The following is a 101,020-nucleotide window of genomic DNA, read 5'->3' as shown; positions in this document are numbered from 1 at the left end:
TAGAGATAATATTACTTATGCGAAAGATTAGCAAAATCCAACCTAGCTAAAAGGATATGGCAACCTCAAGTCCCACTCCCACAGAGGGAGCGAGTAATGAGGATTTTTCCTCCTCATCAGACGAGGAATAAGGGGACGATCATAGCGATCCTCTCCAAGCCTTTCCTGCCCTGTCACATATTACTGATGCATTTATGCATTTCCATTTGGGCATTGTAAAATGCCCAAATGCTACCATTGTAGGCCCCCCACCGGGCTGCAATGAAGCCTTCCCTAGTGAAGGGCAAGTACAACTCACTAATGAGGTTATCGGTCGGGGTCGACGCCATGCACTAGCAATGCATCGGCGCTTGGATCAAAGGAAAACCTCAAAGGTGACAGAACCCCGGGCTACAGGTTCCCCAAACGAACCGCCACCCCGGGGGGAAAGAAAGGCCAGAGAGAAAAACACCTCTCAGCCAAAAAACGGGAACAAGGGGGGGAAGCCTCGGAGCCCCACCCCGAAAGCCCAGAGCCCGAAGTCCCAGGGAGAACCCCGGACCACAGGCCGAAAACCATTGGTACTCTACCTCGGGAAGGAGGTATGGGGGAAACTCTCAAAGGAGGAGCAGGAAGCGCATCGCGCCAAGCGTGTTGCTCGGAAAGCTCCAGTCCAAGAGCAAGAGTAAATACCATTATCTCGATAGATTCAGAATACAGGCCTCTATCAGTGGCACTGGAAATGAATACTACTGAGAAAGACTGAACGCTCCTCTGTAGTATTGACGGGGAAGAACACCTCGTAGACACAGGAGCTGAAGTCACATTGCATGCTAATATACCAGCTATATGCCCGTATGATATATGTGTGTGTGTGTGTGTGTGTGTGTGTATATATATATGTGGATATGTGTATATGTGCATGTCACTCTTTAATGCCCACTGCTGGAAAGCATGGGATTGAAGGGATAGAGGCTAAGCCTGGTTTGGCGCCTTTATTGGCCCCAAAATAACTCTTGGCCTTAGCAAAACCGGATGATGAAATCATTATTCAGGTTTAATAAAGGTGCTTCCTATGTTTGCACCTACTGGCTTGCAAGTAGCTATCATATTATGCAGCGTACTGAAGGAGGGACCAGAAATGGAATCCCTCCAGATGAACAATGCAACCTACTTCAAAGCCGAACCAGTAACCAAGGTATTGGAAGATAGGGGAATCCAGGCTCTCTGGTCAGTACCCTATCTAGCTAGTACCAATGGTGTGGCCAAACGCACAGTGCGGGAGGTCAAGGATTTCGCGTGCGTGAGGGGGTGGAGAGTACATAGGACGAACCCCTCCCTCTCCTCAGGTTACACGACACTGTAAACCTAGGAAGAGAGTTGAAGAGGTACGTGCCAGGCACTGACCCCTCTCCTCCTCTCTTTTCCGTAGGTGAAGAAGTGTGGGTGTGCCGCAGACCTGAGGGACGAAATCCTAAGCTGAAGAGTGAGGGACGTGACACTTTGTTAGAGGTGTTGAGTCCACACAGGTTGGTATTACAGGAATTTGGTGTAGTTAATACTAAGCAGATTCGCAAAACTCAGTGATTTAGTACTATGGCGTCGAAGCATTCTAAAGCAGAGAATAAGGTTGAGACCCAGAGGTCCCTACCTTTTGCTTTGGAGTGTGCCAACAAGCGGGCACTCTTTGTTATGTCTCCAGGCACCAACGGAAAGGATATCTGGCTAGGGAGAGGCATGGGGACGGCTAAGGAGGCGAAGGGTGGGTTCTTGCCAATAATAGGTTTTGACAAGAAGCCCATAGAGTGGCTGTGGAGACACTCCCCCTGCCTGTGCGCAGTGTGCGACGTCATAGTTGCAGCACAGCGTTGGGCGGGGCAGGGTAAATGCAAGCCAGCTGCAGTTCCGCCAGGGTGGGTAACACAGCTGAGTATGAGTGAGGATGCGACTATTGACCTAGGCCCTAGAGAAGGCCCTAGGGGCTGTCGCATCCTACTCTGTGGCATGTGTTACGTTAACTGGTGTGGCAGAATAGTACTGGCGAGTTATCCGCCCATGAGTAAATCATGGGCCAACAAGTGCCAGTGCGCTTGAACGGGAGATGAGTTGTTCCCATGCCCCCTGCATAAAGGCGCAAAGGTTAACTCTGGCGTTTGTATTACAACGGGAAAAGGTTACCTGCAGAGTGGGATGACCCCGGTTCGAAAGGCCCTGGCCAATAAGGCTGGGATCCAGTTCAAAGGGAGTATGGAGGACTTACACCTCCTAACCCTGTCTGACCTGGAGAAGTCTATCAACTGGTGCTATCCCATTCCTGTGCCTTCCCGTTCCTCTCGCACCCATTGGAAAAAGGTCCGAGAGACCATATGCATCGCCGACACTCCATCACGGCGGATGGTCCTGGGGGTCGACCCCAAGGGCAAATCTGCTGAAAAGATGGTGGGCAAAGCAGTGGTACTGAGCATACAGGCATTAATAAAATGCATGCTGGGGGCTCGTACTGCATTAAGCGTACCGTGTGAGCGTGTGCCGTACCAAGACGATAGTTATAGTCTATCTCACTGGGACTGGTACACTGAACACACTATCTATATGAAGAAGAACCTGACCAGAGAGAGTCTGGTATGGGAAATCCTCGCATACGATGTCCTTAGGCTCCTGTATAACCCATGGTAAACACCCTGAAAAGGAAGGATACCAGTGGGTCAGGGCAACCGTGTCAATGGACGTGGACCCTGAAGGTAATGTGGTCTCATTTGGGTTCGGAGTTATTCCCGTGCCCGATAGGACCCTTACACCTAAATTGCCACGGGTTTCATTTGCGGTCCCCTTAGGGGAAAAACAGGTGCAGCCTGATGGATGGGTGGAGGGGACTGAGAAAGAAGGACTATGGCGCAGGGCCGTAAGGACTTTCGGGGGAGATAGAAAGGATGCGGGAACCTCTTAAGGTAGTCTTGACTGTGACCCTTCTCCCCGCAGGTCTCCAGCGGTGACAAGGGGAGGGGGAGTGCCAGGATGACTGACCGCGCTGATGAGGGGAATGACGGAGGAGATGATACAATCTTTAGAGAAACTTTCCTGGGCCCCAGGACAGGTATTACTCCTCCAGAAATTCCCCGAAAAATCAGTATCACCCGAATGACGGCCAAACTATTAGTAAAAGTCACTTTCACGGCTATGGCTCTGGTGGTGACTTTAGGACTCATAAAGGCCCTGTCGCACCCCCAGACACGGGTGCAATGGGAATATGAGTTTCCCCCTACCCTGAATACCAGGGAAGGGGGGGTACTGGGTGTCCTTACAATAGTAAGTCCACTGCCATGCATGAGACAGAATAACCCCCAGACACACTGGGAGTTGTGGAAGTCATTCCAAAACGCTGAGAATGGAGGCCCTTCTTTGGACTTAACAAAGCTAGGGCCACCACCCCAGTGTTCTCTTATGGAGAATGACATCGACTGTCACGTCATGAATCCCGAGCACTGTAACTCGCACCTTACATGGCCCGAGCTAACGGAGCAAAGGGAGGAGGAAGTAAAAGGATTGTTAGACTACGAAATAGACTCAATCAGTGTAAACAGGCTACGTGGAGAGGTGGTCCAGAAGCTGAGAACAGTAGAAGGGCCCCTAACCACATATGCTTGTGTGACTGTGACAACACGCTTCCGCTATGAGGGGGACCCAAAGTGGGAACCTTGGGAGGAAGTGTCCAATTGTTCTCTGACCCAAGTCAATCAGACTAAGGCAGTGAAATTGGAAAACGGTCGCAAATTTGTGTCAGTATTGAACCCTGTAACAGCGGAGGTGCATGTTGTAACTACTGTGACGACATGGCCCATTAGTGAGAAAAGAGAGCTAGATGCTTTCTTAAAGGAAATGGCAAACCTTATGGAGGTTCTAAATATGCTAGATATTCTAGAAAATCCTCAGAGGGATACGCCAATAGCTATTCCTTTGATGGCTGCACCTCTGGTAAAACATGGTTCAAAACAATTGGCCCGGGAAAAGCTAGCCTCAGGGTTCTCTTTATCTCCGGTCAAGAAGTGGTATCCTTGGGTCCTTGCTAAAAAGAAGCCAGGACCCGGAGGATACCGAGCCTACCCACCTGGCTTGCCATGGATTCTTAGAGAAACCTTGGCCGGAGGCCACACTCTGTACACATTCGAAGCTCCCGTTCTCGACCCAGAGCAAGTAAGCAAACTCACCGGCTCCTTTGGGACCCGAGTGATGGATGCTCTCTTGCACTGCGTGGAGGGAGGCCTGAATGAAACAGATAGGCCATGGAGAGACCTGGATAAAACCACGTTTCTCAAAAAGGAGATCCGCGAGGAAGGAACCTTGGTCCCTATGTGCCGTGAGGCCCGGACTATGGGGATCCAACTTGGCGGAAATGGCACAATAGGAGAACCGGCCTCCTATCGATTCAATTTTAGAGATCGATTAAGGAGGTATAGAATGACGTTGAATAGGGACGGAAATGCACTAAACGATTGGGGCTATTATGCGGGTCTGGGGCTAACCCATGACGAGACACTGCTAATACAGCACTGTTGGCATAAAAGCCGCAAGTCAGAGGACGACAAGCTAGTCATGTTCCTACATCAACAATTCGCAGCAATGGTCACGGGTCTCCAGTTATCTACCGAAAGAGTAATCTCCAAGGAGAAGCCCTCCCTCCCCGGGATGTTGCGGGTGTCTCTAGGCAAGATGGCTAGAGACATAGTGCCCCCAACTACGGTGAGGGGGAATACTCTTGAGGAACTACTGGAAAATCACGGCCCTAACCGCGAAAGCAAAAAGGTTCTCCCACCTAAATTACATAAGTCATTAAACCCAATCCACGATTCCCCAGGGGAACTGGATATCCCCCCACCCTTGCTTTTAACCAGGAAGACGAAAGATGGTTACAAAGTAAGGTGGGGCCTGGAGCCCTCTTTTGGGGCGACAGGTGCGGAGTTGGGTGACTACCCGGACACCACCTATGGGTATCCGGGGAAGCAATATTGCACCAAAGAAAACTGGATGTGGTGCTACCAGGTAGATTCGTTTCCCCAAACCCATGTGGACGAAGCCACATCCGCAATGGTGGATCTGGTATCCACTAGGAGAATAACCCACGTCAATAACCAGACCTGGGTGACCTGGAGAACACAGCCACAAGGCATAACACAGACTTTTGGCCACGATATGGACAAAATTCTGGATTGGTACTACGTTGCGCGTAACCCACCCCCCCAGCCGGGGGCTTGGGCTAACATGCACTGGTATGACGCTCCTATAGCTGCAACGCCTTTAGATGGAAAGAGGTGGAGGGCCGTACATGGAGATCTAGGCACAGAGTACCTAGACCCCAACTACCCTCGTAATATAGGAGCCCCACTAGCGATGCTTAACTGTCACCGCACTTCACCTGCCGGCCCTTTGGGTAAGCGCCTAGCAACGGTTACTTGGCAAGGCAGGACCCTGAAATGTGGAACCTCAATGAATGTCAATGAGGAGGTCTACGTGAAAGGGTACCCCTACTTTTTCCCGCCTTCAGCGTACCTTCTGAATAGATGGAGCTATGCTAATTCCAGATTTTGCAACGACCGAGATCGGACTAGGCGAGAAAAACAATGATATGATTGCAATAGTTACAATAAGTATGCTGCAATCACTGGACAGTGTGCCAGAGCCACCTTCGATTACCAGTCTCCCTGGCAAGGACCCTCCTCCTACCTCCAGGAAGGGGGGTCAGTCACGGCTCCGGGCGAAGGATGGACCACTAAGAAATTCTCTCTTGAGGGGGTCTGGCCTATAACTCACGGCTGGAACATCAGCGAGGGGAATTGTTCACAGGATAGATCTCCAAGGGACCGGTGGAATTATAGTGATTTCACAGCTACCATGATAATCTTAGCAACAGCTACAGGTAGCGCTGCCAAAGATTTGGGGAATTCTATCATAGAGGGAGCCTCTGAAATTTACACTCAAGTTACTTCTCTAGTTCAGACAGCTTGGGTTACCATAGCAGCCATCCTCAAGTGGGGGTTGCCTGTAATGTCGGCTGTGGGACTTATTATCTTTGTTTCACTTCTGCATAAAATTGGTCTCCTTCCATTAGTGGGCGAGACCATGAAGGCAGTAGGCCAATCTGTGGTGAAGAAGGTCAAACCTCCTTTTCTTGAGGAGGAGGATACTTTCTTGCTGTGAGACTAGTATCACAGCTCCCCGAGAGAGAGAGCACACTTTGCCTTCACATACTCCGAGATTAATACTCCGAGACCAAGGGCCAGCATGCCTCTCTTCCAGGGAAACGAGGTTGATATGATAGGAGAGACAGCAGGGCCCTCTGTACCTATGACAGACGCCGAAATAGCTAAACTCCTGGAGGAAGGCGAGAAGCTGAACGAGCTACTCCGCGAGGTTGATGTACTGGGCCCATTTCCTGAACCCACCAATATGCGCCACTGCTGTGACACCCACAAGAACCGCCATCTGAAGGAAGCTGAAGATCCAGAGGCCAGAGGGGGTGTTGAGAGCGAGCGCCTCGATCGCAAAGTGGCCCCTAAACCTTCCACTTCCTCCTCATCTCACAACAAGAAGACAAGGGAGAAGAAGAAGCCCCGTGCTGCTGGGCCATCTTCCTTCTACAGGGGGAAAAGCCAGTCCAGTGGGGTGCGCACCCCCACACATGCGCACCGAGTCCTGATCTAGGATACTACAGAAACCCACAGGGTCGACACCATCCCGCTCAAAGGAGACAGGGGCCCAGTTATTAGCCCTTCAGAGAAATGCTAGCACAATATGACTCAGCTATAAATGTGTTTTCTGCTAGAAACGTTTCTCATGCACTGTCTAGGTAAAAGCTGATAAGATACTAGACGCCCACGCTCAAGGTCACGCACCAGCTGCAGCTATGATGTGTCACTGTGGGAACATGTGTGCGTGCTCTGAGGGATGGGAGTTGACTTTGGTGGGTGGGAGATGCAACTACATGTCTTGTAATATGACGCGACGGACTGCTCTTTATTACCCTGCCGCACTGGGTTGGGAGAGACTCTCTTCCTGGACTTTTTGCATCTAGAGACATATATACAGCTAATAGCCACCTCGTGGCCTCTTCTCTTTTCAATACTTTACTACTCTATATTTGTAACTCACTTCTTAATAAATACTTTTTATTGAACTTCATCTTTGTGCGACGACTGCCTCCCCAATGCCTCATTAGCTGAGAAAGATATCCTGGGTTTCTGTCCTTTTCCTGTATTTCTGTGGTAAGATTGGTAACACAATTATTACATTAAGAATAGGAGCCAGCCTGTGTTTGAGAGTTCCTCTCTAACTGGCACAGGTTGGGACAGGCCCTGTCCACGGCCTTAGGTTTCATTCTCACGATATTTCCCCAGTGGAGATATCTATCTGTTGTTCATTACTGAGTAAGACGGTTGGCGCTAAGTCAATCTCTCAACGAGTGGCTCTCATTTATTTCCTATACAAGCAGGATACAGAGCGCCGCTCACGAGAGATCACTTGGCACTAGCCGCTTAGTGATAACACAGAGCCAAGAGTGAAATTAGGTCTGTACAGTTGATGTTGAAGCACACGCAGATACAGCAGCAGTTGTGTCCCGTAGCTGTTGGTAAAAGACGCCAAAAGCAATAGTATTGGTCTCCGATCACTGAGTGTTTATTAAATCTTATTCTAGATTTGTGCCTGAGTTTTGAGCAATGTTTAGTCCAAGTCTGAGTCTAGTCATTGTCGGAAACCACTTGTAATCTACCAAGTATAGATCCTCTAGGTTGAACTCAAGAGACAGAGTTTATCCATTCTAGATAAAGCGATAAGTAGGAGTAAGGTTAAAATTCCGGTAACCGGAGAGACTATAGCACATCTCGAAGGGGTTCCGGTGGGGAGTCTGGGTGATTACTGACCCAGGGTCTGATTCCCTCAACAGTCTCCTACCTAGGAATGCGACAATAATAATACTTAAAAAAAAACAACGGCTTGTTTCAATTGGGGTCCTTTGTACTCAATTCATAGTGATATTAAATGACAGACAGATTGATTGATTGGCGGGCCAGTAAACATTGTGCCGCGGGCCTGAGTTTGAGTATCACTGACTTACAGTTTCCATAGAGATGGATTCATTATTAAAAAAAACGTTCTGTATGGGCTTCCCCACAGAGAGGAGAGCTGACAGAGGTTATTCTACGGCTACTTTTGGCATGGAAGGATCCTCTGTGCCACTTGCACCAGAACATGGCCCACCAACACAACTCCAACAGCTTCAGCTCCGACAAGGCCCTGGAGATGAGCGACATGGTGCACCAGCTACGCAGGGGTGTGGAGAAAGTGGCCAAAAAGGTACTCAGGCTGTACAGCAGTGGCATAGCCAGAACCCTAGCATAGGCTGGGACTAGGGAGGAGCGGATGGGCATGAATGCACGACGCCCAGACCGCGCCCATATGAGCGCCCAGACCCAGAAGGCTGCGTGCGCGATGGTCGGCGCGGGTCGCGACTAAGTACTGGAACAATACAATTTCTAACGCGATCCGCCATTGCAGAGTGATCGCCCGTCGAAAATGGCTCGTTTTCACCGCGGTAAAAAGATTATGGAAATATGGAGCTTTTTCTCAAGATCCTATAATGGGAGTGGACGGTAGGTTTTTTGGACAGGATTCACATCCGTCCATTCGATTTTACAGGGTCCGCGGATCATTCCAAAGTTGCGTTAGAGCGCCCCATGTGGAGAAAAATAAAATAAAAAAATCTCCTCCCGTTTATCTACGGCTATGGCACTCAACGGGTTAAGAGAAGACTTGCGTAAAATCACGTAGTATCTAAATGACGTCTAAGTGGACTGCTAACCCATGAAGGATGTATTGTTCTCTGCTGCTGACAGTGTAGTCACTGGAGCCAGACTGTTGACTCACACTTTTCAGATGCTCTCGCGTCGTACAATCTGTACAACAGAAGCACTGAAAACGATCGGGGGAGGAGAGCGGATGTCCCGCTTCCCCCTGCTTCCGTTTCGTCTTGGCAGTTGCATACATTTTAAGCATATACATAGCTGGCTGCTTATCAGAAATGGAAAATCTAAAGATATATTTTAAAGATATATTTTAAAGATATATTTTCGTGAACGGACATTACGAACAGATGACAGCTTCCGCCGGAATCGTCTTTCAGGGGACGTACCAGTGTTGATTTCGTCGACTAAAACTATGATGAAAAATGTTGGTCGACTACCTTTTTTCACTGCTGAAAACTAAATAAAAACGAAATAAAAACTAAGCTATGATGACTAAAACTAAGACTAAATATATTGACAATTTCGTCAACACTTAACAAATAAAAACTAGACTAAAATGTTAGTGAGGGATCTAGTGGAGAAGAGATCCAGTAGAACTAAAAGACAAGTCATTTTATGTTCGGTTGCGCTGGGGTGTGTTGGTGAAAATAGCAGATCTACAAGCTCACAACGTGTCGCGCTGCGACGCGTTGTGAGCTTGTAGATCTGCTATTTTCAGCATGCAACCGAGTGTAAAATCTGCCATTATGACGCCATCAAGACACCGCCAATATACATTTTACGACTAAATCTAAAGTTGATTTAGTCGACTATAATCTTATGATATTTAGTTGACTGAAACTAGTCTAACGGTAAAACATTTCAGATGACTAAAATATGACTAAAACTAAATGGAATTGGATTGAAACGACTATGACTAAAACTGAATCAAAATGTGCCGTCAAAATCAACACTACCCAAGCACAACCCAAAACAGAATGTCACATGAGGGAGGGGGAAGCCAAATCAGCTTTGTTGTTTCTTACCCTGTGTAAATGACCAATTACTATCTTTTCCCACAGATGCAGAACCTGGGAATTCTTGGCACCTCAGAGAACGGCCTGGCGGCGCCCGGCGCCCCCCTGGTCCCCTTGTGGAACAGCGGCGAGTGGCGCCTCATGAGCGACTACGACCTCCTCTACTGCTTCCGCCGTGACTCGGACAAGGTACAAAACTACCTGAAGATCCTCAAGTGTCGCATCGTCCCCGAGCGCGGATGCTGAGAGACAGGAGAACCCCCCCCCCCCCTCCCTCACTCCCTCACTCCCAAAAGACAAGGATGAATGGATGAACAGATGGATGGATGGATGGATGGATGGATGCAGTGTTGATTTCGTCGACTAAAACTCTGACGAAAAATGTTGGTCGACTACCTTTTTTCACTGACAAAAACTAAATAAAAACAAAGCTATGATGACTAAAAATAAGACTAAATATATTGACAACAAATATATTTCGTCAACAAATAAAAACTAGACTAAAATGCTAGTGAGGGAACTAGTGGAGAAGAGATCCAGTAGAACTAAAAGACAAGTCATTTGGTTTAATTGCGCTCGGGTGTTGCGCTCTGAAAATAGCAGATCTACAAGCTCACAACACGTCGCAGCGCAACGCGTTTTGAGCTTGTAGATCGGCTATTTTCCGCATGCAACCAAGTGTAAAATCAGCCATTACGACCAGTGTTGGAAAGTAACTAAAGTAATATTATTACTATTTTCCAGTAACTAGTAAAGTAACTAATTACTTTCACGAGCCTTGGTGGTACTCTGGGCTTGAGTGTGTTTATTTGATCCTGTGTTGTTTTTGGTCCATTGATATAACGGTAGACTGGTTGGGAATGGGATGGAGTTGCTTTGCAGGCTGCTGATCCGGTCTAAAGGTCCTTACACACGGGGCGATTTTTTCGTGCGAATAATACGCTTTTTTAAAAAACCTTATAAAGTCAATGCAAGCGTACATGGCGCGGAAAAGCGAAGCGAAAAAGCGTCTTTTATTTATTCGGAACGAGTCCGAATTTTGCGTATATTCGCACATTCGCCGGTGTGTAACCGCCTTAAGTCTACACTCTAGAGTGGATACGGAAACGGTGCGCACTTGTCTGTGTGTGAATTATCGTTCACACACATTTAAAATACTTTGTCTAAAAGGCCCTTCCTTCCATTGAGGTCTTTAGTATTCAATTCATAGTCAAATGGTTTTCATTTAGTCTGTAAGTTATGAATTCATACACAGTAAAAGTCTTAGCGTTAATTAAATTCAAATGAGTGTACAAATGGAACCAAATGGACCCATCATGTCATGTGTACAGAACACTTTTTAGAGTTAAATCAGCAATGAGGATTTTACAATGTAAGCTGCAGAAAAGAGAAAAAAACAACTGCTAATGTTGAAAATGCAAAGTCAGACTTTTGGGAGAAAGGATGCAATTACTGGGGGCGAGAAAAAAAAGTAAATAAGTAACTATATAAATAAAAGTAAAGTAATAAGTAACTAGTTACTTTTGGCAGGGAGTAATATGTAAAGTAAAGATATTACTTTTTAAACAAGTAATATGTAGTAAGTAATATATTACTGGTTTTGAGTAACTTTTCCAACACTGATTACGACGCCATCAAGGCACCGCCAAAATACATTTTAGTCGACTAAATCAACTGTAGATTCAGTCGACTATAACCTTATGATATTTCGTCGACTAAAACTAGACAAAAACTAAAACATTTCAGATGACTAAAATATGACTCAAACTAAATTGAATTTTATTCAAAAGACAATAAAAATTTGCTGACAAAATCAACACATGGATGGATGGATGGATGGATGGATGGATGGATGGATGGATTGACTGAGTAGGTAGAATGAAAGAGAGGAGAGAGAGAATTCTATCTGCAATGTTTAAGACATTCGATGACTCTCTGTCAAAATGTACACTTGTATTATTATTATGTATGTGATAATATATTTATTTATATAGTACCTTTCATACATACAATGTATGTAATTCAAAGTGCTTTAGACAAAAAAGAGAGAAAGGAAAATCATGAATTGAATAAACAAAAAAATAAATGAACTGTGATTTAACAATTCGACTGGAGTTTACTTCTCAATGTATGTGTGATGAAAGGAAGGTTTTCATAATACTTTAGGCCAGTCGCTCTGAACAAAGGCCCAGGACTCTGATTTAGATCTGTTTCTACTAACACCGCTTCCCAAACAGTGGGTCAGGACCCATTTTTATGGGTCACGAGTAAATAAATATCCCTACATTTCCTACATTCAGTTTTTCATTATTATTATTTCAAAACATAGAAAAAACAGAACATAAAAAAAGCAAACATCAAAAAAACAATGTGTCGCGATTGTGCTTGTAGATTTGCTATTTTCCCTGGTTTGGGTCCTGGGGAGAAGAGACATTTCTCTTTTGGGTCTCGAGCTAAAAAGTTGGGGAACCACTGTTACTAGTAAAATGCATTCATCTGGTATCCCAGGACTAAAGTAGTCCCTGATTCGTGGGCTAGAATGAAAACCAGCTGTAATCTGCATGGGTTCCCAATAGTAGAGGACCTGGCTAAGATATGAATGCACTTAATTTAGGAGAGAATATCTCAACTGTTCTTGGCTAATATGACCCCAGGGAACAACTTAGGAACTTTGACTAATTCTCTATCCGGGACGAAATACCCGAAAATGACCACGCCCTTTTTAAAATGACCATAACCGGTGCACTACTTCCAACATGGTTCCAACATCTGCTAAACCGTTGGAGCTACAGATTTACTGAGGTGCTCAAAATGTTCAGAATACTTATGTTTAGGGAAACATAGAAAAGTGTAATATTTCTAATTTGAAATGTTATGACAAAACAGCTAAAAAACGGTTTTGGCTACAACTTTTGAACCAGATGAGCTATAAATGCAAACTTGGTGTCTAGATCATGTTTTTTGACAATTAGAAACATGTTGGAATGCGTATCTTTATGACTGGATGTGGCTGGACCTCTACTTTACATATTTCAAAGGAATATTAGTTTAGAAAATTTGTTTTACTTACCTTAATCTTTTTCATTTTTGGCAAACTTGGTGTCTACATTATGCTTTTTGAGCATTAAAAACACATTGGAATGCTCATATTTATGATTGAATCCATCTAGATCACTCTGACTTTATTACAAATATGGCCACTATACCAAACATAACATTTAATCCAGATTGAGTGTATACAGTAGTTGTAGGAATGAGATCAAATTATTATTATTGAAACATAATATGACTATAGAACCCAAAGTATACAGCAACAGCCAGTACACTATGCACATCATTGCTCAGCATACATTGAACACTATCATACTAGTCAAAGGTGTATGGAATTTGAACAATATGTTTAAATTAGAATCAGAAAAGTTAATTGCTAAACAACAACTGGTTGCTAGGAATTTGTCTACTACAACAACAGAACAGCTCTGCAATAACTGATACACACACACACACACACACACACACACACACTTTTGCAGCCACAGAGGACGACGATAGCGCACGCTTTACTGGCATCTGCAAGATGGGTCCAGTAAGGTTCCCAGGTTCTGACACTTGGGTGGGAGGAAGATTCTCAAGGGACCTGGTACCATTTGACCAACATCAGCCTTCCCTGACTATGGGAAAAGGAGTGCAGGTATCTCAAAGAAACCCTGGTCACCCTCACCTTGGAGCCTGAAAAGATCAACTCCAATGTCCATGTCCAAAGATTGGAGTGTATGGTCATCATCATATACAGCAGAGTAGATGAATCCTGACAGTGGCTTTTCTCAGTCCCTCACGAAGATTCCTCTCACCCAAGCTGCACTGACTCAGCATGTAAAACCTGCTTCAGACCAGCTTCTATTGGATCAGACAACCTCCGTCCAACAAAATATCCCAGATTTCAATAGGTTGGGCTGGTACTGGGACTCCATTACTAAGACTTGTGAACCTTACTGGATCTTGCAGGGTGCAGTACTGATACTTTTACTTAAGTAAAGCATTTGAGTACTTTTTCCACCACTTGCGCGATAGTGTTCACATGTGGAAAAAACTAAATTGGAGTTAGGTGGTTTGAACGACAATTTGAGGATCCAATGGAGTTAGGAGGTTTAGTCAGAAGTGCTTTTTAATACTTTTAATTGGTTCACACAGAGATGTAAAGAGTGTTCAATAGCACTAATTTATAAAAATATATATATTTATTTGAAAAAAATCACACCCAGTGTGAAGAGAGTGGTGCCTTTGAATTAGTGTAACTGGTTGCATCCTTGTGTTGCAATCAGCTGCAGCTGTTGAGGCCGTGCTCAAACGGACGGACGGACGGACCCACACACACGGTCAAGTGTAGGAGTGGCTGGCACCACTCCAAATTGGAGAAAGCTGGTTTCTGCCCGACAGCAACGATATAGTTCTCGTATGACGAACAGCGAAAATAGCCAAACTACAGGCCTACAACGCATTGTGAGCTTGTAGATAGTCTATATTCGTTATTCTTATGAAAACATTTGACTATTTTTGACAATATAACGCCCAAACTATAGGGACGCCAGCTTTAAAGTTAATGAAATTCAATTATTTATTATTTTTGCAACATTTTTATAATGTTGGATAACCAGTAACAGACAAGCCCTCACACTTTTTTTTTTAAATACAATTTTCATCCATAATAATGACAAGCCCAAAATAGGGATGCCAGGTGTAATGTGGATACAAATATAATATGTCAATGTTAAGTATCAATAGTATCATTATAATCTATACCTGGAAAACAGAGCAGAACCTTTGTTTCTAAAGGGTTAGGGTTAAGGGAAAAGTAGTTAAAAGCAGGAAACAAGTTAAAAACATACTTTAAAGGAGTATAATTTCATTATATTCTAACTTTATTTGGAGGCACCAGCCAGTTGAATTAAAATTCAATAAGTACAGATTAAAATAGTTAAAAAGTTAGACTACAGGTAGTCGCGCCATTTTATTAAAACGAACCCAGGCCCCGCCCAGAGTACTACTACACAAGAATCCTCATAGCTACCTGGGACGGGTGTTACATTTGTTTCTAAAGTTTTAGCTCAGCAATTTAATTGCTGCTGCATTTATAGTCAAACCCACCACCATCAACCTCCATTTATATTATATATATATATATATATATATATATATATATATATATATATATATATATCGTCACCCACCACACTCAACCTCCATTTGAACCCAGTACTGCAGCCAGAGGTGTAAAGTAACTAAGTACATTTACTCAAGTATTGTACTTAAGTACAATTTTGAGGTACTTTTACTTTCCTGGAGTATTTCCAATTGTCTTTACTTCTACTCCACTACATCTCAGAGGCAAACATTGTACTTTTACTACACTACAATTATTTGGAAACTTTAGTTACTAGTTACTTTGCAGATATAAATTACATTATAAAACATATTAACCACTTTAGTCCTATTTTATACCTAGGCTATTTTAAAATAGCCGATCTACAAGTTCACAACGCGGCGCATCGTGACGCAGTGTGAGCTTGTAGATCTGCTATTTTCAAATATTTTAGTACTTTTACTTTTGGTACTTTAAGTACATTTTGATACCAATACTTTGTACTTTTACTCAAGTAAATTTTTAATTCCGGACTTTCACTTGTAACAGAGTACTTCTACAATGCAGTATTGATACTTTTACTAAAGTAAAAGATTTGAGTATTTTTTTTCCACCACGGTTCTCAAAGTAACTAATTACTATTTTTAGAGGTACTACAAGAAATACTTTATTAGTCATAAATGTAGATCACACAGAGGTACAGTAAAACATTTAGGCTAAAAGGATAACACAAAGAAGTCCTGTAGACGTGTTCCCATTGTGGTCCTATGTATTCAATTCATCAGCATGGCATACTGTAGCATATTAAGACAATACATGTCATCAAGGAATACAAACAACTATGTACACAGGAGAAAAGGAAGAAAATAAAAGCTCATTGTGAGCTTGTAGATCGGCTATCTTCAAATAGCCGATGTTTATGGGTTTAAAGCGTTCATGTGACCTATAGTTGCTTCTTTGGGGCTTGTTTTCCTAGACCTGGTTGCTTGTTTCTCACTAAATCTGGCAACACTGACCGGTGTAGTGAACTTTTTTCCTCTGCCGACTGAGGGCTTGTAAAGAAAATCACTTCGTCACTTTGATAAAGTTTTCACATTGATGCCCTTTGACCTCGTATTCAACTGCTGATCTGTTTTTCCAAGAACAAGCCTGTGGCAAATCACGACAAAGCAAATCACGGCAGCAGTGACACACCAGTTCTGTTCAACTCTCACAAGAGTGAGTGTGTGAGTGTGAGTGTGTGTGTGTGTGTGTGTGTGAAGTTAAAGTTCAAACTGGAGCCACAAACCACCAGGAAACAAAGGTTGCAATAAAATATCCAGTTTATTTAGCAGGATAATGATGTATAGTGTCGACATTGGGTTTCATGATGATTGCCATGGTTCTAGACAAAGACACAAAGAAACAAATTATAATATCATGCCAGATAAAATATGAAACACAAATATGGCCTTTTGTATAGGTATTGTAGGTATTGTATATCATCAAAATAATAATTGGCCAAGTATTTACTTCATAATAATAATATTAAACACGTCTAAATATCCTTATAACTCAAGTTCATCAATTCTTAACCCATTAAGACCTGGAACTGTGTTATTTTTAGATTTGAGCTAAAAAAAAAGCATTATTTTACACTTTGGGCTATTCAAAAATAGCAGATATACAAGCTCATAGCGCGGCACCGAGTGCCGCGCTATGAGCTTGTAGATCCACTATTTTTGAAAAATCGTGAAAATGTGTGCACATCTTCTGAATATATATTTTAACATTTTTAACTAAAATCTTTGCCTCTGGGGGTCCCTGGAACAAAATATTTTGACGGGGGTCCGCGGCCAAAAACATGAAAAAGATTGAGCACCACTGATATAGAAACATACGTTTTTCAGAATACTGTTGAGATTTAGGAGACATGTAGAATCGGCTTCATTTCTCAATGGGTTAAATATAATCCACATCACTAGAAGTAAAAGACTGGAACTTACATTATAGCAGCTTTAACAGACGCATGGAAAACATCAGTACATCAGCAGCACACGGCACACACACAGGCCGGCTGCATGTGTTTGGAGACAAAGGACAAGGTGAGAATGGGGATCCAGTCCTGCTTTTATAGTGGGAGGAAGTGAGGTCACCACCAAAGGTACCACTGAACCCCGTTGTTGCGCCTCCTTGTGGAGCGGAGGGGGAATGAAGCTTGCAGTTTCTGACAGCCGCCCCCCGGATGTGTGCAGCAAATACGTTCATTTGGTTTCTTCAGTGATTTCAGGGAGTGGGATTCATCTGGAAACAGGGCGTATGTATTCTCCACCTTGAATAATGACTTTAGCACTGCAAACTGTGTGTGTGTGTGTGTGTGTGTGTGTGTGTGTGTGTGTGTGTGTGTGTGTGTGCGTGCGTGCGTGCGTGCGTGCGTGCGTGCGTGCGTGCGTGCGTGCGTGCGTGCGTGCGTGCGTGCGTGTGCCTGCCTGCCTGCCCGTATTGAATCCAATACTTTTGTACTTTTACTCAAGTAACATTTTGAACACAGGCCTTTTACTTGTAACAGAGTATTTTTATGTTGTGGTTATTCTACTTTTACTTAAGCAAAATATGTGAATACTTCCACCACTGGTAAAATGTGGGTCATGACGCAAGATACAGGTCACTGTGTCATAGCATCACAAATCTCCTGACTCATACACGTGTGTCGTGCGTCATCATTTCTATGACGACTTTATGGACATTTTTATTATTGTTTCTTACAGTACAGTGGTCCCCAACCTTATTAGACAAAATACATTATAGTCACTCAAGTCCTATTTTAGAAATAGTGAAAATAGCAGATCTACAAGATCGCTATATGTGCTGCGTTGTGAGCTTGTAGATCCGCTTAAATGTATGGACTTTTTTTTTACTATTATTGTTGTTTGAAAACATTTTCTGTTTTCATTTTTGAAATGTTTACATTAAAACATGTGTAGTGTTTAAAAAACACTATAGCTCTATTACAGCCATTCTCAAACTGTGCAAGGACCCCCAAATGAATATGTTTTTGACCGTGGACCCCCATCAGAAAAGATGTTGTGCCAGGGACCCCCATACAAGATTTGTGTAGTTCAAAATCTGCACTTTTTTCAAGATGGTGAGGATGTACTTAACCCATTAAGACCAGGAACACATCCGTGTCATTTTAAGATTTCTTTGGACTATTAAAGAATAGCAGATCTACAAGCTCATAGCGCCGCACCAAGTGCCGCGCTATGAGCTTGTAGATCTGCTATTTTCTTCTTATTTTAAACTCAAATCTTTGCTTCTGGGGGTCCCTGGTACAAAATATTTTCACAAATACATATCATTCTGGGGGTCCTTGACATGAAAAAGTTTAAGAACCACCGATAAATAGCAACATAAGTTATTTTTTTAAATAAAGATTTACAAGACCTTTATAGAATCCCCAGAAGCAAAGATTTGAGTTACAAATGTTCGCTTTAAAATATTCAAATGTTCATTATTTTTTCTAAAATAGCAGATCTACAAGCTCATAGCGCGGCACTCGGTGCCGCGCTATGAGCTTGTAGATCTGCTATTTCTGAATAGCCAAAGAAATGTCAAAATGTCACAGATGCGTTCCTGGTCTAAATGGGTTCAGGTTTAAAGTGGTTAAGCTGATGTTGATGCTATATTAACTCATTTTGCTGGGGGCCCCCTGGACCCCCCTCAAGCACCCCTGTGGGTCACCGGGCCACACATTGAGAACCACTGTTGTATTTATTGCACACAATATGTTGGTCCCTAACAACAAACTAAAAGAAAAAGTCTCTGGAGTGACTCGGAAGTCCCCAAAACAGTGTCATGAAGGTGCTCTTTGCTTGGGGACTCAAACGGTACAACAAAGGAAAAACCAAGGCACTCTTCTGGTGAAAAAGTTTTTTAAAAAGCCTTTATTAGATGGATATTTCATGAGAGAAATACATTAAAACCAGTGCATGGCGACAGGAATACAACCCACGCATATATATATATATATATATATATATATATATATATATATATATATATATATATATATATATATATATATATATATATATATATAAAGAAATATTGCTGTTGCTAATGCCATGGCATTTGCTGTGAACCTTCCTTCTCCCTGAATGGGGAACTCAGCCGGTTTTGGTAACCATATGGCCTTTCCTCTAGTAGACTAGAGCCACCCTCAGGCAGTGGTGGGCAAAGTACAGTATATACTGTACTCAAATAAATACTCAAGTATTCAAAATGACAAATTACCAAGTACATTTTCAGAATTTGTCCGAAACTGTCAGATATGTTCACAAATAGTGAAATTGGCACATCTACCAGTTCACATTGTTCCTTGTTCCTTTGTTGTACCTGTCAGGCTGGCATCAAACACAGGAACACAGGAATTTAGAAACAGTGCGTCATGGCTTATCACCGACAACTAACATCTGCCAAAGTGGAAGGGAAAAGGTATAACTGGCCTTAACCCTTTAAGACCTGAAGCAGATTCTACAAATGTCTTCTAAATCCCAACAGTATTCTGAAAAAAAAATATGTTTCTATATCAGTGGTGCTCAAACTTTTTCATGTCAAAGACCCTCACAATGATATGTATTTGACCGCGGACCCCCATCTCAAAATATTTACTTCCAGAGACCCTCCAGAAGCAAAGATTTTTTCAAATAGCAGATCTACAAGCTCATAGCGCGGCACTCGGTGCCGCGCTATAAGCTTGTAGATCTGCTATTTTTAAATAGCCAAAGTGTAAAATAATGCTTTTTTTTGGGGCTCAAATCCAAAAAAGTGACACAGATGTCTAAATGGGTTAACCATGTTGCCTTGGGTCTAAATCCACACTGGCGATGTAACCCTGTAGCCCCCCAGGTTCACTAGGTGGGCTGCTGGCATCATGTGCCCCAGACCCAGGAGCAACTTGATTGGCATTTGTCTGAAAGCTGCACTGTAATGCAGCACAAGTGGAGAAAGTAAACATGTTTGCAATGCCAGTGTCTCAAGTCAAATTCAGTTATCTGGAAAAGGCTGAGGCTTTTGGCTGAGGCTGAGACAATTTAGCCAATGTTTGAATCTCCTTTATATAGTAACGTTTGTTGGTTTCTTTTGACGTAGTAATATTCTCATTAGTTTATTTTTGTTTTCATTGTAGAGGAATTAAAAGGGTCTTAAAAGTCATGAAATAGTATCTTTATAAATGTGCAGATACCCTGAATATACACTTAATACTGTATATCTGTTTACTGTTGAGTGACAAAACTATGTTAGACATTAAAGGGATAGTTCACCCAAAATATGACATTATTTTCTATCAATTACACACCCCATGAAGCATTGAATTCATGGAGATTTTTTTAGTTTTTGTCTCATTCCGGTAGGAGACACAAAGGAGTCTCTTTGAGTCTCCTACCGGAAATACACCCGCTCATCAAATTACTGTCCCAGGAATGTGTCAAAAAAAAAAGAGGAAAAAGAATCGCCTTGAATTCAATGCTTCACGGGGTGTGTGATAAACTGGTAGAAAATAAGTCATATTTTGGGAGAACTACTCCTTTAAGCTAATCATCTGGGGACCAGTGGTGTAAAGTAACTAAATACATTTACTCAAGTTCTGTACTTAAGTACAATTTTGAGGTACTTTTACTTTCTTAGAGAATTTCCAGTTTTCAGTACTTTTACTTCTACTCCACTACATCTCAGAGGCAAATATTGTACTTTTACTCCACTACAATTATTTGAAAACTTTAGTTACTAGTTACTTTTCAGATATAAATGATTACAAAACATACATTAACCACTTTAGACCTATTTTATACATAGGCTATTTGAAAATAGCAGATCTACAAGCTCACAACGCGTCGCATCGTGACGCGTTGTGAGCTTGTAGATCTGCTATTTTCAAACATTTTAGTACTTTCTACTTTTGGTACTTTAAGTACATTTTGATACTTTGGTACTTTTACTCAAGTCAATTTTGAATTCTGGACTTTTGCAGTATTGCTACTTTTACTTAAGTAAAACATTTGAGTACTTTTTACACCACTGAAAATAAGTCATATTTTTGGGTGAATTGCTCATTGCCAATCATCTGGGGACCCCCCAACATAATTTGGGGACCCCCCTGTGGATACCGAGCCCCGGCTTGGGAACCAGTGCTCTCTAGAGCATTGGTTCTCAGGGGTCTATAGATCTGTTTTATTCAACGGTCTTTTGTCGCCCCCGTGTGGACAAAATGAGTCAATAGTGAACTTCAAAATCAAAGTAAAAGTACTTGCAAAAGCATTTGTTTTGCACCAAAACCACTCCTTGGGCTAAAAACAGCCCAATCTCAATGGGCTTTTTACACAAAAAGTATACCTGGACAAGGATGGCTATGGCCGTTTGTAGCCCAAGGAGTGGTTTTGGTGCAAAACAAATGCTTGCAATGGATTCAGAATCATAAAAACACCCTAGTTTGACCCCTCACATGCTACTTAAAACAGAATTAAAATGTGATTTTTTTTTGCCCTGCATGGAAATGGTGGGTACCCCAACTTTCAGCAGCTGTCAAAAATTCTCCTAGGGAAACTGAATTTCAGTTTTTGTGAGATGTGTTACTAGACACCTTTACAAACACATTGGTGAAGATTTTTTTTGGTAAGGAATTTATTCCAAGATTGGAAATCTTTCTGCTAATATCCCCTGACTAATAGTATTGATTACATTATATTTGTAATCAACCAGTAATGGATTACTCTACATTTGTAATCATGAAATAACAACCATGACCAATGAGCTGAGGCCATGTTGTCATGACAACACTATGAATATTATATTATATATAGAACAATATCAGACTTTTAAGAATCCATTTATTAAACAATTAAACATCAGATGATCATACAATAACACAACGAAGAATGAGAATAATATGGAATGAATATGCAAATAAAACAACAACATAATGATGTAATAATGAATCAATAGATGAACAATGAATGATTTGAATGTCATTAATGAATGAATGCAGACATTTAGTAGATGTTTGAATCCAGAGTGATTTACAAAGTTCAACATGAGAGCAGTGGTGGAAAGTAACTAAGTACATTTACTCAAGTACTGTACTCAAGTACACATTTTAGGATTTTTTTTACTTTAGTGGAGTATTTAAATTATTCAATACTTTTACTTCTTACATCTCAGAGGCAAATATTGTACTTTTACTCCACTACAATGATATGAAAACTTTAGTTACTAGTTACTTTGTAGATTTTGATTATTATTACAAAACATACATTTACCACTTCAGCTCTATTTAAACTTTGGCTATTTGAAAATAGCAGATCTACAAGCTCACAACGCGTCGCAGAGCGACGCGTTGTGAGCTTGTAGATCGGCTATTTTTAAAATACTTTTACACATTTTAGATGGAACATTCTGCATTTACTTTTGGTACATTTACTCAAGTACATTTTTGAATTCCAAACTTTTACTTGTAACAGAGTATTTCTACATCGGAGTATTGCAGTGGTGGAAAGTAACTAAGTACATTTACTTAAGTACAATTCTGAGGTATTTATACTTTACTTGAGTATTTCCAATTTCCAATACTTTTACTTCTACTCCACTACATTTCAGAGGCAAATATTGCACTTTTACTCCACTGCAATTATTTGAAAACTTTAGTTACTAGTTACTTTTCAGATATAAATGATTACATTATAAAACATACATTAACTACTTTAGCCCTATTTTATATCTAGGCTATTTGAAAATAGCCGATCTACAAGCTCACTTGTAGATCTACTATTTTCAAACATAATAGTACTTTTACTTTTGGTACTTTAAGTACATTTTGATGCCAATACTTTTGTACTTTTACTTAAGTCAATTTTGGATTCTGGACTTTTACTTAACAGAGTATTTCTATACTGCAGTATTGATACTTTTACTTAAGTAAAGAATTGGAGTACTTTTTCCACCACTGCAGTATTGATACTTTTACTTAGGTAAACAAATGTAGTACTTTTCCCACCACAGCATGAGAGTAAAGTAGTCAATCGATTGTATCGATTGTATCAAATCGATAGTAATCGATTACTCACCCCATGGAGACTTGAATTCATGGATTTTTTTTTGTTTTTGTCTCATTCCTAAGAAGACAATCATTTCATGACCGGCAGCAGTTCCGGTAGGAGACACAAAGAGACTCCTTTGTGTCTCCTACCAGAACCACTGCCTACCAGTCCGCTGGTCATCAAATTATTGTCTTAGGAATGAGACAAAAACAAAAAAATATCCATGAATTCAAGTCTCCATGGGGTGAGTAATCAATAGAAAAAAAGTCATTTTGGGGGTGAACTATCCCTTTAAACATATCAACCCTAGAGTCACTAACATGTGGAGTAACCATGGAGGACTGATGTCCTCCTCACATAGAGACTCTCTATCTCTGCTCACACAGACGTACTGAGGAGGGGTAGTATAACCTGAACCCAGCATAGAGCGGTTCAGAGAATGTGTTGTGGAAGGTGAAGGTGTACAGGTGAGTCAGTGAGTCTGAGCAGACCTCATAAAAGGACAGAGTCCCTAACGGACAGTCCAGATACACTGCTACTCTTTTGGAGCGCCTAGAGGGACTGACAGGGAGGACAGTCTCCTTACTATTGTGTATGACATAGTAACTGTTATCATCACAGTCCAGACTCCAGGACTTATCATTTTGTCCAAGCAGAGAGTCATGACCATCTCCTTTCCTACTGATTCCTCCATAAGTCACTGCTATATAAACCCATCCATTCCTCTCTACCTCCCAGTAACAGGGTCCAGTCAGACCCTCTGTACACAGAACCTGTGTCCAGTAATCAAACCTGTCAGGATGATCAGGATGAGGAGGACCTGTCCTCCACCCTGTCACCACCATGTTGTTCTCAGACAGAGAGAGGAGGCTGGATGCTGTGTTTGTGTCCAGTTTGAGATGAGAGAAATCTGATGAGAAAATAACACAATAAACATTAAACACATCATTCACTGAGTGACACACACACACACACACGCACACACACACACACACACACACACACACACACACACACACACACACACACACACACACACACACACAGAGAGAGAGCCTTCTATCAGCTAGCATGCTAGCTAATGCAACGTAGGGAATGCAAACGGCTTGGGGTAATCCTTTTGCCACAGCAAATTTTAATGAAGACACAGTGAGTGAGGTCATTTAGCCTCTGTGTGTGTGTGTGTGTGTGTGTGTGTGTGTGTGTGTGTGTGTGTGTGTGTGTGTGTCTGTGTGAGGGGGGGGGGGGGCATATAACAGAACAGGCATTTTATCATTGCAACTGTAAAATCCTCACAACAAACAGAGAGAAAAAACTACCATGATCCCCCCCCCACCCTTTTTAATCATTTTAACCCATTAAAGCCTGGAACGCATCTGTGTCATTTTAGATGTCTTTGGCTATTCAAAAATAGCAGATCTACAAGCTCATAGCGCGGCACCGAGTGACGCGCTATGAGCTTGTAGATCTGCTATTTTTGAAAAATCCTCAACATTTTGTGCAAATATTTGAAAAAATATATATTTTTAAAGGGAACATTTATAACTCAAATCTTTGCTTCATGGGGGTCCCTGGAACAAAATATTTTGGGATGGGGGGTCCACGGCCAAATACATATAATTTTGGGGATATGAAAAAGTTTGAGAACCACTGATATTATAGCAACATAAGTTTTTCAGAAAACTGTTAGGATTTAGGAGACATTTGTAGAATCCCCCAGAAGCATAGATTTTAGTTACAGAAATGTTCGCTTTAAAAATATATATATATTCAAAGATTTGCACAAATCTTCACGATTTTTCAAAAATAGCAGATCTACAAGCTCACTCGGTGCCGTGCTATGAGCTTGTATATCAGCTATTTTTGAATAGCCCAAATAAATCTTAAAATTTACAGTCTTTTTCTTTGAGTGAAAGTAATCAACATATACTTAAAGTATTAAAAGTAAAAGTACTCATTTCACAACTTCTATTTTTCCAGAAGTTTTCAAAATGTGTCAAAATATTTTGAATAAAGCAGACCTACAAGCTCACAATGTGATGCATTGTGAGCTTGTAGATCAGCTATTTTAGAATATTTCTATTTTAGAAAGGGGAGGGGAGAGGAGAGGAGAGGAGAGGAGAGGAGAGGAGGGGAGGGGAGAGGAGAGGAGAGGAGAGGAGAGGAGAGGAGGGGAGGGGAGGGGAGAGGAGAGGAGAGGAGAGGAGAGGAGAGGAGAGGAGAGGAGTACACCCTGGAACCTCTTCAAGGACCCCTGGGGGTCCCAAAACCCCACCACTGGTCTACTTGTATCCAAACAATGTCACTGTATGAAGGGTTTGTGTAAAAGCAGTTTACTGATCACCATGTACTCACGTTTTAAATAGTCCTTCCTGTTTGTGCTCCCTGGAGGCACTGATGGTGAGTCATTGACTGGAGACTCTGTAAACACAAGAAGTAATTTGATATCATGATCTAATCTACAAAGTATGCATAAATTAGTGCGTTTGGAAATACACACTATCGGAATGGAATATGCAAAAATCTGATTGATACATCTGGATCACATGACTCCAGAGATCATGTGTATTCATTCATGTGAGTTTTGAGCAAAACAAATGACAAAATAAAAAATATGCACGAGTAAGTAAGGATAAGGATAATTCCTTTTAACAGGACGTTCATGAAAGTCCTTGCGGGCTTGTTTCCAATGAGGGCCTGTGAGCAATTAGGGGTTAAGAGTCTTGCTCAGGGACAAATTTCATTTCATCGACACTTACGCATGAGTAGTTGCGCCTGGCTGGATTTCTGAACAGTGCGTCTACTGACTTCACTGGCTGGCCCCCTGCCAACTGGACACACTGCTCGGTATCTGAACGTGTACTCTGTGTCTGGAGTCAAATTGGACACTGTGACTTCATCAGCTTTAGATGCAGTCTGTTGTTGCCAGTCATCTTGTCCAGTAACACAGTACTCAATAGAGTAGTGGCTGATGCCTTCTGCTCCAAATCCTGGTGGTTGCATCTTGAGTGTCACACTGGTACGGGTTATGTCAGTTGCTTCAGTTTTTTCAGGTTTTGAAGGTGGCTCAAAATTGTCATTGACCTCAACCCCATCCTTATAAAGGTAGATGCTTGCACCCTTTTGACTCTCATTTGGTATAGCTGTTGTTAGGAAGTGGATATTCTTGTTTTCCTTGTTGGCCTCTGAAAAATCAATGAGAAGCTTTGCTTTCTGTCTCAGTGATTGATAGACATCTTTTGAAAAGTACCATTGTTCCTTTTCTACATCATGGGTATGAAGTGCAGTATCTTGTGTGTTCACTTGTTTGGATATTTCGCTTAAGTAGGTTGATAAAGTTGACAGATATGGTTCAGCCATTTGCAATGACGTGAAAGCAAAGCATACAACATGCTCTGTTTCTGGACTGAGGATTATTTGATCAAGTTCATTATGACTTGAGACAATCTTTGTGTTTTTCATCATGTCAGTAAGGGACTTGATGATGTTTATTTCTCTCTCTTTGCAGCGCATCCACTCACTCAGGTCTTTGTTGTTGAAAGGAGATGAGTGTGTTCTTTTCAGGACCTCTGCAAGCGCACTCTCCTCTTCCCCACCTCCTCTGATTGAAACAAGTTTCTCTGACAAGGTTTTCTGAAAGTCCAGCTTGTACTCTTCGCACAGATTTTTAAAATATTTCAGCTTCTTGCTAATCTGTGGGAACTGTTGTGCCACAGTCCTGTGCAGTGCATCATTGCACCTCAGTTCCAGTTCACCGAAGTCCTCCAGGACACTTTGAGCTCTATTCACCAGTCCAGTGCTAATCTGACGAACAAGCTGAGCTGCTTTAGAGTCTAAAACCTGCAAAGGCGTCAGCCAGACCTTCACTGGTACAGCATTCTCTCCCTCTGATCCCAGTAACTCTGGCAGGCTTTGGTAAGCTTCTATTGCATCCTTAAAAGACACTGGATTTTTCTTCAGTGAAAAGTCCCCATGGAACTTGCAGGAGAATTTCTCACTTTTTGTATTTTCTGTGCCTTCTATTTGTACAGATCCTTGACCATCTATTGCCAAGCTTGGAATCTGTTTGATTATTACCTTCATGTTGCCTTCAATGTGTTGACAATTCTCTTCATGAGACACATCACGGTCAAATACAAAGAAGGCTTGTGCCCCTTTAAGGATACCAGTGACAACATGTGTTGCCATGTTAGAATCAAAGACGTGTGAATGTTTTATATTGCTTGGTCCAAGTGTATTCATTGACAGTTCTTGGAACTCTGTGGTAGCTTTGTATTTTAATGTTACTCTGGCCTGATTTTGTGAAGTCTTGCAATCTTTGAGATATTTGGCAGAGCCACCAACCTCTACCAGTCCAGCCAAGAAACTTGCTTTCAAGGAAGCTTTAACATCCAGTGATGAAGTTTTGTACTCTATTGTTTCAGATGTGACTATTTCAAATTCAGTGTTGGGCTGGCGTCTTCTTCTTGTGTCCTTTAGTAGATCTTCATAATCCCACAATGTAAAGCCTGTAATAGATGAAATAAACAGCAAGTTACCTTCATCACTTGTTTCACTGTGGTTGATGAATAAAATATATATTTTGTAAACAGCCTTGGAATTCATCCAGAATACAGGTGAAGTGTGTATTTCTTCCTTATTTTATTTTCATCTTTGCCCATACATTATCCTCGCTATCTGTTCCATATTGTTATTTTTTGTTTATTGATTGCAAAGTTATGTTGTGGAAAAACATTTGAAATAGCTTCACTAATTCCTGACAGAAACATTTTATAATGACATTATGTTATAAATGCATTATAATCTTCTTACTAATAATACTAGTATAATTACAGTTATAAGCACTCATAACTCATATTGCTTTGTAACAATGAGTCACACTATGTGGTATTTGGGTGCTTTAACCACTAGCATCCCTATTCTGGGGAGAACGTTCACCTAGAATAGCAGATGTACAAGCATACGTGTCATGTTGCAACGCAATGTGGTGTAGAGGGGAAAAGGAGCAGATCTAGTATAGAGCCCTGGGGACTCCGGTCAAATAAGTGAATCAAGTTGTTAATTAATTTAATTTAATTAGTAATTTAAGATCATAAGATGTCATAAATGGTTGTGTGATGTTCTTGCATAGATTTAAGTATATGTTTTACTTAAATTAATACACTTATAATTAATTATACATTTCTATTACAGCTATTATAATTGTAATTAACTCTGATCGTGGCCAAAACAAAAATACAAAAATAATTGAAATCCGCCATCTTTGAACTTCTGGTACCGTACTTCACTTGGTAGAACCAGCAAAAGCCGTAGAAACATACCCTACTCTATCATTCATTTTTAAATGAATGGGACCATAATTTACTAAACGCATATCATGATGATTTAAAAAAGACTTTAAACTAGCGATTGAAAACATAAAGTGTTTATGAAAGTATTTACTAAGGTAATGAAATCAAGTGTAAAGTCCGCCCGTTCATTTCTATTGAGAATAATTTCTACTGCAACCAGCACTGCTCTGCAGAAGGTGAACTAGCGCCATCTGCTGGGCCATTAATAGGAACAGCATGCTGTAAGAGAATCTGGAAATGAGCTTCAATTCCAGTGACGGGGGTTTGCCCACTGGTCCAGAGCCAATCTCCTAAATCTCTGTACTTATTTATGTTGTATGCTGCCTGCCAATAGGCCAAGGAAGACATGCCATCCCAATTGTTTCATGGTGGTGCTAAACCAGTCCACTTTGCGTTTTGGCACATATCTTTTGAACTGTAGGCCCACATAGGTCATGCCCATTTCTGCCTAAAAATAATTTCCGCCATTTTGCATTTTCTTCAAAACTACTTCTACAGATTCTTTACAACACTCGCACAAACTTCTACACATTATACCCGAAATATTGCAACACATCTTTACTTGTTAATTTGTGTATATAACACATATATTATAGCTTTTAGTGTCACACTTAGCTTAATTTTGCGTCACGCTTTATAATCTGAATACAGCATTAGGCTTGTAAGTTGAATTCTCACTGGGAGTACCTCACATAAAACATCTAAGTAATAATACTGGAGTATTAGTAGTATCATTAGATCTGTTTAAAAACATAAACGGCAGTATAGTCTATAGTCACATCCTCCATTTAAAGCTGTATACTGTACCTGGGATAAGTGAGTCTCTGCGACAGTCATAGAGCATGCCAAGGCTGAAGGGTCGACCAAGAGCTGCCAGCTCTATAGGTTCAGGTTGTCTCCTCTCTGGATCCATGGCTTACACTGCACTGGAGAAAATAAATCATTCATTCATTCTAAATGAGTTATAGTAGAAATACATAATAACAACACATCAATGACCGATATGCCCATTTATTTAAGGAGCCCAGTTATGGGCATATACTGATGCCATCAGGTATCTCCATATGTGGGCACACAAGAGATAAGAACAGATGATACAGAGATCTCCATATATGGGCATAAAAGGGACATTAAGATGAATTAAGATCTATGTTTGGCAACGGTAAGGTGGGAATTATCTCCTTCTCTCTGAAACTAAACTAGATGAGTCTGTGAATGATTCTGAATTCGAGATTGAAGGTTATTTGGAAGGATAACGATTATTTGGGGGCAGGGTGTGTATCTAGGAGAGAACTACCCTTACCTTCAATACACTGTCTTTGAATGCATTGATGAGAAGAGTTTTGCTTCGGGTCGGGTATGAACACTTATCATTTAAGAGTTATTGATCCGAACATGAAGCAAATTTTTACTCCAAACGTCTAGTAGATGAAAAGTGCACCAGAGATAACAATGTGTTGTCATAGTAACACGGCAGACAGCTGCATACCATCAATTTCAGTGTGAGGGGAGATCCTTTCTGACAAAGTGCCTCATCTGCTGGACATACTGTATATGTCTACAATCTGTGCACTATTGCAAAACACATGTCACATGTTTAAAAAAATATAGTCTATATATATATATATATATATATATATATATATATATATATATATATATATATATATATATATATATATATTATGTATATGTGTGTGTGTCTTTAACAACACATACCGCAACACACTTTTACACGTCTTCTGGTTGAATATTTAATTACAGTAAACCTCAAAGTGACACCTTGACAGTAGAATCCTCTGAGTCTGAGCATAATAATCCATTATGACCAGCAGTTATATAACATTATAAACACTAGCCCATACCCGGTCGACCCAAGACACCAACCAAGACGGACACCAAGACGGACAGACAGAGGTTACTCCAATTATATAGTAGGATGGTTATAAGTCGTTATACATGATTATAAACATGTATAACAAGCATTATAATGCCTTATAAGGGCATTATATTGCAATATAAATGAGCTTATAAAGCATTATAGAGGTGACCGATTGGGATGCAAGGGTTTAAGTGGTTAAAGGTGCCTCAAAGAGCCAATGAGACGTCCCAAGAACCAAAAAAGGGAACCATTCTGGTTCTATTTTACTTTAGTATTTCCTTTTTTTTAATAGGCTACTTTGTGCTTCTACTCCATTACAACTCAGAGGCAAATATCACACTTTTACTCCACGACACTTATTAGACAACTTTTGTTACTAATTACTTTGCAGATTTAGATGACTATTATTGCGAAATATACATGAACCACTTAAGCCCTATTTTATACTTTGGGTATTTGAAAATAGCCGATCTACAAGCTCACAACGCATCGCATCATGACTTGTCGTGAGCTCTGTGATCAATAATGCAGAAAATGCCCTGTACGATCAATTCAGAAAAGGTGCATGAATTTACCAAATTCCCTGGCTACTGATCCACAACGTGGATTGAGAACAAAAAGGCAACCTGACCCTAGATGTGTACTTGGAGGCATTAAAACACCAGTTCCAGGCTTGTATTAGATTAGAGTGAGGTCCAGGAGTTTTCCTCAAGTAGTAGTCTCAAACAAAGTTTTTTCTTACAATAAATAACAATATTTTCTGTGAAATTACATATTTAAACCTGTAATTTGTCTTTTTTATGCCTCCAGTAAGATCAGTTAACATTTTACACCTTTCAGAATACTAAACACCATCAATTTTCTTTGTTGGATTATCCTGCCAATTCAATTCAATTCAATTCAATTCAATTAAATGTGATCCTGTATGTCCTTACCTGTCACAAGTCGTGATGAATCCAACGTCCTCGTCTGTACAAATGCAAATGTAATTGCAATGGATGAAATTTCCTTCAAATGTAATTGTTGAATGTGTTGTAGTTGCAGTCAATCACAGGCAGTCAGTCGGCAGGCGTGATACTAAAATGTGTTTCTAATACCTAGAAAGCTTTAACATCCAGTGATGAAGTTTTGTACTCTATTGTTTCAGATGTGACTATTTCAAATTCAGTGTTGGGCTGGCGTCTTGTTCTTGTGTCCTTTAGTAGATCTTCAAAATCAGTCAGTCACAGGCAGTCAGTCGGCAGGCGTGATACTAAAATGTGTTTCTAATACCTGTTATATACAGAGACTGGGCGGAGACACATTGATAGAGAGATACAGTACAAACAAACTAATGAAGCTCCACCCACAATGTGTGTGTGTGTGTGTGTGTGTGTGTGTGTGTGTGTGTGTGTGTGTGTGTGTGTGTGTGTGTGTGTGTGTGTGTGTGTGTGTGTGTGTGTGTGTGTGTGTGTGTGTGTGTGTTTCAGTGGTGGAAAAAGTTCTCAAATGTGTTACTTATGTAAAAGTATCAATACTGCCGAAATTTATATAGGGCTGAAGTGGTTAATGTATGTTTTGTAATAATAATAATAAAAATCTCCAAAGTAACTAGTAACTAAAGTTTGCAAAATTCTACTTAAGTACAGTACTTAAGTAAATGTACATAGTTACTTTGTGTGTGTGTGTGTGTGTGTGTGTGTGTGTGTGTGTGTGTGTGTGTGTGTGTGTGTGTGTGTGTGTGTGTGTGTGTGTGTGTGTGTGTGTGTGTGTGTGTGTGTGTGCGCTCATGTGCGTCCACACGAGAGCGCTTGTATTTCTATACTTATGAGGACCAAATATCCCCACAAGTATAGAATTTGCCTGGTCCACACTCCACACAAGAAAAATGGTTGTGATTAAAACATATATTTAGAGGTTTACAATAAAATAAAATAAAATCAGGTTGGGGTTAGCGTTAGGATTAGGCATTTAGAGGTTAGGTTTAGGTGTTAGGTTTTCCCTATTTTATGCTTGTATTTATAGCTTTGAACTATACCGTAGTTTTTTTCACAAAAAAAAGCCAATCTACAAGCTCACAATGTGTCAACGTGTTTTACAGATTCAGGTCAGGATCAAAAGTGACACCCAGGTTAAGCTAGGAACGCACGGCCACATTTGTATAAAAAATGCTACTATTTTGCATTGCCACCCATCTTACAATGTGTTTTATCTATTCTTGTCTGATATACATATAAAGGGTTCAGTACGGTCTCCAGTCAACCATGAACTGTTTTACATGAGACATGCAGCTGGATACAAAAGTTAATTCTTAATTATATACTGTACATAAATTGGTCATAATGACCTAGTGGCTCCAATTTTCGTAATGAAAGGTTTTAAGATAAGTCCTTTTGCAGAAAACGGACAGGGGCGTCGGAGTATATGGAAGGAAAAGGGAGAATGGAGAGGGAGTCCTGCACACTGTCTTCACTTATAAAGAATAAGTAATGAAAGGTTTAACATGTCATATTCTTGATAATCCTCAGAAAACTGTTGAAGTGTCAAAATTTGAGCAACTGTGGTGAGTGACATGGATTTCACAGCGGTTGTGTAAATAAGCAGCACACAATCATCTGTGCTTCCTCCAGCTTGAACATTGAACATTACATCGGCTTCTGATGCTATCAATGCACTGAATGGGACATTATCCCGTGTAATCAGATGATTGAATGGTCTGAGTACTGTAGGTGAGATGATCCAATCAATAGTCTGATTAAACGTGGGTAGGTCAGTATCTCACCTAGACCATTCATTCATCTGACTAAACGTGATAATGTCCCATTCAGAGCATTGACAGCATCAGAAACGGTGAACATTGAGGCAAATAACATGATAAGGTTTCTCTTAGCTTGGCCACTGAGACACAAGTGATGTGTATGTCCAACCCAAATTGGTTCATGTGCAGGGTAAACAACAACAACAACAACAACAATATAATGTGTGACATAACAGAAATGATGTTAGCCCTGTGACTGCTAGTATCAGTATATGAGAGGGGTCACACCACATTGATGTGTTTCTCTGTGTACGAGAGAGCACCATATCATCACTGTTGGGTGGAAACCTTGTAGGTGCAAAACCAGAGCTGGAGCCCTGAACGGGCCTGTTGGGCCAAAGGGTCCAAAGGTCAGGGGGGCCCTCTAGGACATTTGGTCGACTGAGACCCATTGTTCCAGAGCCTGAATTTCAGAAGCTGAACCAAAAAGACCCCTTTGCTTCTTTCAGTTCACTCTCAGTTAGAAAGGTGTGGTGATATTATGTGGATATTATCGTTGTGAAGTTGTTGCTGATGAGACAAATACTTTACTTAAAATATTGCAAAAATATTCAGTTACATTATTCTTTTTCTCTGCAGAAGTCTTGTGAAATGTGAAAGTGTCTTTTCAAGTATAGCCTTTCTACACTGTGCAGCTTTGCTTATGAGACAAATGCATTTCCCATTCGACTTGACAAAAAATAATTAATCGTATGAGTTTTGTGTCATGGTGACATTGATGTCTTGTCAAATTAGTTGTGCTGGAAAATCAGAAGTCGTCTAGCACTAAACAGGTAACACACCTGGACGATTGATTTGCTGCCATGGTCATCCCTGTGTTAATTCGCAGGGTTCAGGGTTCACATTCAAACCAACAAATCTGAGTCTGTATGGATGGTGGACGACACCACACAAACTGTGTTTTACTTGAGCCATAGAGATGGGAGACAAAGGGAATTATTACCCCTTAAAGCTATCCTCTTCTACCCCAAATTTTTACCCGGTTTGCTGCAGTGCATTCGAGTCAGATTCTGTGTCTATCTAGGTGAGACATGACACAATCTGAATTTCTCCATAGAAGAGCAGGGAAACAAAATACAACCTACCCAATTGCACAAGTTATATTATATTAACATAATCTACCATACAGAAACAATTACAATTTTATTCATTAAAAAAAGTTACATAGTGCTGCTTCAAGTTGTCCATGTTGCATTTCTTGCAATATCTGTAATGCAAATTAAAAAATAATATATAATTTCATGTTTTATTATTATTTTAAAGACTTGGTGTTTTAATAAACCCTGGTGTCCCTATTTTGGGAAAGTCATTACATTTTCAAAACTTTTCAAAAAATCTACAAGCTCACAACACGCCGGTATGCAACATTTTGAGAGACATCAAATAACAAGCTAATAACAAACACAATTGAAATGTTTTTGAAAATATAAAACACAACACAAATATTGCTTAAGACTGAAGTAACATTGCATGTTTTGATAACTTTTTATTCCAGAGCAACGTTACAAGGAGCCAATTGAAGAGAGAGCCAGAGTGAGTGATCTGGCAGTAATTACATCCTGAAATGAACATGTGGGGGAGAAGAGAAAGTTTATAAATAGTGTATAAATGCTGCAGTGTATTGGATTTATGTCTGAATTTCATGTGAGATTGAAAGCTTGATGAGCTGGAGATTTATTTTTAATTTTTTATAACATCCTGTGATAAACATTTATTTTCATCCACAGTCCAAAGCCTAATTATTTTTAGACAAAAAAGTGTCATGAGACACTTTATTCAACAAAAACAAACAAACAAGCAAACAAATAAATGATTTAGCCTAGAGATAATGCATTAATCATAAGCTGTTGGTACAAATATTATTTGCACTTGATTTTTCAAACTCGTCACAGAGCCTTCTTATTAGGCTCTAATGAAAGCTCTGCTCATGATGAGTTGAATAATATGCAGTATAAGTACACAGAAGTAATCTCTGAGGTCAATAAAGTCAATGTTTGTGTGTAAACAACAGTTACTGATGTGCGGTTTCCCATTAAATAGTGTAGGCTACTGAGAATATGGTGTCCAGTTCATCCCATCACATTTTCATAATGAACCAAAAATAAATTAGCACTATAGCCTAACATAACGTACTATTCTGTATGCAAAGCTAGAAAGGTTAGTTGCTTGAGGTGAATTTAAAGGTCAACTCATTTGTCACCCTTATTTTGTAGTATTGCTCCCAGTGTTTCCTGTCTGCCTACTTACTTTTACCTGCCTTGTCTAACCAGTCTTGTGATTGTGTCAGTGTTTCCACCTGTGTCCTCTTAGTCCCCCAGCCTATCCTAGTGTTGATTGTCTGTTGAGTTCACCTGTGTCCTGTTAATCCCTGTCTATATGGGAATACCACTCATTTTCAACGTTGAAATATGTCTTTAATAATACACCTTAGCTGTTGTGTGGAAATAAGAAAAAAGCCCCCCCGCCCCCTTCTATGTTGCCTAGAACTGGATAATTGATTGAGATCATGTGATCAGTGACATACGCAAGGTGTACTTTTGGCCTCAGCCAAAAGTACACATGATCACATGGCCTCAGCCATGTGATCAGTGTCATACGCAAGGTGTACTTTTGGCCTCAGCCAAAAGTACACCTTGTGTATGTCACTGATCACATGACCTCAATCAATTATCCAGTTCTAAGTCAAGTCAATTTTATTTATAAAGCACGTTTAAAAACAACCAGGTTGACCAAAGTGCTGTACAACATTATAAAAAACAACATAAAAATAAATAGACGAAAAATAAACATCATTGCAAAAACATTTCAAAAACAGCAAAAGTTAAAACAATGACAGACCACAAGATAAGAGCATGGGGGGGGGGGGGGGGTGCAGGCTGGATGGAGAAAAATCTAGGGTGGATCAAAAGCTATAGGAGAAGAGGTGTGTTTTGAGTCTGGGATTTGAAAGTGTCCAGGGAGGGGGCGAACCTAACAGTGGTGAAGGCTGTTCCACAAATTTGGGCCAGCCACGGAAAAGGCTCAGTCGCCTTTTTGCCTCAACCGGGCGTTCGGAACCTTGAGAAGCCTCTGGTCAGAGGATCTCAATGGCCGGGTGCTGTCCGGGGGGCCCAGCAGTTCAGCGATGTAGGGTGGTGCTAGTCCATTTAGTGCTTTAAAAACAAATATAAGGATTTTTAAATCTATTCTAAATCTGACTGGCAGCCAGTGGAGGGAGACCAGTACAGGGGTGATATGGTCCCGCCTACAAGTGCCAGTCAGCAGTCTGGCGGCAGCATTTTGTACAAGCTGGAGTTTTAGGCAACATATTGAGGTATTCTTGATTGAGGTCATGTGATCAGTGACATACGCAAGGTGTACTTTTGGCTGAGGCCAAAAGTACACCTTGCGTATGACACTGATCACTGATCATGTGTACTTTTGGCTGAGGCCAAAAGTACACCTTGCGTATGTCACTGATCACATGATCTCAATCAATTATCCAGTTCTAGGCAACATAGAAGGGGGCGGGGGGACTTTTTTCTCATTTCCACACAACAGCTAAGGTGTATTAAAGACATATTTCAACGTTGAAAATGAGTGGTATTCCCCTACACAAGAATCCACGGAGCGCTGCCCTGTAGGTGGCGCAGCCATTGCTGCCTTTATTGACCTCAGAGATTACTTCTGTGTACTTATACTGCATATTATTCAACTCATCATGAGCAGAGCTTTCATTAGAGCCTAATAAGAAGGCTCTGTGACGATTTTGAAAAAAAAAAAAACGTTTGGAGCTCATAATTGGCAGCCATCTTGCATTTGAAGGTCAACAATAGGTCAAATCATTATATAAACATCAAATATGTATTCCTTGACCAAAATAAGCTCTGAAACCATGTATTGTGCATCATTGTAGGTCAAACCATTAAAAAGTTCATTTTCACGGCAGCCATTTTGGATTTTGGTCTCTCACTAATTTTCCCCGCCCCTTTTAAAAATACACCCCGGCTAAATTTGTTTAATAACCCTCCTAGATGACAAATCCATTGAGAAACGGACCTTTGCTCCACGGTCACGGAAGTGCCACAGATGACCCTACTACAATGGCAGTTGCAAGGAGTTGCATCGGTGTGGTTGACCTTAAAACAGTTTTGTTGCAAGGAGCTGCGACTAGTTGCATTGGTGCGGTTTGGCCTTTAGGTTGGCTGTTTTTTTTCTTCCCTAAAATGCAATTGGCCACACTTCTGCTCTCACACTAGCCGTGTTTCTGGCTTCCCCCTCCGCTCGCCTCTTTGTTACATCTTGTATGGGTGTATAGGAGTAAAAGTATTTAGTTCTGGTTCCTCAGTCATTTCTATGTTTTTATAGGTGTTTCTGAAGGCTTTGTATAACATCTACAAGCAAGCACATCAGTGCATGCAGTGCAGGTGGTTTCAGAGAGTTACAGTACTTCTCTGAAACAAGAGTTACAAGGTCCTATAAATTCATTGTGAAAACATTACAGCAATTCATTGACATCAAAATTAAGAAATGTACTTCTATTTTTACTTTTACTTGTACTTTAAGTATTTTTCAAAGCATGTACTTTGGAATACTTAAGTATATTTAAAAACAATAACTTTTTTACTCTTACTTGAGTAACATTTTGACTGAGCTACTTTTACTTATAGTGGGGTGAATTTGACCAAGGAGTATCTGTACTCTTACTCAAGTACTGGGGTCGAGTACTTCGTCCACCTCTGGTAGTTGAGTAGAAGTAAAAGTACTGAAAATTGGTACTAACAAACAAACAAACCACACAGGAAGACAGCTGAGGCATTGATACAGGTAAAATAAGTATAACTTTTATTCAGCATTCACCAGGTCACATTGACAGTTGATACAATTCATCTTGTCGGATTATATAAATACATTTGAACAACAAACTATATACCTTACAAAAGATTGATAATTGATTCTTGAGAATTATTTTTCTTAACAGATAAAGCACATCACACATTATTGTTACACCTCTGATTTTGTGGATATTGATTTTCATTATCACTTAAAAGGACAAGCCGTCAAAATACAAATAGCATGTAATCTATTACAATTTTACAACTTTCAAAACACAGATAGATGTAGATTTTGTAGATAAAAAAAACAAACAAAAACTGAATAATCTAAATCTTGGTAGAAAGAAACAAATGCACAGTCAGAATTGCTGTATTTCATGCATCAGTTGGGAGGACCACGGGGAGTATGGGGAGGATCCAGCATAGTATCAACAGTGTGCTGTGTCTCCTCTGATACCTATCCCTGAACCGATGGTCAGATTTTTTTAGAGAGTAAATCATTAGTAGGTTATACTGTTTATTGTATTTTCTTTGGTCAGTCCTCTACAGTCTGTTTGATCAGTTGTAGGCTAGTGTTTCTTTACCTGTATGCGTTCAGATTGTTTTAAAACATGTGGCCTAGTTGAGTGGCTAGTCAATTCATATGCCATGATTTAATTTGTCAGCATAATGCAGACTTAATTAATTACAGACTTTAAAAATGTTAGTAACTAAAGTTGGATTGCTTTGTAATTTGTCTTTACTGTGGCTACATTGAATACAATGGCAAAGCATTGCTTCATCACACTAACCCCTAAAATTATATTTGCAGGAAGCATTGCAGGAAGTTTTAAAAGGTACTCCAACACACACCCACACTCTTCTTCTTCTTCATTGTCTCCGCCAGGCCGTAAGGCATGGCGAGAGAGTATGTTTTACCCGCCGTCCGTCCGTCCGTCCATCCGTCCGTCCGTGTGTCCGTGTGTCCATCTGTCTGTGAGCAGCTAATCTCCGGCACCGTTGGCCCGGTCGCTGCGAAACTGTGCACACACACTCCCTGGGTGCCAATTCAGATCCTCTGCCCCAATTTTTTTACATGGCCCTGTTATAGCGCCACCAGGAGTCCAATTTGTGCAAAACCCATTTTTACTCCTACATATTTTATCCAAACATCACGCACATCAGTACACAGTATCTCTATAGTCATGTGATCAACACAGATCTGTCTGATTTTCCATATTCCATCCTGATTGGCTAAGGTTGGCTTCCAAAGTTTGCAGGAATGGTCAATTTTTAACTAAATGCCTCAAATCATGAACGCAGCTTGCGCTTTTTTAACTATTTTTTTGTGCGCTCCTGTTTCAGTTGAGGTTTTCTGATTTTTAATTGCTATTATATATTTTACAGTAGTTGGCATCCAGGGGTACATGTGTGAGGACCCTTCGGAGTTTTAACAGGTAATCTCCAGCACACACCCTCTTCTTCTTTTTTCTTTTTCACACACACACACACACACACACACACACACACACACACACACACACACACACACACACACACACACACACACACACAGTTGTTTGAGGCCATGACATCAGCATTGAGGCCCGATGAGGAAAGTCTGTGGCAGAGTACTGCAACTCTCATGACGGCTTCAAAGATGGACTGCCAGTTTGGATCTTCAGCCCTCCAGCAGGAAGAAGTTCAGCGCTTTCCATGTTGAAAAGGAGATCATCTTCAGGACCTCGTACCAAACGCTGCGTTCTCCTGGTGGGCACTCTGGAGTGGAAAGTGTATTGGGCTTCAGTGCAATAACTTTCAGTCTGTCTAAACACTTAGTTGGACCACCTGCATTTGCAGGTCGTCATACTCAGCTGTTAATTTAGAGATCATGTCCTGAACAGACATCTTACCCTTTTTGGCATCTTGATATTTCTCTTGTAGGTCTTTATATGTTCGAATTTCTGTAACTGTTTTGGACCCCCAGTTGTACTTCTGATTCAAATGTGCACTCCAGTGGCATTTATTTGGGCACTGATTGCAGTTCCCATCTGATCCCATTGCACCACATGGCTAGTCCGCACTCTCACATCGCATCATAAATTACTTTAGGCATATTTGACCTATCATAATTAATCATAGCTAAACTATAATTAACCTAATGAAAATGTTGAATGTTATAATTATATTATGCTTTATTTCCTTGTATCGCTAGAGGGTACTCTACGTTGGAAATGATGCCTGCGGCACTTGACCATATTTGACGAGATGGGATGCAAATGTGTCTTGCAGTGGAGCATGAGTGCATAACAATGCAGTGCATGAGTGCATAACAATGCAGTGCATGAGTGCATAATTGCATAAGCATAACAATGCTTCTGTAAGTATTGTACATTTTAATGCCTTCCTGTCCATGGGCCGCATATACAAATGAGTTACTGTACATATCTAACAGTGGACCAACAGTTATGTTTTGCATGGCCCCTTTTATAAATAAACAAATCACATAAAATAAAATAAAATCATATGCAACGTTATGGTCAATTCATGCAATCTGAGATATCTAAGCATTGTTGTGATTATCTGTCTCAAATCATTATTAATGCAGCATGTAGCACTACAGTACAGTTGCAGGTCTGCTCGCTAGAAGGCCTGGCCTTTTAGTAAAGGATAGTGCAGCTGCTTCGTGTGTGGGAACCCCAAGTTCAACTCCTGGGATGCCTCTAAATTCGTATTTAGCATTCTCGCTATAGCATTATTTGAGACCATACGATTGAAAAGTGCTCCTCGGAGCACAGGTCTCCGCCAGGTCAGGTAGGTTATTGTGGGCCAGCAATGTTCGGAAGTCGCCAATCAGGATGGAATATGAAAAATCGGACAGATCAGTCTTGATCACTTGACTATAGAGATAATGTGTACCAATTTGCGTGATGTTTGGATAAAATCTGAAGGCTTAATATAATTTTTTTTTTTTTACATAAGTCGGCTTCCCGGTGGCGCTATAAAAGGCAAATGTGAAAAATGCAGGGCAGATGTTTTTCCTTGGCCTCTAGGGAGTGTGCGTGCAAAGTCTCATTGATGCAGATACAGTTAAACACAAAAATTGGCCTGTTATAGCGACACCACAAGGCTGATTTAAAGATACTGATTTGCTGATTTTTTTGGACAAAATCTGTAGGAGCACTGTCAAAGCACTGTTTTGCACAAATCGGCCTCCTGCTGGCGCTATAAAAGGCCCATGTGAAAATTTGGGGCAGAGGTTCTGAAGTGGCATCCAGGGAGTGTGCGTGCACAGTTTCTCTGCGATCAAGCCAACTGTGCCGGAGATTAGCTGTACACAAAATGACAGAATGACACACGGACGGACGGACGGACGGACGGACGGACGGACGGACAGGGTGCAAAACATACTCTCTCGCCATACCTTCGGCCTGGCGGAGACGATAAAGGTGATGATGATGATGAATGACTGGACATGTCACATTTATATACTTCAAATCCATAGGCGTAAATATGTAGATGCCGGATTGGCCACTGGGGTCATATGTCAAAAGCCGCCTAGGGCACCTTGCCATAATTCCACTACAAGAAATATGCCTCAGTTGTATGTACCTGAGACTAAAAACGTGTTTCTGTTTTACAGTATAATCATTAACGTTGTAATCTAAGTATGATAAGGTGTTTTGATACGAAAACCCACATTTTTATTTAAACAACCATCCTATATCATGAAATAACTTCATGTCTAACATTTGTAGCAAACCAAACCGCTTGAAAATCGGTTGAGAATTCAGCAAGTTATGATGATTTTCAATGTGAATTGACGCAGGGGCGCAGCCAATCGATTTTGCAAAAACATCCAGGTGGGTCCAGGTGCCCATCCGCTCCTGCCTAGGCCCAGCCTATAATAGCGTTCTGGCTGCGCCACTGAATTGACCTCCTGCTTTCCATAGACATACATGGGGCATACATACATTAGGAGTCACAGCTTGCTCTAACCAATATGGCGGCACCGTAACCGTTGACACGTTGCTCCATTGACCAGCAACAGCCAATGCGGTATCGTCGAGTATATAACTATGCTTGCAAATCTGCTAGCGTCAAACATGCCTACATTTTCCATAGTGCGTTGGCACCGGCACTCACCCAGCGTTTCCACCACGAAGACCTCCTTGGTGATGTCGTTCCGGACAGCGTAGGTGTAGTAGAACCAGCAGTCGTTGGCGTCACGCTCCTTACAGTGGGTCAGGGGGAAGCTGACCCACTGGGGCTGGGGAAGCATGTCGCGGTCCTTCACCTTGATCAGGTTAAAGTAGCTGCAGTCTCGCTGGCATGTGTCCTTCTTCTCACCGGCCTCAAACGCCCGGCACTGCACACAGTCCCTGTGGAGAGAGAAATATGTAAATGTATTTTTGTTTTTAATTGAATTAACAAGATATCAGTAAACCCAGCCTAAATTATCAGCCTGCGGGAGGGCACATAATATGGTCCAAAGTTATTGCGCAAAACAGCGTTGATAGGCAATGTCTGTAGTGCAGAGGGAGGCAGGGGAAAGCACCGGAACATACCGGATAGTGCTTGGTACGGGAACCTGAACATCACTTTTGTGACACAATGTTAAGCGCAATTGAACCCCTGATCTCCAAATCTCAGGGCAGACCACACAAGGCCACCGAGCTGGTGGTTTATTTATTGTGGCCACTCAAAATGTACTTTCTCATTTATATTTTCCTGAAAACTGCTAGAATTCTACATTCTGAAACATATGAAATATAGCTATTTTCTTGACGTGGGACATTATTCTGACTCCCACACAAATCTTGACAGAGTGAAATGGAAAACTCTGTAAAATGGGATTTTGGCAGTGCCATCTTGTCATCCAATCTGCCAAGATGTGGAGACTCACTTGTGCACCGTGCAGACTCCAGGGCAGGTGGGACAGATCTCGCAGGTGGTGCCCTGGAACTTGGGGTTGGTGCACTTGCAGACGCCACAGTCACACGTCCCACGGCCATTACAGATCTGTCCATTCGTGGCCAGACAGGTGGAATGGTCCAGGGAACAGTCACAGGCACTTCCGGTGTAGTCGGCATCACAGATGCACACTCTGCACTCACAGCGTCCATGTCCTGAAAGAGGAGAGACACAAGCAGAGGAGAGGAGAGGTGAGGAGTGTTGCAAAGCAAATCATAGCAAAAAAAATGAGTCGCACAAAGCAGTCCAGAAGGCTCACCTCCACAGAGCTTGTTGTTGGAGCGGTCACAGTTGAAGTTGTCACACTCGCAGTACTTGCCACTGTAGATCTCGGCAGGGTTGTCCCGTTTCTTACACTCACAGGTGCCACAGACACAGTCTCCATTGTTGCTGCAGATATATCTGCTGTTGTCTTTGCGGCAGTTGGCGTCCAGATCCTCCGTCCTCACCTCGTCCTTAGTGCACTCGCACAGCCTGCCAATACGACCCTCATTACACCTGAAAGAACAAAGTTCAATACACACAAGTTATATACAAAAGCATAGAGCAGACCAGAACATAATATCTTAAATATATACAAGGAAATTTAGCCTCACGTTCACTATTATAGAATGAAAGACAGACAACTCGAGACGAGTCAAAGTCAAATACTACAAGACACATGGACAACATAACAAAGCCCCAGGATTGTACCAGTTCATATTTACAAGACACGTGGACATGATAAGAGACACCACCAGGACATATACTGTACTAGTTCATATTTACAATACATAACATAACAGAGACCCCAAGGACAAATACTGGACCAGTTTTCTAATGGAAAAGACTACAAAACCAAGACATCACCATTGACACGTGATTAAGTGAGTTATACTTATGCTATATGCACAATGTAAAACCAAGATAGACTCTATGGAGAATCTGACCTTCTCTCTTAGGCTGAGAGCGGAACAATATGCGAAGAACTGGAAGAAATGGACTTCTTACTGTTTGATGAGAAATGTAACTCATTGATTTATTGATAAATAAAAAAAGAAAAGACTGTTATCCGTTAATATGTTAATCCTTGTGTTATAACGCCTACCTCAACACACATTTGTATGTATTTTTGTTTGTATTTACTTTATTTGTTTTAATTTCATTAAATTTTTCTGTGTATGTGTCATTCTCATATTTGTGTTTTTGTTTGTTGAATTTTCTACCTGGAAAATAAAAATTTAAAGTTACAAAAAAAACAACAATGTAAAACCAATCTATTAAGATAGCCCTGAGACAGCTTTAACCGGGATTCAGTTGGTCTGTCTATTTCAAGGAATGTGGTCAGGTGGTCCTATCATCCTTCCAGATCAATGGGCTATCAGTGGACAAGAAACATAAGAGTTACACTTTTGCCTTCATTCTTACTTGCAGGCTCCACATTCAAAGGTTCCGTTGCCTTCGTGGCATATCCGACTGTTGGGCTCTCCTCCTTTGGAGCATTGACAGTCGCAGATGAATTTGAGCCCAATCTCCACATCCTCAGTGAATCCCAGGGGCTTGATCTTAAAGCTCTCTGCTTTGCCGTGAGACGGACACTTCTGAGACTCCACGGAAATCTCAAACTGCACCTGCGAAACAGAGGAAGATTAAAGTGTCATCACTAAGTTTCTTTTCACATTTCAGACAGAATGTGTATAAAACATTCCAGAGTTGTTGTTTTTACAATGCAATCTTGAGTTCTTCCAATTCTTTCTGTTGTTAAGATGCATTAATACCTCATCTCCAATGGAGATGTTGGAGCACTTCCTCCCATTGTCCCCGGTCCCCACCACACCGTTCTTACAGATGGCCTTGTACGTGATGGAGACTCCAGGATCACTTCAGATGACAGAGACTAGAACACAGAGGAGAGAGGTTAATGCTCACCACGACTCCTCTCTTGGTTTTAAAAAGGACACAACTTGACCTTTCCATTATAGTTTTTATTAGTGTGGTTGCCCGAATGGGCAACCAGACTATAGTACTCTACCGACTTTATTTCACCTGATAAACTTTTTTCTTGCGCGCTATTTCTCCCACAGTTTATTTTTCCCAATTTCGTGCCATATGTCATAATGACCAACTTCACCGGGACCAGACTGCTTGTACTTTGCTAAGAGATTGGTTACATAGTTTAATTGATATTGATTTATTAGTGCATTAAATTTCCCCGTCCACTTTAATGGGAAGTATTTTTTTCTCGGAAACCGTAAGGTCTACAGTTACAAGACTTGGAGGGGAGGTTAATAGTTTATTGCAAAATTATTTAAAAAAATAATCACACCAGTCGGCCACATGGTGGCGCTATAACAGCCCACTTTACCTTTTGGCCTATAACTCTTGAACCGTAGGTGGTAGAATGAAAAGATCTTTACTCCTGGATTTCTTGGGTTATGACGCAGCTCCCCATTTGCGTCAGGATAGATTTTCCGCCATTTAGAATTTTCTTCAAAACACACTTTTAGCTCCTCCTCCCATATATTTTGTCCAAATTTCAAAAATCGGTACACATGATCTTTGGACCCATGCGATAAACACCTCCAAGCGGAATTTTGATAGTCATTACCGTTCGTCCGTAAATGGCTTCCAAATTTAGCGGAAGGGGCCCCTTTTACAAAAAAGGCCACAAATCACGAACGAAACGTCCAGTCGATCCCAAATTTGAATCACATGTCAAGGGTGGTTTACTCAACAAATCCCCAAAAGCCACTTTGATCCATAGGGGGCGCCACAAATGCTCAAAATGTAACTGTTTGATGCAAAAAACTTATGTTGGGGGGATCAATCCTCTCAAAATGAAACGCAAGTGATCTCAGGAGTTATGTGACAATGTAATTGGCGCGGCCTCGAGTCCCGGCGGCAGCGACCCGCGACTCGCGTCGGCGCAACCACACTCTGCAATTGCCCTGAATTGCGACGCGTCTAGTTTCTCTTTGTCTTTCTCTCTATGTTTATCTTTGCGACACTGTCATACGACAAAGTATAAATCAAGTATAAAACTTGTTATTCCCAGGAGCCCTACTCCTGGGAGACATCTACAACTTGAAGCACCCACTGAGAGGAGGAGGCATGATGAGTGTGGCCCTCAATGGCGTGCACATCTGGAGGAGTCTGCTCAAGAACATTCCAGATCTCTACGACGATAGTGCCACACTGCAGGTATTCACAGAGTCTGTATGGTATATCCAGGACTAAAGTATCGTTTCAAACACAAGAATATGACATTTCTATGATTTTTCATGTAATTGGTAAAACACTTGAAGGTCTGTACTTAGGACTGAGTTTGACCTTTGGTCAAATAATGTAAGCCAGAGAGAGATTTCACCCAACTTAGTGTGGGCTCAGCTGTAATGCAATCAGTTCAGAGTTCCTGGCCATTGTAGGAGGTGAGAGGCACAACAGTCACTTTGATAAACCTTTTGTTTCTTGGTTCAGAGGCATTGACAACCTCTGTCTTGTTTTGATTATCAGAAGAAGTCTTTTGTATTCATTTAAACTAATCAGAGTAATCATTGTTCCTTCCTGGGCCGATCAGATACAGAAAGCAAATGTGTAGTGAATGGTTGGAAGCCAGGTCCGAAGGACTTAAGTGAAACAGTGAAATATATATGTCACAGTACGTTTGGAGAACCAGTACGATTGAAGACAGAGCGCTCGTTTTTAGGCACGGGGATCCTTCGGGGCGAGGCGGGGCTTTTCGAGACAGGGTTCATTACTGAGGCTCGCGAGGAGGAGAAGGAGGACGCGGCGCTGCGAGGCGGCGGTTTATTACGCGAGGCTCGCGAGGAAGAGGAGCCTCCTCCTCCTCCTCCTCCTCCTCCTCCTCGCGTAATAAACCGTCCTCCTTCTCTCCTTCTCCTCCTCCTCCGAGGAGGAGGAGAAGGAGAACGCGGAGAGGCGGGGCTTTGATGCGCCGACGCAGACCTATCTTTTGTTGTTCCCCCCCACATAGCAACCAGGACACTACGCTAGGGGAACCATAATATCTATGAGGGGAACGCTGAACACGCGTTCACACGCACACGCTTGTCCATGACGGAGGCACGCCGTCTAGTAGAGCTTGAGGCCGAGGAAGCGCGCCCTCGCGCCTCCAGGCGCGAGTGCCCGCGCTGACCGGCCGATGCTCTACTAGACGACTCAGCGCCGTTTGAGTTGTAAACCGATAGGGACAGAATAGTTCTTTTCATGGATCACTGTGTGTGTGTGTGTGTGTGTGTGTGTGTGTGTGTGTGTGTGTGTGTGTGTGTGTCAGGGAGAAAGTAAAACAAAAGCCAGAACACAATAAAAGTATCTAAACAGTCCTGCTTTCAATAAACCAAAAAAAGCATGAGCGCGTGCGCGTGTGTGTGCGCTTGTGTGTGTGTGTGTGTGTGTGTGTGTGTGTGTGTGTGTGTGTGTGTGTGTGTGTGTGTGTGTGTGTGTGGCCATATATGTTTGCGCACAAGCCTGGCTTGTGGCTCCCTCTAGTGCTGGGTGGGTGGTAAAAACGAGTGCGCTTTCTTCAATCGTACTGGTTCTCCAATCATACTGTAACATATACACTGAAGCGTTCCATATCTGGAACGCTTCCTTCTAGTTTGAGATGGACTTGTCCTTGAGGTCACGTGATCATGCACTGGAGCTCACTGCTCTAGCTGATTAGACTGCGTGTTTCAGTCAAAGCGTTTTTGGCCCTTGAATGCGTGCACTGTGCACACCCCGTAGTTTATAAAGAAGAAACCTGTCTGTACAACTATATGAAGTGAAATGTTGGTGTGACATGCTCCGCACACTGTGATAACAATATATAAAAACAAAATAAGATAAAACAAGGTGTATTACAAGTAAAAATGTTAGCAGCGATAGTAAATTAGTAGTAATGTACTTCAGTCCACACGGAACTGTGATGCTATAGGTCAGGTTCTGACATTAATGCAAAACATTATCAAAGGTTTTTGCTTTTGTGTACAATGAATACTGATACTGATACTAACGAAGATTTGCAAAAAAATCAATTTTAGCATAAAGTTAGTATTAGTTAGTATTTTGAAACATCCATGTAGCTGTTTTTTGTTTTCTAGTACCTCAAGCTTGGTTGAGAATGCATTGCTGGGTTTATTGGGCTTCTGTCAGTGTGAGCATCACACAATTATTTCCCCATTAATTATGATATAACATACATTACTGTGATAAATACCTCATTTACACAGATAACTTCCTTCTTCGGTTCTCCCACCACAATTGCATAATGTTCTGATTGAAAGTTTGAGTTTCATCAACAGTTACGTAGTTTGCATCAAAATTCTAATGAATAACACCATGATTTTGTCTTTACCTTTACCAGGTTGTCGCCCAAACCGATGACTCTTATCGGACACTTGTTTTCTGTGGCCTTGTATGCTATTTACTTCAACTTCAAGTCTGAGTCCTGGAACACAAAACCTTGAGCCTTACAAGAGCGGAGCCATCCTGTACCGTGCTTTCACAGCCATGTTCCCCCTCATCTACTCTGAACTTAAGTACGTGGTGGTGTACTGAGAAGTGCTCTTTGAGAGACCCAGATGGACAGGAGTAATTCTTTGTGCTAAGACGAGTGAGACGACAAGTCAACTCCAACATCGTGTTTATAGGTTTATAGTCATTGGTTTGGGCAATACCCACACTGGCCACATGGTGGCACACTACATCTTTCAACCCCTGGTAAAACTCTGATTTCAGAATTCTTAAGATCTGGTCCTGTTTCCTTGAGGTTTGGGGCATGTGGCAGTTGCTATTATAGCAACTAGATAGCTTTAAGTCCTTGCAAGTTAAAGATGTTCAACAATAGACCTTTTTCACAGCAGCCTTATTATTATTATTATTATTATTATTATTATTATTATTATTATTATTATTATTATATTAAATGTACTTGCTACTCATTGATTGATTGATGCTGATTGATATTTTGATGTTTAATAAAAAGTATGTTTTACACCATCTAGTCAATGTTGAATAGTCGAAATACACCACAATGTGTTGTGAATGAGAAATAAGATAATGAGTTGGATCATTTTTATCAGCATGTTGTACCTGTTTTCTTTTTGACCCAATGTTTTTTTTCATTCTCCCTCTAAGTTCTAGACCAGTGGTTTTCAACCTTTTTCGCGTCAAGGACCCCCAAATTGACACATATTAGCCCACGGACCCCCATTTGAAAAGATATGCCAGGGACTCAACCATTTAGGTTTATTGGGGGTCCCAATCTACACTGTATCATCACCATCATCAGTGTTCATTTAACTCTGAGAGTGTACAAATGGAACCAAATGGACGCGTTACCCATTTGGTTCCATTTGTACACTCTCAGAGTTACAGACATATAAGGGTCAATTTGGTTGCTAACTATTAATTTGGCTGGGGACCCCCTGGAACCCCGTCAAGGACCACTGGTGGTCCCCGGACCACTGGTTGAAAACCCCTGTTCTAGACTAATGTATGTAAAATCACACAATATTCCAAAATGTAGCTTAACTACATTTTATTATTTCAACAATGCTCTTGTCATTTTGATGCTTTTAATGTGGCTGAGGCTTGGGTAGGACACCTGTTAAACATCATAGAACTCTCTTTCACAGTAGCTGAAACCTTATGAGGACAACAGACAAATGGTGAGTGGTTATTTAGTACAACACTACAGCAGTGGTGGAAAGTAACTAAGGTATGCACATTTAGTACTCCAAGGTACTTTTACTTAACCAGAGTATTTACATTTTTGATACTTTATACTTCTATTCTAGTATATCTCAGCGGCAAATAATGTACCTTTTTACGCCAATACAATTATTTGACAGCTTTACTAGTTGCTCTGAAGATTTAGATTATAATTACACAATATACCCAATTAAATTCAGGATTTTAGTGTGTAGTCTGGCAAGTTCACTGAACTTGGTTTATTTACTACTGTCACCACAGGTAATAACTATATACAATAATACAATAACTGATCACAGGATAATAACATTAACTATAATAAGATGAAAATATTAATCACAGATAATAAGAACATATAGGCATAATATAATAAAACAATAATCAAAGGTAATAATATATACAATATATACAATAGTGTTTCAGTCATTGCAATTCAGTCAGGTCATTGCTAATTCCGCCTGATACTGCGGCTGGTCAGCCATTTCCACAGTGTGTTGCCAGAAAGTTTCTGAGCTGGACGGCTGGACTGCAGCAAGCAGAGCAAGGCCTGAGGCTGTAGATTGGCTGTCTGTCCTGTACTGTTCCTGGGGGGTTTGGACAGTGCTGGTGTTTCTGGCAGGTGAACCCTGCCAGACCTGACCCTTGCGGTTGAGAGACATGAGACCTTTACGGATGATGGACTTTGGGTTCCAGGCCTGGAAACGGTCGTGAAGGATTAAGTCCCCCTGGGCATCCAGGTTCTCTTCACAACCCTCCAACATGGCAATGTTCATGGCATCATTTGCTTTCTTGGGAAAACTCAACATCACCTCCAAAGCAGCCTTAATGTCTCCTCCCTCTCCCTCCTCACAGCAAGACAGTAAGTCCTTAAGCAGGAGCTGGTACTTTGTGAGTCTCTGTACTGGCTTGATGAGGTAGGAGTCAATAGAACTGGCCAGGCCCAGACCATGTCTTTGATGGATGTGGTCAAAGTAGCTTCCATGTCTTTAATTCAGTGGTTCTCAAACCTTTTCATGTCAAGGACGCCCAAATTGACACTTATTAGCCCGCAGACCCCCATTTGAAAAGATATGCCAGATATGACCCCATAAGAGAAGATTTTTACGGCTCTAGCAGTGATTCTCAACCATTTTAATTTCAAGGACCCCCAGTTTGACATGCATTAGGTTAAGGAGCCCCATTGAATGGCATTTCTATCTCTGGGACCCCAATTTATATTGTAAAATCAATGTTAATTTAACTCTGAGAGTGTACAAATGGAATCAAATGGACCCATTAGGGTCCATTTGGTTCCATTTGTACACTCTCTGAGTTACAGACCCATAAGGGTCCATATGGTTAACTATCCATCATTTAGCTGGGGACCCCCTGGAACTCCCTCAAGTACCCCTGGGGGTCCCCGGACCCCACTTTGAGAACCAATGCTTTAATTGACGGATGTGGTCAAAGTAGCTTCCAGCCTGTTCCACAATAAGTTGACTGGAGACAGGTTTGTTCTTGCAGTAACTCACATACATGCTGAACTTATCAGCTCAGGTCTCAAAGCACTGTCCCACATCTTCTGATAGCTGACAGTTGACCAACTGTCAGCTACCGACAGTCTGCGTAACGACTCGTTACTAACGAGTACTTTTACTTTTGATGCTTTAAAGTACATTTTGATACCAATACTTTTGTACTTTTACTCAAGTAAATTTTGAGTATTTCTACATTGCAGTTGTTGATACTTTTAGCCTACTTTTGTCACCAGTGCACTGCAATGCTCCCTCCTATCTAAGGAACTAGACCTCCAGCCCCTCCCCAGCTCCCCTCCCTCCACACTGAAACCAGTGTTGCCAGATTGAAAGAGAAATAAGCAACCATGTCTAGGAAGACAAGCCCAAAATAAGCGGCCACAAGAGCACTTTAAACATGGGCTATACATGGGCTATTTAAAAATCGTCAACCTACTCATATTTACAAGCAATTTAACGGAAAAGGCCTTTAAAAAAGTCGCTTATAATACCACGTGAAGTTATGGGGAAAAAAATAAACCTTGTTTATTCCTCAGATAGGCCTACATACAGTGTTAAACTGCTCATTTATTCTCTTACAGTTACGTATGGAAAATGAGAGCATCTGTGCAGGTGTTGAAATGCAAGTCATTATCAAACTAACCACTAGATGGTGGTATAAGGCTTTGAATTAAAAGGTATTATTCAGGCTCATCATCTGTGTTTATGGAGCAAAAAGTGAGAAAGAGCAAACAGGTTGAAGTTCATCCATGACCGTCGTAACAGACGACCGTCATGTGATCCATGGAGAAAGCCTTTGTTTTCATTCTTATGAGACCACATGGCTCATTTGCATGCACGTCAATACATTAGACATGGCGGAAAGTAACGAAGTACATTTACTCAAGTAGCCTACTGTGCTTAAGGTTACTGGTGGCAACAATATTCAAGTCATTCCCATCATTGTGTAAAACAATACTACAGTAATAAGCTGAGGGTAGAACAGAATGGATGTTGTGTCTAATGCAGTGGGTTCTCAAACTTTTTCATGTCAAGGACCCCCAAATTGACACTTATTAGCCCGCAGACCCCCATTTGAAAAGATATGCCAGCTACGGACCCCCATAATACGGCTCTAGCAGTGATTTTCAACCATTTTAATTTCAAGGACCCCCAGTTTGACATGCATTAGGCTACGGACCCCCATTTAATGGCATTTCTATTGCTGGGATCCCAATTTATATTGTAAAATCAATGTTAATTTCACTCTGTTAATTTAACTCTGAGAGTTACAGACCCATAAGGGTCCTTTTGGTTTACTAACTATCCATCATTTAGCTGGGAACCTCCTGGAACTCCCTCAAGGACCCCTGGGGGTCCCCGGACCCCACTATGAGAACCAATGGTCTAATGTACAGTGTACTGTCTGAATGGATCGTGTATAATGTATAATCTACTGTCAGAATGGATGCCACGTCTAATGTATAGTATATTAGTCTACTGTCTGAATGGATGTTGTGTCCGTTCATAGATTAATCATGTTAACTAATACACAGGATGTGATAGAAAAATAATTTCTGCTATTAAACTAGGATAAGCTACATAAAAACATAAAAGGCAGATAGGTGAATATAAGCACTAGGTTTGTCAATCAGGGAAATGAGTGAGTTCATCTTTGCCAATGTTCCGTTTCTGAAGACCAATTGGAAAATCTCTCCAATATCACGGTGACCTTCTGAGCATTTCACAGTGAAATGCTGACGAAGGCCAACAGGTCGAAACGTGTCTGTCATTAATTGCTGCTGCGGCTTATTGAAGACTTTTAAACGTTGTTCATGAGTGCGGATGGTGTGATATCAGTCATCTATGATGTCAGTCGTCTATGACATCATAGATGTCAAATTTGGGCAAGGTTTCAGTGCGATCACAGGCCCATTGACTTCCATCATAAAGTGAAAAGTGTAAAACATTATGTGAAAAACAATAATGGAGGCACTTCTGTGGCCTTACTGCCATTGTGCACAAGATATCTGGCACTGATCGGTCCAGCGGTTTACGAGATTAACACAGACAGATACACAGACCGACCCTCTTGCAGATGGCTGGACTCACCACACCATAAAAAGTCATAGTCCTGTGATATCACAGGTGTGGTTTTTAATCGTCTCTGACAGAGACAGAGAGAGAGACATAAAGTACTTCACCAATCACTTCCACTGCAGACAGAGGTAATACGGGTACCTGCAAAAGGTGGTGCTAGTCCTGAGGCGATGCTTTTGGTGTCCATACCCACTGGCTGATTCTCAATGAAGCTTCTGTGCATGGTGCACGCTGTATCAAAATAGAACATTTCCGCACATTAAATCATCCGAATCCCTCACAACACCTTTATCAACAAATGCATAATAATTCTAAATATACTGAGTGAGCGCAGTATTATGTATGGTAATTGTACCTCCTTCTGGTTCTACTCCATAGATCCTGGTCTGATGACGACCTGACAGTTTGATAGCTGCAGCAACGCCAGCCAGCAGGCCTCCACCTCCACAACACACCACGACTACGTCAGGTTCACCCATCTTCTCCAGAACCTCAAAGCCTAGACTGGACACACACATGTATCACCACACACCACGACTACATCAGGCTCACACATCTTCTCCAAGGCTGGGGATTGTCAGTAAACAATCAGTGGACACAGAGTCCATTGACCATTTAGGTCTTCAAACAGCAGTAGTAATATGTTCCTTACAGTTTTATTTTCACATTATTTTAACCCATTTAAGGCAGGAACCCCTATTTGTAACTATAACTACATATTTGTACCCCTATTTATTTGTACCCCTATTTGTAACTATACCGGGAACCCCTATTTGTAACTATACCTACACATTTTTATACTCTCAGAGTTAAATTAACATTGTTTTTACAATGTAAATTGGGGTCCCAGCGATATAAATGCCATTAAATGGGGGTCCGTAGCCTAATGCATATCAAACTGGGGGTCCTTGAAATTAAAATAGTTGAGAATCACTGCTAGAGCCGTAAAAAGCTTCTCTTATGGGGGTCCGTAGCTGGCATATCTTTTCCAATGGGGGTCCACGGGCTAACGAGTGTCAATTTGGGGGTCCTTGACATGAAAAAGTTTGAGAACCACTGCATTAGACACTACATCCATTCTGTTCTACCCTCAGGACGGGAACCCTTTTGATATGTACAGTATATAGCAACATACATTTGTTGTAATTTTTGAATAGATATTTGAAGTTTTTCTGAAAAACTTAAGTCAGGATTTAGAAGGCGTTATTAGCCTCAGCCTCAGGTCTAAATGGGTTTTAATACATTTATAAATCTAAGCTTTAGTTCTAAATCTAAGTTACGTTCAAGTTGAGTAATCTGACTGAACAAGAGGAACATTTCAGGAGTGCTGATCTACAGTATAACAACACTGGAACAATTTACTGTAACACATCACTGTTGGTTTTTCCTTTAATGTGTCACCCGCCTGTATAATTTACATACAGTATGTTTCACATGTTGTATATCAGCACTGCACTGATTATCTTCTATGACGGAATCACAGCTGTGCTGATACTGTATACCAGGGGTCTTCAGAGTTTCTTTTTTTTTTACATTAACGACTTGAACCCTGTGTGTAGAGGGAAAAAGGAGCAAACCAAGTACAGAGCCAAAGGTCAAGTTTACTAAGTATTGAGGGTTTAAATGGTTAAATGTCTGAAATAAACAAAAACAAATGTTAATTTACTCAACACTGATGATAGTGCTGTCAAACAAGTCTATGAAGCTATCTATGTAATCTATGAATAAATTCAATCTGCAACATCATTTCATACAGTATATAGTGGGGGTCCCTGGTTCATCTCTCTCTCAGCTAAGGGGTCCTTGGCCTGAAAACAGTTGAAGACCCCTGCTGTATACAGTATAACAGTATGACCTCAAGCAGAGCATGTGAGCAGAGCGGGTGGAAATGCCGCTCGGCGCTCCAGGGGGCTGGTTTCACGCTCGCTATTCACTCATGTTGACCCCCCCCCCCCCCCCCCCCCCGTGCGCTCCGCTCCCCGTCACTCATGTTGATTTTGCTCTCGTTCCATGCTCTGCTCAAACCGGGCCGCTCAACAGTAAAAAAAGTTGAAATTTGACTGAAATCTTGATCAAGGACGAGCGCTGTGCACTGCTGGATGTCTGTGTGTCTGAGTCCGTGCGACCGGGCATGCTCAAACATTAGGTGCGCGGCCCCCGCCGGAGCGGCTTGGAGCGGCAGGCGGTCCTCGCTCCGAGTAGCGCTCCAACCTCTTTATAAACCAGCTCCACGCTCCGCTCCGCTCTCGCTCCACTCCGCTCACATGCTCTGACCTCAAGTGTGACATTGCTTCAACTTGTTGAAAAGAGCTTTAACACACAACAGTTTTAAGCAACAAACATGTAGGGTAGCAGTGGCCTAAAAAGGTTAGAGTAGCCAAAAGGTTCCCAGTTCAATCCTCCGGACCAGCAGGAACAATCTGTGTGAGGTAGCGAATGACCGACACTGTCTCCCTTCCCTCTCAACACTGTAGACCTGCCCTTAAGCAAGGCACTGAACCCCTAACCGCTCCAGTGGAGCTGCCAACAGTATGAGATTGTGGTTGTAGTGACCCTACCTGGCATGACCTGCTATATGAATGAATGAATGAAATTTTATTTTCGTGTCATGCCACCATTTTGGCCCATCCCATATGGGATTATATGACACATTACACAAAAAGAAAACAAGACATTAACAGTCCATTAACAGTCCTTCCTGTTCATATTACGTCCTTCCTCATACCACTTAAATAAAAACATGCGTATAGTACTTATATGAACAAAATAAGAACAAAAAAAGACAATGCCATTTTACATATAAATGGCTCTCCTCCTCATTGACCAGGCCTTGTCAAGAAATGAAGCAAATGAAAGAATATCATGTTGAAAGAGACATTTCAGTTTCTCTGAATCCTCCAACCACACAAGTTCATATTTAGGATCTACCTTATTAAAAAGTCTCTGCCTGATAGAGTTGTAGAATGGACAATACAAAACAAAATGCATTTCATTTTCAATTTCATTAAGATCACACAAACCACATAATCTATCCTCCTCAACCGTGCCTACATATCTACCCGTCTCAATATGAAGACCAAGGGCTCTATTCAGAGCCAGATTTGAACAAACCACTAATTAGGGATTTCGGACTAGGCAAGAGGCGTTTCCCCGCAAAATTCGGTATTCTATGGCACCCCCCTCACCCGCCAAACACCTGAGCTACCCGTTACATTATGCATAGGTGTGGTTTGGGCGTTACAATGATAAAACCAATCACCGTGCCAGAAGCCATTGCCTTTAAGAGAAGACTGCGCTAGCCGTCATCCCGATCCAATATATGCTCTAGCCTATCTACCTGTCTGCACTGTTGCCTGGTCTGATTATTATAAGCCACATTGGGCTTGTTTTCCTTCTTTTTTCTTTTTTTTATCCAAATACATTTTTATATTAATTTGTAGCCTATTGTGTTCACAATAAGCTTGTCATATTAGTCAGATCCGGAATAGTATATGAAAGCCATTTAAAATATGTATACTATTGGTACACACTGGCTGCTCCCAAATAATTAATTACATCATGTTGCGACAACGCTCCTACGTGGTACACAGACAAACAGTAGCACATGGGTATAATAAATTGGACAGTTTTAGGAAAGGTCTATATAGCCTATGTACTCACGTTGGCTGTTATCGTTCTATTTCCACCGTTCTAATGGATTCCAGGGGTGTGTAAACATCTCTGAAGTTACTCCATAGTTTCCTCTGAAGTGACGCAGTTTAAAGTTAACTTACATCCATATTGTCCCCGTTATCTTTCATCATCCACCTTTGTTCAGTAATCCCGAACAGAGCTAAACTTTAAGTTTACATCAATCAAAGCCTCTCAAACCCAGACACATTGCTGCGATGCGTATATGTGCGTCCGTCGCCTACCTACCCAAAATAACAGACATACAAGCTATCAACGGCGCTGCGTCATGTCGTGTCGACAGTAACAGATCTGTTATTTTGGACAGCATACAGGCGCGCGCGCGCCACGGAGTAGCCTATCACTAAACCAAAAACATTACATTATACGTGGTCAACAACATAGCCTACTAGACATGTAACTTGCTTGGAGCTTTTAATGCAGTGGTTCTCAACCTGTGGGTCGAGACCACAATGGAGCACCCAACGCCTGGCGAGCTTGTAGATCTGCTATTTTCACAATATTTATCTGTGGAACCGAGTCAAACAAAATGGGGGGGTCCCCAGTTCAAATATGGTTATTTTGGGGGGTCATGAACGTAGCGTTTGCATGGGAGGCGTTGTGAGCTTGTAGATCTGCTATTTTCAAATAGCTGATGTATATTTAGAGTGCTCATGTGGCCCATAGTCGCTTGACTCGCTTCTTTTGGGCTGGTTTTCCTAGACCTGGTTGCTTGTTAGTTGTTTTTCCTCACAACACTGGCACTGATGATAACTAGACGGCAGCCGTCATAGAATCAAAATGACCCCGCTGGGAGTGGTGGTGGCGTTTGTGGTAGAGTGACCATGGGTTTGTATGAAGAGAGATAGCGCATTTGCGGTAGAGTGAGCATCGGTTTATATGAAGAGAGAGAGCACATTTGCGGTAGAGTGAGCATGGGGTTGTATAGAGAGAGATAGCGCATATGCGGTAGAGTGAGCATCGGTTTATATGAAGAGAGAGAGCACATTTGCGGTAGAGTGAGCATGGGGTTGTACAAAGAGAGAGAGGCATTTGCGGTAGAGTGAGCGAGCATGGGTTTGTATAAAGAAAGAGCGCATTTCACACACAGATCATTCATATATTACCAAGATTTAATGAGAAATAAGGCTTCTTTAGAAAAATGACTGACGGGCTGGGCTGGGTCTAATTTGTCAATTATTAGTCGAGCCGGGCTGAAATATTTAGGGGATATGAAAGCTCTAGTTAGTAGTTTGAAGTGCTCATGTGGCCTTAGAGTTGCTTCTTTTTGTTTTCATAGACCTGCGGACTGCGTTGCTTATTTCTCTCCAAGGCTGGCAACACGGCTCATGGTCCAACGCACAAAGCCATTGTAGTGTCTGTGTGCACTTGACGGGTGATTTTATAAACCAGCGGGTGCTTCTAGAATCCACTATCCCCCGTCCCCAAGCCGTACCCATGTGTGTCTGTAGAATTGCAATGTGGGGGATATAGCAACAACACGCCCACAGGCACACCTCCACGCGCAAATAACGGCGTCGGCATAATGGTGACGGGTAGAGCAGGTGCTAGAATAACCTATTGGGGCGGCGCAGGTCCATTATCCCGATTTAACGGGGAATTTTTGGCCTGAGAATGGGGCCCCAAGTATGCCAGCCCTGATTTGAGCACATAGGCTTTGTTTATTTTTTGACAAATGATACAATACATATTTTTCTGGACAATAGACATGCTTTATCTCACAATAAGTACGGAGCTTTGGTTTACACCATATATCCAGAGCCCATCTGTCCTTTATTTGTTGAAAAATAGATTATTTTATTACCATAGTCTCTACTTTTTCTTTATTATAAAAATGATCTTCATACCCTGCTCTCAAAAGAATGTCATACATGTCCGTAGCCCATGCGCCCTTGATCAAAATGTCCCACTAGAAGACCTTTCTTACAATTCTATTGGTGTTCAGCCCCAGTATTCTATTCCACAAACGTACCATGTGCTCACTCCACCGTACCTCATTGGGTTCCCGCCCCATATCTCCCATGATGGCCAGGGTTGGCGTAAATTTGTGTACTCCCAAGAAGTACCGCATTGCTCTATTGTGGACAGCCTCACTTTTAGGATATTGTTTAAATCCCCACACTCCTGCTACGTAATCCAACACTGGACACACACAAGCCTGGTATAGTTTGGAGTAGGTAGAGAAACCCATATCCCTCAGGATCTTTGTTTTAGCTATGACTCCTCCTAGTGCTCTATTTGCTGATTCTGTCAATAAAGTGGTTCCTTTTATAAAATGCATATGCTCATCCAAATAAAAGCCCAGATATTTATAGAACTTTGTATCATTCAACTTTGATCCCCCAAATTGGAATTGGAAGTCACTTGTGCGCATGGCAGGGTTTTTAAAATGCATGATTTCAGTTTTCTTTTCATTTATCAAAAGTCTCCATTTTTTACACCAGTTACTTGCACATGTTAGCATTCTTTGTAAGTCAACTGTCTCTGCTATTAAGATAATGTCGTCAGCATACATTAAAATGCTGACATATTCACTTCCATATTTGACTACACAATTTAGTGGTTTGATTTGATTAGCTAAATCATTAATAAATACAGCGAACAAGGTAGGGGACAAAGCGTCCCCCTGTTTCACTCCTGATTGTGTGGGAAACCAGTTGGTACAAGCATCATTTACCTTTACACATGCTTGTGGTGCACTATAAAGTGAGCTAATTGCCTGATAAAACTTTCCATCTACACCAGTCTTAATCAATCTATAGGCAAGAAGGTCTCTATTGACAAAATCAGCTTTTTGGAAGTCAATAAAGCACGCGTATGTTGATTTGTTTACCTTCAGTCTATTTCTTACTATGGCACATACTGTATAAATGTGGTCAATACAAGCCCTGGCTTTACGAAAGCCATTCTGCTCCTCTACCAGAAGCTGTTCTTTCTCTAAAAAATCCATCAATCTCTCATTAAGTAAAGATGAATACAATTTATAAACTGTGCTCATCAAACTAATTCCCCTATAATTAAGGGGAACTCTAGGATCATTTTTCTGTGATTTTGGTATGGGGCTTATGATGGACTTAGACCATATTGATGGTATTCTACTGTGTTCAAAACAATTGTAAAACAAATTAAACAAAATTTGGGCAATCTTAGGTGATTTTAGAATTTCATTTGGTAGGTCTTCTATACCTGTAGCTTTTCCTATTTTAGCTTTATCAATAACCTTTAGCACTTCCCCCATAGAAATCTCCCTATTAAGGTCCCCATTACTTTGAAATGTTACTTCTTGCATTTCTTTTTCCCAGTTGTTTTTTAATCGACACATTTCCTGAAAGAAATCATCATCAAAGCCTATTGCATCATTTTCAAATAGAGTGGCAAAATCTTTTTCCCATTTAGACAACACTTGTGAAGCCTCTCTTATCAGATTTCCCCCTTCTCCCCATACTTCCATTGGAATTATTTTTTTACGTCTTGGTCCTAACTTATTAATTTCACTCCAGAAGTGCTGGGGGCTTGATGATTGGATTTCTTCCAGATACAATAGCTGACCTCTTTGGTATCTCCGTTTAAAGAAACGGTATCTCTTATCAAATGCATGCTGACATTGTCTGAAATTATCTAACAGTTTCTGCCTGTCCCCTATAGCTCCTTTACATCTTAAAAACAATCGTTCTGAACTATGCATAGAGTACCACAGATCCTGCAACTCTTTATTCCAGTATGGTTTGCTTTGCTTAATTCTCTTTGTTTTAGTAGTATATGGCTTGTCCTGGGAGTATTTTCCCATTTCATCATGGACTAATTTACATAGATCACCATACCAACTATCTAACATCTCCTGTGTAGTAAAACAAGCCTGCTGTCTATCCACCAGGTCTATCAATGCTTTGCATCTCATATTAGAACACAAAAAATCATTTGGTAGTTTTCTGCTTACACTTATTTTATAAGGTTTAAATTGTTGGTCACTTTCCCTCGCTAAATCTACATCTATCTTAGTTCCATAACCTACTGTAAAATCCATTACTAACAGGGAATGGTCAGGCACTTTACTACGTTCTCCAATGAGATGCATGCAACCAGTTAATTCTACCATTTGATTAGAAGTTATCACTTTGAACAATGTACATGTTTTCAAACACTCATAAGGAGTTGCTATATAATCTACAACTGCTTTTCCTTTTATAGATACTGAGGTGTAGTTGTCATTTAGTGGACATATTCTGCCATTTACAATACACATTTTGGAGTCTTTAAGAAATTCTATCAATGATTCTCCGTGTTTATTTACCCCCTCATCTAGAACAACTCTCATTGGCACATCATCAATTTCCCTCACATAGTCCTCTAGGTTACCAGTTCTACCATTTACATCACCACAAACATAAATGGCATCCACATCGGAATATAAATACATGTGACTCAGTAAATGACCAAAAAAAACGGATGCATCTCTTCCCCACGGGGATGTCTCAGGGGGAAGGTAGCATGAAAAAACAACAAAACAATATTGTGAACTCAAGCTAATAAAATGTAAACCAAGAATTCCATCCACCTCTTTACTGATCACTTTAATTTTATATGAACTTAATAAGTCACATTTAACACAAATACCAACCTCCCCTGAACCCTTTGGTGCCTTAACATGCTTTTCTCTATTATTCCCATACCAGACATATGCCCCTTTTCCACTACGGAGCTGGAACCAGAACTTTCCAGAACCTGAACCTAGTTTTGTGGTTCCATCCAAGTCAATAGAAGCCTCTCCCGTTAAATGAGTTTCATTTAATGAGATTATGTCTGGTCGTAGGTGATTTAAAATCACAGTTCTTAACTCACGGTTCTTGTCTGTCCATCCGTTTACATTCCAGTGGATTAAATAGAGATTTTTGGCATCAATCTGTGTGGTTGTAGACGCGGCTCACTTCTCTCCTTTTTTCTCTGACGTCACGACCCTGACAACTCCGGAGCGGTCAGGTTCAAGTCCACGTCCAGTGTCCCGTCTCATTACTCGGCCATTCCCGGTGATGAAGAAGTCCTTTCCCGATGGCATCTCTTCAAGGATAGTTCTGAAGTTGAGATCGATCAGACGTTCAGTGTGTGATTTGGCTGATCTAATACAGACCTTGCCAAACGTCGCGTTGTCCTTAAGCTCCCTTTTTTGTCTCAACACTGCCACTTTATCTCCAGTTGTGTTCAGTTCCATCTTAATCAGCCCCGGGCCCCGTCCTCTCGGTACCAGCCGTTCCACGGCAACAATCACCGGTACCGGGTCGCACCGCAGCCCCTCAGCCAGCAGCGCGTTCATTCTCTGCATAAGATCCTCACCATTTTCAAACAGCAGGCCCGAGATAACGATGGAAACATCGGGGTTGAATTCTGCACGTTTAACTTTCTTGTTAAAGTTGGCTTCCACCTGGTCGATTCTCGCAATTACGTGCCCGATTTCCATATCCACATTGGCTTGAATCTCGCTTTGTTTTTTTTTGCAGTTCTGCTCTCATGTCTATAAGGTCCAGGTCATCGTAGGAGTGGAGGAAGGTCATGTTGTTCTCCTGAACGCAGCGGTTCACCGTATCCATCAGACAACATCTCATAAAAAATGAACTTTAAGTTAATTGCCATTAACCGCCAAGCACAAATTCATTCAACCTTTAATTAAGATTCTCAGAGAGATCATTGAGGGAGACCCTCATTTACAATGAAGCACAGGAAAATGTATTGGTGTACTTGGTGCCAATATATAATGTGTCAATGTACTGAGTTTCACAGCACAGTTGTGCACATAAAGAACAGTGAACAATGCATACACTACTGTATAATCTTTGACAGGACAGTTAAGTCTAACAGTAGCAATGAGCTAGTGAAAAATCAACATCTGATTTGAAAACTGAATAAAATGGGAAACTCACAGAGGCTACATATTGTATTTATATATTATGGGTGTTATCCAAATCCAAATAAATGTTTTTATTTTCATTTAAACAGATGTAAGTCACACTATGAAAATAAATAATAGGATACCATTCTAATTCTGGTGGCTTTTGAAGGTGAGGGAATTCAAGCTGTTGCTGTTAAGTACCCTTCTGTCATCTAGTGGCTCTTCTTTTAACTGCAGTGTGCACTCTTTGATTTTAAGGTCATGGTATGATTTGGTTTTGTCCTGTTTTGACCGATCAATCATTCAGATTTGTATTGATTTTCATTACACCCCTATTTATTCATGCCAGGTTTGAGGTCTACTTACTTACTTTGTAGCACATGCTTGTTTTCTTAGCACTCTAGTAGGTACCCTGATGTTGGTTGACTAGGGTCCATGTCTGTGAGCATCTGATAAATGACTAAATTGTCATGGACATTTCAATAGTTTAATAGTTGACTTGTAAACGTGACAGTAAATAGGTCGGAGAGGCTTATTGTAGGTACCAGCCATGGACACAGGAGATGGATAGCTGAGGTGGAGCACAACAAAGCCGTGCTCCTCATACGCTGAGTTGGCGGTGCCCGGGGTCCTACCCCAAACCTAGTAGACTGAAAGAACGAGCCCAATCGATGGTCTTGAAGGGCGGATCCAAACCCAGGCGCTGGATTCCTGCACCGCTTCCTATTGCTTCACCAATCTATGTCCCCGCCTCCCCTCCCCCCCCCCCCGGCCTGTGCACGGAGCACGCTGACGTCACCAAATTCAGAGCGACGCCCCTCTGCACTCTGATTGGTTAGGAGATAACAAGGTCCTAAGACCAGCGTTCCTGCAAGGTTCTCCCAGCCTTTTTTTCTTTTGAAAAAAAAAAAAAAAAGGCTTGGGTTTCCGAGGCTACGAACCTAGTGATCCAAAGGCTAGTGCTCTACCGACTGACCTACCGGACAAAACAGTGTCCCTGTCACAGTTTACATTTTACCAGTAGATCAAGTATCCGATCATGGAGCCGTAGTGCTTTGAGGCGTACGCAAAAGACTTCCCATAGTTCCCTGCAGACATGGTGACAAAGTGGACGCCTTTCTCTCTCCTGGCAAACTGATTGGCCACTCCCCGGATCTTAAACGAGCCTGTCAAATATAGAAAATAAAGAGATACACACTGCAGTCATTGCATCATTAAACTAATGAACACAATACATAGATGTTGACTGGTAGAGTCTACACTACTACGGTAACCACTTTGGCAGGTAACCAGACCAGATCATTGAAGAATGATCACTTATTTTAACCAAAGAAAATCACCCATGAACGTATATTTGGTTCCTAATAGGGCTGTCAGAACGAATTTCACTATTCGAAAAAAAATCGAATGTTATTTTTTTTTTTACTATTAGAATGTTAAAATTGGTATTCGAATGTAGCTTTTATCATTTATTAAAACTTTTTTTTTTATACATTTTGTTTTTATAAAATGTTATATAAAATGTATTTTATAAAAGAATCTAACGATGCGAAACAAGCCCGCTTCTTGCCTGCAGGCATGTAAAAAAGGTGCTCGTCAGGTCACGTGATATCAACAATACTGTTTGAGAGCCGGCACCTCGCGAGAGTGCAGTAGTTGTAAACATGGCGGAAGGCGGCGACGTCGTGGATGCACCAGAGATCACCACTCCTGATCATTTAAGGAGTGATGTGTGGAAAGTTTTTGGATTTCCATCCAAAAACGGAAAAATAACAAGAAAAGACAATAGCTATCTGTAGAGTATGCAAGATCGAAATGAAGTATCACACCACTACAAGCAACCTGAGGAATCATGTCGCAATGTTGCACCCTGCTACATTTGCCGAGATGGCAGATGTGGATGAACCACATTTAAAACAGGCTAGGATCACCTCGTTTCTGCCCCCCTCCTCCTCAATGTGAGGTTTACCTGCTGCTCGCCAGAAGGCGATTACAAAGAAATTGACCCAATTTATCTGCAAAGATATGAGGCCGATTAACCTCTCGCAGGGGGCTGGGTTCCAAGAGTTCATACGGGAGCTTGAGCCAAGGTACACAATTCCCTGCAACACTACAATCACTGACAAAGTTGTGAAGCTATACGATGTCACTAAAGACAAAGTCAGACAAATGGTTAATGGAGAAAAGATTGCCCTGACCACAGATGGGTGGACGTCACTAGCCACGGAAAGCTATGTGACACTCACTGCACATTTTATAAACTCCGGTCAGCAGACTAAAGGATACAGCACTGCATTTCAACAAGTCTCCAGCAGACATGTACCTCCTGGAGGCCAAGCAGACGGCACTTTCTGTCACACAAAATAAGCTAATCAACGACTGCGCTACTCGGTGGAATAGCACCTACGATATGGTGTGTCGGGCAGCTGAGCAACAAGCTCCCGTAGCAGCGGTAATCATGGAAAAGAAACTCGGTCATCTGGAGTTGAGCACCAATGAGTGGACGATTATGGAGAGGGTCAGAGAAGTGCTTAAGCCTTTCAAAGTGGCCACTGAGGCTTTATCAACCGACCGATTCCCAACAGCATCAGCCGTTCTTCCCCTTAAGTTTGTGCTTTTGTCGCAACTCCAGGCTTCCACCGACGACCCAGCAGCAGTCAATTTTATTTTTGTAAATTATTTTGGTAAAATAAATAAAAGTAAGCACAGTATAACTTAAACCCAGGATATACACATTAAATCATAAAGTGTAACGAAACACTTCTTTTCAATGTGGTCCTACTATAGGTGCCACCGTAGACATACTACAACAAGAGATGGTGTCGTACGAGAGAGAGATTCCGCTACCGAGCGACGGCAACCCACTTGAGTGGTGGGGGGTGTCATGTTCCAAGTACCCCCACCTTGCCCAGCTGGCACGGCGCTATTTGTGCATCCCGGGTACTTCGGTTAGAGCAGAGAGGGTTTTCTCCACCGCCGGGATAATCGTAAATATAAAACGCTCTGCATTAGATCCAGAAAATGTGGATCGCCTTGTGTTTTTGGCTAACAACCTTTAAGTCTCGCCAATGTTGTTGTTTTGTTTTGTTTTTATTTGATGCTGCTGAACGCTGAGCACTTTATTATTTTCATATTATTTTATTCGTTTGGAACAGTGGTTTTGTTTGGTCAAAGTTGACAAGATAACTTAACAGATTTACACTACAGTTGCAATGTATAGCTATGTTGGCTTATTTCACTTTCATTGCTGGACTTATTGGGACTGTTCAGTGTACATGAACACAATGTGTTCATGTCATGATAGGAGCCTATTCATTGTTTAAAAAAAAAGAAGAGAGATAAACTGGACTTGTCCTGCTGTTAAAGACTGTTCCTTCCTCGTTTCATATTGAGTCTACTGAGTGCACATGTGAAGTGCATTAGATAGCAATCTGTGCTGTACTCAATAAAATACAACGTATCCAACGTTATACATTTTGTGCCTGCCTATCATTATTACATGCAAGCGACATCAGTGTTGTTGTGTTGAAAAAATAGCTTTGGCGTTTGGATGGGGCGCCGTCTAGTGGACATAACGTGCATGATTAACCACATCGATGTTCGTTGTACTGTATAACCCTAACCCTAGAACCGAAATACATTTTTAGACGGGAATAAAGTACCCGAATCCGCCCGAAAAGCGCGCGCGCGCACGGGAACATGCACGCGCGATATAATATTCGAAAATATTCGAATATTAAAAATAATAAGGCTTTGAAATTCGAATGGCATTTTACAGTACAACTGACAGCCCTAGTTCCTAATCTATCATTCAGCTGGGGACCCCATGGAACTCCGTCAAGGACCCCTGGGGGTCCCCGGACCCCACTTTGAGAACCAATGGCATAAAAAAAAAGATTAGCGTGCCAACAAACCTGGCCAACATCACCGGAGGAAAGCATGTCACTGAGAGGGTCTGGGGAGTGAGTCAAGCGAATGAGTCAAAGACAAACACAAACAATAATTGATCATTAAAGTTCCCAAACGTGTAATATATGACTTACAGCAGGGATACTCAAATAGCTGAACCTGAGGGCCACGTTACAAAAACTGGCAAGGGGCCAGGGGCCAGTTGATAAAATGACAACGTTAAAGGGATAGTTCACCAAAAAAAAATCAATTAGTCACCCCATGGAGACTTGAATTCATGGATATTTTTTTTGTTTTTGTCGCATTCCTAAGCCAATAATTTGATGATTCCAGTAGGAGACACAAAGGAGACTCTTTGTGTCTCCTACTGGAACCGCTACCGGTCATCAAATTATTGTCTTAGGAATGCGACAATAATAATACAATTGTGGTCCTTTGTACTCAATTTATAGTGGTATTAAATGACAGACAGGTTGATTGATTGGCGGGCCAGTAAAAATTGTGCCGCGGGCCTGAGTTTGAGTATCACTGACTTACAGTTTCCATAGAGATGGATTCATTATAAAAAAAAACTTTCTGTATGGGCTTCCCCACAGAGAGGAGAGCTGACAGAGGTTATTCTACGGCTACTTTTGGGTTTTGGCATGGAAGGATCCTCTGTGGCACTTGCACCAGAACATGGCCCACCAACACAACTCCAACAGCTTCAGCTCCGACAAGGCCCTGGAGATGAGCGACATGGTGCACCAGCTACGCAGGGGTGTGGAGAAAGTGGCCAAAAAGGTACTCAAGCTGTACAGCAGTGGCGTAGCCAGAACCCTAGCATAGGCTGGGCCCAGACCGCGCCCAGATGAGCACCCAGACCCAGAAGGCTGCGTGCGCGATGGTCGAGGCGGGTCCCGACTAAGTACTGGAACAATACCATTTCTAACGCCATCCGCCATTGCAGAGTGATCGCCCGTAGAAAATGGCTCGTTTTCACCGCGGTAAAAAGATATGGAAATATGGAGCTTTTTTCTCAAGATCCTATAATGGGAGTGGACGGGAGGTAGGTTTTTTGGCCAGGATTCACATCCGTCCATTCCATTTTACAGGGTCCGCGGATCATTCCAAAGTTGCGTTAGAGCGCCCCATGTGGAGAAAAAAAAAAGAAAAAAATCTCCTCCCGTAGATCTACGGTTATGGCACTCAACGGGTTAAGAGAAGACTTGCGTAAAATCACGTAGTATCTAAATGACGTCTAAGTGGACTGCTAACCCATGAAGGATGTATTGTTCTCTGCTGCTGACAGTGTAGTCACTGGAGCCAGACTGTTGACTCACACTTTTCAGATGCTCCCGCGTCGTACAGTCTGTACAACAGAAGCACTGAAAACGATCGGGGGAGGAGAGCGGATGTCCCGCTTCCCCCTGCTTCCGTTTCGTCTTGGCAGTTGCATACATTTTAAGCATATATACGTAGCTGGCTGCTTAGGGACCAGTCGAAATTTAGGAAATGGGGGGTATGGAGGAAAATAGGGGAGGGTCATGCCATTTTAAATTTAGTCCGAGGGAGGGTCAACTAATTTTATTTTGAGTCCAAGGGAGGGTCATGCATTTTTTAATTAATAAAATAGACCGGGTTTTTATAAAAAAAAATTACAACAGTTTTTATGAATTACATTCTCCCCTTCCCCTCATCAATTTTACAAACAAGTTATAAATTATTATAACACCAAACAACCACCTGCCAGAGCGCACACTCCGCACAGGCTGCAATGGATGCGTGGAGACGGCCAGGACGCACAGCGCGCACCTCTGTCAATACGGTAATGGTAGACACCAGTTCTCTGGTTGAGATTCAACATCAAGTGAAACGCTGCACATAACCAGTGATAGGTTAGATTTAAAGCCTATATTCCAGTTTATAATGTGCGGAAGCCAAGCAACACTTTTGACAGAGAGAGGGGGGGGGGGGGCATGAGAGAGCGCGCGGGCGCACGAGAGAGAGAGGGGGGGGGGGAGCATGAGAGAGCGGGGAGAGAGGGAGGGAGAGAGAACCCGACGTCGGATCAACAGCAATACAAATTAATAACTGCAAACAGATCCAAAGATTAGGCTATCAATATCATACAAAAGCAGAGAGAAGCTGTGTTCTCACCGCTCTGATGGACAATAAATAATCCTTTTGCAAACAATATCCATGTTCTGTTCCTTTGTCAACAATGATCCAAATGGGAAGTTTATTTCAGCAGCTAGAAGCAATTTTTGCAGCGCAGCTCCTCATTTAAGTTAATTGCCTTCACCTGCTGCTGTGCTGCTGCGCAACAGGGCAGATCTCCGCCAGGCCAGGTGGCCCTATCCAGGCCCATGAAATGCATAGGCAGTCTACAGTAGCCAATTAGAATGAAATCTGCTAAAACTGACTCCTACACTGATACAGAACCATATATATATTGTCTCTGACTCTCTGTCGGTTGGGAAAACTGTTCCTTTTATTTTAAAACAATTTCAAATGGTGAAAAAAGACAATCTACAAGCTATAGTTATTAAAAAATAAGAAATACTATATTTTAAATTAAAAAAAAATAATACATAAAATAGGGGAAAATACATAAAATCTCTAATCTTTGATTCTAATGTGATTAATGTGACCCCTACAGTCAGTGAAGTCCAGTGCTGAATGTGACAAATATTGAGACAAATAGGCTATAACCCAATACATAATTTTATGAAATAAATGGGTTATATTTTACAGATAGTTACACTATTCTTGTACTATATTAAAATTAAATCATCCTTAACCTTCAAGTTAAATTAATTATTTCCGTGGACTTAAAAATCATCGTTTTATTTGATGGCCTTCTTTTTGATTGGCCTTTTACAGGCCCTACCAGCCTGTAGGGGGAGATAGAGAGTAACATATTATAATACCAGCCTGTAGGGGGAGGTAGAGAGTAACATATTATAATACCAGTCTGTAGGGGGAGGTAGAGAGTAACATATTATAATACCAGTTTGTAGGGGGAGGTAGAGAGTAACATATTATAATACCAGTCTGTAGGGGGAGGTAGAGAGTAACATATTATAATACCAGTTTGTAGGGGGAGGTAGAGAGTAACATATTATATTATAATACCAGTCTGTAGGGGGAGGTAGAGAGTAACATATTATAATAGCAGCCTGTAGGGGAGGTAGAGAGTAACATATTATAATACCAGTCTGTAGGGGGAGGTAGAGAGTAACATATTATAATAGCAGCCTGTAGGGGGAGGTAGAGAGTAACATATTACTATTAAAACATGTACACGCACTTTCGTACACTACAGTGCGTGTACATGTTTACTTGCTGTCCTTTATGCCGAATGGCAGAGGATTTCTTGTTTACCTCCATGTAATGCATCAATGCAATTCAATAAACGATGCAATAACAGTAAAAGTTTGTCGATTATTTTGCCGCGGTAATGGTATTATTTTTTTTTTTTAGAGGTCTTAAAAGGTCTTAAATTTGTACTTAAGAAGTCTGCAGATACCCTGTTCCCAACAACACCTTTCCCATTGTTCCCCCTATGTGTCAATCATTGTGCTTGGCCTATCCAGACAGTGGGCGTGTTCAATATTTGGCCAATCAGTGACGCTCTTCTTGGTGACACCATTTTAGCTCGTTGTGGACAGCGTGCTCTCTCTCTGTGGGTCTGGTTGGTGTAAACAGAACAACAAGTATGGCGTCGCACAACAGCGGGAGTACAAATGTCCGTATTAAAAGCTATCTTCACAGAAATTTAAGAGTTTCGCTGCAGACTCTCTCTGCTGAGGAAAGTCTCATAAAAATTGAAAATGCAATAGAGAGGAGAATAAACGACAGCAAACTCAGAGGAGTGAAACAAGTACTCCTGGACTGTCTCTGTTACTTTGAAAGACCTATTTCTTTCTAGTTTTAAGTCTTTCTGAAACAGTTTGTCATTGCAAACGGGATATGATGCCTCATAAAAGGCTGGTAGCATTTTGTTGTGGAAAAGGGTCTTTGCAGACTTGGGATGTGGAAGCCACCCAAGCGAAAGCTTCCTTTTCTCTGGAAGCTGTGAAATGAAGAACAACCATTTGATTTTGATATAGGCCTACGGGAAGATCAAAGTGTCAAAGCGTCACACAATTGAAAATTAAAATGTGTGTGTGTGTGTGTGTGTGTGTGTGTGTGTATATATATATATATTTGTGTGTGTGTGTGTGTGTGTGTGTGTGTGTGTGTGTGTGTGTGTGTGTGTGTGTGTGTGTGTGTGTGTGTGTGTGTACACACACACACACACACACACCTGCATGTGTTGGCCAGGGGCATGGCCACAATAATCACATGCTGCAATGTCGTTCTGGGTTTCATAGACATCACATGTGCACTCCAGACACCTGCCTCTCATTATACCGCGCTTGTCTTTCATATTTGTTCTCTATTGATGATGCGTCGCGAGCAGCGCTACTGTGAAGAACGTAGCCACTCCCCAGTCACTTGCGTCACTTCCCTGCCCAGACGGGCGGTGCTAAAGACAACTACTTCGGATAACTCATCCCTTTTACTAGCACAGGTCCTGTGCGAGCACTGGGAAATGTTAAGCTTAACTCGCCCTTAACGTTTTCAATGCAAAGTCTATGGTAGTCTTAACTCACTACGGATGCAATACCGTGTTTGGCCACCGTTTTATCTCTATGGCAGGTCTGTGGCGCTGTTCCTCACTCTGCCAGCCAATCAAAGGCTAGCTCAGTTTTGCAGGAGCAGCCATCTTGCTTTTAGCTCTAGTGCGGACAGGACAGGACCCATTTAAGACTGGCAAATATGTTTGTATTTAACGATAGAACGCAAAAGTACACATGACATAGTACGTTTAGTCAGAATGCTGTGTTGGCCATGTTTGATTAAGAAAATGGTCACGGAACGTACATTTTAAATGGGTTCCAACATGACCGTCATATCATGACAGTCATGGCACTACTTGTTCCTGTTTTTTGACATTTCTTCATTTACAACCCGTACATCTACATAAACGTTAACATTTCAAATATAAAGTGCTGACCCCACGGCCATGGATGTAACAAGTTAAAACGTCTGGGTTTAAGTACCCGTACCTTCCGTATTGTGTAATAAAGAAGCATTTTAATCCGATCGATGGCCATTTTTTATACAGTTATAATGTATGAGAGTGCAGTACACCTCCCAACCGATAGGGTCGCGGTGTTGAAAGCATATGAAAAAATGGCCACCGATTGGATTAAAAAGCTTTGTATTGGAAAAATCAAGCCCCCAGAACCCAGTGGTTGTATTGAAGCGAAATGGACATGCTGGCCATTCGTAGGTACTGCAGCTTAAACGGACGGGGCCACTGCACAATGTACGAGCGAAAACTGTTTCGACCAATGGGCTCGACTCACGAGCTTGCGCACAAGCTTGCGCACGGGGCCGCGCACCTCTGTGACGTAAAACGCGTCACTTCTGTGACGCAGAACGTATCACAGTGGCCCCAAATAGGCTACGCCCATCACACTTTCTAACCCGGAAGAAGGGGTGAATTCGCTTCATGCGCTGAGTGAGCAACTCAATGCAAGTGGATGGGAGGGGATTTCGGGTGCCCTCTCTATTATTTTTAACTCTATGGGAAAAATACGGAAGATACGGGTACTTAGACCAAGGCGTTTTAATGGTTACATCCATGGCCGCAGGGTCATCACTTTATATTTGAAATTTGAACGTTTATGTAGATGTACAGGTTGTAAATGTAAACTTTTCAAAAACCAGGAACAAGTAGCGCCATGACGCTTGTGACAGACGAGCGTCATGTGAACCATGGTACAGCTGTTCAGAGTCGCACACTCCCAACCAGCCCCCCCCCCCCCCCTCAGTGGGTGAACGGACGGAACGGTCAGTCGGTCAGTGTGAGAGAACAGAGAAGATGATCCATGATTATTACTGCATTTGATTTCGTTCCTTACACACAACAAAGGTAAGTCGCTTGTTTTGGATGAATGAAAAGTTGACTGATGAATACATGTGCATGTTGTTGTCTTGTTATTTGGGGATGGATACAATGGAAAAATGACCAACTTGTAACGTTTGACCCATTTAATCTCCGGTTGTTTGCAGTCATTTGTGCCATATTGTTGAATCTAAATTACATTTAAATAAGCTGGTTAATTATTGTCGTTGGGTATTTGAACACAGATAATAATAATAATAATAATAATAATAATAAACTTTATTTGTGTAGCACCTTCCATGACATGAAATGCAGCTCAAAGTACTTTACAGAGCAATAATACAATTACAGAAAAAGTACAACTAATTTAACAATAAAGCAAAAAAGAAAAGCAAAAGTATAAAACAACATTAAAATAATAGCCAAAAAAAGGCAGTGAATCAGATGGACAATGGTTGGTCATTGTGGTGTTTTGATTGATGTGTAAACACAGATGATCATTACATTCAAAGCTGTTGAGGCACATAGTAGTGGCATGTTGCATGTTAATCAGTCACTTACATTATATAAACTTCAGTTTAAATATAGGTATTACTATTACATGAAAATACGATTGCTTTCACTAGTAAATGTAGGTATTGTTGGACTACTGATTTATATGTTCTTGTTGTACTTGTAAAACAAGAAAAAGGTGATTTTCATGGTGTAGACCCTTTAAAAAAAATTCATACATAAAAATACATTTAAAGTTCCCCTTTATTAAGGATATGTATGGCCTGTGTTAACCATATTTTTACATTGTTTATTTTCATTATTGATTCCGTCATTGTCAATCAGGGTTTCTTTGTATATTTCAGTAATATGCTTTGCATAATTATGTAAGTTATTTGCAGCGATTGTCATGATCGTCAATGTGTCTGCAAGACTTGGCCTTGTCTGTGGCAATTTTTTTTTTTTTTTTTTTTTTTTACATATCATAACATTATAATGAAGTTCTTGTTTTGATCATAAGACCCAATTACTGAGTGTCAGTCTCTGGGTTTTCTTCAGAATATGTATGACACTGATTTACTATGACGCTATGGCACATTAAGAGTCCACTAGGACAGTGGTTCTCTAACTTTTTATCTTCAAGGACCCCCATAACTCTGAGAGTGCACAAATGGGTTTGGTTCCATTTGTACACTCTCAGAGTTACAGACCTGTAAAGGTAATTTAAGGCTATGGCTCTTTATGTGTTTCTGGTAATATTATTGTCTGCTCATTTGTATGTCCATGGCAAAAATAGAATTTTGACAAAAATGTCCACCACAAGCCAGCAGTGAAGTTTACCATTTGTTGAGGCCCATGATATAAGCTGTGTTGTGAATGAAGCCTAAATAAACTATAATGTGGGACACAAGACATCTCTGATAGCCCTGGGCATTTACAGAGCTATGAATCACGAGCCATGGCTTGACTCACACACTATATATTTATAATATAATTAAGAATATCAACTTGTTTCAAAATAAATATGTCTAATGTATGAATCTAATACTTTCTCTTCTTCATTTGTGATAGGCAAACATGCACAGAAGAATGTCCTATTTCCCTGGAAGAGTACATGTTATTTTCCGGTCTCAACTGGTCTCAACAAAACAGAGAGTGGAGGCCAAAGCCCAGAGAAAGAGGAAACTCCCAGACACTCAACCTAGCGGACGACTTTGCCGTTTCTGCCGCCAGGGGCTCAAGCAGGGGCCAAATAGTCCGCATATCCATACTGGGTTTCCAGGAGTGACTGGGAAGTATACATTTACTGTCCACCAAAAGTGCTTTTATTGTACAAAGGCATGGCAAAGGAGATGTCATGGAAGGAATTCCAACAATCCTCCTTCTATGCCATGGAGAAGGATAGGTGGACAGCAGAGAGGAAGAAATGAGAGATATGCCAACGTCCCCCCCCCCCCCATTTTCCCAGCAGCTCTTAGTGCCCTGATCATGGACAAGGTCTGAAAGAACTGAATCTAAACTGTAAAGAATCCTGAGCAGCTATTTGCAAAATGTACGTACTGTACATAGACAAGTGAAATTCCATTCATATTGTATGTTGGCTTCTGCTTCTTGGATATTTTTATATACTGTGAATGATGGCTGCTTCTAGCACATTTGATGTACATGTATGACTTCCGCTTCTTGCACAAAAATATCATATATGCCTTAAGACAGTGGTTCTCAAACTTTTTCATTTCAAGGACCCCCAAAATGATATGTATTTGGCCCCGGACCCCATGTCAAAATATGTTGTCCCAGGGACCCCCAGAAGCAAAGATTTGAGTTACAAATGTTCGCTTTAAAAAATATTATATTCAAAGATTTGCACAAAGTTTTAAAATGTTTCAAAAATAGCAGATCTACAAGCTCATAGCGCAGCACTCGGTGCCGCGCTATGAGCTTGTATATCTGCTATTTTTGAATAGCCAAAGTATAAACGGTTAAAATAATTATGATGCTATATTAACACATTTTGCTGGGGACCCCCTGGAACACCCCCAAGGACCCCTGGGGGTCCCCGGACCCCACTTTGAGAACCAATGCCTTAAGAGTTCTGTCATACCTGCCTTTCTACCCGAACAATAATTACCTCTGTCTTACCTATAATGTGTATATATTTTGTATTTCATTATATCCAGAATTATTACGTTTTTATTATCTTTTTGTATTGTGTTGTATTAGCAGTCTCTGCAAAACATATGGCATAAACATTTCAATAATGTCAGTATAAGTGACAAAATAAATCCCTCTTGATTCTCTGAAACTATGATCATATTTTCTCACAATTGAAAGCTGACAAATGACAATTAGCATGATACGAAAATTGTAAAGCTCTGTGTAAATATCTGGTTCATGTTTTTTTTTAAATAAATAGTTTCAGTGATTCTCAACCTTTTTACTTTCAAGGACCCTTACTTTGATAGGCAGACCACGGATGAAAAAGGTAGTGCACACACATCCGTGGCCCAGGTGCAAGACAAACAAAAGTATTATAAAAAAGGAATAAAGTCTGCACACTGGTAATGCTGAAAAAAGCGTTTGTCAACGTTTCGGCCTGTTCAGACCTTCATCAGGACATATACTGTATATGTCGTAATGAAGGTCTGAACAGGCCGAAACGTTGACAACCTCAATAAATACAAAGCAGAGCTTTTTTCGGCATTACCAGTGTGAAGACTCTATTCCATTTTTATTAGACCACGACCCCCATACATTTTAAATCTCTGGAATCACTTCTATATATTGCAATACCATGGACATGCTAAAGCATACTGAAATCACATTGGCTGGCATTCACTACCATGATCGACAGGGATGCCCCTACCGCCGCCACGCCCAGAGGCGGCCGTCTCGTCGCGGGGCAGGAGCTGATAGTAACGGTTTACTAGAAAAGCTTTATTGATCTGTTATTACAGTGCAGTGCTGCCACCAGCTGGTGGCCAAGTATACTGTTTTGATGTGTGCTGGCCTCAAAGTGGCCCTACCGCGGTATGCTGCCTCCTGTTGACTGGACATTGATACTACAGGGAGTTTGCGTTTGGAAAACCTGATGCGATTCTATTGGCTGTCAGCGAGTGACCACTATACACGTCTCGCCGTCGCGGGGCAGGAGCTGATAGTAACGGTTCACTAGAAAAGCTTTATTGATCTGTTATTACAGTGCAGTGCTGCCACCAGCTGGTGGCCAAGTATACTGTTTTGATGTGTGCTGGCCTCAAAGTGGCCCTACCGCGGTATGCTGCCTCCTGTTGACTGGACATTGATACTACAGGGAGTTTGCGTTTGGAAAACCTGATGCGCTTGCCGAGTGACAACTATACACGTCTCGCCCCTGTGGGTAGCTTCTGTGTAAATTGTCGGACTCTGAATCCGTGCGCTCCATTGTCCGCCGGATCGAATCCCACTCAAAGCAGTAATTTTCCGCGATGCAACGTTACTTCTTGCGGTCAATTTATTTACTCGAAGTAAGGTTAGGAATAAGATTAGTGTATAATAAACATCATTTTACTGAGGTAAATGTCATTGATATTTTTGGGGGAGGGTCATTCTTTTTTTTTTAATCACTTGGGGAGGGTCATTGATTTTTTTTTCCCATTCAGAGGGAGGGTCATGGCATTTTAAATTAGGGCACATATATTTCCTCCAGGGACCCCCTTCTGTAAATTTCGACTGGTCCCTTATCAGAAATGGAAAAAATCTAAAGATATATTTTAAAGATATATTTTAAAGATATATTTTCGTGAACGGACATTATGAACAGATGACAGCTTCCGCCGGAATCGGCTTTCAGGGGACGTACCAGTGTTGATTTCGTCGACTAAAACTATGACGAAAAATGTTGGTCGACTACCTTTTTTCACTGCTGAAAACTAAATATATTGACAATTTCGTCAACAATTAACATATAAAAAGTAGACTAAAATGTTAGTGAGGGATCTAGTGGAGAAGAGATCCAGTAGAACTAAAAGTCAAGTCATTTTATGTTCGGTTGCGCTGGGGTGTGCATGGTGAAAATAGAAGATCTACAAGCTCACAACGCGTTGCAGCGTGACGTGTTGTGAGCTTGTAGATCTGCTATTTTCAGCATGCAACCGAGTGTAAAATCAGCCATTATGACACCATCAAGACACCGCCAACATACATTTTACGACTAAATCTACAGTTGATTTAGTCGACTATAATCATATGATATTTAGTCGACTGAAACTAGTCTAACAGTAAAACATTTCAGATGACAAAAATATGACTAAAACTGAATCAAAATGTGCCGTCAAAATCAACACTAGGATGTACAGTAGTTCCCTGTATAGCGTTCAGAGATCGTGTACGCTACGCACAACCCAAAACAGAATGTCACATGAGGGAGGGGGAAGCCAAATCAGCTTTGTTGTTTCTTACCCTGTGTAAATGACCAATTACTATCTTTTCCCACAGATGCAGAACCTGGGAATTCTTGGCACCTCAGAGAACGGCCTGGCGGCGCCCGGCGCCCCCCTGGTCCCCTTGTGGAACAGCGGCGAGTGGCGCCTCATGAGCGACTACGACCTCCTCTACTGCTTCCGCCGTGACTCGGACAAGGTACAAAACTACCTGAAGATCCTCAAGTGTCGCATCGTCCCCGAGCGCGGATGCTGAGAGCCAGGAGAACCCCCCCCCCCTCCCCCCCTCCCTCACTCCCAAAAGACAAGGATGAATGGATGAACAGATGGATGGATGAACAGATGGATGGATGGATGGATGGATGCAGTGTTGATTTCGTCGACTAAAACTATGACGAAAAATGTTGGTTGACTACCTTTTTTCACTGACAAAAACTAAATAAAAACAAAGCTATGATGACTAAAACTAAGACTAAATATATTGACAAATATATTTCGTCAACAAATAAAAACTAGACTAAAATGCTAATGAGGGAACTAGTGGAGAAGAGATCCAGCAGAACTAAAAGACAAGTCATTTGGTTTAATTGCGCTCGGGTGTTGCGCTCTGAAAATAGCAGATCTACAAGCTCACAACACTTCGCAGCGCAACGCGTTTTGAGCTTGTAGATCGGCTATTTTCCGCATGCAACCAAGTGTAAAATCAGCCAGTACGACCAGTGTTGGAAAGTAACTAAAGTAATATGTAACTTAAAGTAATATTATTACTATTTTCCAGTAACTAGTAAAGTAACTAATTACTTTCACGAGCCTTGGTGGTACTCTGGGCTTGAGTGTGTTTATTTGATCCTGTGTTGTTTTTGGTTCATTGATATAATGGTAGACTGGTTGGGAATGGGATGGAGTTGCTTTGCAGGCTGCTGATCCGGTCTAAGTCTACACTCTAGAGTGGATACGGAAACGGTGCGCACTTGTCTGTGTGTGAATTATCGTTCACACACATTTAAAATACATTGTCTAAAAGGCCCTTCCTTCCATTGAGGTCTTTAGTATTCAATTCATAGTCAAATGGTTTTCATTTTGTCATTTAGTGTAAGTTATGAATTCAAACACAGTAAAAGTCTTAGCGTTAATTAAATTCAAATGAGTGTACAAATGGAACCAAATGGACCCATCATGTCATGTGTACAGAACACTTTTTAGAGTTAAATCAGCAATGAGGATTTTACAATGTAGGCTGCAGAAAAGAGAAAAAAACAACTGCTAATGTTGAAAATGCAAAGTCAGACTTTTGGGGAGAAAGGATGCAATTACTGGGGGCGAGAAAAAAAAGTAAAGTAATAAGTAACTAGTTACTTTTGGCAGGGAGTAATATGTAAAGTAAAGATATTACTTTTTAAACAAGTAATATGTAGTAAGTAATATATTACTGGTTTTGAGTAACTTTTCCAACACTGATTACGACGCCATCAAGGCACCGCCAAAATACATTTTAGTCGACTAAATCAACTGTAGATTCAGTCGACTATAACCTTATGATATTTCGTCGACTAAAACTAGACAAAAACTAAAACATTTCAGATGACTAAAATATGACTCAAACTAAATTGAATTTTATTCAAAAGACAATAAAAAAAAAATCAACACATGGATGGATGGATGGATGGATGGATGGATGGATGGATGGATTGACTGAGTAGGTAGAATGAAAGAGAGGAGAGAGAGAATTCTATCTGCAATGTTTAAGACATTCGATGACTCTCTGTCAAAATGTACACTTGTATTATTATTATGTATGTGATAATATATTTATTTATATAGTACCTTTCATACATACAATGTATGTAATTCAAAGTGCTTTAGACAAAAAAGAGAGAAAGGAAAATCATGAATTGAATAAACAAAAAAATTAATGAACTGTGATTTAACTATTCGACTGGAGTTTACTTCTCAATGTATGTGTGATGAAAGGAAGGTTTTCATAATACTTTAGGCCAGTCGCTCTGAACAAAGGCCCTGTTACTAGTAAAATGCATTCATCTGGTATCCCAGGACTAAAGTAGTCCCTGATTCGTGGGCTAGAATGAAAACCAGCTGTAATCTGCATGGGTTCCCAATAGTAGAGGACCTGGCTAAGATATGTATGCACTTCATTTAGGAGAGAATATCTCAACTGTTCTTGGCTAATATGACCCCAGGGAACAACTTAGGAACTTTGACTAATTCTCTATCCGGGACGAAATACCCGAAAATGACCATAACCGGTGCACTACTTCCAACATGGTTCCAACATCTGCTAAACCGTTGGAGCTACACATTTACTGAGGTGCTCAAAATGTTCAGAATACGTATGTTTAGGGAAACATAGAAAAGTGTAATATTTCTAATTTGAAATGTTATGACAGAACAGCTAAAAAACAGTTTTGGCTATAACCTTTGAACCAGATGAGCTATAAATGCAAACTTGTTGTCTAAATCATGTTTTTTGACAATTAGAAACATGTTGGAATGCGTATCTTTATGACTGGATGTGGCTGGACCTCTACTTTACATATTTAAAAGGAATATTAGTTTTGAAAATGTGTTTTACTTACCTTAATCTTTGTCATTTTTGGCAAACTTGGTGTCTACTTTATGCTTTTTGAGCATTAGAAACATATTGGAATGATCATATTTATGATTGAATCCATCTAGATCACTCTGACTTGCTTATTACAAATATGGCCACTATACCAAACATGTTATGTAACATAACGTTTCATCCAGATTGAGTGTATACAGTAGTTGTAGGAATGAGATCAAATTAAGATCAAACTCAGCTCAGCATACATTGAACACTATCATAATAGTCAAAGGTGTATGGCATTTGAACAATATGTTTAAATTAGAATCAGAAAGGTTAATTGCTAAACAACAAATGGTTGCTAGGAATTTGTCTACTACAACAACAGAACAGCTCTGCAATAACTGATACATACAGTACTGCACCCCACACACACACACACACACACACACACACACACACACACACACACACACACACACACACACACACACACACACACACACACACATGTGGCGCAACAATATAGTTGCTGACAATTTAAAAGTGTAATTTTGCATACATGTTGTCGATGTGAAGATTTGCTATGTTCTTTTGATGTGAGGAAAGGGTTCTTTTTGTATTGAGTTCATTATTATTGCAGCAGCCAGCAGTGTAACTGAAGTACCAGTATATCACCAGTAGATGGCAAAGTATCACCTGGGATTGGGAACAGAATGTCTGTGTGAAGTCTCATGTGAACTGAACTCTCACGTGATTTCAAATGCCAGTGAGAGTTTGTTCAGTGAAGAACACACATGCAGGATGTTCAGAGGCAGTGTGTGATACTGAACCGTGTTATATCTATTTTGCAGGTGAGATGGTCAATTTGGGAATGCACATGCTGTGGGGATTATGTTATGGGATGATTTATATTGGGATTGTACTTGGGAATGTACTTTCACTGTGTGTAAGGTTGGTGGGGGAATATGCAGAGTGAGGTAGCCATGATTAGCAACTAGCATGGGGCCTGCTTCTAGTAGCTGTAGCATGGGCAGAAGGCAGAAGCCATGACAGGGCATTGTGTGCTAAATTGGGCTGGAGTAAGATATATTCCTGTGACTTCTGTGATGATATGGTGATCTTATGTAATGTGATGTGATATGTGATGTTATATGAATGTTGGGTTTATACTCTACACAGGAAAGTGATTTATTTTGGAAAGAAGGAAGAAGTTAACTAATGTGAATGTTTATACGGTGACTTGGAAATGAGTAATGGTTATATTTTGGGATTTAGTCATGTGATTTTGATGTTAATTGCCAGTGATTTAGAAATGCCAGTGAGAGTTTGTTCAGTGAAGAACACACATGCAGAATGTTCAGAGGCAGTGTGTGATACTGAACCGTGTTATATCTATTTTGCAGAGAAAGCAACAAAAAATAAAACAAATGTGTAACACCAGTTGGAACCAGCAGCGTTTCTTTCTTGGTCCCGTTACATATTTTGGCGAACCAGCCAGGACTGGAGTGATCCAGCCATTGATCCACCATCCAGAGACAAACCTGGATCAGCATCATCATTAAAAGAAGAAGAATGGAGCAACTACGGGATGAAGTAAGCAGAGTACTGCTGGCGTTGGAAAAGCCAGAGCTCATTTCCACATGTCAACAGCTAAAGTGCTCAGAGCCATCAGGAGGGTTCGAGAAGGAAGCTCGTCGTGCCCTCATCAGATTGGCTGAGTAGACGCTGGATGAAGTGGAGGATGAAGAGGAGAGCAAGGCGTTTCAGCAGTACTTGCAGCATGTCCTGTCACGGATAAAGTCCCTGCAAAAGAAGGAACCGAGTGAGGCAGAGACTGTACCTAATGAACCGAGTGAATTAGATATTCTGAAAGAGAAATATCTCAAGCTGCAGGAGGAACAGAATGAAGCCCGTCGACTGCTAGAAGAGGAGATCGTCGTTTTGGAAGGAAGACAACAGCCCATAGAACCAGCGGTGGATACAAGGACAGTAATTATGTCACCACCTTCACTGTCACTGCCTGAAGTGACTCTTAGAAGGGAATTTATATAGGGAAATGCTTCTAATTGATAGAATGGAATCCTGGAGCGCATGGGACACGCTCAAATGACTGGCTGACGCTTAAAGTCCCTAGGGTAAAAACTGAACTGGGGAAAACAGCCTTTTGCGTTAGTGCCCCAACTACGTGGAATGACCTGCAGCTGAAATTTAAGATCAGTTCGCCCATAACATATGGTCAATTTAAATCTTTGATTGCAGATCTACCCACAAATGTCTGTAACTGTTTTTAATTTTGTTTTTGTTCTGAATTTGTCATTGATATGAATATTGATGTTGTATTGATGTTGTACTGTGCTGTATCTCGACGACACTGCAAATGAGGGCAACCTCAATGTCTTTCGAGAATAAATAAAGGTTTGAAATGAAATGAAAAAAAAAAATCGCAGATCAAAAGAGGCTTGACCCTGCCCAAATTAAAAACTATCCTCACAGGTCACTACAAAGTCGACTCATCTTCAGATCTGCTACACCGACTGATGAACATTACACAAGACCCCAAGGAATCAGCCCAAACGTTCCTGTTCAGAGCAATTGAACTGAAGGAGAAGTTAATATGGAGCTTGAGTAATGAAAATGAGGGTGAGCAGTTTAGTCCCGAACTAATTCAGAGAAAATTCCTCCGCTCTCTTGAAACAGGATTGTATAGTGATGCGGTGAAATTCCAGATTAAGCCTTACCTTAGCAGCCCTAGTGTGACAGATGAAAATTGAATAGAGCGAATAAATGAGGCTGCAAATCTGGAGCAGGAACGGCAGCAAAAACTAAAGAAAACAGTTATGAGCAAGCCCCCTAGACTCAGTGAAATCCATACAGAGGTGTCCCCCCATGCACCTCAACCCCCTTTCAGGAGAGAAACAGAGCCACCAGATGATCACAGAGACCCCACTAACACCGCTGAGTTCAGAGCCAAAAGTAAGAAAAGTCAGGGGCGCAGCACAGAGCAGGATTCCAGCACCAGTCACCTCATAGAAGGACTCAGAGCAGAGCTGTTGGAAATTAAAAAATAGTTCTGGAAACTGCAGAGGCTAACAGAAAGACTCAAACAGACAGAACTTCAGCCTACGCCAGGAACCGACCAGGAGGATGCAGAGCCTGTCAGGAAGCTCAGATTGGAGAGTCATGCAGACACTGCTTCAAGTGTGGCCACGAGGGACACATCTCCAGAGGATGTCGTCAAGGCAGAGAACAGCAGGGAAACGAGAGAGGGCTGCTGAGTCGGGACTCTCAGTAGCCCATGGACATGAGACCCCACTTAGTCCCACTGAGCAGACAGCTGTCACCCAAGTAACTTCCCCGTTCCAGAGTCCCGCCAACTATCTCGCACCCCGACGCCAAGCCAAACTCCTAGACCTCATAGGTAAGAGATGTATGGTCCATTGTCAGTTAGACGGGGTTCCTGTAGAAGCATTATGGGACACGGGTGCGCAGTCTGGTCTTATTAATGAGGAATGGAGGAAGGTGAATTTACCTCATCGTGTGGTGAGACCTATTAGTGAACTGTTGGAGGCAGACAGAGTAATTGGACTTGCAGCAAACCAAACTGAGATACCTTTCCTTGGCTGGGTGGAGGTGGAGTTTAGACTAGGCAAAGATGTAGACCATGTAGAGACACTTTTAGTCCCCACCCTAGTGTCAAGTGACCCAAATGTTGCAGAGCAGCCCATAATTGGCTTTAATGTAATAGAGGCAGTGCTAAATGGGGAGATGGTGTCAGAGGCAAGGTCAGCGACCATTCTCCAAGTGAGTAAGGCATTCTCTGTGACTTTCAGAGCAGCAAAGTCAGTGCTCAGGCTCGTGCAGTCCCCAGAGATAAGTGAAGAAGTGGGAATTGTGCATACAGGGAAGAAGAGGGTTCACTTAGCAGCTGGACAGGTCAGCATTGTCTATGTCAAAGCTAGTAGTGGAGCACAGTTTCAAGGTCAAAACCTCTTACTTGTCCCTTGTGAAGAGCCCACACTACCTGAGGGGATTATCATTGAAGAGGGGTTAGTCAGTATCCCCACAGACAGGTCAATGTATGTGCCGGTCCCCATTGCAAATGTCAGCAAGCAGGCCATGACTTTAGATAAACGCACAGTTCTGGGTCACCTCCAAATAGTCAAGACTGCCTATCCAGTTAGAGTGGAACAGATAGAGAGTGATGTCAACAATAAAGAGGGAGGAAGGGAGGACAGTAAACAGAGTGACACTAAACAGACAGGAGAGCAGACAGGTGAACAGAAAAGGGACACCACTTGCAACCAACCAAAAACACCGAAACCAAGTCAGTGGGATCCCCCTGTCAATCATTCCCACCTAACTGATGAACAGAGAGGATTAGTGAGACAGTTACTGAGAGAGGAGTGTCATGCATTTGCCTACAACGAAGATGACATAGGGAGTATCCCCTCCCTGAAACTACACATTAGTCTTCAGGACCCCACTCCAGTAAAGAGAACGTACATGTCAGTCCCCAAACCACTGCATAACGAGGTCAAAGAATATATACAGGACTTGCTGAATCGTGGTTGGATAGTCCAGTCAAGATCCCCATACGCATCACCAGTGGTGTGTGTGAGGAAGAAAGATGGGACATTGAGACTTTGTTGCGATTACAGGGAGCTGAACAGAAAATCCATCCCTGATTGCCATCCAATCCCTCGAATTCAAGATATGCTAGACTCTCTCACAGGCAGCTCTTGGTTCTCAGTATTGGATCAGGGGAAGGCCTACCACCAGGGGTTCCTGAGTGAGGAAAGCCAACACCTCACAGCCTTCATAACACCCTGGGGTCTTTATCAGTGGACCAGAATCCCCTTTGGTTTGAGTTCAGCCCCCGCTGAGTTTCAGCGTAACATGGAAGAGTGCCTAGTGGGTCTGAGGGATGATATCTGTCAACCCTACCTTGATGATAATCTCGTTCACAGCTCTAGCTTTGAAGACCATGTCAGCCACATGAGAACTGTGTTCCAAAAACATGGAGTTAAGCTCAGTCCACGCAAGTGTGATGTGTTTAAGCGAAAGGTCAGATTTCTGGGACGGATGGTTTCGGGTGAGGGCTACACGATGGACCCAGCTGAAGTGGCCCCTGTGCAGGCATTAAAGGAGAGGGTACATGTCACAGTTTCAGACTTGAGACGAACAATGGGCTTTCTATCATACTACAGGCCATATATCCCAAACTTTTCCAAAATTGCAAAGCCACTGTACCAGCTGCTCTCGTCACCTCCTGACAAGATATCGCCTGCGGAGTCAAAGACAAAGACAAAGACAAACAGAAAGAGTGGCACCAACAAAAATAAAGGTAACCTCCTACCGAACACTCCCATACACTGGACACATAGCCACCAAGAGACACTGAACTTCCTCATAGATAAGCTGATTGAGCCCCCCATTCTTGGCTACCCTGATTTCACCCAGCCTTTCACTTTGCATTGTGATGCGTCCCAGGGGGGACTGGGTGCAGTGCTTTATCAGAGACAGAACAGTAAAATGGTTGTTATTGGGTACGGCTCCAGAACACTAAGCCCACCTGAGAAGAACTATCACATGCACTCAGGGAAGTTAGAGTTCCTAGCACTGAAATGGGGCATATGTGAGCGTTTCAGAGACTATTTGTATCATGCCCCCCACTTCACAGTATATACTGATAACAATCCCCTGACTTACGTCCTCTCAACAGCTAAGCTTAATGCTACAGGTCACCGGTGGGTCGGTGAGTTATCAGATTTTAACTTTTCTATAAAGTACCGCCCAGGTAAACACAATGCTGACGCAGATGGCCTATCCCGTATGTCAGTAGTCATAAACAAGCTCATGGAACAGTGCACAGAGGAGGTTCACCAGGAAGTTATTAGTGCGTCTGTCCAGGGAGTGATAGTACAAAGAGATACACCTCTCATTTGGACCATGCCAGTGTCTGTGGAGGCAGTAACAGTAGTGAGAGATTCACCCACTCTGAGCAAACCTCTAACACCAGAGCAGATCAGAGAAAGCCAACTGAGAGACCCGGTTATTGGTCGAGTCCTCCATCACAAAAGTAACAACCAGCAGCCTTCCAACAAGGTACTCAAAACTGAGTCAGCTGATGTAAGAGCCTTAATGAGGCAATGGCATAAACTTTTTATCAATGACAATGGTGTCCTCTATAGAAAAGCCGGTGACAAATGTCAGCTTGTCCTGCCCAGAGAACACCACCCCACTGTGTTTCAGGAGCTCCACCGTGAAATGGGACATCCTGGAGTCGACAGAACACACAACCTGATCAGAGACCGGTTTTATTGGGCCCGTATGCAGAGTGACATAGACCACTTTGTCACCCAAGTCTGTGAGTGTCTGAAGACAAAACGACCCCAAAAAGCAACCAGAGCCCCTCTTATGCCCATTGTGTCAACACGCCCCTTTCAAATAGTGTCTGTCGACTTCCTCCACTTAGAGACTTGCAAACAAGGGTACCAGTATATTCTAGTAGTAATGGATCATTACACCCGTTTCGCACAGGCCTATGCCACCAAAAACAAATGTGCAAAGACTGTGGTTGACAAGTTGTTTAATGACTTTGCCCTTCATTATGGTAAAAAAAAATAGGAAAATTCACCACGACATGGGAGGAGAGTTCCAGAACCGACTTATGGACCAGCTGCAGAGATGCTGTGGTGTAAGAGGCTCTCATACTGTTATCACCCACAAGGCAACGGACAGGTAGAGCGTTTTAACAGGACACTACTGTCAATGCTTCGAACACTCACAGACACAGAAAAAGCAGACTGGAAAAGTTCATTGGCCAAGATGATTCATGCATACAACTGCACACGCAGTGAGGCCACTGGATTCTCCCCCTATTACCTTCTTTATGGCCGTTTTCCCCGTCTGCCAATAGACTTGCTTTTCAACATACCACCCACAGAGGGACAAGAGAGCTATGCAGAGTATGTTGAAAAATGGCAAACTAGAATGAAACAAGCATATGAGATTGACTCCAAAACATCTGCCAAGAAAGCTGCCCGGGGAAAAAAGGGCTATGACAAAAGAGTCCATGGAGCTGACCTTCAACCCGGTGGACGAGTGCTTGTCCGTAATCTGTCAGAAAGAGGGGGTCCGGGCAAGCTACGATCCTATTGGGAAAACAGAGTCCATGTCGTAGTGAAAAGAAGGAGCAGTGACAGCCCTGTTTATGAGGTGGTACCGGAGGGAGGTGGTAAATGTCGAGTGCTGCACAGAAACCTTCTACTCCCATGTGACAGTTTACCCCTAAGTCACCCTGAACCAGACACAGAGCAGAAAAGAGTCAGCCCCACACAGAGGAGAAAAAGGGGACAAAAGACTGATAAACCAATTGTTTGCTCTGACAGTGAAAGCAGTGATGAGGGTGAGCTTGTGTGCCATTTCCCTAATCACAAGCAACAGAGCCAAAGAACTGTAAACCTAGACCCAGAGGCAGAGCCCTTCGTGCCAGAGATGGAATATCGTGAGGAAGAGCCAGCACCACAGGACGTAGGAGAAGACATCGTTGACTACACAGCAGCAGAGGACAGAGATGACGCTTCAGAGCCTGGAGATCGTCTGCTAGAATCACCAGAGCAGCCGATGTCGGAGGAAGATGAGCCTGCATCACCAACCGTGAGTGCCTACCCCCAGAGGAAGAGATGGCGCCCGAGAATGCTGACCTATGGGACCCTGGGTGAGCCATCGGTGGTCGAGGTTGGAGTTGATAACCTGCATGTGAGTATGCCTTCAGCCACGAGAGACTGTGGCGACCTTGGACCATGCCAGACATTGAAGTATCAAATTAAGATAGACTTTCATAGACACTTGAAGTGACATTTGATATTTGCCTTATAAGAGACTCTTGAAGAGAAAAACAAAAACAAAAACACACACACACACACACACACACACACACACACACACACACACACACACACACACACACACAATGATGACTGTTTTTTAATGTCCCAATCATACATCTATATATCGAAATGCAACAGACTCCAGCTTTGCAGCATTTGCTGTGTCCACCAAATGACTTTTGCAGCCACAGAGGAGGACGATAGCGCACGCTTTACTGGCATCTGCAAGATGGGTCCAGTAAGGTTCCCAGGTTCTGACACTTGGGTGGGAGGAAGGTTCTCAAGGGACCTGGTACCATTTGACCAACATCAGCCTTCCCTGACTATGGGAAAAGGAGTACAGGTATCTCAAAGAAACCCTGGTCACCCTCACCTTGGAGCCTGAAAAGATCAACTCCAATGTCCATGTCCAAAGATTGGAGTGTATGGTCATCATCATATACAGCAAGAGCTGTGGCCACAGCAGAGTAGATGAATCCTGACAGTGGCTTTTCTCAGTCCCTCACGAACATTCCTCTCACCCAAGCTGCACTGATTCAGCATGTAAAACCTGCTTCAGACCAGCTTCTATTGGATCAGACAACCTCCGTCCAACAAAATATCCCAGATTTCAATAGGTTGGGCTGGTACTGGGACTCCATTACTAAGACTTGTGAACCTTACTGGATCTTGCAGGTGCCATTAAAGCTATTGCTGTTGTAACACCAAGACCATAATGTGATATAAACATATTATAAACAATTCTATACACCTTTGACTAGTATGATATCATACTAGTCAATGGTGTATAGAATAGTATTACTATAGAGTATTACTTTTTATGCTGAGCATTGTTGCACATACTGTACTAGCTGTAGCTGTATCATTAGGAACGAGTTCTACTCATTCTATTGAGTTAAATCATTATATTGTTTCAATAAAATTACATTGTAGGATACATTGGTTGTTTCATAACATAGTGGCATATATATCACATATTTGTGATAATCAAATTAGTGTCCTCTAGATAGATTACATCATAAAGATAAGCATTCAAACATGTTTCTAATTGTCAAAAAACATGATTTAGACACCAAGTTTGCATTCGTAGCTCATGTGGTTCAAACGTTATAGCCAAAGGCTTTGGCAGGTGGCAGCCATATTGGATTTGGCCACTATGATGACCCCGAAGGTCGTTGGCTCGGGCACCCTTGCTAAATCATTAGAGCATGCCCTGGGTTACATCAGGGACAAATGTAGTGCTTTTAGATTGATTCGCGCAACTATGGCCCTGGACTGTAATACGTTTTTAGCCGTTTCTTTTAGCTGTTCTGTCGTAGTCATGCAATAAACCAGGTCGCGCTGACGTCTCCATGGCCTGCTCCCGTGGCGGCGCTCCCCGTCGTAGGAACACTCATGGATACGATCCTCCTCACCGGCCCGCACCCATGGTCACCTCAAAATACACAGGTTCTTTAACCGAAGCGCACGCCGAAAAGTGTGCACAACAATGTAGCTCGCCATTTGTGGTGTAATTGAGGCAGTAAACTGCGGACTACCAGGCTGGTTGGTTGTAATAAAGTAGAGGAGAAGAGACGTCAGGACCAGGTTTCCAGAATCATTCAGTGGTTTATTCAGCAACAACAAACACAACAGCAAAGATTCCAGAGGCAGAGCCCCTGTCCACCCCCAGCCTCACGGCGGTCAGGACTGGTTGCAGTCCTGACCGCCGTGAGGCTGGGGGTGGACAGAGAGTAGGGGGGTCCCTATTCCTGAGGGACTGAGGGCCCACTCTACTCGGGGCGTAGCTGCATCTTGGGCCCTTTACAAAGGGGTGTCGATGCAGGAGATCTGCTCCGCGGCTAACTGGTCGTCTCCCTCGACCTTTGCATCTCTATACAGCCTTGACGTAGCGGCGTCTGAGATGCCTCCAGGTAGAGAAATGTGGACATGCCTTGGTGGCATGATTTTCTCCCTGAGTGGAGTGCAGCTGGCTGCTTCCAGGTAGAGAAATGTGGAAATGCCGTGGGGCATGTTTTTCTCCCTGTGTGGAATGCAGCTGCCAGTTTCAAGGCGGGGAATGTGTTGCATGCCTGAGGGCATGCTTTCTCTCCCTACATGGCTGGCCTTTTCCTGCCCTCCCGGGACCGGCTAGGCATGGTCCGGGGAGGAGGAGGCCTTGGTTTCTTTGTCACTGGCTGGATAATCCAGGTTTTGTCCAGGTCTGGTGACAGGGACAGGACTTATGTCTGTCAAGGTCTTGCCTTAAGTCGTTCGCGTCCCGAACCTGTGGGTCTGGGGTGCCTGGAGGCCGGGGTTTCTGCCGAGGGCAGGACCTGTGGCCTTGGGCAAGCGATTGGGTAAGGGTTGTCACAAATTGGGGCTCCCCCGGGGGACGTGTATGTGTCCCATAGTAAGCAGTTGCTGTTAGCTACGCTATAATAACCCAGGGTTACGTATGTAACCCCGGTTTTATTAGTAGCGTAAGCAACTGCTTACATTTTGATATAAATAATAATAAAAAGCATTTTCATTCGATTGGTGGTCATTTTCTCATAGTTATAATGTATCAGAGTGCAATACACCTCCCAACCGATAGGGCCAAGTACTGAAAGCATATACGAAAATACGGAGAAAATGGCCAACAATCGGATTAAAATGCTTTTTATTGAACAAAACGGACGATACGGGTACTTTTGAGGGCCCGTACATATTTTGTAACATCCGTAACCATAGGGTAAGGGTTTATATTTGAAATCTGAAAGTTTAAGTAGATGTACGGGCCAAAATGGTGAAGTTCATCCATGACGGTCGTGACAGACGGCCGTCGTGTATCCATAGCTGCCCCTTATGCTGGAGTATGTTGGCCATAATAATCTGTTGTCGTTTCTGATTATGAATTCATTAAGGATCCATTATTTTATGCTTAGGCCTACCTGGAGGTTAATACTCTGAATTGTGTTTGTTTGTTTGTTTGTTTGTTTGTTTGTTTGGTTGGTTGTTTTGTATTAGTGTTTTATCATTTCTCAGAGTACTTCAGCCATAAACATTTTTGTTTTCGTTACATTCCTAAGCCAATAATTTGATGACCGGCAGAGTCTCCGGTAGGAGTCTCCTACTGACCGATGACCCGGGCAACAAAAAAGCACCATGAATTCAAGGCTTGGGTGTGTAATTGAAAATAATATTTTTTAATGTTTCTTTTTTCTAAAATAAACGTGTATACATTATCGTTGGAAAACCCTGGAAATGCTACATCTCAAGGGGTTATTATTCGTAATAAAGAATTTCAATCATCATCATCATCATGTTCTCAATCTCGTCATCTTCTACCCACCCTGCTGTGTGTTCACCCCGCCCTCTAGTGGTTCTAAATTGCCATCGTAATAGTAATGTAGTCAATAGAATGGGGAGTTTGGATCAGCATTTGCACTAAGAATTGCTTCGTAGCATATTTGTAGCAATTATAGCTGAACCTGCTTTGATGTACACAGTGGTTCAATGTGTCACATGTACTTACTGTACGTACATACTAATAATAGTAATTCTTGAACTGCTTAAACTGCTTAGGCCACAGTTGAGATTTAAAGCAAATTTCAGTATCCCTCTTCGAATGTAATAAAATGTGTATCACTTTTACTCTTTATTACTTTTGTTGAGGTGCGTGCGTGTGTGTGCGTCTTTGTGTTCAGAACTGAAGCCATTCAGTTGCATCTGCTTTGATCTACAAAGAGGCAACACACTATCAGGCTTAAGTGGAGATGGACCCCTCACAACCTGCGGTTAGTTTTCTTAAAGTTTTCATCATAATTGCCTGTCAAAGCATATAGGACCCTGGATGACAAACTCTATTGATCCTTGTTTATAATGGTAAAGCTGTCAGAGAGCACTCATAACTCACGTGGTCATATTGCACCATTGTTTAATAACCAGGATCATTTACACAATGATATCAACAACAGATATACAGCGAAGAGTCATGTTATACAGTACCTCGTAAACACACTGATACGACTACTTCTCATCCTTAAGCCCATGACCCACATCATTCCAACACACTTTGCTAGTTTGGGAGGCAGAGCAGAGGCAGCTCCACTGATCACGTCCAACCCAGATTTGGCACTAACAAGGGTTTGAATTCGTTCTCCTGCTATGCCACCAAAATGTGGAATGCCCTACCAAAAGTGGTGAAGGAGTGTAAAACCCTACTCTCCTTCAAAACTGCCCTAAAAGAGTACCTACAAGTGGCTGCAATTGGAAACTGGCCCCTGTAAAAGTCCAAACCTAAATATCACTGGGATTGGTATTTAAGACAGTCAAAGTCAATACACTCATACCTGTCTAACTACTTCTCCAAAGTGAGTGCCACACCCACAACACTAGAGGGAGCTAGAGGACCATGATATGATCTGGTACCACACAAAGTTACAATGTGGAATGCCCTAACACCATCCAATAAAGGATGTGAAACACTGGTTTATTTCTAAACTGGCCTGAAAATTCTTACATTTCATACAAGTATTCAATCAATCAATCAATAATCATCTCCTGAACATAATCAACCCCTGCTCATTGTTCTCCATAAAAATCATATTATTAAATTGATCTAAACATCTATTTTGATGGGCCGTGTCCATGGAGAGAAAAGGCTTTATCTCCCACGTGTACAAAAAGGAAGGAATTGTAAACTTACACTAACATTAAGACTTAATATTTTTGGAGGTTGAACAGTGACAAGACTTTTAGGTCCTAAACTGTAACACATGGTACAATATACATCCATGCATAAACACCATGCTGTTCCTTCTTCTGAGAACACCTGCTGGCTTACTCCTCCTTCAACTGCTCCACCACCTGGCGCAGCTTGTCCACCAGCACTGTAGAATAGAGATAAATATCATTTATTTTGTGGGAGGTTTACAACTACACCAAAAGGCATGAGTTGAAATGACCAAAGGGGTACAGCAACAGTGACCAATGAGGTTAGGGTTAGTGGAACACAAGAACGCTCGCCCCGGGTCAAATCCGGCGACCTCGTAACAGTCACCATCAGGTGTTCCTAAACCTAATCTCAGTAAAACAAATACAAGAATACAAGAACCGCTGGGGACGATCGGTCCGTGGAAAAAATGTGTTTTGGGGCGAGTGTTCCGGTTACCAGTTGGAGAGATAAAACCGGTGTTATTGATGTGAAACAATAAAATAAACTGTAATTTAATGCATTTTGAAACAGTTTGCATTTCCGGTCTGGAGTGAGTAGACAAACCGGGATGAGACTCTTCACCCCATTGGAATAGTTTGCCCAGTCTACTCTAAATGGTAATTGGACTGAATTTATATAGCGCTTTTCTCCAAAGCGCCTTACAAAGTATTTCACATTCACCCATTCACACATTGATACCAGAGGAAACCATGCAAGACACCAACCTACTCATTGGGAGCAGTTAGGGGTTCAGTGTCTTGCTCAAGGACACTTCGACACGTAGCCAGGAGGAGCCAGGGGTTGAACCTGGAACCTTCGGATTCCAAGACGCCCGCTCTACCTCCAGAGCCACTGCCGCCCCACAACTCTACACTGTCTTCCCTGGGATAACACTCAACCTGGGTCTAAAAGAAGCTTACCTCCAGCTGTTGGCCTTTGGAAAGGGTTGTACCCACGACAGGCATTGATCAGTTCTCTCAGCTTTTTAGGACAGTCCTCAGGAAGTGGTTCTAGCACTCGCTTCTCCACACACACTCTCTTAAAGATGTGGAGATCTGTGGTACAATCTGTTATGAGAGACATGTGTTATAATACATACAAAGTGTAAAGAAAGTGGGTGCAGTCTGCGTTAACCACTGTTTACAGGACACATACCGTCAAGGGGTTTCTTGCACGTTGCGATTTCCCACAGGACCATTCCGAGACTGGGAAAAGAAAAGAGAAATACAGTGTGGTTTGGTTCATTAATTCATTTCAGTTATTGGCTCTAGGTCCAATTACAATTAATTGGTTATCCTCTGAACTTTATTGTATTCATGCATTTTATTTGTTTGTATGTTTTATACTATGTTATTATTCTTATTACTGTAAAGGACTGACCTGTAAATCTCACATATCTTGCAGTATGGATGGTTGGCACTGTCCAGCTCTTCAGGTGATCGGTAGCGCAGGCCGCACTTCTTTGGGCCCTTAGGGCTCCTTCTCAAGGACGTCTCTGTTTGTGCCAGCTCCAAACCACCCAGCTAGTGACAAAACAGACAGCCAACCAATGAATGATAATACAATATAATAATTACCTTAGGAAATAGAGAAAAAGCTGTTGGTAGCAGTGACTGATGTCCATAAAACAAAAGTCACTAAGGAATATTTACTAGCTATATTAAAATAGTTTACTTTAAACCATTAAGACCGGGAAAGCATCTGTGTAGATTTTAGCTATCTAGCAACATATTTATTTCCAGAGAAATAGCAGACATACAAGCTCACTTGTACATCTGCTATTTTTGAAAAATGTGTTTGGAAGTGTTGCATTTGTTGCATTTTTAGCCTCCTTCTGGTTGTTTATGTTGAGTTAGCAAAATGTTTTTTTAATGGTAGTGGATAGAGAGAGAGGATATTTGTCCAGCCAAGCACAACAGCAACCAATGGGCGTGAAGAGACTTGATAAAGGGTCAATTAGCCGAAAGAATACGATTACAATTGTTACATTTGAAAGATTATATACATGCAGTGAGCTGTGAACAAAATCAATCATGGCTAAATTAATCATTTTTAGTAATTTCATACCAACTTAATATAAAATATATGCTTTATATTTAACTCCGTCATACCTTAACTCTGTAGCCTTCAGCTACCATGAACTTGTCGCTGGTGATGCTCCCATGGACTTTGGCTTTTTGTTCTGACTGATGTAATCTAAGAGGAAGCAATAGTAGTCAGTGTGTCATTTATCAGAATCAACTTGTAAGAGATTCAACAGAAGTCAAAAGCTTTATTAGAATGACATATCGTCTCTGTCGGGTGGCTCATACTGTATGCCCAAAACAATTACTTTTCAGGATTCAAATTCAAAAATAGCAAAAGTAGCAGATCTACAAGCTCAAAATGTGCTACTGGATCTACTTTTGATGCTTTTGTGTGACGCTCTGTAGTGTGATCAAATAGGGCATTAATACGAAAAAAACACAAAAAGTAAAAATCTGGAGACAGGAGGTTTCTACCTGACAGCAACAATATGATTGTGCCAGTGCATGATTTGATCACCTAAATCACTAAAGAACCACTGAAGCACCAACATTTGTTTAAATTGTCCAGTGGTGTTCTACCGTGTTACGCTATATACGTAGCATGCCGTCCAAGAAAATGTGGGGAAAAATCGCATACCCTCCAGTAACCATCGAGGAAGTGTATCTGATACGCAGGAGGAGGGGCTGGGGGCAGCAAGAATGTAAACTTCAGTTTAAATAGCCTTTTTCATGATAATGTGGCGTCTGAGGTGAAGGCTTACGTAAGGATAAGGATAATTCCTTTTAACAGGTCGTTCATGAAAGACCTTGCGGTCTTGTTTCCAATGAGAACCTGTGAGCAATTAGGGGTTAAGAGTCTTGCTCAGGGACAAATTTCATTTCATCGACACATATGCTGGCCTGGCCTGCAATCGAACCTGGGGCAACCAGGGCCTCTGGCTCCCTAGGCAGGCTCACTAACCACTCAGCTATGGCTATTGTCTTGAGGTGATAATGACCGCTGGCTATTGGAGATTCGAAGTAATTCACACATTAACTACTTAACAAAAGAGCAGTTATTTCATTCAGTGACCACCACGCACACGTGTTTATGTGCTTGTGGGAGGGAATAATTATCGTATACCCCCCAAAAAGACCTAGAACACACCACTGGAATGTACCATGTCAAAACGTCAAGTCAGATTCTTACTTATTGAACTCATTCTGAATCTAATTGGTTTGTTTTTCTCTACCAAAGACTTTCCACTGAGAACTCACCTGTAGATGCCCTGTGCAGCATCCAAACACATGCGAGCCTTCCTGACCCAAGGTAGTTTACACTTCAAGTTGTTGTCCAAAACCTCTCTCAGACTTCCCTTGGCACAGTACTCCATGACTATCTGTCCTGCTGGCAGGGAAAAGGAAATCTCATATGTTATAGGACAGTGGTTCTAAACCTTTTTAGGCTGCGACCCCCAAAAATAATCACATTTGAACTGGGGACCCCCACCCTGATAAGCACTTGGAATTGTAGGAGTTGAGGCATTACATTTAGTTTGACTCTGTTCCCACAGATAAATATTGTGAAAATAACAGATCAACAAGCTCACAATGCCTCGCACAGCGAGGCGTTGTGAGCTTGTAGATCGTATTGTGAAAATAGCAGATCTACAATCTCACAATGCCTCGCAAAATGAGGCGTTGTGAGCTTTTAGATTGTAATTTTTTTGCCTCTTTCTTATATTATTTGACAATTTGGCCAATGTTTGACCAGTTTTTATAGTTTGTTGATGCATCGATGATTCATTTAATTTATTTTTTATTTTTTATTAAAAAGGTCTTAAAAGTCCTTAAATTGTCACTTTAATGTCATCTGGGGACCCCCTCAAAATCATGACCCTGGGGGTCCTGACCCACAGGTTGAGAACCACTGATATAGGAGACAGGCACAAAGTAGAAAAATGAAAGCAGATGATGACGTGGTTTCAATAATTCTTCTCAACAAGTAAAGCACAATTATAAAAATGACTCACCATCGGCACCCTCGAAACAGACTCCAAACATCCGCAGTATGTGTGGCGATGCATAGTTCATCATGGTTGCGATCTCCCTCTCGAATATCTTTATCACCTCACTTTTAGGGAAATAATACAATACATAGGTTAACACCCAGCCAGGCCCGCTCTCTCCCCACACTGTATAATAATACAATACATAGATTAACACCCAGCCAGGCCCGCTCTCTCCCCACACTGTATAATAATACAATACATAGATCAGTGTTTATCAACCCTGGCAAACGTCCCAATTTTGGGCCGGGGCTACTGCTGAGGTGTGCCGCGCCGTTTGAAGAAGGTTTGAAAAAATATAATTTTGATTTTTTTTTCTTTTCTTTACAATAATAATAATCAGGCATGCAAACAGCCCCGAGGTGAAAAGGGTGACAACATGCTGTTTTTTTTTCGGGTCAGGTGTCACACTATTGCCCTATTTGGATTCAAAACGGCTAGTGGAAGCTGAAAAGCCGTATCGTTTCGTGAAATTAGTGTGTGTGTGTATATATATATACCGTATATATATATATATATATATATATATATATACCGTATATCTAGGTGTGCCCTGGGATCTTTTGGCTATGCCAGGTGTGCCTTGGCACAAAAAAGGTTGATAAACACTGACATAAATTAACACCCAGCCAGGCCTGCTCTCTCCCCACACTGTACCTGATTGACAGTAATGTTAATCTATTTTGTTCATTTACAGCAGTGGTTCTCAAACTTTTTCATGCCAAGGACCCCCAAATTGATATGTATTTGGCCGCGGACCTCCTTCTGAAAATATTTTGTGCCAGGGACCCCAAGAAGAGAAGAAGTGTGTAAAAAAACATTATTCAAACTTTTCCAAACATCTCCGATATATTTCAAATCATTTAAAAAATGTCCAAAAATATTTATATCATTTATTTTAAGCCTAGAATCAAGCCATCCAGGCTCCTGGTGAATAATGACCATAAAACATTTTATTCTGTGAAAAATAAAGGGTATTTAAATGAGCAATTAAATATTCATTTTCTTCCTTCTTCACAGAATCATATATTGTATTATTATAGTATAAAAATTGTATCAATTAAAAACGTGTGCCGCAAACCCTGGTATAGTGATCTGTGGACAGAGGTATCTTTTGATGGCCACAGGATATTTCCTGTATTCTCCCTTGTAGACTTCACAGATGTCAGTTTTCATGATGGGCGTTATGGGGAAATCAAAGGTCAGGTCCCCAGGGATGATCTTTCGGATGCCTTCAGGAATGATCTCAGACTTCTGAACTGATGACGGAAAAACCACCATTGAGATTAAAGAAGAAAACAAAAACATCAGACAGCTGTCAGTGAAACTAAATCCCTTTCTGGAAAAAAACATTGATAGCACAGTCTAAAGTCACTGAGGGATACTGCTGTGAACATATGACATGACAAAACTGCATTCTATATTTACCACAGTGACTGGGGATTAGTTTTTCCTTAATTGTTTTATTCAAATTGAAAAAGTCTATATGCAAAGCATAATGTGAAATGTCTAACAAATAAATAACCCTTCCTCTGAAGTCTGGGATGGAAATCATCCAGATGTATTATGGGTGAAATACAAAGTGGAATAGTTCACAAACCATGCACTATATTGAATGATATGTGGCAACTGACCTTCAAAGTTGTTTACTTACGCATTTCAATCATTTGTTTCATGTCATCCGGTTTCAATGACATAGCATCCAGTTTCCCCTCCACAGTATCCTTTTGGTCCACCACATGTTGTAGCACTGTGAAATACATCTGATATTAAAGCCAATCACACAATCAACATTAACTTCATGAAGGCATACCTACGTGCAGCTTACATTTTAGACATTAGACACTGGTTCTGTAGAACCAGTGTCTACACTATTGACTATACAGTCAACACTGGTACACTAATAATAATAAAAATAATAATAATCATTAGACCTATTCCAAATTGAAATTCAGTTTTCAGCTCCCATACAACGCAAAAAAGAAAGACAAGACCCCCCTCCTCTCACTTTTCTGGATCTCTTCATGATCCTTCTTCCTGGCTGCCTCGTACTCTTTCCGTTGAGAATCTGCATCAAACAGCTTAGGATCCATCTGCACCGGCAGATTCAGGGACAGCACCTGGAACGCGTCGATGAGACGGTCGTTAAGGCTCTCAAACTCGTCCCCGTAGTTGTAGGTGTTCCAGAACCGCTTGATGATACTTTTTGTATCAGCGTTGTATTTTTTGACGACATCCGCAGCAGACTTGAGTGTGAGCGTGAGCTCCTTGAGGGCCGTGTACATCTTGGAGTCGGGAGAGATCTGGGCCCTTTTTCCCTGGATGGCCCTCAGCACTGGCTCCAGCCCTTTCACACGGTCTTTCAGACGCGTGCATCGTTTCTTGTTGGCCTTGACCTCCTCGCAGAGAGCGTAGAGTGTAGTCGCTATGCCAAAGATGGGGTCTATGAAATCCATGACTGAAGGGAGAAAGGGGGACAGATAGGTTGAACTGCAATAGACTGAATCAAAATGTTGCACGCACAAACAACATTTTCACCATGTTTAAAAGGATCCCTGGCTAATAAGCCAAATATGCCTTACATGCATTCCATACATTCCATAGGGCTAGACCACACATGGGCAAATTACATCATCAACTTGCGACGGGCATTGCCCATATTGAGTGAAAGATGAACTGTTTCTAAAATAAATACAATATTTAAAAGGGATAGTTCACCCCCAAAATGACTCGATCGATTAGTTACCCCATGGAGACTTGAAATCATGGATATTTTTTAGTTTTTGTCGCGTTCCTAAGCCAATCATTTGATGACCAGCAGTCAGATTCCCCATTCCTATGAATGCAGCAGCATAGAGGGCGGAGCCAAAAGTAAACCGTGCGTATGTCACTGATCACATGACCTCAATCAATTCTCCAGTTCTAGGCAACATAGAGGGGGGGGGACTTTTTTCTTATTTCCATTTTACAGTTGATTTTAACTGTAAAATCCTGACAACAAACAGAGAGAAATACCTACCATGATGTCCCCCCCCCCGTTTTTAATCATTTTAACCCATTAAAACCTGGAACGCATCTGTGTCATTTTAGATGTCTTTGGCTATTCAAAAATAGCAGATCTACAAGCTCGTAGCGCGGCACTGAGTGCCGCGCTATGAGCTTGTAAATCTTCAACATTTTGTGCAAATATTTGAAAATATATATATTTTTAAAGGGAACATTTGTAACTCAAATCTTTGCTTCATGGGGGTCCATGGAACAAAATATTTTGGGATGGGGGGTCCACGGCCAGATATATATAATTTTGGGGATATGAAAAAGTTTCAGAACCAGTGCTATTATAGCAGTTTTTCAGAAAACAGTTAGGATTTAGGAGACATTTGTAGAATCCCCAGAAGCAAAGATTTGAGTTACAAATGTTCGCTTTAAAAAAAAAATATATATATATCCAAAGATTTGCACTCGGTGCCGCGCTATGAGCTTGCATATCTGCTATTTTTGAATAGCCCAAATAAATCATTAAAATTACAGTCTTTGAAAGTGAAAGTAAAAAAGTTTTCAAAATGTGTCAATATATTTTGAAAAAAGCAGATCTACAAGCTCACAATGTGATGCATTGTGAGCTTGTAGATCAGCCATTTTGGAATAGCTGAAGGCTGAAGTATGAAATAGGGTTGAGAATAGGGTTCACGGCCTGAAAAGGTTGAGAACCACTGCTCTATACTACAGTTTTTTTTTTTAAATAAAAGATCTACAAGCTCACAACGTGTCATAACATGATGCGTTGTGAGCTTGTAGATATTTTCCATGAATGTTCACGTATTAAGAAATGCCAAAAATCGCCCAAATGCCAAATAAAAGGCGAGGAGAGGAGAGGAGAGGAGGAGGAGGAGGGATCCCCTGGACATGACATTAATATGTCACATGACGTACATGTCCCCCACCACTGGTCTACTGGTATCTAATTTAATAAGCATTTGGCCCATGTCTTCAAGGACCCCTGGGGGTCCCAAAACCCCACCACTGGTCTACTTGTATCCAAACAATGTAGGGGTTGAAGGGTTTGTGTAAAAAGCAGTTTACTGATCACTATGTACTCACGTTTTAAATAGTCCTTTCTGTTTGTGCAGCCTGGAGGCACTGATGGTAGTGAGTCATTGACTGGAGGCACTGATGGTAGTGAGTCATTGACTGGAGGCACTGATGGTAGTGAGTCATTGACTGGAGGCACTGATGGTAGTGAGTCATTGACTGGAGACACTGATGGTAGTGAGGCAGGTAGTGGAGACACTGTAAACACAAGAAGTCATTTGATATCATGATCTAATCTACAAAGTATACATAAATAAGTGGGTGCGTTTGGAAATACACACTGAGTATAGGGCAT

The 101,020-nt window shown here is 41.7% G+C and overlaps 3 protein-coding genes across 3 annotated transcripts; 1 reads left to right on the top strand and 2 right to left on the bottom strand.

The window, feature by feature from the left end:
- Positions 1–6,255: 6,255 nt before the first annotated feature.
- Positions 6,256–77,675, top strand: LOC308079205 (prolactin-like; the record flags this gene model as incomplete). Its single annotated transcript, XM_080420583.1, has 3 exons — positions 6,256–6,636; positions 8,146–8,325; positions 77,475–77,675. The coding sequence occupies 3 exons, from the start codon at positions 6,256–6,258 to the stop codon at positions 77,673–77,675; spliced, it is 762 nt and encodes a 253-aa protein (XP_080276709.1).
- Positions 23,371–29,266, bottom strand: LOC308079160 (neoverrucotoxin subunit beta-like; the record flags this gene model as incomplete). The annotated part of the gene is made up of 3 exons (XM_080420540.1): positions 23,371–23,513; positions 25,762–27,510; positions 29,161–29,266. The coding sequence occupies 3 exons, from the start codon at positions 29,264–29,266 to the stop codon at positions 23,371–23,373; spliced, it is 1,998 nt and encodes a 665-aa protein (XP_080276666.1).
- A 14,897-nt stretch (positions 77,676–92,572) lies between the features above and the next one.
- LOC308079718 (mixed lineage kinase domain-like protein) lies at positions 92,573–96,691 on the bottom strand. Its single transcript, XM_080421292.1, has 7 exons — positions 96,598–96,691; positions 95,843–95,972; positions 94,670–94,754; positions 93,939–94,081; positions 93,714–93,763; positions 93,479–93,625; positions 92,573–92,733 (listed from the first exon to the last, which is right to left on the bottom strand). The coding sequence occupies exons 1-7, from the start codon at positions 96,659–96,661 to the stop codon at positions 92,684–92,686; spliced, it is 669 nt and encodes a 222-aa protein (XP_080277418.1). The 5' UTR covers positions 96,662–96,691; the 3' UTR covers positions 92,573–92,683.
- Positions 96,692–101,020: the final 4,329 nt, after the last annotated feature.

Source organism: Gymnoscopelus braueri (genome assembly GCF_963280865.1).
Source record: "Gymnoscopelus braueri genome assembly, chromosome: 23".
Lineage (NCBI taxonomy): Eukaryota > Metazoa > Chordata > Actinopteri > Myctophiformes > Myctophidae > Gymnoscopelus > Gymnoscopelus braueri.
This window is presented reverse-complemented; position numbering and strand designations above follow the sequence as displayed.

Coding starts and splice junctions, on each gene's coding strand:
- LOC308079718 (XM_080421292.1), bottom strand. CDS start 96,661: ATGATGAACTATGCATCGCCACACATACTGCGGATGTTTGGAGTCTGT. Junction 95,973..96,597: donor CTGTTTCGAGGGTGCCGATG/GTGAGTCATTTT, acceptor TTTCCCTGCCAG/CAGGACAGATAGTCATGGAG. Junction 92,734..93,478: donor CCAAAGGCCAACAGCTGGAG/GTAAGCTTCTTT, acceptor TCTATTCTACAG/TGCTGGTGGACAAGCTGCGC.